The 144179-nt window shown below is 43.7% G+C and overlaps 2 protein-coding genes across 7 annotated transcripts in view; both read right to left on the reverse strand.

Moving 5' to 3' along the window:
• Positions 1–9090: 9090 nt before the first annotated feature.
• LOC147897658 (hydrolase family protein / HAD-superfamily protein) lies at positions 9091–99704 on the reverse strand. Of its 4 annotated transcripts, XR_015541680.1 has the most exons (13): positions 99561–99704; positions 99360–99472; positions 95978–96013; positions 85944–86017; positions 72487–72527; positions 65685–65756; positions 65390–65579; positions 50254–50349; positions 24108–24178; positions 13759–14002; positions 13171–13254; positions 12692–12966; positions 9091–9187 (listed from the first exon to the last, which is right to left on the reverse strand). XR_015541680.1 is itself a non-coding variant. In XM_087380433.1 (12 exons), exons 1-12 carry the CDS (start codon positions 99665–99667, stop codon positions 12901–12903), a joined length of 1191 nt encoding a protein of 396 aa, XP_087236559.1. In that variant the 5' UTR covers positions 99668–99704; the 3' UTR covers positions 12630–12900. The 4 variants fall into 4 exon arrangements, 3 of the variants coding, with proteins under 3 accessions (XP_087236559.1, XP_087236558.1, XP_087236560.1); XM_087380433.1 differs by lacking the exon at positions 9091–9187 and having other exon boundaries at positions 12630–12966; positions 24108–24175; XM_087380432.1 differs by lacking the exon at positions 9091–9187 and having other exon boundaries at positions 12630–12966.
• An 8456-nt stretch (positions 99705–108160) lies between these two features.
• The window catches only part of LOC147897659 (uncharacterized), a 132557-nt gene continuing 96538 nt past the window's right edge, over positions 108161–144179 (reverse strand). For 2 of the 3 annotated variants that reach the window (XM_087380428.1, XM_087380430.1), the window contains exons 7-8: positions 139767–139927; positions 108161–108982 (exon numbers count right to left, since the gene is read on the reverse strand). In XM_087380428.1, coding sequence (XP_087236554.1) covers positions 108809–108982; positions 139767–139927 — 335 coding nt within the window. In that variant the 3' untranslated portion in view covers positions 108161–108808. The remainder of the gene's footprint in view (positions 108983–139766; positions 139928–144179) is intronic. The other variant, XM_087380429.1, reaches the window with a different exon arrangement.

The raw sequence follows: 144179 nt of genomic DNA on the forward strand, positions 1-144179 counted from the left end.
ATATACGAATTATTCTTCCTCATCCTTATCCAAATCAGTTCCCATGTTGACTCCTTAAACAATGATTACGTGCACCAACTTCTTCAGGACTACCTTCAAGATCATATGCAATTTTAGCTTCTTACATCAGAGGAAAGATCCACACAATCTTAAGCATAGGACTATGAGATTCAATGCTATCATCATTTTCAAATAGGGATTTTTGTTCATTACTCTAATATCACACGTCAGTCAATTATTGGAAACATATCTACATGCTCACAAGAATAAAACTGTATAGTTGTGTGGGAGAGAGAGAGGGAGGGGGGGAGAGAGAGAGAGAGAGAGAGAGATAGGGAGAGAGAGAGAGAGAGAGAGAGATAGGGAGAGAGAGAGAGAGAGAGAGAGAGAGGAGAATCTTACAAAAGCAACAAATTTTGTTTTATGTGCAGAAGGTAACATGGACAAGATGAAGAGTCATAAAAAACGCATACTATATGAATATAGATTCAAGGATGGAATGCAAAAAATATTCTCGAAGTGTCTTTACATGAGCTTGTTATCAACAAAAACAACATGAGATTTGGTGTATCACTTTCTTCCATTTCTAGAAGCACCAAATTAATGCAAAAAACCAAATCTTGGATATAGATTACCTAGTTTCATGTTATCCCCAATGGTTGAACCCTTTGTTGATCAACCATTTTCACTTGGAAGGGCGTTGGGTCTAATACAAACAAGCCTATTTATTTATACATGAATTGTGGTAGGATGTTGACCTCAGATCTGTCATCCAACAAAACACCCATCAGATTTTGAGAATGGCATTGTACCTTCAAATTTGGCACTCTTTAATCAACATCTTCAAGTTTGGCATGGTATGCAATTGGTTCTTCCAAACACAACATTACTTCCTCCATAGCGGCTTTGGGGATGCACTACTAAGAAACCCTATGTATCATATGCATTCAAGTGGTATTAAAAAAACCCTCAACTAAAATTTCCCCCCAAAAAAACCACCCCCCTTTATATATGAACTAACACATTTTTTTGATTTCTTTGAATTGACTTTTGGTATGAGTACCTTAGCAAACTACATCTTTTCCTAGTGAGCTATTGTTATAGGTTGTTACTCCTCATTGCTATTATGTTTTCCTTTTATCTTTTGAATTTCTTTCAGAACTATTTCGCACTTCTTATTGGTCCTTCCAAGTGAGATGTTTGTCTTTTGTAAGTGTCTTTGTATTCTAGGCATGCAAACATGACCTTTAAATCTTGTGACTACAAGGATGCTAACCTGCTGTAGATTTTTGTGCTCCTCCTCTATCTTTATGCATGTTGACAATCACATTTCCATAAAAATTAATCAAATTTATGGCAAGTTGCTTACTAGATGTGCTTGTAGCTTCTCCATGAGTACAAAATTCATCTATGGAGGTTGCTACTCTTGATTTGGCCATGTCTTTCTTTGAGTGTTGTTTATTATTGGTCCGCCCAACTTGACTCTTATAGGTTCGTCTTAGTAGTTAACACTATGCTTCCGATCCTTAGGAGTTGTCGGACTACTAAGGAGACACATCTACTAGGCCTTTATGGCTAGATGGCATCTGTTAAGGTTTTTATGGACATGCCACATAATCAGGTTAGGATCGCCACCTTAGGCATTTTAGCAATTAATCATAGTTTAAACGCCTCCTAGTTCAAATGTTCAACATCATCACATGTTGTGGATGACCATTGGTTGGAAGTAGGTTTGAATGGGCATTTGGCCCTCTTGTAAAAAGGTTGATGTAGTTGATACCAGAAATTTTGAAATATACAAAGTACTCTTCTAAGGATTTTTAACATTGTGTTGTTATACTCCGCAGTGGTACAAGCTTGGCATTCTTCAACAAACCTTTGGCATTACTTTTGGAACTCTTTGTAGTTTTAGTTTGCTACACTGTGCATCTATTTCAAGTTTCAACGTCATGTGCTTAAGTTATGGCCACGCCCCGAAACTTCCTTTTTCGCCCAGAATTGTTTGCTACATTTCATAGTGTGGCTATATATTTCGTAAGCATTGTATTGATACATCAATTAATGAAGTAAACCTCCCATTGATACCTTGGTGGCGACACTGAATTGTCTAAGAACTTGTATGGTATATGTATGCATGTGAAGCCCAATATCTCATTGTGAACAACATTGTTCTATCAATTTGATTGAGTGTCTTGATTTTGAAGAAGCCAGTAGAAGTGCTTTGCCTGAAGACACTCATTCTGAGGAATCACTTGCCTCTTTCTTGCATTTTATCCAACTAGCTATTGGAAATATCCCAGTCTTACTGCCGTATCGTCCACCATATCAATTTCACTAGTGAGTTGCTAAGTACCCTAAGTTATTGGACTGCTCTACTGATGACGTTCATGCCCTTGTTATGTTGTTTGAGAGTGCTTGGCAAGCCAATGTCTTGGTAGTTGCCGGGGTGTGATTTTTTGGTGAGCTTTTTGTCACAAGATTTTTTTCAATTTTCATGAATTTTGTGAGCTTTTTATTCACTTGAGAGGGAGAGGGGAGAGAGAGAGAGAGAGAGAGAGAGAGAGAGAGAGAGAGAGAGAGAGAGAGAGAGAGAGAGAGAAGGGGGGAACATGGAGTGGGGTGGGTTGAAAGTTTGGGTTGTGGTTAGGAGGAGAGAGGGGGGGAGGGGAGATAAAGGAAAGAAGGAGGGACGGGTGCAAGGGTAAGGTGAAGAAGAAGGAAAGAGGGAGGGACATGTGCATGGGTAAGGTAGCATGGAGAAGGGAGGGGAGGGGAGGGGGGTTGGAACATATATTCATTATCATAGTGGAGAACGGAGAGGGGTAACTTACAAGGTATGCAAAGAGGAGTGCAAGTAGGAGAGAGAGGATGAGAAATATGTCATCTTCTGAATGTGAAGGGAAAGGGAGAGAATGTGGGAAATTTGTTCATTTTCAAATTGTATAATTTGAAAGTTTTGATCTCATACTTGGATTCCTCGTCAAATTCCGATCGTTTTGACACCATAGTCCGATAAAAATTGAAAAATGGTGTCTTTGTCATGAATTCAGTTTTGGTCGTTTTGGGCCTATTTTGAGTCTGCGCTAGCGCAGACTCAAAATAGGCCCAAAACAGGCCAAAATGACAAAAACACTATTTTTTCAAATTTTATCAGAATATGGTCATGTTGGTACCCAAAATGACCAGAATTCGACTAGGAATCCAAATATGAGGTTAAAACTTTCAAATTATACACTATGAAAATGAATATATCTCCCATAGTTCCTCCCTTCTACTTTGAATATGAACATACCTTCCACAAATTTCCCCCCCTACTCCCACTCATATCCCCCCCCTCCTTGTGCATAATATCCACTCTTCCACCCCCTATGAAAATGAACATATCCTCTATCCTCCCATCTTTCTTATAACAAAATGTATGGATTTCTAAAAAAAGCTCACAAAAACATAGGAAATGGTTAAAAAGCTCCAAAAGATTTTTCCCAACTGTGCCGTACCAAGCCCTTGTGGCTTGCTTGAGACCGTATAGTGCCTTTTTTAGCTTGCACACTAAGTGCTCAGATCCTTTTTTTACAAATCCTTGTGGCTACTGCATATAAACCTCTTTGAGGAACACAGCTTTGACATCCATGTGATGCAAGTGTAACCCCATACTATAAGCAATAGAAAGAATAGGGCAGATTGTCTTCATCCTTGTGGCTGGTGCAAACGTCTCCCCATAGTCAATGCCCTCTTTCTGAGCATATCCTTTTGCCATCAAGCTTGCCTTATACTTGTCTACAATCTTGTCAGTTTTTTGCTTGACTTTCTAGACCCATTTGCAGCCAATTAAATTATTTCCTTTGGGGTGGCTCCACCAACTCCCAAATATCATTCTTTAGAATGCATTATACTGCTCTTCCATGGCATCAACCCATTCCTTCGATTTTACTTCCTCTCGGAAGTTCAAAGGCTCTTTGACCTGAGCCTCGCAACACTTGTAGGCTATTTGCACCCTTCTAGGCTTCATATCCTTGACAAATGTCCTTTTTGTCATCCACTAGCTTCTTTGCCCACCACCTTGGCATCTGCTTGATGAGGCTTTTTAGTCATGTTGACCATGAGATGCATTCTCCTCCTGAGAATTTGCAAAATTTCTAGGAGATACTCACCCATTCTGTGGACTACTCCAACTCAATCTAGGTATCATACCATCATCAAGTATTTCCATGGAGTTTTTGTAAATCTACATCTCTTACGTTGTCAACCACTTGATTCTTTACTCTTCCATCTGATTCTACATAACCATGATTGCTTTACCTTCTCATCAAACACCACATCATGAGAAGAAAATATTTTGTGCACTATAGAGTTATACAGCTTATAAGCTTTTTGTTCCTCTGCATACCCACCCAAAACGCATTTCTCACTTTTAGCATTAAACTTACCTCTCCTGTCCTTTGACATATGAGCATAGGCAGTCGATCCCAATACTCTGAGACCATGGACATTTGGCTTATGTCCACTCCATACTTCCTTTGGTGTCATGTCTTGTATAGCATTTGTAGGGACAGGTTTAACAAATAAACCACTCTGCAAACTACTTCTGCCCAAAACTTGTCAAGCATGTCCTTTATTTGCATCATGCTCCTTGCACACTCAACAATGATGCAGTTCTTCCTTTCTATTACTCCATTTTAAAAACTGTTTTAGGAAAGGAAAATACTTTGTGTATTGCCCATTGCTTGCAAAATTCAATAAGTGCATATTCATGCTCTTGGACTATTTTTTAAGATTTGCAAAGGATCCTAGGGTATTCCCATGATACAAAGATTTGACTTTACAATTGGATATCAATTAGAATTTTCTCTTATTTTTAGAGTTCATCCACTTCTCTTATTTGTAGCATAAGAATTTTTTTAGAAATATGTTTAGATTTGTAGATAAATCAAGAAAAATTGGAAGAACTAGCATACCTTTTATGTGGGAATCTAGGAGTAAGGGAGCATCCAGTGCTCCAATCAACTAGCGGTTTGAGTTGATACACACAAACAAGAAATAAAGAAAAGCAAAGAAATCCAAAAAAAAATGAAAGAGAGAAAACATGAGTCGTCAATATGCAAGAAGTAGATATCAACAAAGAAGCAACATGCGATAAACATGAAAGCAAGAAAGAAGAAAAATTCAACATCAATGACAAGTTCAACAAAAGAGTAGACAAAAAAGATTTACATCAACATGAAAAGTACTTTTGCATTGACAAGAAGTAGAAAAGAAATCTACAACAATAAAGACTTCAATGTTGACAAATTAAGAAAATCAAAGAGTCTACATCAACAAACAAGAGTTCAACCCTCGTAAAGTTTTTCTTAAGGGGAACAATGTTAGGACTCAAGACAAAGCGCACAAGTCTTTTGAGTTGAGTGAAATTGTACTTAAGTGCAAATATAGTTGCATGCATAACATATCGAATGACCATTCATGAGCCAAAGTGAAAAAATGAGCAAGGCTGTAAAAGAAAGAGGCATACAATGGAGATAAATAAGCTTGGAAGATACACCACGCGAATATGAGTGAGCACAAAAGATAGAAAAAGGTGTGGTGGATAATTAAAAGTTTATAAAAAAGAGAACATGGTGAAAAGTGAGAAACAGAGCACATCTCCTTCAAAGGCCCATGCTCTTCTCGAAAAGCAAATCATCCTTGATGTTGAAGTAGCATGGAGCCAAGATGATGAACAAGAGGAGAGTTTATTCATGAGAGATATCCAATATATAGGCACTGGTTACATTCCATGTATGACATCATATGTGAGCTCAGTAGAGCATCTAGATCCACAATTATCTCCATGAATCTCTCAATCACACCTACTGGAACCTTCTACTCTAGCACACCTACACTCACACACTCCTAGCATAGGACTCCTAGCCCATAGGCACACACCCATTATGGGAGAAATGGGGTCTCAAAAGGGCCTCCAATTAGTGTTTCCTAATTTCAAGGGATTAGAGAGGGATTTGAGGTGTACCAATGAGAGTTCTCCTTTGTGTGGGGCAATGATATGTTGAGGTGGAGGGATGGTAGGCATGCAGAGATCCCCTATTGGCTATTCCTCTTACATTGGGGACCACCCAAACCATCCTCCCCCCCTTAACCCATGCTTGACCACCCTCCCATGTGCACCCACCCCAGATCACATCCCCAAATCTCATTTATGTCTTTTTGGGCCCTTGTGGGCGAATTTCTCTTCTCCTTAGGTGTGTTGCAGGTTTGCCCCCTCTTTCTCTGCTCCTCTACTCTGGTCCAATTGCCCTCTCCCTCCATTGTGGGACCTTTTGGACGAATTTCTTTTGCCCCCTTTCTCTGCTCCTTTGCTCTGGTCCAACTACCCTCTCCCTCCATTTTCGGACCTTTTGGACAAATTTCTTTTGTCCTCTAGCCTACTGTAGGTCTGCCCCCTTTCTCTTCTGCTCCTCTACTCTGGTCCAACTTTCCTCTCCCTCCATTGTGGCACCTTTTGGATGAATTTCTTTTGTCCTCTAGCCTACTATAGTCCTGACCCCTCTCTCTCTTCTCCTTTGCTCTGGTCCAACTGCTCTCTCCCTCCATTTTTTAAAATTTGGGTTGCAGCACCTCCTACAGCTGGTCTTCTCTCTCCTGCTCTTCTCACTGTTTCTGTGCCTCCTCTTGCTCTATCCCCTCATGCTCTACCTCTGCCTTCTCTTTCCTCTCTTGATCTGCCCTCTCTTGCTCTATGGCCTCTTGCTTAGCCGCTATATCCTATAGGTTCTCTTTCCCTTCTATAGGCACTTCTCCTTCTAGTACAGGTGCTCTTTTCCCTCCTACAGGCACTTTTTCTTCTGCTACAGCAACTCTTTGCTCTCCTACAGGAGCTTTTTCCCTCCAAAGTAAGACCCCCTCAACTTGTGACTGATTTTTAAAGGTCTTCTACATTGAATTTGAACATTTGGGAAAAAATTCGTCAAATATCATAGAGCTACTCATGCTCTCGATTTTGAACTAAAAAAATTTACAATCGGAGTTATAATGCAAAAGTTATAGTTATTTTACTATTCTCTTCATATTCCATGCAATTAAGTTCTATTACTTGCATATATATATATTTTAAAATAATTTAGGAAAATATTATGAATATTCCAAGTCAAAATAATACTATTGACCAAGTTTGGTAATTTTGGTGACCATTTTTGGCAAATGTAGGAGGAATTTGACCATGGCGCAGAAGGCAAAGTTGGTCAGGACATCATGGTGTGTCAAAAAATGCACAAACCCGCCGTAGCACAAATTTGGCCATTTGGACACCCTTCAGATGGCCAAATTCGCGCCGTGGCAGGTTTGTGCATTTTTGGACACCCCATGATGTCCTGACCAACTTTGCCTTCACGCGGTGGTTAAATTCCTCCTTTATTTGCCAAAAATGGACATCAAAATGGCTGAAGTTATCAAACTCCTTCATCTACCTCTTCAAAATCTACATTTCTTCATAGGAAATCATGAAGTGCATCAATCCTTTACAAGGTGATATAGTAGCAAACCTAAAATTTAAAATAAAAGCTACATGGACATAGCCAACCTCCGTAACTAAGAAAACATAGAAAATTTCGTAAATATATATTTTCTCATGTAATGAATCAAATTATTTCAAGGTGATTTAGTGATATGAAATCAAATATTTCATTGACATAGCCAACCTAAAAGGTGGCTCCAAAGGCAAGATAAACAAAGAAAGTGAAAATTTACAAGGTGATGTAGTGGAAGTAAAAATTACATTGACATAGCTAACCTACAAGGTTCCTCCAAAGCGCAAGAAATTATATAGAGAATATATTGCCTAAGGGTCTTACTAGAGTTGTGCTACAAGGCACATAAGTTGTCATATTGACCAACTGTCATTTGCTAAGTTACTTTGTAAATATTTTCTTTTCCATGTTATCTATGTTGAAGTTAATGCATCTATAAAGACACATGGATTTCAATTAGGTAGATGAAGGAATTTGATAATTTGGGTCATTTTCCAATGTCCATTTTTGGCAAATGTTGAAGGAATTTGACCGCGCCACTGAAGACAAAATTGGTTGGAATGTCATTGGGTGTCCAAAAATGCAAAAATCCACCACGGCGCGAATTCGGCCATTTGGAGGATGTCCAAATGGCCAAATTTACGCCATGGTAGGTTTTGGCATATTTGGACACCCCATGATGTCCCGACCAACTTTGCCTTCTCCGTCGCAATCAAATTCCTCCTACATTTGCCAAAAATTGACATTGAAATAGCCAAAGTTATTAAATTTCTTCATCTACCCCTTCAAAATCAATATTTCTTTGTAGAAAATCATGAAATGCATCAATCCTTTACAAGGTGATGTAAGAAAATCTCAAATTTTGGTTTTTAAACACTCCATCTAATCAATATGGTGCCATGGTCAAATCCCTTCTACATATGTATTGGAATGGCCAAACTTGACAAACAACATTTTATTGACTTGTAAGTTACATCAAAATGTGATATAACTTTTGTGTGCAAGCTGATATAAAAAAGATGCAATATTAAAAACAACAGATAATTAAAATAGACATAACAAAAGATTTACCATTTGGCCATAGATACATGAATTTTTTTTGCTTTAGATAGAAGAATATTATTAGAAATAGGTGTTTGTATTTCAAATTATATTACAAAGAGGCTTCATTATTTCTCTTCTTCTTCAACTCTAATACACCAATAATAGGGTGTTTGAATCCTTAACTAAGTCCTTAGAAAGACCACTATGCTATTTGGAATCTCACATTCAACTCGTAAGTTCTTATAATCTCATGTACAACACATTGGAATAAATCACATAGGTTGCCTTGGGTCAATACTGTGAATTCTCCATGCTTTCTTGTTCCAAATGGATAGATTCTCCATTCTTGCTTGCTACTACACAAATGAAGAAACATCATTTTAGAAATTTAAATTTAAATAGATGTAATGCATCATGTGAATTCTTATTCTTCAATAAACTTTTGAGCTTCAAGACTTACATTAGCAACATCACAAGCTCCAGGCATCTCGTTTGCATCACCATTCCCTTCAAGTCCTGCATCACCTCCTAAACAACTTGTTCATGCATGACTTTGTGTCTTTCGATATGAAGAGTCCATATCATCCATGCCCACCATTCTCATATCATCCTCCATGAAGGTCCTGAAAGAACAACTAAGGGAACCTTAGTAAAAGCAATGCACCACTGTGGATAATCCAAAGTAAGAAATTACATTGAAACACTACGAAATTAACATTTTATCTCATATTCCCCTCTTTAGAGCACCTACCGAGGTTCAGATGCTTCTTTTCTTGGAAAAAACATTCATGGATTACATATTAATCATGCAACTGTACGGTCACATCGTAACATGGAAGATCTCCACAAATGGTGCCATCAATAGTCGCAGAGTTTACAGAGACTATGATAGGCCATGATAGAAGGTAGGTGATGTTTGAGGAGAGATGAGAAGAACCATGAATGATTACGAGGGAGGAGAAGCAAGCGGAGGACTAGGTGTGAGGATGAAGGCAGACGAGTATGCATGAGTAGGAGGAGTAGAAGGAACAGGAACAGGCATGAGCATGAGGCAAGAGGAGCTTGCATGAGTAGGAGAAAGGAGGAGTAGACATGAGCATGAGGGAAGATGAGAATGGATGAGCATGAGGGAGGAGGAGGAGCAGGAAAAAGTAGCAAGGGAGGGAGGAGGAGGACGCATATAGGAGGAGAAAGGAGGAGGATGCATGTGGGAGGAGGGAGGAGGAGGCGTGTGGACAAAGGGAGGAGGAGGGGGAGAGAAAGGAGGGAGGCAAGGGGAGGGAGGAGGAGGAGGAGGAATGGGACGTGTGGAAGAGGAGGAGGGAGGAGGGAGACGAGAAGGATGGGGGGAGGAGGGAATTCAAATTCAAAAGTTTGACTTTGGAGGATGGGGGAAGGAGGGAGAGAGAGGGAATTCAAATTTGAAATTCAAAATTTTGACTTTGGGAAAAGTGCCACTCCTTGGTATAAAAGATGGCCCCCTCCTAGGTGTAAGAGGTGGAATCAACTGGGTTCTACCCACCTAGGTAGGGAGGGTTAGGACTCCCTTGGACCCCGCAAGTAGACTTGCATTAGGCCTAATCCATTTCTTAACCCATTCCTTATGAGGTCCTTTTGAGACCCCAATTCTCCCCTAATGCATACATTAATTTGTCCTTCATTCCCCTCCACAAATTAATGACCTCATCCCTCAACAGTAGTACATGGAATGCTCCATGACTTGCCCACCATCATGTGGCAACACACATGGCCCCAACCTGTGACTCACTCCTAGGACTCTTGGTTTACAACTGGGAGATAGACAATGACTATGTATGAAAATTCCCATGAGTCCAACAAGTTAAAATCTCAAACAAAAGACTAACAATCATTTAAGGATGGACTATCCATGGCAGAGAACCATTATTGACCACACACAAATTCTAAATTGAAGATGTGGGGAAATACCCCCCTTTGATGGCATATCTTGTTCTTTTCCTCCTCCTCTTCCAAGCTATCATAGTGTGAGATATATTGTCATTGGAGAGGTTCTTGGTGTAGCTCTTTTTGTAACTCCTTTGCCCTTTGATCTTTCTTGCATCCTTCTTCTTCATAGTTTCTGAGAGTACAAGCATATCAATATTGGTGTAACTCTTTTGCTCTTTGTCCTTCTCCACACTCTTTAATGCATCTTGTCCATATTCTACAATACAATATCCTTATAGTCCTTTACGTTCTTGGAGTGTCCAAGCCTTCAAACAATTTTGTTAATCATATGGACTGAAGAGGGTCTTACCACTTGTCATGCAAGGGTAGTGTCTACTCTTGTACAAGAGGTGGTCATGATTGTATGGCAAAGTATAGTCAATCAAATACAAGATCATTTCATACATCATGAAAGATGTTGAAACCATAACTATGGCTTCTTCAAAGTACAATAACTTCACTCCTCAATATAAAGGATCAAAAATGCATTCAACCTTCCAATGCTGACAGTCAAAGATCAGTTTGACTGAGATTCAGTCAACACATATAGTCAAACTTAGTCAAACATGCCGAAAATGGTCAAGCTTCATACAGTGATCTTAGAGGCCAAAAGTGGGATAATGGAGAGCAGATCTGAGAGGGCATTTGCAAGGGAGAGAGAGCTTATATACCAAGCAAAGTCCTCTAAGAAGAATACGCATTGATTTGCTTCAAGTCAGCCAACATTGTTTAAGGAATTCCGAACTGAGAATCGACGATTTCTCCACGGTTTTAGCTCAGTCTGAGCTCAAAATTCATGAGCAACTTACTCATACTATTGCTAAAGCAACACTAGATGCAAATGTCGATATGTGCCCCACAGATGACGAATTTTGCAAAGAGGTTGCAGGTAGAGAAGTCGCAATAACAAGCAACAGAGGCGAAATGTTGGAGAGTGCTCTAGGCTCAAAGGTAGCCTAGATGATAGCTATCTCTGGCTAGGAGGGCTTGGAGAAATGTCACCCCGAGTGTGTGTATGGATCTTGACAAGATCAGCAAGGATTGGAAAGAAGAAGAGGAAGAAGGTGAGTTTGGTAGGGATGATGAAGGAGGTGATGACACATGGCACACATGGGTAGAAGCTCAAGGAGGATCATACAAGCTCTGATACCACATGTTGAAGTAGCATGGAGCCAAGATGATGAAAAAGAGGAGAGTTTATTCATGAGAGATATCCAATATATATGCACTGGTTACATTCCATGTATGACATCATATGTGAGCTCAGTAGAGCATCTAGATCCACAATTATCTCCATGAATCTCTCAATCACACCTATTGGAACCTTCTACTCTAGCACACCTACACTCAACACACTCCTAGCATAGGACTCCTAGCCCATAGGCACACACCCATACATCAATTTGTCCTTCACTTGACGCCTATGAAAAGAGATCCAACGATTTGTACTCCTATGGAGTTATCCCACCATCATGGAGACATTTTGTGTTGTTGCTTCACTTATTTTGTGTACTCTTTTGTGTCTGCATCTTCATTACTTTCCAATAAAAAGTTCTTTTAAAACCTAATAAAAGGTCCTCTCTTTTGAAAACTGTCAACCAAGTTTTCTAGGGATGTGTTTTTCATAAGCTACATATTCCTAAAATTGATAGAACTCTAGTACAGAGGGTCTACAACCTAAAACCAATCAACAACTCCTTCAGTCTATCGAATCATTTATAAGTTTAATACTTTTCTGAGGCCCAATTTTCACTGCAAAGTCTTTCTACTTCTTGCAATGTACGATCTTGGTCTGGTAAGGCACTTCATCACTAGAATGTTCAGGTCATTTGCTACTATCAGTGCTAAATACATAAAGATGCAGTTCTCTTGAATAGTTTTTATTTTCAATTGCTGCTACTCCCTTTTCTTTTTGTTCTTTATGTAAATGAAGGCTAAACAGATCCATTTTGAGTTTAGACACCAGATATTCCTTGGACAAAACATGTTTCTCATTCCTTTGGTAAAGTAAGCAGCTTGCACATCTGTCATGCGGTCCAATAAATGCTCTCATTAATTTGTCTCCTTTGTTTTCTCTGCAAGATTAATTATTATAGACAGACAACAATCAACAGCATGGTGCACAAAAAGCACGATTAATAGAAAAGTTGAAGACTCTGAACCTGAGAAATCATGAATAGTGAAATGCAAAGTTCACATAGCTCTGTTGCCAAAGCAAGTGCACATAGCATACATCCTCCCTGGGAGCTGCTTATTATACACTATTTGTACACTGTCTTGGTGCCACAAATACTTTAATACTTTCACTGCCTCTAATCAAGCAAGGGGCCATGTACCCCAAAACCAGTGATTGCAGTTGCCAATATAAAACCTAGATGACATCCAACCCATGCTTCTTCAGAATGAAATGTATTGCCTCCTGGACATTTTGAACAACCTGCATCCATCAACAGACGGAGTACTACATCCCAATTAATTTTTTTTACTTTCAGTTGCACAAATATGACACTTCACGAGTTTAGGCAGTCCACGCGAAAATTATCCAGCAAGTGATTAAGGAAAATTTGCAAGCCCGAGCTATTTAACTTTGGATGATATCCTTGGAAGCAAATGAAAATTATTAGAACTGCTCAAATCTTACCAGGTCTGCTGGGTACAATGCATCATTGTCCTTGCCTTTAAAGCAACCAGTTCTTGTGAGAATGCTAAACCAAGGTCTCCCAGCCTGAACACATTCAATAACATATCATGGAGCTAGAGAGGAGTAGCTGGTAAAAGTTAATCTATATATCTAGATGAATCCAGGAACATGCCCAACTCATCCTCTAAAAATACAACACAGTGTGCAGTTTCAATCTCATGATAGTCACTCATAAGGTTGAAAACCATAAACTCCATCATGCATAGCAGGGACTAGCTACTATTACATCCCCCTGGTAAACGTTAGGCTTGCGTATGTCACATCAACTGCCAACCCTTAGGAAAACTTTTGAGGCTCCCAATAATTACTTCACTGATGATTAAAATGGAAGTCAACTAACTGTTGGCCCTACTAATTAGTAAATACAAAGCTTGTCTTGGGAGACACATCATTCCAACCTATAGGCTATTGCACACATTTGTATATATATTTAGTGCCTTGCAAGATGATAATGTATCCAAGAAATTGTCAGACACAAGCATCCTTACGAGCCCAAAAGATAAAAGAGAGGATAAAAGAAACCCATACCTGCCTTGCTCCTAGAATATCAGTAGCTGGATTGTCTCCTATCATGTAGATGATTTCAAACTCAGCAAGTTTTTCCTGAGAATACTGTGATTTGGTGGTGATAGGATTATCATCTTGCCCGGCCATATGGAGACTGGGTTGTAACGTATCTGCAACTCTCTGTTGTAAAGCTAGCTCTGCACTCCTGAAAACAGCAACCTTTGGCTTTCCAAAGGAAGTATATTTTAATGGACTATCACCTATCCTGCAGTAAAAGGACCATCAGACAAAGAAAATGCCCTGTCTTCCAAACATAAAATACAAATCATTTCCTTTAATACACCAGTATCCTTTTCTCAGCAGTATATCAGTATGTGACGCCAAGTGCAATTCCTGCACATGTGCTCTATTTGCCGCTACACAGGCAAGCATATGCAGAAACTACAAGACCTAAGTTCAGGTGAGGATGTCACTGATTGAGAGGGTAGCATTTATCTGCCTCTAGCTCAAGTTTCTTCTCTAGGGAAGAGAAAATTTGACAGTCACCTTTTTGTAGGCTCTGCATGTCTTGTCACGGACTATTTACTTGCTTTACTACATCAAGCCCATGAGCAGAGTGGATTTAAGGCACCAGACCCTTATACTCTATGCTCCCAACAGTTGTGCTCCTAAAGTTTGCGGTGAAACCTGATGATAGTCACACTTTTCAAGGCTTGTGAAGGTGCATTCCTATTATTTCTCGAGGCCTGTCACTCCTGTGAGCATATTGCATCGAGCTGCAACAAGCTGGGCAGCTCTCAGCTACAGCAAAAAGAAGCACAATTGCAACATGCAAAATGAAGGCACTCAAACAGGTCTTAGTCTTTAACGTAGGATTAATATAAAGTATTTCTAAAAAGGATGCCCACTTAGTTGAAGGCGAAAGATGTGAGATGTACAGTATGTTAGAAACATGGTAAAGGGAGAAGAAGAAGAAGAAGAATATATTATCGTCCTCTGAAGACCAAAACCGGCCTATGGGACCTGAGCAATACAATATCACAAGTACATGAAAGCTCCTCCCGAAGATGGGAGGGTGGAAAGAGAAACCACCTTCTAGGATTCAGGTGGATTCCTATGCTTGAAGAGCTTATACACAAATGTTCCTAAAGCTGAAGGTGACCCTTTATGCAGCAAATCAGCCAGTTTGTTATGTCCCTCAAGGAGGAGAGAGAGAGAGAGAGAGAGAGAGAGAGTTAGGGTGTGAGGAAATGATGCTCAAATGAAGACATGAAGAAGGCTTTCATTCATTCATCAAGTGTGTAAAGACAAGTGAAGTACAAGCCTTATGTAGGCTACTCACACACACTCTAGCACCTAGTGCATATGGGATAAGTCCCATGATGACATGTGGCACTCACACAAGACTCACACACAAACTAGTACTAGATCACCTAGTACTACACACTAACACACTCTTTGACTATGATATCTCCAACACCCCCCTTCAAAGCAAAGAGGTGTGAGACCCAACATGCAAGAGTAGACTGATCCCCCCTCCACCGCAATACTGCAAAGAGCAAGTCCAACTATCCAACACCTCCCGTGTGATAGTGACTTCTCAGTCAGCTTGCGACCGGCAAGGGCAAACCATCACTCGTCATCCCCCCTTACTCTGAACTGGGTGGTCGATACCATCAACCAAAGTAAAGCACAATACAATCATTTTTGGGGGACAACCCAAGGCAGAGTACCTCTTATTGACTCCAAATACAGTCAATTTAGAGGGAAAACTCAAGGCTGAGAACATTTAACTCAGACATAGAAATATTTTCATTCATTTTATGCATAGCAAGGGTAGAGAACCCATGATCCCGAAGTAGCTACCGCGCACAAGAGTGTGCACATCTTGATGCAAAGAGGTATGTTGGTGAAGAACCAAGTGAGGATGCCCTCAAATGATGTGTCAATGAAGGCCATAGGAGCAGCTACCAAGGGACATCATGTCATGATTCTCAATGTGCAGATCGGAGAGTCACCGAATGTGAAGAAGAGCCTTGGAGGCTCCAAAATGTAAACCCTGATCAAAACGCAGCAAAAGGGTGTCCGGAAAGGCAAACCCTAATGAAAAAAAACAGCAAGATTGCACCTCGAAATGACGCAGGACAGCTCCAAAGTGAAAAGCGGCTCCCTGGAACAGCTCCGAATGCTTCAGGGCTCTTGTAGATGTTCGCAGCAGATAGGCGGTGGCTGTAAATGCTCTAAAATACACACACCAGGGCCCAAAGTCCAAAGGCGGTTGCTGTAGTTGCTGTGGCGGTGCCGAGAGAGAGAGAGAGAGAGAGAGAGAGAGAGAGAGAGAGAGAGAGAGTTAGGGTGTGAGGAAATGATGCTCAAATGAAGACATGAAGAAGGCTTTCATTCATTCATCAAGTGTGTCAAGTGAAGTACAAGCCTTATGTAGGCTACTCACACACACTCTAGCACGTAGTGCATATGGGATAAGCCCCATGATGACACGTGGCACTCATACAAGACTCACACACATAAACTAGTACTAGATCACCTAGTACTACACACTAACACACTCTTTGACAATGATATCTCCAACACAGTATATGAAATATTTACCCTCCTGTCACGCCTACCCTCCTCCTCTAGCCCCTCACCTCAGCCCTCTTCTAGCTTCAGACCCTCACCTCCATCCCTTCTCTCTCCCTCATCCTGCCTCCCTGACCAAGAACTGTTTGCTGCTTCATTTTGTATCTACACACAGCTCCAAATCCCACCATTCTGCTGCTTCAAAATGAGTTCATTCAGTTTGTACTGTATGAGATCTTTTAGTTCGTACTGTCCAGCTCTAGTTTCTCCTGGAACAGCTGCAGGTTCAGCTCCAAAACGGGCAGATTTTTGTCTCAAACCTGCTCCAGGATCTTCCTGCTTCAAATCACGTTTTTTCCCCCTACACCCTGCGCCTTGGATCTGCTCCATTTCGTTTTTACTTTGGGCTGGGGAAGTTGCAGCTCATTTCCTACAGATTTGCTGCAATTCTGCTTGGGGACTGCTGCTCCATTCCGTGGTCATTTGCTGTCCAAATCTTTAACAGAAGCAGCTTCGAATTGAGGTTCAAATTCGAGGTTGGTAAGCAGCAATTTTCAGCTCCAAATCCTTCCTTACAGCAGCAAGTTCAGCCCGATCAGACCTTCCCTGCTCCCTCAAACTCTTGCCTATCAGCCCAGCCCCTTCCTCTACCTCTCAGCCACTCTCTCTCTCAGCCCCTGTCGCATCCCTTTCCCACACCGTAGCTCTCCCTGCCTCCCTGCTACCTTCTCCCCTCTTCTCCCCCTCCTTCTAACCTCTTCAAGCGATGTAAGTATCTTTATTGTGTTTGAGTCAGCAGGCCATCTTCCATTGTCGAATGGATCCCCATTCGAACAATCAATTTTTTCAAAAGACGAGCTGCTACAGCTCCAAGAGGATGTGGAGCTTGAGAGCTCCACAACACTCTTCGCACGTATCCATGGGTCCCACTCTTCCAGATCACAGGCTAGGAACTAGATGCTGGCGGCCTTACCTTCGGACCTCACTCAGCACATCACTGATATTCCACTTCTAGGATGAGGTTTCTTTCGAGTGGCCTTTGACACTTCTGGAATTGCGAGCATAGTGCTCAAGGCTAGTCCCCTAGTGCTCAGCAGTAGGAAGATTCTCTTCAAGCCCTTCTCTCTTGGTTTTGACCCTGTAGTCGAGGAGGACAGGTAGACGACTTCTCTCCTCATTAGATTCCCAAGTCTACCTCAGGTTTACCGTCAGCTCCTTTCCATGATTTGAGCTGCCTTTGGATTGGTTACTAAGATCCCCCTCCTTTCTGGTTTACCCTCTTCAATGGTAGAGGGCCGCTAGATTAGACGGCGTTCCTAGAGTTAGGGTCTTTGTTTCTGAACCTAACATTTCGGATGAGCACATCATGCTCTAGCACCCTGATGGTACTGTATCCCGGTAGAGAGTCGAGATCACATGTAGAAGGGACCAATGCAGGATCTGTAGGACCTTTGCGCATTTCACTAGGGATTGCTTGAGGAAGAAGAAGAGGCCCAAAAAATATTTTTGGTGCAGATCCTCCTCAACCTCGATAGAGTGTGTCCTACACATGCTACATGTCCTCCGCCTACTACCACAAGTTGGGTTCGAGTTAGAGTTGCTCCTCCACTGTTGGATGAAGGGCACGGAAGCAGAGGGTTTACTATTGCTTTGTGGATTTCTACAAGGCATTTGACACGGTTCCGAGAGCCCGCCTCATACGGCACCTACAAGATTTGGGTTATGACCAGGAGATCATTTGGGCTGTCATGGCACTTTATGAGAGAGTTTCAGACAGAGTCCGGCAGGATCTGGATGGACAAACGAGATCATGAGCACTATCGGGGTCAAACAAGGGTGTTGATTATCACCTACCTTGTTTGGCCTATACATTGACGAGCTTGAGATAGTGATGCATACACAAGGGGGGGTTGGTTGCTCTCTTGTGGGCATGCTGATCCGGATATTACTTTCCATAGATGACATGGCTCTCTTGTCTTCCTCAGCAGAGGGGCTCCAGAGACACCTTAACGCAGTACAGTCCTTTTGTGACTCATGATTTAAAGGTCAACCTGGACAAAACAAGGTTATGATCTTCAATACATCTCAAGCCGTCATGCGCCAGGTGCAGTTCACATTTGATGGGTCACCTGTTGAGATAGTTTTATTATACACTTATCTTGGGGTCGTCTTTTCCGGACCCATCTTCACTATGAGACCCGCAATGCAGGCACGCTTGAGCACATGATATGCTTCATTGGCTAGACTAGAGAGGCAATGCTTCCACTCTCACTTTCAGGATCCACGGACCAAAGGGTTGCTTTTTGACTCCTTGGTCCGTCCAGCGGGGATGTATGGCAGTCCATGCTAGGGGCCACACTTGTCAGATACAAAATGGGCCAAGGTGGAGCGGCTACAGGTTCTCATATTATCACGGATGATCCGTGGTAAGCCAGCCGTTCCTCACCAGATCATTCGTTGAGTCACCCCCATTACAGCTAGATGCTGCATTTCAGGTCATCACGTATCTGTACCGAGTCAGGGAGTATAGGGATTACACCTCTGGGCGTAGCAGGCTACCTTGGCTAGCACTGTCCTCTTCTATGGCACTTGCAGCAGGAGGAGACCAGAGGTGGTGGTATGCACGCACAGAGAGAGAGTTCGAGGGACTGGGGCTCCACATGGACAGACTACCCCCATTCCAGTACAACATGGATGCTCCGTTTTCTCCCTTCCTATCACACGAGATCAACCAGGTTATCCGTGAGGATCTATTACAGCTACACACATTCCGGACCTAGCTGTGGGCCCGAGTGATCTTCCAGTGAAGTTGGGCTTCTACAGAGATCACTTCTCACAGTGGAGGGATTCATTGACCCACCAGGGTACACTCGGATTTATTTACCCCTCACTGAGGATCTCTCTTGGGCAGTTCCGCCTCTCTTCACATAGACTTCATATCGAGAGCGGCAAAGCAAAGCGCCTACCCAGGGAGAGGCGCATATGCACTTTGTGTGACATGCAGGAGGTTGAGACAGAGGAGCACTTCATCTTTAGGTGTCCTGTTTACTATGAGATCCGCGGGTGTTTCTACTGCCTCTTCAAAGATAGCTATGGGGTTTTGGCTCAATTCATCTCCTACCCAGACCAGCGATGTTTGGGAAGTTTCGTTCATGAGGCACTCAGACACCGCGGGAGGATACTTCAAGCACGGAGACAGGAGCAAACTTCTTCCTTGGCTAATCCCTCTTAGAGTTCTATCACGGAGTTTTTCCAACCAGATCACATGGACAACCACAAGACGAGGCCTCGACATGACCGTGACCCGGAGCCTGTGACTCGACAGCTCAGACAGAGGGTTGACACACAGATCACACTTGGGGACATCCCCTCCATGTTTAGAATCAGGTCTCGCCCGACGGGGGTCATAGTAGCCCTGGTTAGACGCAGAGCTATGACCAAGAGACATGCCAGGGCTGCACCTTTGAGTAGCCCACAGCACTCTATCGCCGATTTCATGCACCCCATTGCCACATCCATCCTGATGTCTTGATGGTGATGATGATGATGATGATGATGAGATAGTCGACTACCGACGTGACATGACTATGTTGTATGTAGGATTTAGTACTGACATTCTCAATATTTTGCATTTGCATTGGTGTGGATGATCGTTTAGTAGCTCCACCACCACAGCTCGTTTGTACCAGGTTTTTCACAGTCTCATAGACCCAGCGGTCTTCCGAAGACTTTAATAAACTCTCTCTCTCTCTCTCTCTCTCCCCCCCTGGTACTCACCCGTCATCCGTCCATACTTGCTCATCTGTCGTCCGTCCGTACGCAGCCAGCCATTGTCGTATGTACTTCAGCCGTACTTGCGCCTTACATCAGCCACCGTCCATCCGTACTTGCTCACCCGTACCTCGCCCGTACATCTCTGTAGCTCCATCGCCATACATTAGCCCATACCTCCGTCTGTCACTTCGTATATCAGCCCTTATTAGCCCGTACCTCAGTGCTCATGTACAACCCCCAAGCAGCGCAGTGCACGTAGTTCTCGTGAGGTCACTCCAAGCTGGGCTGAGCCCCTGGCTCAGTTCTGGGGGTTAGCTATAGCAAAGGGCTTCCAGGTTTAGGAAGGCCAACATGGAGTTCCCCAAAATGAAGCTATTTGCCTCTACTCCAACCAACAAGCCCTCATACTCAACTATTGCAGCTACACCCAGCCCCTTTGCCCTGACCTACAAGAGAAGGATCGGATCAGACCCCCTAGAACACATTTATTATCTCGAGCATGAAGCTAGAGTGCTCAGGCTCCTAGTTGCAGCTCTTAGCAGAATGGTGAATGAGATGGAGAGCAAAGGCAACCAGGAAATTATTGCTGATGTTATGGAGAAATGCAGCACATCTCCACAAGCACCAATACTTGTCTCCAAGGTCAATGAAATAATCAATACTAAGGTCAGATCAGCCAAAGACCAACAGCAAACTTAACAAGGCAAATCTTTACACAGAAGTTAAAGAACAGCAGGCCATTGTACATAATAAGAAGATACTATGCATCGGAGGACTGCCCAAGGATTGTCTTGGCCGCTTTAGTGTAGAAGAGTAGTACACAGAAGATTAGAGATTGCCTGCCTCAAGGAGGAAATACCACAAGTAGAGTGGATGAAAATGATATCAACTGTATCTCCCAAATGGGAATGCAAGTACAGGTGTTTTTCTGAGAGAGGGCACGGAGAACTAAGATTCTTTGACAAACAAACAAGCTGAAGGGCACAAGCATTTGGATCTCCGAGGAACTCACCCCAACTCAGCTGAAACAAGGAATGTCGAGCTTACCAAAGTGAAAGATGCATGTAAGGCTGGAAAATGGGCTGTGCATCAAGATGGAATAGCTTTAATTAGAGATTTCAATTCTGAACCCAAAGACTCTCAGTCTTAAACTGATGTTATGAAAGCCATTTTTATAGATTTAGTATGTAGAGGTGTGTTATAATAATTGAGCTGAGATGCCATGTGCACCCCTCGACTCTCTGGTTTATCCAAATGATGTAAGTGATTTTGACATCTTTTGTCCCATAGGCCCGTGCCTCCCACGGACGTTAATATGAATGCACTACACAGGAAATGGCAAACAGCTGAAAACAGAGATAAGTTTGAGTACTACCGTACATTTATTAACCCCGAATATTGGGCTACTTATACAAGAAGAGAAACAGCCACGCAGAAGTACATTTGCACACCTATGGCAATACATAAGCGAAGAGCTTTGGCCTCACTTCACACCCGATCACACCAGCTGCAGATTGAAATAGGAGGATGGAAAGATATGCCAAAAGAGAGCAGAATATGCCAATTATGTGACCAGGGAATGGCAGAAACTGAAGAACACATGGTAATGATATGCCCTTACTATACTCACATCCGGAAAGCATTTAGCTCTCTTCTCGAGGGACATAACAGACTGGCTGATATGCTACATAGCGGGTCACCCCCAGCTTTAGGAACGTTTGTCTATAAGCTTTTCAAGCACAAGAACTCACCTAAGACATAAAGGTAGTTTCTCTTAATACCCTCCCCTCCAAGGGAGGAGTCTTTGTGTACGAGGATTTTGTATTGCTCAGGTCCCATAGGCCGATTTTTTGGTCTTCAGAGGACGATAATATATTCTTCTTCTTCTTCTTCTTCTCTCTCTCTGCACAACACTAGGGCCTAGGACAACAGTCAGGCTGGACCCCCCCGAAGGTCTTTGTTTTGAGAGAATCTGAATAAAAGTTTTCAGCGCTCAGGCTGCTCTCACAAAACGTGAGTAATTTCAAATTACAAAGGAGATCTAGTCTCCATAATTGGCAACATTCGAAGTATCGTAGTCCTAGACTAGATCTTAGTTACATGCCTCAAGGGCAACTCTGGGGTCTTTGTAGCCCTCAGTCATACTAACACCTCCTGGTAGCCTGCTAGGCTCCATAAAACTTGGGTATTATACCACTCTCTTGTACCTGCAACAATTAATTAAACGCCCATAGCCATGATACCCATTAATCGTTAGCGCTTTGCATGTAATTAAAGGTCTTTGACCAAGGTCAAGACACCTTTAATTGTAATCAAATCTCTCTGACCAAAATCAGAATAATTTGGTTGACTGAAGTCAACCCTCCTTAGCCGAGGCCAAGTCTCATTGACCGAAATCAACACTCTCTAACCTAGTCAACTTTGTGGTTCTCTGGTTTACTGCAGTTAACACTCTTGGCGTAAGCCAAATCTCCCTAACCAAGGTTAGACATACTTAACCAAGTTTAAGTAATTTTGACCAAAGTCGATACTTTGACCAATGAAAAATAACTCTTTGACCATATTTAAATAAATAAAGAACTCCATAATTATGATCAAATAAAATGGTCAATTGGAACTTTGACTTGGAGCATTTACAACTTGGTAACAGGCCTTGAGGCCAGTTTCAGTTTTCATGTACTTTCTCTCCCTAGAATGATCTGCTTAGCTTGGAAAATTTGCTCAGATCCTAAACTGTCAAGTTTATTGAAGAGATTAGTCACAATAAGCAAAAAGGAGATAGAAATGTGCACAAAAATTCATTAACTAACACCTAACACTTGCACAACTTCGCACACTGCTTAGTGAAGCTGATGGCCTTGCAACATAGCAAATACAGACTAGTACTAGAGTGGATGAGGCGTCGTTAAACCTTCTATGGTGGCTCTCGACAGCTGAACAAACCATTAAGAAAGGATGCAAGGAGGAACAAGCTAGGAACATGGAATCTTGTTGTGATAACAATTGAAAGGAAATGAGCATAGGTCGGAAACAAAAACGCCTGGAAATCTTGTAGTCGATAATAAGCAACACAACTTTCTCAAATAAATGTACATAAAATGAAGGCCAAGGGTTAGTGGAGGTTTAGGATAGTACTTCGGGATGTTTGCAAGATAGAAAGGACAAAAAGGAGATGAGGTACAACATAACCTCATTTGAAATGCATCTTTAGATGTGACTCCTACCTAATCTATACTCAGCTCTTCTACTTCCTTCACCTCCATGGACTCTTTATCTTCCTTTGACACAACTGAGGTGAGCCGGTGGAGATAGTACAGTCATACACTTCCCTAGGGCCAATCTTCATAAAACGAGTTTTCATGATGATTCATGTAGCCAGGGCAAGTCTTACACGAGGTCAAGGAGCTCTAGCCAAGCTAGAGCGACAATGCCTCTAGGCACACTTCCAGGATCCTCTGACAATGGCTATTTGATACACTAGTAAGGCCAACAGCCATGTATGCAGCACTTTTCTTGGGAAATGATCTACAAGCTCTGCACATTGGGGGGTGGAGACACAGGAACATTTGCTATGTATCTGCCCAGTCTATTATGAGACTCGTGAATGATACCATTACCTTTTCCAGGAGGGGCACAGTTTTAGGCCACTCTCTTGGCTGATCCACTTTCATGACCAGGTCTGTGTTCGTCTCTATCTGATTGAGATGTGGCGACACAGAGAGACCCCACTGAGGCAAACCAAGATAGCAGGAAACAGATTTGTAAATGGTGAAGACAAACTGTGAAGAGGAATTCAGTTTTCAAATCAGAAAATGAAAATTTTGAAAATCCAAAGATTCATGACTATAACATAAAATACAATTTGAAATCATCTTTTCAATGAAAAAGTCCACATGTAATCCTAATAAGTTGATGGGTACTCCAATGATCACAGAAGTTCTGGAAAAACAATTGTTTAGCCCATATACTAAACACTCAAAGTGTGAAAGCACTGCAAGATGGTAAGAACAGCATGCCTATTGTATATGTGTTCAAGTGCCATGCGAAATGCTCCCATGCCAAGTCTCTCCACAGGAAATGCTGCCTGCTTTGCAAAAATGTAGCAGAAAATTTCAGCAGAAAGCAATTTCAATGCAGCTGTTACAAAGCAAATGCCAAAAAGTTGCACAGCAAACTGTTCTTTCAAAGATAAAAACAAACCAATGGCACATGATGGGAAAGCATGAGCGAGAGAGCATAGAGAGAGACCACAGTTAGTTCAGAAATCCAAACTTGATAAGGTCACATTTTGAATCAAGAACTATCTTGAAATAAGGTTCCAAAATCATACTAGAAACCTCAAGCAGCAAGAAGAAGCATTTTGATGGAAGCAGTCTCTTCAGACATGACGAGATGAATGCAGGTAAGAAAAACACTTGGGATATCCTATAGGATGGCATATCACCAGGAAGCAGCAGTTAAAATAGATCTTCCAAAGACTTCAACGGGGGTGATATCTGCCTCCAATCCGGCCAAATCATAGCTATTCACCGAGAATACTCACCAATCAGAACAGCCAAGCCTCTCCTAGCAACTGAGGGGGCGACTATTCATAAGAATTACGGAGATATCATTGGGACACATATTACGACTCATAAACTGGAATACTGGAAAATTTCTACTTGGCCACTTCATGTCAGGCTCAGAATAGTACACTCCATTGTAATGTCCTATGTCCAGTTCTTTTTGCCTTTGCTGCATTGGTCCTCCAGAGATATTTCAGCCTTTATGTCTCAAGCTATGGAGATGTTATGGAGGACAAAAACTGCTGTGAAAGCATTGAGACTGATGAAGATGGAAATGGTGTGCTCTCCTAGGATGCATGGTGGACTTAATATCCTCAATATAAGATACCATGTACTTGCAAGGAAGGCAACTATGCTCCATACTTTTTTCCGCCAACAACAGCGATGCACTTGTATGATAGCATCCATGTGTGTCAACATGAGGACTTCTGCCTACGGTCATTGGACTACTGATCATTGGGAGGTTGTCATTGGGAGATTTGTAGGGAAGATACCTGGCTGTCCTTTCTCTACTGCTCTGATACTTGACTGGAAACAAGTCCTTTCTAAGGTCAAATGGGCTCCTCATAATTGCTCGGGGACAAACTCAATGAGGAAATAAAGTATTCATTGGAGTGCCATCTTTGACATTCCACTTGCTTTACAGGAACCTGTTCGAGCATACAATCTTATGAAATTGGGAATTCGATACATACATGATGTGGTAAATAATCAGGGCTATGTCTTATCTTTCCCTCAGGCCACTGCTACCTATGCATTGGGAATCCACCATAGGTCGATATGGAAGAAAATTGCTGATTTGTTACATCCTTTTCTACCTATTCCCCCTTTGGCTGACACAGACAGGCTTATGGATTGGCAATTGCAACCCTCTGCTACATGCTCTCATCCTGTTCCTCTGCCTGCCTTGACCTCCATCAAAGCCTACAGGCTTCTTCAGCCTGCTCCATGGATTCAGCAATATGCTAATACTCTGTGGCATATCAGGAAGCCTCTCTCATGGTGGCGAAAGAATCTCCGGATATTATGGAAGTGTAAAATGCCTTTGAAACAAAGACTTTCTTTGGAGATGCATGACAGGCACATTGTCAGTGGGAGTCACACTTGCCAAACGTCGCATTGCACCATCCACATGTTTACGATGTCAGGCTCCTTCAGAGACTGTCCCTCATTTGCTTTGGCGCTGCCCGTGTTCTAGGAATCTCCTTGGGAGAATTTCAGATCATCTTCGACTCCGTTTCCCGAGTCACAAATTTGGGAAACATTTTTTGCTATTTGGCAGATTTATGAGGTCTTTGTCTCAATACTCACTGTTTCTCTCTTGGGTGAGATATTGGGCTCTTTGGACAATCTGGAGTGAGCATAATTTGGCATACTTGGGTCGGCAAATTCACAAGTCATATGAATCTTTCCGAACCTCATTGCGGCAATCCTTATATGATGCCTGCCATGAGGGTGATATAGATGCTTCTTGCATGGAGCTTTTCTTTTTATGTTTCTGATCTTTGGGATACTCTCCATTTTTTGGAGACTTCCAATCTTGTAAATTTATGAGCATATAAATACAGCACTGGATATTACTATTAAAAAAAAAAGTGTGTGGCTGGGGTGTGTGAATGTGGTGTGAAGCTATGGAGAGCTCGTCTGCTCCTCCCTCCCTGTCCGTGCTCCTGCCATCCTCCGTACCCTGTCCCGTACAGCCCTGCATCTTCCCCGCCTTCATCCGTACAGCTCCCGTACAATTTCGTACCTCTATCCTTTTCGCCCGTACATATCCCGTACCAGCCTGTCTTGTCCTTGCAGGGCCCCGTGCAGATTCCATCATCTATTTCTCCCCCTTGCCTGCTGTCCATACCCTGCCTGCAAGAGCCCGTGCCCTGCTTGCAGCCATCCATACTTTCAACGCCGTCCTTGCTGTCCGTACCTGTACCGCCTTCCGTACAGCTTCAGTCCTCTAATCTTCTGCAGTCCGTACCCTGTCAATCGTCTTCTCTACCTGTTTTCCTGCAGTCCGTACCTATTCCTCTTTCAACTAGTGCTCTTCAGTGGCCCTCCACTTCTATTTCGTCCTCTTTGCCTCATCTCTTTTCTTCCCCTACCATTTCTAGCCCCCTTTCTCCTATGCTCCATTATGCACGGAAGAAGAAAAGAGAGATTGTCTCCCCGTTCATCTCGGAAGGGGTGAAGGCTGCCAAAGTTGACTCTTCTGCCTTTTCCTCTTCCTCGCTTCAACAAGATTTGCTCCATTAACTCTGTGCTGATTCGGTGACTTCGACTTCAGCTACTGGAATTCCCTTGCGACGAACTCTTTCCCCTCAACCTTTGCTTCAAAGTATTCGCCCGGAACAGCAACTTGGTGTTTGCTTATACTTTATGGGAAGAGTTATGTCAGTTGCTAGTTTGCAAGCTGCGGTGGGTGTTGGGAAGATTACCTCTTTCGTTTTCATGGGAAAGGGGTTTTACTTTGCTCATTGTGCTTCTATGCATACCGTTTTCCATTTTCTTACTTTGGGTGGAGTTCATGGGGCAGGTCACTTTGCAGTTGTTATGCCTTGGGATCCTCTTTTTTATCTAGCCTGCTTCCTCCTCCACTTTAGTCCTGTTTGGATTACTCTCAAGGATTTGCCAGTTTCGCCTCTTCAGCATGTTCCTTCTCTTGCAGCTCTGCTGGGCCTTGTCCTTTTCATTCCTAAACAGGACTTTCTGGTCACAAGCAGAGATATTCGGATATGTGTTCTTTGGGATATGGAGCAGCTCATACCTTCATGTCTGGAACTCGATTTGGGTTTTTCTCATCCTCTCCAGATTCCTCTTTGTTTTGCCTCCTTTCCCAATGCTTGCTATAAATGTCGCCAACTTGGTCATTTTGCCAAAGCATGCTCTTCTTCTTCTTCGCTAGCTCCTGCTCTGAAGATTTCTGCTCCTCCTGTACCGGTTCCTGCGGTTCCTATTTCTTCTTCTAGTACACATGAAGTCCGGCATTTTTTCAAACCTGCTAAGGTCTGGAGGAAAGTTCAAGAAGCTAAGTTGGTTCACCTTTTGCTGTTTTATCGGTTCTGGATCCACTACCTACAGTGTCAGATTGTCAGGTTCTTTGTGATCCGGTTTTTGCTACTACTTCGACATCTGAAGTTGTTCTGTCAAATTCTTCTTCACTGCTGCAAAATTCTGCTGTTATGCATGAAGTGGAAGAAAATCTACAATCTCCTTCAGCTCCAGATATTGTTATTCCGGATGCAGATATTTCCTTTTCTGTGGAGTTTCATGTTCCTTCCCCTGAGAAGCTTGTTGATATGCCGGCCCCATTACAAAGCCTCTCAGTCTCGAATCCTGATGTTCCTTTTTCCTTGGAGTCTTTTCATTCTTGGTTGCAGCAGGTTTTTGATCCTGTGGTTCAGAAGTTTCGGCTACCCGCTTATCTTAAGAAGAATCATAAGGGCAAAAAACAACTCTGTCTTATTGATGGCATTGTCACTCCATTGCATCAGTTTTTACAAGGCAATAGTTTGAAAATGGATGATGTTTTGTTGGAGTCTCCTCCAACTGATATGTAAATTTTTACTTGGTTGCCTCATTATATTTTCTCTCTGGATAGATTGATTGATATGATAGGATATGATTATGATGTTGATTATGATTATGATTCTATTAGCATAGATTAGTACTCAGCAAGGGTCCTAGCGTACCCTTTGCTCCAACCCACTGAGGCTTGTATGAGTTCGCTTTTCTGTGCACTTTGTCCCATAGGCCCGCGAGGTCTCCCGTGGACGTTAATATATCTTTCTTTCTTTCTTTTTTTCTCTTAGGTTTTACTTGTAAATTTTCTCATTGTACTTATTGGTGGGTTTTCACCTCTTTTTGAGGTTTCCCACACAGAAATAAAAGATTTCACTTAAAAAAGCGTGTGTGTGGCTGGGTTCATAGAGAGTTAGAAAGAGAATGAACATGCTTTTAAAATCAAAGTACCGCTGTCCCCAAAATTACTCCAAGATATACTTAACAAGCTGCACCATCATGATTCATGGCATCAGAAGAATTAGATTTTGTGGAGAGCTAGTTGTAAGGAAATACCTAAACCTAAGTGTTATTGGAAGATTACACATGCTGTGAGATAATGACTACATCATTGTGTTTTGAGGGGTTCCTTTTGTGGTTCCACTGTTGGCCATGTGTTCTATGTTATAAGGCTGAGGTACTAGATTGGACTTTCTTTACACTAGGATGGCATTCATTGATGATAGAACCATGGAGTTCGGATACTACACACTCTATAAAGTCAGTAGGGTAGAAGATAGAGTGATTCTCAAGCTTCCAGATTAGACCAATGACTTCCCTCGAGTGCATTTCTTCTTCCTTACAGAGTATGGCATGTGGTGGAATTCAAGCACTGACCCATTGTTTATCTTTGGACTATTGTTGGGGCATAGGTCTCACCCTCTTGGTAGCCTAATGATCCAAAGTACTATGAATGGAGAAGAGGATGCAATGGCCCTCTTCTCAATATGTCGGCACATGTAATGGGCACATGTAGTCAAGGACCATAGTCTCGTATGCAATATGGCTCATAATGAGTCTTCAATTTGGTCCTCTTTTGCTCTGACATATTTATGGGACTGTAGCTTGTAAGAATGTAACTTGCATCTAACACTCCCATAAGTTGCATTTTCCTCTCTTGAAAAGCAGAAAGTTCAGTTTTCAACTTTTTTAAAAAGGCGGGAAAAAGGATGAAAAGACAAATGGGAAAGGGGCTATTCTTTAAAGCAGAAATTTTGTGTGACTAGGAGGATATTTTAGGCAAACTTTTCTATATGATATTTCCATGCGTCTTTCGTTGGAGGCCAACATCTCCTGATGTCACTATAGGTTGAGCGCCCCCTTGTGACGGTAGAGTAGGGTAGGGCAGATCTGCTCACCGTGGGTTCATCCAGGCCGGGTAGTTGCCACATGTCAGCCCCTGCTCAGGTACATGTTGCTGGGCAGTGTTGTGGGCCTGCATGGCTGCCCCTGGACCCAGAGAGCTGATCCTGTGGAGCTCTTTTCTAGGATGAGGTGGGCCGACCTGATAATCGGCCACCTAGGCTTGCTGGTCAGGGTGTGGAGGACAGGTGGCAGCCCCTGTAGGCTGCATGGCAGTCCCCTATAGGTCTGCTGGCCATCGCGGCCTTGTTGGCCAGTAGGTGGAGGCCCCTAGAGGGCTACTTTGTGGCCCCTTTTGTAGGGCTGAGGGGGTCGCTGCTGGGTCAGCCTAGAGGACCCCTAGTGGGATGTGTTGAGCAGGGAAGCAACCCCTCCTTATAGGGCTCTGGAGCCGCCTTTGTAGGCTGGCTGTAGGTCGGCCCACCTTGCTGGCTGATCAGCCCCTAGAGCATAGGGTCTGCCCATTGTTGCTGACTGACTAGGGAGGGGGAGTCAGGCTATATATAAGCGGAGGGGGAGTCAGCCTATATATAGGCCCCCTTCCCTCATTGTTTGGCATCTCATAGTGGAGCACGGTTGCCTATCGATAGAGCAGGGTTTTCCCCAGCAGACAGGTTTTTTTTCTGATATCACTTGCAGTTCTCTCATCTCTCTCTCTCTTTTCCAGTTTTGTGTGTGAGCTTCTCTCTCTCTCTCTCTCTTCATTTCCATTCACATCCGCTACACTTCTCACATGGTATCAGAGCCACGGTTGGCTACAGATCCGAGGTGTGGAGGGAGTGTTCACTGTTGAGCCAGCAAACTGAGAGAAGGTTTTAGGGCTGCTGTTCAGAGGTGTATGTGAGGAGTGTCCAGAGGCGTGGACCATACGGGTGTCAACGAAGGTGTGACTTTGAAGGGTGTTTTCAGATTGAAAAGGAGTAGTTCTCAGGGGTAGGGACAGCATAGGTGTGAAGGTACTTCAGCTCTCAGCCTCTTCATCATCCGTCACTCCCCTTCTTTCCCGTCCACACTCCCTTCCAGTTTAATTTTCTCCTCACTCCAACATGTCTACCCTGTCTGAGATGGCGGAGAGCAAGGCGAAAATTCCAGTTTTGCCCACCTTCCCAATCGATCGTCAATTGGATTGAGCCAATTATGGTGTTTGGTGGGTCATGCTGGAGTCCCTGCTACAGTCGTATGATCTAGCAAACTTCATATTCGTGGGAGTTGACAGGCTTGATCCCCTTGCATCCAACCTTGGGATCCTGGAGCAAAAGGAGGCCTAGACCTTGTCTCAGCTCTAGGACCATGTCAATGCAAGGGTAAGGTCGTTTATCTTTCTTAATTGTACTCCTCAAGTGATTAATCACGTGAAGCATATGAAAATGGCCAAGAGTATCTGGGAGCACTTGGCGTCCTCGTACAGTCAAACCTCTCCCATCAAGAGGGTCTCCCTGGAAGTCCAGATGCGGTTGTTGGATCCCAAGAATTCTTCATTGCTGCAAAAGCACATTAACAAGCTATAGGAACTTTAACGGGAGATCCTCCAAGTGGGAAAGTAAATATCTTCCAAGGACAGTCACGACAGTGCTTGACCAGGAGGAGAGATTTGTAGATCGTACCTCTGAAAGTCAGCCTGAGGCTTTGGCAAAAGGATGGAAGAAGTTGACAGCTGAGGAACAGGAAACACTCAAGGTGTCACGTACATGTAACCAATGTGGCAAGAAAGGTCATTGCTGGCGACAGTGTCCTCAACGAAACAGTGAGGGGACCAGTAACCAGCAGGACGGTGCTGCTAAGACGTTTATTCCAGCCATCTAGTTGCACCCGGCAAGACGCGCTACCAACAGGCTTTCTGGATCTAGATGAAGGATTGTTTGCTTGTTTGTGGCAATGGTACCTGCCAGACAGGTGTAGTGGCATGAGCCACAAGGAGTTGTTCCCGCTGACTCAGGTGGCAATATGTTACCAGTATGTATTTTGTTTGGATGTTAGAGGGGGTTTCCTTGTGTTCTACTTCAGCTATTGTTTGGCGAGCAGCTAGAGATCCGGATGGGTCAAAAGATTGCCACTGCGGAAATCCAGACATAATTAATTCATCCTTGTAAGCTCTTATATGCCCATTGTTATTGGAGCATTGAGGTTCATCAATTTGGAGACAATGTACCAGTTTGGACCTAAGAGGGGGGTTCATAGGGGATTGTATAGCAGAGATACAGGTGCCCATGCAAGGAAGCAGACCTTGCACCGACAACAATATCACTTGGATTATTGTACCAGATGACTTCTTGTACTAGTACCAAACCAGAGGAGTGTATCTAGGACCTGTGGCCTGGGAGCAACAATACCAGGTTTCTAGTGATCGTGCTGAGGCGGTCCATGCCAAGAGGGGCTTCTTCAACAGTACCTGTGGTGGTCTTCAACGATGGAGCATCACACGACGGATTCCACCAGTTGTTCCAGTGGCACACCCAGCTCCCTGACGCCTATGTTCCATCTAGGAGCTGAGTGTGTGTGTGTGTGTGTGTACTTTGCTGTTCAGCAAGGATGTCCCCTCAGTGCTTTACTTTTTGCCATAGCCACTCATCCAATGCTTCAATATATGAACCACCTTTTGGACATTGGCATGTTGCATGGATTGGAAATTCCTGGCAACCGTAGCATGATCGCCCAAGCATATGCTGATGATTCTTTCTTCACCCCGAAAAATACTCGAAGCGATCTCTCCATGATTATGCAGGCTCTTCCTACATATGGTTTGGCTGTTGGTCTTCGTGTTAGTTTCCAAAAATCAAAATTATTACCGTTGCATGCTAAAGATTGGCATAGTCTTTTGTGGCCTGGGAAAATTGTTCCAACTTCTCAACTAATTCGACATCTTGGCTATCCTCTAGGTTGGGGGCTTACTCGTTCTCAACAAACTGATTGGGTGCTTACAAAGTTAAGGGAAAAACTTGAATATTGGAAGCTTGCAACTTGGCCATTACATGTTCGTTTGCGAATCACGCAATCTATTTTGATAGCATACATACAATTCTATTTGCCTCTAATCATGTCCACTAAGGCAAATCTGGTTTCCTTTATGTCTGCTATCATGGAGATTTTCTGGCGTTCAAAAAATGGCAAGAAAAGTCTCACTCAGATTACTCTCTATGCATCGTCTCTGCTCTCCAAAGATGCACGGGGGTCTAAACATACTCAATATTCAAATGCATATACTTGCTCACAGGGGGAAAATGATGTTGCAGTTCATGCAAGGGGATCAGCCTTGGGCTTTCATGATCCGCTCTCTTTTGTTGCATATTGATACTTCTGCTTTTGGGCATTGGCAGCCTACACAGTGGGATCTATACAAGAACCCACGCGTTCTTACTTTCTATCTTTCAAAGGCATTTCCTCTGTGGCGGATGTACTTCAGGATGATGGCACTCTTTTATCTTTTTCTATGGCTGCTAGCAAATATGGTTTGGAAGCTCATTATCATCCTTTATGGCATCAAATTTCAGAAATGCTTCAACCATTCTTGCTGGTACCTCGCTTGGAACTTCAGAATAGGATTGAGGATTGGACTCTACATTCTTCTTCCTCTTTAGCCCGTCCTTTGAAGCTCTCACATATCACAGTGCCTTCTTTGTATAAAGTGTTATTACTTCCGCCTTGGATTTCTGACAGAGCAAACTCTGTTTGGCATATGGATCGCCTACTAAAGTGGTGGAGAAAGTCCCTCTTCGGCATTAGCTTTTCCTTTGGAGAGTCCTACTTGGCATTTTTCCATCTGGGCAGTTACTCGCGCATAGACATATTGCTCCGGCTGTTTGCCACAGATGTCTACATTCTGCTGGATCTGTGCTTCACATCTTTTGGCACTGTCCCCACACTTGTGATTTCCTCGCTCTCATCCGACAGGGGCTTCGAGCAAGATTTCCTGCTGTTACTTTTGGCAAGTTCTTCTGGTTATTTGGTTTTCATCCAGCTAGACAGGGTTTTGATTTATTTTTTGTTTGGATGCGCTACTGGGCACTGTGGACTCTATGGATAGACAGAAATCATAGAGTCTTTGGTGATCCTACTTTTGCATCTTTTGTTTTTTTCAAACAATCTCTACGGCAATCATTCTATGATTGCTTTTAGACTCGTTTGATTGATCATGATGTATATCTAGCTTATACTGAGATTTTCAGTTGAGTAGTAGTTACTCCTCCTTGGAAGTAACTATGAATGTAATTATTTCACAGCAATAAAATATTTCTTCTCACAAAAAAAAAAAGTGTGTGTGTGTACTTTGCCACAAATGTTCTGCTTCTTCGAAGATTGTGCCTCACTTGTTTTGGCATTGTCCATGCTCTCGTGAGTTTTTTAATCTGCTTCGACAGCGCCTGCGAGCGAGATTCCCATTTGTTCCGTTTGGGAAGTTCTTCTAGCTATTTGGGTTTCATCCATCCAGACCGGAGTTTCATCTTTTCTTCGTTTGGGTTCGCTACTGGGCACTATGGACTTTATGGACATATAGGAATTGCAAAGTATTTGGTGATCCTACTTTCTCTCTGTTTGGCTTTTTTAGGCGTTCTCTGCAGCAATCTTTCTTTGATTGCTTGTAGACCCGCTGCATAGATCATGAGGTCTTTTTGGCATATACTGAAATTTTCAGTTGATGTAATTGTAGCACCTTATTTTGAGGTTGCTACTCATATAATATAATCAATCAAAGATTTCACCAAAAAGAGAGAGAGAGAGTGTGTGTGTGTGTGTGTGCATTCTTTCTGGAGATCTCTTTAATGAGTGGACTCTTTGTTGTTCGGTCCGTCAGGGATGTCCCCTTAGTGCTTTATTGTATGCCATTGCTACCGATCTTATGCTACAATATATTGATCATCTCGTGGCTACACGCTCCCTTCATAGTTTGGAATTGGATGCAAATCGCAGCATGGTTGCTCAAGCCTATGCTGATGATTCTTTCTTTACCCCAAAGAATACGCAGAATGATCTTTCTGGTTTGATGCAGACTCTCTCTGTTTATGGTTTGGCAGCTGGTCTTCATGTAAATTTTCAAAAGTCCAAGCTGCTCCCATTGCATTCTAAAGACTGGCATAGTTTGTGGCCCGGGGAAATCATTCCACCCACTCAGATTGTTCGTCATCTTAGTTACTCTTTGGGATGCGGTCTCACTCGTCGTCGTCAACAAACTGATTGGGTGATGGTCAAGGTTCGGGAAAAGCTAGAATATTGGAAATTGGCAACCTGGCCTTTGCATGTTCGGCTTCAGATAGTACAATCCATCCTTGTGGCATATATTCAATTTTATCATGTTCACTGAGGCAGATCTTGCTTCTTTCATGTCTGCCATTATGGAAATCTTTTGGCGTTCCAAACATGGCAGAAAAAGTATCAAGATGCTTTCAGTGCATCAACTTTGTTCTCCCAAGATGCATGGTGGATTGAATATCACGAATATCCAAGTGCATCTCCTTGCTCATAGGGAAAAAATGTTGCTGCAATTTTTGCAAGGTGATCAGCCTTGGGCTCTTATGATTAGATCTCTAGTTACACATATCAGTATTTCTACCTTTGGTCAGTGGCAAATCAATTATTGGGATTTCTTATTTGGTCACATCGATGGCACTTTGCCTGGCTGCCCTTTGGTCTCCAGTTTGCTTCTTGATTGGAAGCACGTCATCTCTCATCTGGAATGGAATGGTTGACAGTCTTTGCTGGGAAATTCTTTGCGAGCTGAAAGCATTCGCTGATTGACAATTTTTTAGTCTCCATTGGCTTTATAGGAACCTCGTCATTCCTATTTTGTTTCTTTTAAGGACATAACTTCTGTTGCTGATGTTATTCAGGATGATGGCTCTGTGCTATCTTTTTCTCTGGCAGCTACACAGTATGGATTGAGCTCTCATTATCGTGCTTTGTGGCAACAAATTGTTTATATACTTTTGCCTTTTTGTTCCGATTCCTCCTTTGGAACTTCAAAACAGGTTGGAGGATTGGACTTTGACTTCACCAAGGTCCTCTTCTCGCCCTTTGAGGCTATCTCAGATTACGCTGCCTGCATTGTATAAAATCTTTTTGCCTCAACCTTGGGTTTCAGAGAAAGGCAATTCTATTTGGCGAATACATCGCATAGCCAAGTGGTGGAGAAAGAGATTAAAGTAGCTTTGGGCTTGCAAAACTCCTCTTCGACAATAGGTTTTCTTCTGGCAAGTGCTTCTGGGCATTTTTCCATCTAGACAGATGTTGGCCCGTAGACACATTACTCCTACTCGTTGCCACAGATGCTTGAGTCCTCAGGAGACCGTGCCCCATTTATTCTAGTTTTGTCCATGTTTTGTGAGTTCATCGATCTTCTTCGGTAGCGCCTACGAGCGAGATTCCCAACTAGTCTTTCTTGTAGGATTGATAGGTAAAAGAGAGAATACAAAGAGTCGATGATAATCAGCCATCACGTCAACTAGTGTAGTGAAAAAGAAAGAGTACAAAGTACTTGTGGACTAAGTGTCCTAGGTTTCACATAGGACTAAGTGTCCTATGTGGCCTAAAAGGCACTAACACTATAAGTGCCTATATTTATGCCTACAAGGCACATACCATGGCCTATAGGGCATCACTAGAACCACCAGAAGATGGCCTACAAACCCCCCTCCATGGGATGGGCTGAAGTATTCTGGAAACGTCTCAGAATACCTGGTATTTTCTGATCATGGTGGCACATGTTCATCCAAAAGGATATAGCCACCTATGAATGTACAAGGGATGTTAGATCATGTAACAAAGGGAACCAAGTATAAAGGCTATCGGAAGACTTCGAACTTGGGACGAGGAAGTGCCTTTGTAAAGATATCTGCTATGTTGTCCTCTGTGGAAAGTTAGGACAACTCTATGTCTCCTGCTGACAACCGCTCCCGAACATAATGATAGTGAACTTCAATATGCTTGGTACGCGCATGAAACACTGGGTTACGCGCAATGGCCAAAGCACTCTGGCTGTCAGTGTAGACCATAGTGGAGGATGTCTGGCGTATACCAAGATCTGTAAGTAACTGTCGAAGCCAAACACACTCTACTGTAGCGGTGAAAGCTGCCCTGTACTCAGCCTCACAGCTAGATGTGGCAACTGTTGGTTGCTTCTTACTAAGCCAAGAGATACATGAATTGCCAAGCAAAAAACAATTGCCGGTATGTGACACTCTGGTGTCGGAACATCTTGCCCAGTCACTATCCGTGTAAGCATGCATGGTAAGTGAACCCTGATCACCATAGAAGAGGGCTAAATCCTGAGTGCCTCTCAGATATCTGAAGACTCTCTTGACTGCCTGCCAATGCTGTGAACTCGGCATGTGCATGAATCTGCTGAGCTGAGATACTGCATACTGTAAGGTATGACATAGATAAATAAGGCATCCAACAGCCTGCAGATATCACATGGTGGGCTCCCATCATGAGCTGAGAATTAGAAGCCAGGGTCCATTGGAGTAGAGATTGGCTTGCAATCCTCGAACTGAGAACGATCAGGGAGCTGTCCAATATACTTGGACTGTGACATCATGATACCCCCCTCAACATGAGCAAACTGAATGCCCAAATAATAGTGGAGTTGTCCCATGTCTGACATTTCGAAAACCTGCTGCAAATCAGCCTTGAAAGCTGCAATATGCTGAGTATCTAGGCCCGTGATGAGCATATCATCCACATATAAAATCAGCACTAAAAAATCAGATCCACTCCCACAGACATAAAGAGTGGGTTCTGTGGAGCTATTCTGAAAACCGAGAGATAGTAAGTGTGCATGAATTTTGGCATACCATGCGTGGGGTACCTGCTTCAGACCATAAAGGGCTTTTCTAAGCCTGCATACCTTGTTTTCAGAATTAACAACCTCAAAGCCAGAAGGTTGTGTGACATAGACTTCTTCCTGCAGATCCCCATGAAGAAAAGCAGTCTTGATGTCAAGTTGGTACACTTTCCAATGATGATGGGCTGCAATGGCAATGACACATCTAATGGTAGTAATCCTCGATGTGGGAGCAAATGTCTCCTCAAAGTCAATGCCTTGTTGTTGGGCATACCCTTTGGCAACAAGACGGGCTTTGTATCGATCTATGCTGCCATCAGATTTCCTTTTTAATTTGTAGACCCACTGGGTACCAATGGCATGCTTGCTAGAAGGGAGATCTACTTATTCCCATGTGTCATTTTTGGCAATGGATTGTAACTTATCTCTCATTGCATCCATCCACTCTTTGCTGTCAAAAGCATCTTTATGGCACAAAGGCTCTTCATTGCAAGCTGTAGCAAGGAGCGCAAACTCAAGAAAGTGACCATGCATCTGTCTATTCCCTGATCTTGTCCAGGCAGCAAAAGGCTGATCTTGTTTGCTGTCCCTCAATGTATCAAGAAGCCATCTGGGAACCTGCCTTTGCTGTCTATTGACAGCTCTTTCTTCAATCACTGCATCATGAATAGTGGGATCATTTTGTGCTGGAAGAGAAATCTGCAAATCAGCATGGGGTACTGGCTGATCATTGCTTGTTGAAGGGCCTGCAGGAGGCTCATGTTGCTGGTCAAAGTCCTCTTCTGAGGATGGCAGAGGTAACCAAGATTCAAAAGCATCAAACATGTCAACTTCTAGCTTAGTTTTGCAGTCCACAAGAGGAGAAGCTGAACGTTCAGCAAAGATTACATCTCTACTGACAATAAGCTTCCTAGTATTTGGTTGGTATAACCAATACCCTCTGCTCTCTTGGCTGTAACCAATAAATATGCATCTGATGGCTTTGTCATCAAGCTGATGTCTCAGCTGAGATGGTACACGAACATATGCAAGAGACCCAAAAACTCTCGTGTGTGAAAGTGAAGGCTTCCTGCCTTTCCATGCTTCATAAGGTGTAACAGTCTTCAATGCCCGTGTAGGTGATCTATTCAGCACATAGTTGGCACACATCACTGCATCAAGCCAAAATTTATTAAGCAAAGACTTGGCCTTAAGCATGCATCTGGCCATCTCCATTGTGGACCTGTTTTTCCTTTCAGAAACAAGATTCTGCTGAGGAGTGTAAGGAGTAGTGCATGAGTAAATAATGCCCCGTGAAGACAGAAATGCATCAAACTCCTTTGACATATACTCTCCCCCCCTATCTGTGTTGAGAGTGACAAGCTTGCATCCTGATTCATTCTCAACCATATTCAGCCACCTCTGAAAGCATGAGAAAACTTCAGATTTGGCTTTTAAAGGATATACCCAGCAATATCTTGTGAAATCATCAATGAGAGTCATAAAATATTTGTACCCCCCAATGGCATCTGTCCTCATTGGGCCACAGACATCACTGTGTACTAGCTGCAATTTCCTTTGTGAGAGTTTTGGACAATTCTTTTGAAATGAAAACCGATGCATCTTACCCACACACATGTTTGGAAGGTACATCATTTGCCATTCGCTGTGAATGTAGCTTTGCAAGAGCTCTATAATTGAGATGACTCATTCTCTCATGCCAAAGATGAGTTTCAGAAAGCTGTGAATCTGAAATAGCAAATGCTTCAACAGATAGTGCAGCCGAGTGATGATCAAGGTGATAAAGCCCCTTTTGCAAAGTGCCAGTGAGAACTATGGCATTGTCATCACGAAGATCATAAACTAGGCATCTGTAGCCGTCAAAAATCACTCTGAAACCTGAAGTGGCAATTGCTGAAATTGAAGCACAAAAAGAACATTTGTCAGAGTGACAGGATGGCTTGAAATGGATGTGAGCTGCACATCTCCAATTCCTTTTACAGCATATGAAGCATTATTAGCACATGTGACAGTCTCCCCTCGAGGTGCATCTGCTAAAGAATGAAACAACTGTCTGCAAGATGTGACGTGCTTGGAGGCACCACTATCAAAATACCAAGATTGAGCATCACTAGCAGTAAAGAGTGCATCAGCTTTGGAGGGATCAAATGAGCAATGGACAGCCCATGCCCAATCATCCTGAAGAGCATGTGCATGTGAAGCATTTGCTAGCTCATGGGATTCAATAGCATGTGAGGCATTAACTGTCAATCCTGCTTTTTTTTTCTCCGAAGCAATGCGCTTCCTGCATTCTGAAATGTCATGTCCAGGCTTGCGACAATAGTTGCATCTTTTCTTCTTTGACTTATCTGCTGTATTTTTAGATGCATGGGAGGAATTGCACTTGCTATGCGCAGATTTAGGCTTGCCCATAGGCTTGGAAGCCTTGCCTTTTCCTGTCTACTGTGAAGCAAATGCATGATCATGAATAATGGCTTGTCTACTAGCTCGACTTTGCTCTTCCTGCAAAAGCAAAGTAACTAGCTGATCAAAAGAATAGTGGTTTGGATTACTTATGGCCACTAATCGAAGGGTTGTAGCAAACCCTTGATATGTATCTGGCAATCCATTCAATGTGGTACTCACAAGCTGAGAATTTGGCACCACCTCATCAATGTTGGCAAGTTGTTTCATGATGTCCTTGACCTTTGCCAAGTATGCATCCATAGAATCACCTTCATTCATACTGACTTCCTGTAATTGCCTTCTCAAATATGCAACACGTACCTCATTGCGAATCTAATAGAGAGAAGCCAACTTGTCCCAAGCATCCCTTGCTGTTCTGGAAGACCGGATGTGTGGAATAATGATTCTCTTGCATGATAAGGCAATACATGAATGTGCATTTGCATCTCTTGCATCCCATCTTGACTGTTCCTGAGTTGGAAGAGCAACAGCAGGAGTGCTAGAAGATGAGGCATCAGGAGGAGTACCCCCTGCAGAGGGACTAGCAGTAGAGGCAACCACTGTAGCATTGGCTGGCCTCAAATTAACCCCAGAAACAATATTCCACAAATGCTTTGCAACAAGAATAGATAAGACCACATCGGATAGTTGATTCCATCCAACTTATCATCTTCACAAAGAACGCCAAATAGATCTTGATTGTTCCCAGCCATAGCAAATGTGATACCCTGAAAGAGACCTGAAAACCCAAAAGCCTCAAGGCTATCATTGCAAAGAGCTGGCTGTCCAAAAATGACAGCAAACATCTGCAAATTTCCAACCCAAATCAACGGGCAAATGCAAATCTGACCCAAATGTGACTGTGGCACGCAATGTTCACTGCAAAAACAGCAAATCTGGCAAAAGCCCCAAATTTAATGAGGGCAAATAGGCCAAAAAGAGGGCAAATGCAGAAAAGCCCCAAATTTTGCTGAGATTTTGCAAATGTGACCCAATGTGTGAGAATCTGACTCAATGTCCTGCAAAAGTGACTCAATGTCTTGGAATCTGACCCAAAAAAATTGCAAACAAACAAGAGATTGCAGCCCCGAATCCCAAAGTCCCAATGTTCTTGCAAGAAATTGCAACCAAAGAAGGTGAAAAGAACTGAAAGCCCCAAGAACTGCCAATGTCCGAATTCACAGCCAATGCCAGCTAGTACGGATTTTGACAGCAGTTTCACACGTGTGAAACTATACGGAGAATACCTAGAGCATGTACAAGCTATACGGATCTGGTATGCTGTACGGATCTGGTTCGTTGTACGGAGCACTATATGGCGAATGTACGGAAGCGCAGTACGAAAACAAGTACAATGCTTGTACGGAAGCAGGTACTGGACATGTACTGTGCTTGTGCGGAGTGCAGGTACGACTGTACAGCGATGCAAGTACGATGTACGGAAAGTACGAAATCCAATGTACGGATGCGGGTACTGGGTAAGGGTACCACAGTACGATGTACGGCGACGCAAGTACTGAATGCAGTACGGAACATGCACTAGACCTTCAGTACCCCTGTACAAAGAGATGTACGGCGCAGTACCGAATGTAGTACAGAGCTGGCAGAGTACGATCGTCTTGTGTGCAGGCAGAGTACGGTCTATACGACTGCTCATGTACACAGATGTACGGCTGTACGGGCTAAGTACTAAGTACGGAGCATGCAATAGGTACGATCGTCCGTACCATACGACTGTACGGATGAAGGGGCAGTGAAGCTGAAGGGAGCTAATTCCAGGTGCAGGAGAAGACGAGTCAAGCTCAGCTCTAATACCACTGTAGGATCGATAGACATACAAAGAGTCCATTATGATCAGCCGTCACGTCAACTAGTGTAGTGAAAAAGAAAGAGTACAAAGTACTTGTACCTAGACCTAGGACTAAGTGTCCTAGGTGTCACATAGGACTAAGTGTCCTATGTGGCCTAAAAGGCACTAACACTACAAGTGCCTATATTTATGCCTACAAGGCACATAACATGGCCTATAGGGCATCACTAGAACCACCAGAAGATGGCCTACATTTCTGGCTCTTTGGTTTTCATCCACCCAGACCAAAGTTTCATCTTTTTTTTGTTTGGGTTCGCTATAGGGCACTTTGGACTTTATGGACAGACAAGAACTGTAAAGTCTTTGGTGAACCCATATTTTCCTTGTTTAGTTTTTTAAAGCATTCTCTGCAGCAATCCTTCTTTGATTGCTTGCAGATGCACTGCATAGATCATGATGTATAGTTAGCATACACTGAGATTTTCAGTTGATGTATTTTTGGCTGCCTCGTTTTGAGGTTGCTACTCTTGTAATATAATCAATCAAAAGTTTTCACTAAAAAAAAAATTGTGTGTGTGTGTGTGTGTGTGTGTATAGGCCCGTATAGCTCCCTCACCTCGTCTTTTCCCGTACGTACGTACGGTTTTTGTCAGCCCTTCCGTACAACGCAGTACTTTCAGCGCCTTTAGCTTCCCCGTACAACCCCGCCTTTCCCGTACAGTTTCGTACATATTTCCGTGCAGCATACCTTTGTCCATACAGAACGTCCGTACAGCCTTCTTGCTGTTCCGTATAGTCCATCCCATACACGCTCCTCCGTACAGGTTTTTCGTGCAGTACTCCTTTGTCCGTACAATATCTTCCGTGTAGTTTCCCTGCTGTTCCGTACAGCCTATCCCGTACAAGGCCTTCCGTACAGCCTCTGCCGTACAGTTCTGGACCTTTTCCCTGTGCCTTTCCGTACGTTTTCTCTGTCTGCTTCATCTTTCACTCTATTTCTTCCTTGCTTTGCCATATCTCAATCATGGCTTCAGGTTCCGATGTCTGTACATATGCTAGAAAAGAAAGATCTGCAGATGCCAAGCGCCGTCCTTCTCAACCTGCATCACAGGATGATGAGCTTAATATGGAAGCTCAATATGTGTTTGATACACTTAAAGATGACTTTCAGCAGTCACGACAGGAATGGGGCAAACCAGTTCCAGAGGTCACATACAAATTGAAATTGCCCTCCCTTGTGAATCCTCTCAGGAAGCTATCTCAAACCGCGGTAATAATTTTCTTTCCAGGAAGAATCCTAGCAGCCAATGATGTTGCGCAATGGATTAAGTCTATCCTTGGAGGATGCTTTGTAGAGGGTGTCTATTTTGCATCCAGAGGCTTTTATGAGGTGCACTTATCAGATGCCTTGTGCAAGCAGAGGCTCCTTGAGCTTTCTCCCCTCTTCTACGGGAAGCAGATGGTACATGCCATGCCTTGGTCCCCAAACAAGGATTACCAAAGTCTTATACGCCATCATTGTCCTGAATGGGTTGAGGTTGTTAACTTCCCGGATTATATGCATGAAGAATTGCCTGGCCTGGCTGCTTCATTGGGACAGGTCATTTGTCCTCCACACCCCATCGGAAATCGTAACAGATTCTGCATCCTCTGGGACACTGACACACCTACCCCTCCTTCTATTGCAGTGGAAGTTGAGGGTGTGCAATTGGGGAAAAAGTTTTTTGACTTGAAATGGGGTGTGTTTGCAGGCGCTTGCTTTGCCTGCCACAAGTTTGGGCATCTAGCCTCTGAATGCCCAATGGTTCTGCATCAACCCCCTCCTAATGCCTTGCCGCCCCAGACACGGGAAAAGAATGAGAATTTGCAAGCCAAGGCAGCAAATCGAAATGGAGCAAAGAATGCTAAACCAGTTAATCAGGTGCAATCACTTGCTGGAAAAGGAAAAGAAAAAGAAAAAGAGAAGATGAAGGAATCTGTGGGGACAGATCGGGATGGTTTTCAACAGCCTAAGAAGGTGGTTGTACTGAAGCAACGCCCCTTTCAATCTCGTCAATGGGATGCTTCTTCTCCCTTACCAGGACATGCTTCTACTTCAGCTCCTGTCCTTCAAAATTGGGTGGGGGTTTTGAAGAAGGGTATCCCCATATGTGATACTGAAGAAGGGGAGAATGCCATATCTTTCATGGATCATGAAAGCATGCAACCCATGCAGGCAGAGGCTTTGCCTCTCTAATATCTTGTTTCATACTTATACTTTCCTGTATATATCTCTTTCATGCATCAAACACTTAAGTGCTTTACATACAATGTACAGAGCCTCTGCAATGTCTCAAAGTGGAGGCTTTTCTGGAATTATGTACATAAAATGCAGCCAGATATTGTTTGTTTGCAAGAGCATAATCAACACTCTAAGGCTGGTCATCATGATCACTTTGGCGGCTATGATATATATTATGCTGATCTGCAATTTGGTATGCCACTGGATGATTTGCCGACTCTTTCCAGCAGATTACTGCATGTTAATCAGGCTTATCTCCGACATCAATATTTCCAGCAAATGATCAGATTTGCAATTCATCCCTTGCCTTTGCATGCCCAGGAGGACATGAATTATGCTTGGGACAGTTTTGTCTCTCGTATACAGAATGTCATTAGGGAGTATGGAAACTGGCACATGGCTACATGGAGGAATGAGGTCAAATGGGCAAAAAGGACAGCACAACAATTGACTGAATTTTCACATTTAAGGCCTCTCTCTGAATCAGAAAATGATTCCCTCTCACAAGCCCGGATCAAACTGACTGATAATGATCAGAGGAAATTGCACAAATGGCAGATTAGAGCAAGAATGAAGCCCCTCATGGATAAGGGCTGCTCATCAAAAGCCTTCTTCTAGGGCCTGCATGCTACTCAAAAGAAAAACTCATGTCTAAGGGTAAGGAAGCTAGATGGCTCTTGGACGCACTCTTTCTCTGATCTCCAAGATGAATGCCAAAATTACTTCCAGAAATTGTTCTCTACCCTTGGCTCCCCATCAAATCAAATGACTGATGCGAGGACTGAATTTCTTCAATATGTTTCTGAGATAGTGGAAATGGATGATGCTCTTATATTCGAAAGACCTTTTACTGATACAGAACTTGATAATGCATTGTCCCATCTTGGCAAATACAAGTCCCCTGGCTGGGATGGTCTTACGGTGGAATTTTATATTTCTTTTTGGGATGATTTGAAAGATGTTCTCTTACAAATGATCAATGTTGCCTGGCAAGAAAATCAATTGCCGCACCTTTGGAAGCATAGCATAATCAAACTTGTGCAAAAAAAAAATCTCTGTGATCATATGTCAGATTGGAGGCCTATTACTTTGATGCCTGTAGTTTACAAACTCATTGCCAAAATGATTGTGTATAGGCTTCATGGGATACTGAATGCGGGCCTTCATCCTCATCAGTATGGGTTTGTGCCGCGAAGACAAATCCATGACAATATCTCCAATGCATTGACTGCAATTGAATATGCTAAGTACTCGAATCAAGATGTGCTCATATTGCAGGTGGATATCACTAAGGCATTTGACACTGTTCAATGGGATTTTATCTCTCAAACCATGACAAAGTTGGGCTTTGGTCCCAAGATAGCAAATGCAATTTATTGGCTTTATTCTGGCTCTACCTCCCAGTGCATTCTTGAAAGTCATCTATCTCGGTCATGGATATTGGGTAGATCAGTCAGACAGGGCTACAACCTTAGTGCTCTTTTCTATGCCATTGCGACTCATCCCCTCTTGATGTATCTTGATCATCTTACAAACATAGGACAGATGACTGGTCTTAAAATCCTTGGGGCTACATCTTTTTTGGCACAGACATATGCTGATGATTCCTTCTTTATGCCACATAACTCTCCCCGGGAAGTCTGCATGCTTATGACCACATTATCATTGTATGGATTAGCAGCGGGATTGCATGTCAACTTTGACAAATCCAAATTGCTTCCCCTGAAACAATGTGACTGGCATTCTATTCTCTAGCCAGGTCAGGTAGTGCATTCCAAAGATGTAGTCAGGCATTTGGGATATCCTATAGGATGGCATATCACCAGGAAGCAGCAGCTAAAATGGATATTTTAAAGACTTCAACATAAATTGGAATATTGAAAAATTTATACTTGGCCACTTCATGTCAGGCTCAGAATAGTACAGTCTATTGTAATGTCTTATGTTCAGTTCTTTTTGCCTTTGCTACATTGGTCCTCTAGAGATATCTCAGCCTTTATGTTTCAAGCTATGGAGCTGTTATGGAGGACAAAAACTGCTATGAAAGCATTGAGACTGCTGAAGATGGAAATGGTGTGCTCTCCTAGGATGCATGGAGGACTTAATGTTCTCAACATCACATATCATGTACTTGCAAGGAAGGCGACTATGCTCCATACTTTTTTCCGTCAACAACAGTCATGAACTTGTATGATAGCATCCATGTGTGTCAACATGAGGACATCTACTTATGGCCATTGGACTACTGATCATTGGGAGGTTGTCATTGGGAGATTTGTAGGGAAGATTCCTGGCTGCCCTTTCTCTACTGCTCTGATACTGGACTGGAAACAAGTACTTTCTAAGGTCAAATGGGCTCCTGATAATCGCTCGGGGACAAACTCAATGAGGAAATAAAGTATTCATTGGAGTGCCATCTTTGACATTCCACTTGCTTTACAGGAACCTATTCGGGCATATAATCTCATGAAATTGGGAATTAGATACATCAATGATGTGGTAGATGATCAAGGCCATGTCTTATCTTTTCCTCAGGCCACTGCCTCTTATGCATTGGGAATGCATCATAGGTTGATATGGAAGAAAATTGCTGATCTCTTGCATCCTTTTCTACCTATTCCTCCTGTGGCTGACACAAACAGGCTTATGGATTGGCAATTGTACCCCTCTGCTACATGCTCTCATCCTATTCCTCTGGCTGTTTTGACCTCCATCAAAGTCTACAAGCTTCTTCAGCCTGCCCCATGGATTCATCAATATGCTAATACTCTGTGGCATATCAGGCAGCCCCTTTCATGGTGGCGGAAGAATCTCCGAATATTATGGAGGTGTAAAATGCCTTTGAAACAAAGACTTTTTCTTTGGAGATGCATGACCGGCACACTGTCAATGGGAATCACACTTGCCAAACGTCACATTGCACCACCCACATGCTTACGGTGTCAGGCTCCTTCATTGTCCCTCATTTGCTTTGGCACTGCCCGTCTTCTCGGAACCTCCTTGGTAAAATTTCAGATCATCTTCGCCTCCGTTTCCCAAGTCACATATTTGGGAAACATTTTTGGTTATTTGGCAGATTTAGGAGGTCTTTATCTCACTACTCACTCTTTCTCTCATGGGTGAGATATTGGGCTCTTTGGACAATCTGGGAAGAGCATAATTTGGCATACTTGGGCCGCCAGTTTCACAAGTCATATGAATCTTTTAGAGCCTCATTGCGGCAATCTTTATATGATGCCTGCCATGTAGAGCTTTTCTTTTTATGCTTCTGATCTTTGGGATACTCTCCATCTTGGAGACTTTCCCTCTTGTAAAGTTATGACAATATAAATACAATGCACTGGATTTTACCAAAAAAAAGTGTGTAGTGTGTGAGCGATGGCAACCTCCTCCTCTGCCTCGACAGCCTTCAACTCTAACCCGTCCCTGTGTTCCTCTTCTCCGCTTGCTCCCATTCCCTCCTCGTTCTACCTAGCCTCTGCATCGGTTTTATCTCTCCCGCTACAGTCCGTATCCGTTCCGCTACCATCCGTCTCTAAGCCGCTGCAGTCCGCCTTTGTCCAGTCTCAGCCCGCTTTCTCTCCACTACTTTTTGGCTCTACCCCACCTGTTTTTTCCTACACCCCGTCTGCTCTAGATTCCTCCACGTCTGCCTTTGTATCCTTTCCGTTCTTTGCTGTGCCTCTTCCCTTTTCCTCTCCTAACAATTACAGCTCTACGTCTCCTGCTTTTCACTACATTCGGAAGAAGAAAAGGGGTTTTGTTTCTTCGTCACTTTCGGAAGGGGTGAAGGCTGCCAAGTTTGATTCCTCTGCTTTCCCCTCTTCCTCACTTCAGCAAGACTTGCTATGTCAATTGTGTGTTGATTCGGTGACTTCGCCTTCCACTGCTGGACTTTCATTACGACGATCTCTCTCCCCTGAACCTTTGCTTCAAAGTCTTCGCCAAGAACAGCAACTTGGTGTCTGCTTATACTTTATGGGAAGAGTCATGACAATGGCTAGTTTACAAGCATGGTCTTCAGCTGTAGTGGGTGCTGGGAAGCTTACATCTTTTGTGTTCTTGGGAAAGGGGTCTTATTTTGCTCGTTGTGCTTCTGTGGACACTGTTTTTCATTTACTTACTTTGGGTGGAGTTCATGGGGCAGGTCATTTTGCGGTTGCTATGCCTTGGGATCCTTTGTTTAATCCAACCCGCTTGCTCCTCAATTTTTGCCCTGTCTGGATTACTCTCAAAGATTTGCCGGTTCCTCTTATCGAGCATGTGACATCTCTTGCAGCTTTGCTAGGCCGTCTTCTTTTCATTCCAAAGCAGGATTTTCTGGTCACAAGCAGAGATATATGGGTGTGTGTTCTTTGGGATATGGAGCAGTTGGTTCCTTCATGCTTGGAAGTGGACTTTGGATTGTCTCATCCTTTCCGGATTGCCCTTCATTTTGCTTCTTTTCCTAATGCTTGTTATAAATGTCGCCAATTAGGCCATTTTGCTAGAGCATGCCCTTCTCCCTGCTCTTCAGCTTATGTTCAGAAGCTTTTGGATCCTCCTGTTCAGGTTCCGGCTGTTCCTATTTCTTCTTCCAGCATACAGTAAGTCAGGCATTTTATTAAACCTTCTAAAGTTTGGAGAAAAGTTCAGGGAGATAAATTGGTCAAAGATTCCAATCCTTTTGCTGTTTTAGCAGTTCCGGATCCACTCCTTACAGTGCCAGAACATCAGGTTCCTTATGATCTTGCTCTCGTTTCTACTTCAAAGACTGAAGTTGTTATGTCAGATGCATCAATACTGCAAAATTCTGATGCTATGCCAGAAGTGGAGGAAAATCTGCAGTCACTTTCAGCACAAGATACAAATGTTCAGGATGCAGATATTCCCTTCTCTTTGGAGTTTCATACTACTTCTACTGAGAAGCTTGTTGCAGTGCTGGAACAGTGCCTCTCAGTTCCAAATATAGATGTTACTTTTTCACTAGACTCCTTTCATCCTTGGTTGAGACAAGTTTTTGATCCTGTGGTCTGTTTCAACTTCTTCTACTATTCATATATATCTGATCCTCGGGAGCCTTCTTTAGTTCAGTATGCCCTCCCAGTTGTTGAGTAGTCTCAACCGAACACTCTAGTCACTGAATCACCGCCTTGTGAGTTGCAGGGGGATATATCACCCCCGGATGTAGCTCATGATGAGGATTATGCAGGTGGATATATCTCCTTCTGAGGGCCTGTGTTATGGGTGTGCCCGCCCCCTTGTGAGGGTAGAGTAGGGTAGGGCAAATCTACCCACCATGGGTTCATCCAGGCCGGGTGGTTGCCACATGTCAAACCCTGCTGAAGCACATGTTGTTGGGCAGTGTTGTGGGCATGTGTGGCTGCCCCTGGACCCAGAGAGCTGATCTTGTTTCTAGGCTGAGATGGGCAGCCACCTAGGCTTGCTGGTCGGGGTGTGGAGGACAGGTGGCAGCCCCTGTAGGCTGCATGGCAGTCCCCTATAGGGCTGCTGGCAGTGGCGGCCTGGTTGGCCAATAGGTGGAGGGGCAAAGGCCCCTGGAGGACTGCTTTGTGACCCCTTTTGTAGGGCTGATGGGGTCAGCCATGACCAATAGGTGGAGGGGCAAAGGCCCCTGGAGGACTGCTTTGTGACCCCTTTTGTAGGGCTGATGGGGTCAGCCCACATAGCTGCAGGGTCGGCCTAGAGGACCCCTAGTGGGCTGTGTTGAGCAGGGGAGCAGCCCCTCCTTATAGGCCTGTGGAGCAGCCTTTGTAGGCTGGCTGTAGGTCGGCCCACCTTGCTGGCTGGTCGGCCCCTATAGCATGGGGTCGTCCCATTGTTGCTCACCGACTAGGGAGGAGTCAGGCTATATATAGACCCCCTTCCCATATAGACCCCCTTCCCTCATTGTTTGGCAACTCATTGCGGAGCACGGTTGCCTATCTATAGAGCAGGGTTTTCCCCACCAGATGGGGGTTTTTCCTGAGATCACTTGCAGTTCGCTCATCTCTTTCCCTCCTTTCCAGTTTTGTCGGTGTTGAGGTTTGCTCTCTCTCTCTCTCTCTCTCTCTCTCTCTCTTCATTTCCGTTCAGATCCGCTGCACTTCACATCTTTTTCAGGCAGGCTTTATATGACCAGGGTCTTTATTATGTACACTTTTTTCAGTGACAATTTATGTTCAATAAGCTTTTCACATTACTCATTGTGTCTAGCATATAAATTGGTCTCTTTTCATTCAGAACCTTCGAATGTTGTTAAATCAATTAACCTGCTTTCGAACCACATTTTTGTATAGGAGACATTTTTATCGCTACTCTCTGAAAAGAGAACTTAAGAAATGAACTGAGACAATACAATAAAGCCAATATTTTTTAAAAGATTTATCACCTGATATTCAAAATCATCAGCTGCCAAGAAAATAGGAGGTTGCTGACTAGATCTTCTTCCCGGAAAACCACCAGAACGTAACACATCACATAATACCTGTACAAAAAGGGGAAAGCATTGACCATCAATGCCTTGTCAGCCCTTTTGCACTCTTGTCTGATTTAATTTTTTGTCTTGAATATACATGCATATACCCCGGAAGATTGTAATGCATGCACATACACATACAGTAGGGCCACATGTATGAAAGCCATCATGAATCAACCTAGTTCATATGAACTATTTTGGATCCTGAATCTGCATGTATATCGCTTTGTTGATGCGAGCTTACTTTTTTCTTCTTTAAAAGTTCATACTGTTGGGATTATCATGGTCACCTCCCCACCTGTGAGCGCCCAAATGAGGACTTGGGAGAGGTGTACAAGCAGAAAGAAAAGGGTCTGAGAGAGGCCACGTGGGCAGAGAGAGAGAAAGACTGCCTTGGGGACAGATGTGACATGGCTAGGAGAGCTACCATATGCGCAGCATGCAGACTGCCATGTGGACAGCATTATCAGCAAGTTTAGGTGCTGCATGAGCTTCTGCAAAGTACAGCAGGTTTGTATGGATGCTGTACGGGTGCATAGCAGCATGCTGGAGCAGGCAGAGGGTTGCGCTGGGACAGGGAAAAGGACTAGTGAGCAGAAGCAGCTACTGGGGAGGCTAGGGCCACCTATAGGCCCGGTTCCAGGGCAGCAACACAGTAGCAACAGGCCTACAGATAGCAGATGTCTGAGGGCTATACGGCTGCCACATGGCAGCCAGAAGCAACATGTGGGGCATATTTATGTCTGCAGACAGGTCGGGCCAGTCTGCTGGGTCGGCCTGTTTTGGGGCTTCAGAACCCTATATAAAATGTTGAAAATCTATTGCACTCAATACACTTGAATCACCCAATACGTCAATCTCTCTCACTCCATTCTTTATCACGTTTGAAAGCAGATCCCATACCAAAAGCTCACATGAAATATAGTTTGAACTAGATGTTTTTAACACGATAAAAATTCAAAAAAACTTGTATTGATAACTCTGAGCACAAATGAAGACCATCAAATCACACCTATTGGCTTTGTTGTTGCATATAAAGGACTCAGCAGACTGACCCGGTGGACCGACTCAAAAACTGTCAAAGACACTAGACTCTATGAGCAGCTACTCTACAAGAGACTACTGCAAGTAGATCAACACCACCGTCTCGACTCTCATCAGGCTCATCGTGCAGGCCTGTCTAAAAGGAGTGCCTGACAGCCTCTCCTCCGAATGCATAGGAGGCATGCTCCTCACCACACTGAAGCCAATAAACCAATGCTCCTCATCGCCTTTGGAGCCATGCAATGTCATGAACATGAACAATGCGCTAATCAAGGTCTCCATGTCATCCTACCAATGAGGCTCCCTGCACCACGTGAACTGTGTGCCTCTAGAAGCCCTTAACCAATTAAAATGGCCCTGCAAGAGAGATTTTCCTAACATTCCCCCTAAAATCCAAGAGGGGGAACAACAAACTAGCCAGACGAAAAAATCTGTCAACAGAATCGCTAGCCAGACAACCTGAACAAGTATATACCAAAACAAAAAATGGCTTAGTCACTGACAGTCAAAACCATTCCACAAGATAGTTACCCACTAAGAGCCGAACTATCCTATAGCAAAGGGACACCCACAAAGAGCCAGTGCAAAATTTGTTCAAATTCTAGAAAGCCCAGTCCTGTTCTCCAACGTCTGCTTTGACTAAACCTGCAATCTCATTCTCTGTAGAAGGACCATTGATAACACATGCCTTCTCACTAGAGTTCTTCACCTGCTCATCCTTCTATCATTTGTAGCAATACCGGTTGATGTGGCCCTCCTTTCCGCACTGATGGAGGTACGAGTGTCTCTCCTTACATCCTTTGCAGCCTTCCCCTTTACTTTCACCACGTAAGTGGGCTCTCCAACTGACACGAGACCTTCAGATAATCTTGTCAGAAGATCAATGAAATTGAGATTTCTCAGCTCACTCGTAATATCCGAACCAATTCCAAATATTTGTGTGACAAGGCCAAGAGTAGTATGGCTTTGGAATCTTCTTCATCAATCTTAGAGCCCAAGGCAGTTAACTGCTTTAATATTGACTGCATCCTGTTCAGATAGGTGCCAATCCTGTTCAGATAACTGCTTTAATATTGACTGCATCCTGTTCAGATAGGTGCCAATACTCTCGGACTCTCGCATATGAAAGCTAAAATGTTCCTGTTTCAGCAAAGCTATTGAATTCTTTATCTTAATGCCAAATAAAGACTCAAGAATTACCCAATTATCTGCTGCTGATTTTGTTACGTCCACATGCTTCTCATTTCTTTGTTCTCATGCTGGTATCTTGTCTGCTTCGTTGCCACTGCGCTTTGGCTGCTTCTCCATCCCTGATAAGATCCCCACAAGCTCTTTTATTACATGAGATACAACCCGGTAGAAGCTCCCATGAGACGAAGTTGCAACCATTGAGCTTTAAAAGTAACTTATCCTTGTTCCAGGGATCCATACCTTCAAACACAAAGTGCCTCTAACAAATTCCACCAAGAAACAAGGACAACACCTTGTATACTCAGACCCTGACAAGACACAGGATCCCGTTTCAGTATGAAACCGGTAGCTCGCACCAAGCTAGCTTGAGGCCATGCATCACTAGCGAGATTGGAGAAGACAGTGCTTCTAGGCACACTTTCAAGAATGTACACATGAAGTTCCTCCTCTTTGACTCTTTGATTACACCAGCAGCCCTATATGTAGAAGCCTACAGAAGCAAGCACAGGTACACAAGGCAGGTATTGAGGAGGGAATAAAAGCAGGAGGGAATTTTTATTAAGTGCTGAACTTCAATTTTCATATGCAGGATGCAAGCAGGTGTGGAGGATAAGTGGCTGGAGCAAATTCATCAAGCTTGTAATATTCATTGCACACCCAAAAGCTATATGACATAGTATCTCTCTCCAAAATCCACCCAGCGTGATCTGCCTCTCCCCACGCTCTCTTTAGAGAAATCTCATCCCCCTATCCTCTAGACATTCCCTCTATCTCATTTACACTAGAGCTTAGCCTCTTTAAACTAACCAATCTACCCCCCCAAATGGGAACACAACCTTGCACAACATGTTCAGTTACATAACTCGAGCTCCAATAACCGTTCAACGTGAAACGAGTCAAGTCCAGAAGCTCTCGACGCTTCACCTCCCTTTGGACTCCATAGTGGAGATGAATTTACAAACCACCCTGGCACAGCCTCCCGCACCAATGTCTAAAACCCGCAGAACACCCCAAATAGCAATGAAATAAATGTTCACATAGCATATTCCCTCCCAGCTACGGAGTATGCAGCGTGTGCTTAGCAGCTACATGAGCTCAACCTCCCAAGAAAGGCCCATCAACCTATAGCAAAAACAAAATGTGCAAAGTTGCCAACCATTGTAAAAAAGCTCATCCAGAGAATCAAGGCCCCACTCGCCCCCACATGAATGCGCCCACCATGAATGACAGTAGAAAAATCAAGATCCGAACATGTAGTGTATCAATCCATGCCACACAATGCCTTCCCCGACATGGCCAAGGCATAACCCCAAAAACATTACCACAACCAAAAGCAGCTGTCATAGGGCATACCCAAACAAGAGTCTTCTGTGCTATCTCAATACCAACACTATATTGCAAACTTGTGAAGAACTCATACCCACATGACTATGCATAGCATTCAACAAGTCATCACACTCACCCCCATGCCAAGACACAATATAACTCCACTGATCATTCGGCATCACAACGGTACCATGAGGCTGGCTCATCTATGCAGAAGACAGTCTTTGACGTCACCTCGATTCCTTGAACCCATGATGTATAACTAAAGACCCCTCAACAGGCTCCACTGCCTCATCCCTACTTCAAACCCTCAATCTAGAGAAAAATAACTAAACAAGGCCCACACAGCTTAAACTACTCAACCAAGGCACTAGAAAAGGCCTCCCGACTACTACTCCCTATCAAAAGCAAAGTTATGTACCAAGTAAATGCATGGCCCTCAAGAAAATCACAAAAGATATAAGCCCACTCTAGAGGTTGACACATATTTTTTGTATCAGGACTAGACACACCGTCCTTCATAACCTCTTTTTTGTAGAAACGGTTGGCTGGCCCGTTTTGAGACCGCCACCGTTATGCTCATTGTATCAGTTATCTTTAGTCTCATAGACCTTCATGGTCTCCCGAAGACTTTAATAAACTCTCTTTCTTTCTTTCTACCCCTCCGACCACATATTGTAGGATTTAAGTTCAAACTATAGTTCATTCTTCACATAAAATGAAGAGTGTATCACATGAAATGATGATATCTGAGATTCCGAATACACACAACTTGGAAATGCTTCACAAGTCTCTTTCACTCCACTAACCAATCAATCCTCAGAAAACCCCGTCAGACAAGATTCACCACTCAATGAGCATCTCAACTTTATAACTCCTCATAACTTACATAAAGATAAAACCCACCAACAGAGGATTTTGCCAACATTCTCCTCCAATATCTGAATAGGGGAATCTCAAACAACAAAGAATATACATAGCTTTCTGCCAATATGCTTCCAACTATCATGAAGGAATCGAGCCAACATAGGACTTCAACAAGTGCCAAATATCAGTCTCCACTCTAGAGCCAAGACTGTCACAAATGTGATTACTCCTCAAAGCCTAATCACCAATCAATGCACCATAAAGTCTCCAATGCTTAGTTGTCTTCAACCATGTCAGCAAAATTCTCGTACTGACTCCATGTAGCAAAGCCAAATCAATCCACTTTGCAAAAGAAATCCGAGCAACAAAGTAGAAGGCACGCCACAAAGGACCGAATCCAGAGTCAATAGATGAAGAAATGGTCACCCACACTGCCCAAAACTCTTCTACGCTCGGACCATCTTCAGTGATCACATGACCTGCAAACACTCTCTGGCACCTCATCAAATAGCAAAACCCTTGGAGTATAGCCCAAAAAGTTATCAAATCAAGTCGTTTCACAGCTCAAAAAGCCTTTGCAACAGTCGCTGCCAATATTCTGCTGTTGAAGAAAATAAATTCTGCAGAACATGCATAGCTCACATGATACTCAGAGTGCTGCTGTATCATAGAAACTTGTCATAGTCATAATACAGCTGTTTTAGTTCTTCGACTTTCCCTTTGCCCTTAGCTACCAGTTTCTCCATATTTCAGGGGCCAAACCTCGGGACTTTCAGAAGGTCAGAAACGTCACCTGGCATGTCACGGGCAAACAAACTCCCTTGGTCGTTAGCATTCTTCCAGAGACTCCACATTGTTGTCGCTATTCGTGTTCAAAAACCTGAGTTCTGATCTGCAAAACTCTCATGGCTCCTTACGACGTGCTCAGATGACAACCTCGGAATATATCTCGGATCTGTCTGGTAGAATCACAAATCACAACCTTCACAGGCTTTTAGACATCTCCGCTCTGATAGCAATTGTAGGATAATGGATTTAAGTTCAAACCATATTTCAATCCTTCACGTAAATGACGAGTGTATTCCATGAAATGATGATATCTGAAATTCCAAATATACACAACTTGGAAATGCTTCACAACTCTCTTTCACTCCACTTATGCAAAGAAAGGCGACACAAGGCATGTATATAAGAGATAAAAAAGCATATATATAAGACATGTAAAATGGACTGCAGCTCATTGCTACTGCACTTGTTGCTGCATACAATGAACCAGACTCAAAGACTCAACACAGGAGAGCTGCACTTGTTGCTGCATACAATGAACCAGACTCCAAGACTCAACACAGGAGAGTTTCCTATTACTACAAGCAGCTGCTCTACAAATAAGACTATCAAAAGATGAAGGGGAGCGACACGACTCTCGTCAGGATGCCTCTAAACCAACTCTCATGAGCAAGAGCTGCTTTGACAAAGAGGAGCTAAAATCTCAGAAGCTGAATATATCAACGCATCAAACCACCTTCTTGCTGCCCTCTCCTTCCCCGAAACGACCAGCCAAACTCCAAATGGCCATCATGCACTGGCCCGCTGCCACGAGTCGACCAAGATGTAGAGTCCACATAAACCAATTAATCCTTAGGAAACCACGTCAGACAAGATTTGCCACTCAATGACCATCTCAACATTACAACTCCTCATAACCTTAGGGAAAGATAAAACCCGACAAGAGAGGATTTTGCCAACACTTATTCGATGCACAAAACACGCAAATACCCCCTGGATCCTCTCCCCAAGATCCACAAAACAATGGCAACTCCATTAAAGGCAAGCCACAAATCTTCCACAATTTGTCCCTGAGCTATCCATCAAGCATGTCCCATTTTTCTCCCATGTTTCTCCAACGGGATTGTTTCTCCATCTATCTCCTACCTAGATCAAAATTTTCCAGAAATATTTCCACATAGGACATTCACAACGATCTTTTATGACTTTGCAACACTTGGCCAACCACTTCCTTAGCCTTCTATTACCTCTTTCCAAATCCAATTCACCCTTACCTCACATTGTTTCTTTTCAAAAATTCTCATATCATCGCTTTCCCAGCTTTGCTCGTCGCCTTTCCTTTGACCAAGTCGTTCTTCCTTCTACTCACCTCTGTCCTAAAGCTCTTGGTCCTCATCACCTATCACATTACCTTCCAAAGGTTATTTTCCCATTGCCTTTCACGTCATCTATTTTGTCATTTTGTGCAATACCTTTTTAAAACCATTTACCTTCGTCTTGTCCGTTACCAACAAATCATCTTCTCTCTAGCATTGACTCTCACAATAGCTTGTCCAACCTTCAACCGGTTGCACCCTCCTGAAATACGACCATGGGGAAGATCACCGCTCAGCTCGTAATCCCACTCACAAGCCTATGGCTATGTAGACGTGCAAAACCATCACCTCACAGTGTGGCATAGCAAAGCCCTCATTCACAAGCTCACCCTCACCTCCATAACCCTAGAGTGCTTGGGTTGTGCTTTGATTTTCATATGTGCAATGCAAAGGCGGGAGAGGCTAGAGCAAATTCATCAAGCCTGTTATATTCATTCCACGCCCAAAACTGTATCACACAATCTCTCTCTTCAAAATCCACCCAGCCTACTCATGGGCCTCTCGCTATGCAGACGTGCAAAACCATCACCTCACAGCATGGCATAGCAAATCCCTCATTCACAAGCACCCTCACCTCCATAACCCCAACGTGCTTGGCATCTCCAACAAAAATGGCAAGAGATTTCTAATTAAGTGATGTGCTTCGATTTTCAAATGTGCGATGCAAGCAAGGGTCAAGGAGGGAGAAGCTAGAGAAAATTCATCGAGCTAGTTATATTCATTCCATGCCCCCAAACAATATCACACAATAGCTCTCTTCAAAATCCACTCAGTATGATCCTCTCCCCATGCTCTCTCTCTCTCTCTATAGAAATCTCTGTCCCCCTATCCTCTAGACATTTTCTCTATCCTATTTACACAACACCTCAACCTCTTTTAAACTAACAATTGTACCCCCCCTCCCCCCGGCTCCCTATGTGACACACAAGAGGTGGAGACAAAGGAGCATGTGCTCATCAAATGACCTCATTACTATGAGATTTGAGGCCAATACCATTGCATGTTCACTTAGGAGATTAAAGAGATGCACCACATATAGACTACTCAGAGCGGCGGTGTGTCACCCTCTTCATGGTAGAGGTCACGAGATATAGACACAAACTCCAAGGGTGGTGATTAGACGGAGACCTCTATAGTGGGTGATCGTGGATTTCTTCTTCATGGGGATGCATCAACATTGACTGACAACCATAGGACAAGAACCAGAGCTTACCACATACAATTACCAGAAAGAAAGAAAGATATATTAACGTCCACGGGCGACCTCACGAACCTATGGGACAAAGTGCACAGAAAAGCGAACTCATACAAGCCTCAGTGGGCTGAAGCAAAGGGTACACTAGGACCCTTGCTGAGTACTAGTCTATGGTAATAGAATCATAATCATAATCATAATCATATCATATCATATAAATCAATCTATCCAGGCGCTGGGACGAAACCGAAGCCTGGTCCACTTATGGCTCTTTGGTGGGCTGCGAAAATGTCTCATATCTGTGTCTGTCGAGCTGTCTCGCATTGCGGGGGGGGGGGGGGGGGGGGCACGGTCTCCTTGCTCTCTGGACTCTCTGGGCTATGTCTAGAGTGACCCCTCGTCTCTGTCCGTCTCCCTTGAGGAAAGTTGTGATAGGTCGGACCTCAATAGAGTGTACTCTGGGGGCTCTCTGTCGAACATGTGGCCTCTGCGTCCCTCTCTCAGTGGTACTGTGCCGGCTGCTCATCCACACTGCTCTCATATCGGCTAGCTCCTCCTACTCCACTCCACTGTGTCCGAGGGCTGACTCAAATGTATAGAAGTCTGTGACGTGCCACTGTGCCCGGTCACCCTCTATGTCCTTTTGTGGTCTGACCATCCCCTGCTGCTCTCTGATTTGTCGTAGAAGCACCTCCCTGTGTCGCCGCATCTCCATCACATAAAGCCAGATACAGACCTGGTCATGGAAATGGATCAGTCGTCACAAAGGACCAAAGCCACTCCTCTCTAGGTAGAGACAATGGTAGCGTCCCCGAATCTCGTAGTAGGCTGGGCAAGCACAAAAGAGTCCTAAGAGAGTCAGTGAGAGAGGGATCCCTGTTTCACCCCAATGGTGCTCTCGACCCAATCCGATAGACAGCCTAGGGCACGGACCTTGCCTCTGACTAACTCATATAAGCTCATCACACCCCAAATCAGCATCTCTTGGATCTGCATCTCCTGTAGTCTCCTGATCATGCGGGATCGTGGAATGGTGTCGAAGGCCTTTTGAAAGTCTACGAAGCATGTGTAGACTCTCTGATGTCTGGACCTCGCCTCCTCAATGATAGCCCTCATTGTGAAAATGTGGTCTAGAGTAGAGTGCTGCCTCATGAATCCTGCTTGCCCTAGTGCTCGTTGCCTCCGCACCTTTGTATGACTGTTGATCTCTCTCTCTAGTACCGATCCATAGATCTTGGCCAGTGTGTGGCCAATCACGAGGGTGCGATAGTTCCCGGTGTCCATGAGGTCTCCTGCTTTGTGTATCCGTACGATAGTAGTGGTGCTCCATGCTGGTGGGAAGCCGTGACAAACTATGCTTTCCAGTTGTGGAGCCGGCGAACTGCAGCCCGCACATTTTGCATAGTTAATAGATGACAAGTAGTGGGTCTGGGCATAGTGGACATGTCTGGCGGTGTTTGCCTCGAGACATCATATAAGGAGCATGCATAAGTGTGCCACACGCCCGGATCGGTGATGGGAATGGGTGGCTTCCCCTCCGCGAGGAATCCCCACCCAGTGGTTGGGTCTCCTCCGCAAAATGATCTGATGATCTCATCCATCCTATGTGTGAGGAAGGCTCGTCTCTTGCGGTGTGTCAACCGCTGAAAGATCCTATGTGCCTCATGTGATGTCAACTGACCCAAGGCTTGCTCTCGTGTGAGGTGGGCTCGCTCTCGTGTGACGTCAACTGACCCAAGGCTCGCTCTCATGTGAGGTGGGCTCGCATCTCTCTGCACTCATCATCAAACCAGGGGTTTTGAGGCATCTTCCCATCTCGTACCCGTGAAGATCGGCTTGTAGGACAGGATCTAGTTGGATACCGGCCCTGCCATTTCTCATCCCATTCATGGCATATTAGCTGCAGCTTCTTGTCGATAGTACATATACTCTTGACAAGAAGCTATGTGTGTGTGTGTGCGCGCGTGTGTACATGCGTGCGTGCGTGTGCCTGTGCCTGTGCGTGTGTGTGTGTGTGAATCTGGCAGGGGTCCATGGTGCAGGTTTCTTTGCATATGTTATGCCATGGGATCCTCTCTTCGACTCGGCAAAGAACCTCATCCATTTTTGTCCAGTCTGGGTTACTCTAAAAGTATTGCCGGTACCGCTTCTCCCACATTTCCTCTATCGCAGCTTTATTGGGGAAAGTTTTGCATTTCCTGAAGCAAGATTTCCTAGTTTTGAGCAGAGATATCCGTGTTTGCATACTCTGGAACAACCTATGCCTTCCTGTTTGGATATTGACTTTGGTATGGTGCATCCTTTCCGCATTCATTTGCAATTTGCTTCTTTCCTAAATGCGTGTTATAAATGTAGGCAGCTTGGTCACTTCGCTCGATGCTGCCCCTTGCTCTCACATCAATCTCACAATATGAACATCAGTTTGCCTCTCCCTCGGGTTTCTCCTCCTCTCCATTCAGTTAAGTCAGACCAACATAAGCACAAAAAGGAATGGCAACGGGTACATCCTCAAGGGAAAGCTTCTCTCACACTATCTCCTCCCCTTCATGTTGCTTCTTCCTCTTCTACTTCCACTTCTTCTGGGGTGGATGTTTCCGACCCTCCAGAGCTAGTTTCAATTCAACAGTCTCATTTTGAAGGAGTGGAGTCTCACTGAACTTCTCCAGTCTTTGAATTACAGCCTTTTGAGTTACATGTGGTTATATCTCCTTTAGATGTAGTTAATGCTAGTAGTGAGAATGCATATTTGCCAGAGCAGATAAACAACTGGATCTATCTTCTTCGGATCCTATTCATGATGGCCTTGTGGAACCAACTGTGGCACCTGCCTCTGCTTTTTCCATAGGCACATTCCATCCCTGGTTGCGGTAGGTTTTTGACCCTATGATTCAAAAATTTCGAGTGCCTGCTTATCTCAAGAAGAATCGCAAGGGTTAAAAACACCTTCATTTTATTGACGGTGATGTGGTTCCTTTACACCAGTTTTTGCAAGCAAATAATCTCACTGTGGTGGATATCCTACTCGATGCCCCCCCTGACTTTTCTAGTTTTCAGTTAGCCTCCTAGCTTTTTCTAGGGGCCTACTTATAATCTTTTTACTTTTTGTACTTCATGGTGGGTTTTCACCTCTTCTAAGGTTTCCCACACATAAATATATGGTTTCACTAAAAATAAATATAAAATGTGTGTGTGTGTGTGTGTGTGTGTGTGTGTGTGTGTGTGTGTGAGTGTGTATCATATCCAACGCAGTGTGGTGTGAGTGTGTGTGCGTGAGAGAGAGAGAGAGTGAGAATCCGTGCTAGCCCTCGTGCTCCCACGCTACAGCTGCTTGTTTCTCCCTCAGTTTGACACCCTCGAGCTTCCTTTTAACGTCCATTTTGTGTCCGTATGCTCTCTTAGAAAATCTGGGGGGGGGGAAATTTTTTCGTACTGTCCAAAATCCGTACGATTTTGTCCGTACAGTCCACACACACACCCACCAAAAAATAATAATAATAATAATAAAATCCGTACAATTTTGTCCGTACAGTCGAGGAAGTCCGTACAGTTTGCCTGTCAGGCGGAAAAAAAATTTACTGTCAAAAATCCGTACGATTTTGCCTGCACAGTCCGTACAGTTTTGTCCGTACAGTTTGCATGTCAGGGGGGGAAAAAAAATCGTACTGTCAAAAATCCGTACGCTTTTGTCCGTACAGCCAGGAAAAAACCGTACAGTTTTGTACCTTCTGTGCTTTCCTCCTTGTAAAGCGTTGCTGCTTCCAAGTTTTTTCCTTAACTCGAATGGCGCATTATTCCTATGAGAAAACCTTTCACAAAGACAAGTCGGTTTCCAACAAGAAACAAAAACAGGTGATGGATTCAGATGATTCCCTTCATGACTGTGCTGAGGCTCAGCTTGTTTATGAGGTTATGCATGAAGGGTTTGAAGACACCCGTAAAGGTTGGAAAGATCCACTTCCCACCACTGGCATTATGGTGGAAGTGGATGATATATTTGATCCAATTAAGGAGTATGCAAAGCATGCCATTATAATTTTCTTCCCAGGACAGATGCCTGCTGCTGCAGATGTTGGGAATTGGTCGACTCGAACCCTGGGTGGTTCTTATGTCAAAAAAGTTCATTATGCAGCGAGGAGCTTTTTTAAGATCATCATGGCTGATGAGGAGCACCGTCAGGTTTTGCTAGAGCACTCTCCTCTTTTCAATGGCCAGCAGATGGTCCATGTTCTGCCCTGGTCTCCCACCCGGGATTATCAGACATTGATTCGGCATCGTTGCCCTGTTTGGGTAGAAGTTGTGGATTTTCCTCAATGCTTGTCTTCTCTTCTACCTAAAATTGCAACTTCCCTCAATAAGCTGGTATGTCCACCGCGACCCGATGGAAATTCGAATCGCTTCTACATTTTGTGGGATACAAATCATCCCACTCCAGCTTCATACTCGGTTACTGTGAATAATGTTTCCATGAGGGTGCCTTTTACAAGCTCAAGTGGGGGCTGTTTGCAGGTGCTTGCTTTGAAGGCAAGCAATTTGGGCACATGGCTTCACAATGCCCTTCCCAAGCTCCACGGATGCCAGTGCAAGCTGAAATGGTTCAGCCTTTGAATAAGAATGCAAATGCCTCTTCTGTGGTAAAAAACAAAGGGGTCAAACAGTTTTTCTCTGTTCAAGACAAAGGCAAAGCCCCGGCTGTCTCACATGGTAATGCTTCTTTTCCTGTGCCTTTGTCCTCTCCACCTCAGGGGAAGGGGGAAAAATTTTTGACTGATGGATGGCAAACTCCTCGCAAAGTGATCTCCCCCAGGCGACCTTTGCCTTCTCGGACTTGGAGTGGTGCATCCTCTCATGGGAAAACACCTGCTGAAAACTCTAGTGTTGGCTTGACCTGGGCTACTGTGGCTGCAAATCGGACCTTGTTTCCTAAAGAAGAAGTTCAAGGGGAAATTTTTGAATTTGCATCGGTTTATGCCCCCCAGTCTTCTCGTGATAGAGCTTTGATCTGGGCTGCCATGCATACTTATCCATGGCGGCAACATGCCTTCATTTGTGGTGACTTTAATAATGCCCCTTAATTGGGTGACAACACCTCAGGCCACACTCATATGTTGGCTTCTGAAACACAGGCATGGTCTGATTTTTTGCTTCAATTGCGCCTGGTTGATCTCTGGAAGGAATTACGGCCCATGCTTCCGGGTTATACCTTTCAGCATAATGCTCAATCTTCTTATCGGGCACGCTTGGACAGATGGTATCAGATTGATCCACATCATTGTGATGCCTTTACTTGTCAAATTTGGGTTGATTATGCTTTCACACATTCAGATCATGCTCCTCTTTGGTTGAGGCTTTCCTTACATGAATTTCCCACTGACAGATTGCCTTGCCGAAGGCTTTTGCTGATTAATAATAGTTATCTGGAACATGCTGACTTTAAAGCATTGGTCTCTGATGCTATTCAGCCTCTCTCTCGTCAAATACGCATTGGTTTGGATTATGCCTGGCAGGCTTCTGTTGCTCGGATGCAAGCAGTTATTCGAGATTATGGCAAATCCTATATGCAAGCCACAAGGGAGACTGTAGCACATGCCAAATTTACAAGTCAGAGTTTGACTGAGCTTGCTCATCTTTGCCCTTTGTCTTCAGAGGAAAGCATGCTCTTATGTCAGGCTCAATTCTCTCTTCAATCTAATGATCGCAAAAAGCTTGCTAAATGGGAAACTCAATCCAAACAACGGGCATTTTTGGATAAAGGCTGCTCTTCCAAGCAATTTTTTAAGAGTTTACACTACAAAAGACAGGCTGCCAATATCTGTTGGATCCGGATGCCTGATGGTTCTTGGTCAACATCTCGTTCAGAGCTTGCTGATTTATGTGTGCAGCACTTCTCCACTCATTTTGGGCATATGGATACTCTTTCTCCTCGGGTCATGTATGCACGTCAGCTTCTTTTGCAGCATATTCATTCAATTCTGTCTGATGCTCAGGCTTTGGAACTTGAACATCCCTTCAATGAAAGGGAATTGTCTAATGCACTAAGATCCTGTGGCAGATGGAAATCTCCAGGATGGGATGGTCTCACTGTTGAATTTTTTCTTGCATTCTGGGATCTTCTTAAATTCACCTTGCTGCAAATGGTAAATACAGCATGACAAAATCAGCAGATGCCTTTGTCATGGAAAAAGGGTCTTCTCAAGCTGACTCCAAAAAAGCAGCTATGTGATTCACTGGGTGATTGGAGGCAGAAATTTGGTATCACATCACAGAAAGTGAAGTTGTTGATCGTCGCTAGAAAGCAGTTGTCAACAAGGCAGTTGACAGCCGGGTACTCACTAGCGGAACAAATACCTTCAGCAAATAATGGAAGGGAGGCACATGGGATGTAGTCACCCGTGGACGGATGTCGTGGGAGGACTGAAATTTTCAAACTCCTTAAGCATCCTTGTTCCCTATTCTCAGATATAGCAAACTTTTGATCTCCTTCCCAAGATTGGTCATCGTATGTCGATACAAAAACAAAATACAATTTATACTATCAATAGAGTTGATATTCTCTCCAAGTGCCTTGAATTCTCCTTCCTCTAATTGAGACGAACCAAGATGGTGGGGATTGGGCAATAAGCTTTTTGACTCAAAGAAGGAAGTCCATCACACAGCCAAAGCTTCAACCTATCCTAAGCATGTCCCTTGTAGAAAAAATGGGCACACTAGCCAGTTTGAGTGGAGAACCTCTTTAGGCTTTGCCTGAAAAAGGAAGATCCCGTGTGTTGTGTGTACAAGTTGACTGAAGACCCAAGCAAACCAATTTCTCATGTAAAAGAAGACAAAAGCCTGAAGATGTATGCAAGTGACGGGAAAGACCTACCCTCTCTTCTTTTAAAACATATTCATTGAAGAAACGCTCTCCAATGTCCTTCCATTCCAATAATCTTTGTTCAATTGTACTTCTTATCAATCGTGTCCTACACTCGCCTAGATAGCCGATGTAAATAGCTGCTACTTGAGCCACAAAAGGGAGGGTAGAAGACGTCCAGATGGGCCTAGAAAATATCTTAACAATTTACCTATACCTAAAAGTCGACTATCAAAAAAAGAGTCTACCAGAGAGTTCTAATTGAAATATTACAACAATGGACCTTTTCTCCATCCCCACATGTATCTTCATTTCCATCCTTGAAACTAAAAGTCAACGTTTAGAAGCCTACTTTGTAGTGCTAGTGAAAGTATTATTAACTCAGTGTGTAATTTAGAAAAGTAGCAAAAGAACCTGTATGTCCCTTCCCCAATCAACTGGATCGCTAACGATAAAAACAGCATCAATTTGCTTCGAAATCATGTGATTCATTTGTGCAACTCCCTTTCCGTCTCCATCCTGAAGGCTGGACCAGTGCTTGTATTTGGCCAAAGGATCAATGTCCTTGAATTGTGACACATACTCTTCCATGGAGATAGCATTCCTGAATACATCACTCAAACACCATTGTTGCAATCAAGTATAAATCAACAAGTAAACTACCTTGGTCTGAAGACAAACACAAGAAAGAATGGACATGCAATCTCACCTATAGCCATATTCAGCCATAACAGTTGCCGGTTCTCCTTTTCCAACTGCTAAAACAGGTGCACTACCAAAACTATAGATTCCAAGGGATAAGATAATTGTAAGTAAAATTATCAAGTTTTGTACATGCGAAGGGAATTGTAGCAAACTCAATCATGTAGGCAAGATCTTGCTATTTCCTCACAAAATAATTTTCCTAAGGTATCATGACAGAAGGCAGCACAAATAAAAGATTGCATGAGTCCAGAAACCGTATCAACTCAAAGTGCGATAGAAAGTCCCATTGCAAGTTAAAGGCCAGTACGTTCCTATGCAGTAAGTCCTTTGGACAGATAGAAAGCTGGTATTCCATAGCCATGGACAACGCAATTGGAGTACAAATGAACAAAGAGGTCCTAAAGTATCTGATGGGGATGAATGAACAATGCTCAATTGTTGTGGTCACCATCTGCCTAAGCAATAACTCAAGAGTAGAATGTGAAGCTCAGTGATCGATAAGAGGCAAATGGCCTTGCAGGATTCTAGGTATTGCCAAACCTTATCTTGATGAGACTCTTGCCCAGTGTTTATACACTAGTATGAGAGTCTTGCCAAGCATTATTGACTTGTAGTAGGCCTCTTCATATCTTCTATACATATGCTCATGATATATCACTACAATTTAGATATTTTAAATACATTGTAGCCGCATTTTCTTCAAAGCCCACTATTCGAATTTGTTCAGTTCATGCATACCATTTCAGCTTGATGTGTGCCTGCATCCAGAGAAACTAAGAGGTTCGTCATAGTTTTAGAGCCAGTGCTCTATTAAACCTGAGAATGCATGTTAACAAGAAATGGAAGGTCTTCTAAGGCCTTGTTGAAGAGAGAACATCATGGACAGCTCCTCCAGCTCAATGTCCCCTAGGGCAAGAAATTAGAGGGGTCCACCTTCCCTACCTAGCAGCTCAAGGTTAAACCTGAGAATTCATGTTTATAAGAAATGGGCTTGGTAAATAGAGCACATCATGGACAGCTCCTCCACTTCAATATTCCCAACAATAAGAAATTAAAGGGGGGCAGCTTCCCTACCTAGCAGCTCAAGGTAACACTTCTCACGCCGAAAGGTCTTTGGTCCAGCACAGCAGTTGTGAAGCCTATCACAAGCACTTTTTTTTTTTCCAAAAAAAGAAACCTTCTATTAATGCTTGAAAGACTTCATACAAAACAGCAGCCCCGAAGGTGCTGAGTATGGAAAAAAACCAGGAAAAGGGTGAAAGAAAAACTGGTCTGTTCTAGAGAAACCCAGATGTAGAAGACTGTTGCAAAGCCTTGCAGAATCGAGCACGCCGCTCAATAGTCGCTCTGGAGCCCTCCCAAAGCCAGAGGCGCCATCTGGGGGCATCCTGCTCTGAAATACTTGGAGGGTCAATGTGCCACTCCTTCCCAAAACGTCCCACCACTTTGATCATCTGTCAATGAATCCCATTAAGACTCCCATCCATCTTGGGGTCCCTCTCAGTAAGCGGGTCAAGTAGGCCTCCAGAGCCTACACGGTAGAAGCCGGGGTTTGTGCTGCCTTGCAGCATCATCATCCTCAGAGAGACACTAGTCCGAGAAAACTGCCCTAGCCAAGTGTTGTCCCTCCAAGCGTGGAGTCCCTCCCACCAGGACTCACGGATGGCTAGGTCAATCTCTCTCATCCGCTGCCCTGCTCCTCGCAAATGTGCTACGGCGCCGACCCTCACCTCTGACTCCATGGGTAATCTGCTCCATCTACCAAAAGACCCGGCCGGGCCACTATCCCACTGTGCCCAACCGATGTGCGTCCGCTGTCCAAGCATACGCCCCTCCTCATCTCGGATCTCTAGGTGCCACATAAGGGGCTGCCGCTCAAACTCCTCTTTGCATCTGGGCGAGCACGGATGAGACCCCCTGCAAATCTCTGCCAAACCCTGTGAAGGCTCCACATCAAAGGGGAACCCTTCCCTGTAAGGAGAGCCTCTGAGAAGATCCATCTGTGAGAAGGCTACCACTATCCTTCGGTGTGTGGGGTGTTCCTAAGAAGCCCTCTCTGTAAGAGGAGCTTCCAAGGCTCTACACTTGGAGTGAGGCCGCAAACAACCAACTTGCCAAGAAGGGCTCTACTCTGTATCTACGGATCTATGATACCCAAGCCTCCCAGTGCCTATGGCATGATCATCTGCCAAGCGACCCGAGCTTTAGTTCCGAACCAATCGTCGGAGCTGCCCAATGCATCTTCTATGAAAGAACCAACAGAAGGCGATATACTAGCCTTGAGGGCTTCCCAAAGCTCCTCATCCGTGAAAGGCACCTCTAGCCTACTGCATAAATCCTATGAGACTAATGTGGATTAGTGTGCAAGATGATTTGTGGATCCCAGAGACGTTGTAATTGTGTACCGTGCCTACTGAACGGGGCCCAGTGGTATGAAAGAACTACTTCGTCATCATGTCCCCCTGCTGTACCCATCGGGCTTGGGAAGAGTGATAAGAGAACTCAGCCCGCCGAATCTTGGTGTCTTGAAGCTCAAGGCGAGCGCTCTCGAGCATGTCTCTAAGCCACTGAGAATCTGAGTCCTGCTCCCTGACCCGCTCTATGGAGGCAAGTCCCTCCTCAAAGCCCGCTCACGATCTTGAAGCATCCTCCTCCGCCTAAGGGCGTGAGCCTGCAGCTCCTCACTGCTCCTCTGGATCACATCGGCCAACCCACGAAGCCCAACCCTCGCCCAATGTCATCTCTGACTGCTCCCAAATCCTTGCCATGGCCTGCTGGATCTCCTCGTCCTGTAGAAGGTCCTCTAGAATGCGGACCCGTTTCTGGGGGAGACCTCGGCGGGGCTGCTCTAGGTGAAGTACTACGGGAGAGTGGTCTGACATCGTGGTACCTGCCAGAATCCCGGTAGAGCCACCTCTGTGCAGTGCCCAGTCCCCGATGTAGAAACGGTCTAGTCTCTCAAGCAGTCCATCATGTCTCCTCTGTCCGAAAGAGAATAGGAGGCTGCCAGGTATCCTGCTGAAATTTGGCTCTCGCCATGGGTCTCTGCCACACTGATCATGAAAATGAACTGCTCCCAGGTGCTACGCTCTGCTACTCGCATCTCAGAGAATGAGGCACCGCCCTGCTTGTCTTCCCCAAACTCCAGGTTCTTGAAGTCTCCTCCAACAATCCAGGAGTCTACATCCGGAAGACTCTCTGTCAGCCTGGACTTTCCCGTCCTGTGAGGACGGGGGTGCAGAGAACAAGGCTCTCATGTAAGTGGGTGCCTGTTCCAGAAAGACTACCTTGAGTGACTTTGCTGGGGGTTTGGAGGGAGAATAGTCCGTGTCTGTGCGATGACGTACTAGGATGGATACCGGCTCAATGCCGATCTTCCGTGCCCACTTCATCATGAAGGAGACTTCCACTCCAAACTGCTCCGCACACTTTTGGAGGGGCCAGTAGTATGCATGATCCACAGTTGCCTCAAGCGGCAATTTGATAACTCCTACCGCCAAACCACACATCGGCTCCTCTCGCGTGAAGCTCAGCTGAAAATTCACCTCCACACCATGGGCATACCAAAGATCCAGTCCCTGTGCTCCCATCCACTCGTCCATCATGCGTGCAATCTGGGAGAATAGCATCAAACACCTCTAGGGTCCACTTCTCCAGCCCTATGGAGGCGAACTGGAAACTCCAAACAGGGTGTGTCTGAGAGCCCACTGCACTGATCAAACCCCCCTTCCGTGGTTACAGGATCATAAGTGTTACCTCCAACGGTAAAGGATAGGAGTCTAGGATCTCTAGGTAGTTCCAGGGTCCCAACCTCCAGAAGCCCCGCGGTAAGGGACGCCCAGGCTGGAGGTGGGGGGCAGCTGACCTAGCTGACCTAGAGGACGCGAGCCCCGTCCCTCTGGCTCTCTCCTTGGGTGCGCCTGATGCTGCAGTGAGGGAACAGAAGGGGACGTCATCTTACCCTTGCCTGCTAGCAAGGGTGTCGAAGCCTGGGAGGGGGGGGAGGTTGAGGAACTTGCCACGGAGGTGGAGAGGGGGGCAGCGGGGGCGGGAGGAGGTGGGGGGGCGGAGGGAAGGGGATGGGTGGTGAGAGTGATCACAACAGGGGGGCGGGAGGAACCCAGGGGGGTAGGGAGTGGAGGGGAAAGAGGGGACCGATCTGAAGGGGGGGAAAGGGGGTGATCACAGGCTCCTGCTAGTCAGGCTTGCCAGGGCTCTAGATCCGCTCCTTCTCACCCGGTGTCTAACTATCGTCCGCCATCGCCATAGCAAGAGCTCCTGGGGTTTGCTTCCAATGCGAGGGTGGATGCGGATGCTGAACCTCTGCCACGTGAGAAGCATCTAGTTGGGCGGTGGCCCCTTCCATTGAGGGAGGTGGATCCCCATGCAAGGGCTCCTGCTACTACTGTTGCTCCTCCTCAGGTGCCTTGCGGGCAACCTTGTCTCTCTCTCTCTGCGTTTGGCCCTCTGCCTACGGCACTTGCGAGCCTCTTTGCTTGGTTTTAACCTGGGTCTAGTCCCCTTCTGAAGGGATCACCCAGGGGGTCTGAGACTCCTGTTGCTCTTGTCTGAGGGGGGGGCGAGACTCTGAACTGCTGGCTCTACCTACTCTACGGGAGAGAGGGAGGCACTCGAGGGAGGCCACAGGGGCAATCTCTGGCGAGGTGACCCATCTATCTACACCGAAGACACTGGCCTGGTAGCCCGGAAATCTCCACACGCTAGCAAAGTGTGCCCCCTTCAAGGGTCTCGAGGAGGCTCAACTCTAGGAGGGACTCTGGACTCAAAACCACCAGTCTAATCCTTGGGACTCCATCATCTTCTAGAATTGAGGCGACCGACTCTGGCGGGGACTCGAGCACAGTGCCAAATGCCCAACCAATGGAAGGGAGGATGACTCGATACTCCTTGGGGAGCCTTGGGAAGCGGAGCGTAACCGAAAAATGTGGAACATGGTGTGTCGTATCCATGTCCTCCACTGTAAACCCATGATACCAAGGAAAAGGTAAACTAGGCGAGGGCCAAGGAAGATGGGGCTCTGCTCCACAAGTGTCGAGGCAGTGTCGGGGGACCTCATTTGGATGAGGAAAATGTCTCTTCCATAGATGCTGACCTGCTGGATGTAGTCGCCCTCTAATGTCAAGCTCGCCTGGATCCACTCTCGCACCTGTCTCCGTGTAGGTGTGAGGCCCACAAGCCACAAGCGCCTTGTCCTGGAGGAACTAAACTGCCTGTTGTACCTGTTGCTTGTCAGCTAGGGAAAGAAGAACCTTAACGGCTGTGGGAGTCGAGGGTGTTGCCATAGAACCCCTCTGGCCACACCAAGGGTCACCACAAGGATTTTCTTTCACCTTAACAAACACGAATGCTCCAAATGAAAAAAGGAGGGAGAGGAAGAAGGGCGTCGAGGCGAGGCGAGGCGAAGAGGCGGAGGAGAGAGGTGGAGAGGGCGGTAGGGAAGGTAGAGGGGAGGAGAGGAAGGAGGGAGAAAGGAGAGGAGAAGAAGGAAGGAGTGAAGGATTGGAAGGAGGGCGGGAGAGGCGGGAGAAGCGGAGAAGAAAGAAGGAGGGGGGAGGCAGAATGGCGGGGGGGCACGCTCGTGGGAGAGGCAGGAGGACGAGAGGAGGTGCGAGGCGGAAGGGAGGGAGGCTGGGAGGCAAGGAGGCGGGAGGAGGGGTAGCGGGGATGGAGGAGCAGCAAGGGGCGGGGGGAGCGAAGGAGCAGGGCGGAGCAGGGAGAAGGCAAGGCGGGGTGGAGGCGGAGCGGAGAAGGCAGGGCGGAGCGGAGGTGGAGGAGAAGGCTAGGTGGAGCGGGGGTGAGGGCGAGGCAAGGCGGAAGGGCAGCAAGGAGGGGCAGTGGGCGAAGCAGCAGGCAGCAGGCCTTCCGGCCGGCGCGGGCGGAGGGCGGAGCTCACCGAGGAGCTGTTAATGAAATCATGAATTCCAAGTTGGGTGACGCTTGAAAATGTATGAGACTTTTGTCCCTAATCCCCTAAAATGAGACCCAAAACTCGATAGATGATGCTCTGAAATCCCTGCCTATCACAAGCACTTAAGAGATTAGTGTGTGGAAACATAAGAATAAGAGAGCCATGGGAATCATTGGGCTCAGCTTGAAGAACGTATTCATCCATTATCTACCAACATATCCGACCAAAAGCAAGTCATTTCTACAACAACTAGCTTATCTTAGTCATAGTTGAAAAGAAATACATTTTCTTCTCTAGTCTCTTCCCAAATAGGTGAGAGAAAAGTTGAGACGTGCCAAAAATTTGCACACTAATGATAAGGTTTTGGATCACTTGAAGAGGAAAGACTATCAAAGGTTGAAATCTTTCTATCCATCAGTGAGAAAAAAGATCCCTGACAAAACACATGCATGAACTGCAGTTGAGAAAGACTGTAGCCACTGGCAAAACTGCTCACCACAATGTAAAAAAATGCTACAAGCATACACAGAAAGAAGATAAAGACAAGGGCAAGTCAGACAACATCAATTCAGTGGAAGCCAATCAGTGGTATGCTATACAACTTCTATGGTCCACAGTTGCTAACAATTAAAGATAGGGACCAGAGTTGCCCCCCTCCTTTTCCACTTTGAGGACATTAAAATTTTCCCTTTAATTGGAATCTATGTACTTGCAAAAACACCATTTTGTTTTACAATCACACATTCCAATTCAAAGATACTCCCTCAAACCACAGCAGTGATAAACAGACACAATGCAACATTCATACCAACAGCTTGGTTTCCAAAGAAGGATTGGCAATACTTTGTGATGTCAATTGAAAGACCATTACACGTACCGGTCCACTAAACTCTTAAATGGTGTATGTCCCAGTAAAACCTACATCATGCAGAGAAAAATCATTTCTATTAGAAACCCATGTAAAGATCCTAGAGCAACATTGTTGTACGCACAACAAGGCACATTACGTAACCAATGAAGAGCTAGAACCGATTGTAAACAAAGAAACAAGGGTTGCAAATCAGTATATCATCAGATAATCTTGATAGAGCTCATCCTACTTGGCATTTTGAGCTATTGCCAAGGACTCCAAAGCAGCCCATAATGAACACAACTTTTCAAGAGCTAGAGTGAAGACATGATATCCACCATTGCAAGAAAGGCATGACTTGGCACTATTTTCTCCTTGGCGACTTTCCACTACTTAGGTTAAAGTCTCACTCATTTCTTTCTTTAGGATTGATTGCTCTGCCCTTCATGGTAGTTTCTTAGGATCGATTCTCAACATTACCAAGATAAAGTTGGCATTATAATGCAATCATTCTATCTAGACATTACAACAAATCAAAAGAAGTGTAGTAATGTAACATGCAACGGTTATCTGATGATTGATCTTTTAATCACAGCAAGACCTTCTTTAAACCTTTAGCGAGGAATCGAAATTATACACCACAGAGAGTGAAGAGAGAGATAAAGGTTAGAGTAATGGAGACGACAACAGATTAAGTCTTAGATGTGTGGAGCTGGAGGAGATCTAACCATATGATACAGTTAATCTCATCTCGTGGGATCAACTAAGGAGGTGCATCCGTGTTGTACTGAAAGGTGGGAAGCCTATCCATCTGAATCCTATGTCTGGCAAACCAGGTGGATATGTGTGCATACCATGTGTTTGCCCCACTTTCAGCTAGTCATCTAGATGACTCCATGGCCAACCTCGGTAGTCTCCAGTGGAGTAAGTCACATACTCTATGAATGAATGTCATTGTCTGAAATATGGCATCAACCTATAGTGGTGTCATGGCGGACTATGTTTGTACTATCTCAGGTGGGACTGAGCGCTTACTCCGAATCATCCTAGACCCCATAGTCACCTATAGCCACACAAATCTCCTCCACTCTGCCATCGGTAGATCACATCCCCAGAAGGGTGCTGCATACATAGCAGTCGGTCACACTAGCGTATCGAAAAGCCAATACTTCGACGGTGCATCATGAAAATGTACCTAGAAGCAATGTCTCTCCAACCGGGCTAGAGCACCCCACCCCCGTGTGAGTCGTACCTGGCCTGCATGGGTCATAGTGAAAAGGGGTCCTAATGAAGACTACTCCCAAATATGTGTAGGACTACACTATCTCCATTGGCTCGTCACAATAAGTGAAACTGAGTCGAACGGAGCACTGCGTGTGAGGTGTTGAAGACCACAATCTCGGTCTTCCCAAGGTTGCCTATCAAGTCTCAATCTATAGAACATCTCTACCACCTCCAGATGTCTCTGTAACCCTCTGCTAAAGATGAGATAAGGACTATGTTCATCATCGTATAGCAATATATGTATCATCCCAGTAATGATCCCTCGCCTCCTATGCAATCTATGAAGGAGATGATCTCATTAATGTAAAGCCCGAAAAGTGTCGGTGAGAGGGGGCATCCCTGCTTCACTCCAATCGTACTCTCGACCCAATCCAATAGACCACCTGGGGCACTAACTCTGTCTCTAACTAACTCATATAGGCTCATCACCCCCCAGATCAGTGTCTCTGGAATCTGCATCTCTTGTAGTCTCCTGATCATGCAGGATCGTGGAGCAATGTCAAAGGTCTTTCGAAAGTCTACAAAGCATATGTTGCCTTTCTGGTGTCTAGACCTCGCCTCCTCAATGATGGCTCTCAAAGTGAAGATGTGGTCTAGGGTAGAATGCTGCCTCTGGAATCATGCTTGTCCTAGTGCGCACTGGTCCCGAGAATACTGAGCTCCCTCTCTAATAATAATCCATAAATCTTGGCTAGAGAGTGGCCAATCATGAGGGTACGGTAGTCCCTAGTGTCCATAGGGTCCTTAGCTTTATGTATCGGCGCAATAGTGGTGGTGCTCCAAGCAGGTGAAAAGCTGTGACATAGCCTAGTTGAACACCTGTGCTAGGACTGGAGCTAAGACCTCCTACCCATGTGCAAACTGCTCAGTCCGTAGGCCCTCATGATCCTATGCTCTTCCATTATGTAGTCGACAAAAATTGCGGCCCGGTCAACAAGCGACAGGAGGTGGGCCTGGGCATAGAGGACACGTCCGGCGGTGTCTGCATTTAGGCATCGTAGAGAGAACATGAATGTGTGCCACACATATGGGTCACTGATGGGAATAGATGGCTTTCCCTCCAATAGAAACCCCCATGGAGTGGTCGGGTCTCCTCCTCGAAATGATCTGACAATCTCGTCAATCTTGTGTGTGAGAAAGCCCCATCTCTTACGGCATGTCAACCGTCGAAAGGTCCTCTGCGCCTCAAATGATGTCAAATGACCCAAGACCCGCCCTCATGTAAGGTGGGCTCTCACCTCTCTACACTCGTCGTCAAACCAAGGGTTTTGAGGCATCTTTCCAACTCTGCCCTGCATGGATCAGGTCGTGGGAAAAAATCTGGTGGCAGCATCATATACCACTAAAAAAGGGGTGTCAGAGGCACGGGCGAGGTCTATATCGTCCCCAAGTAGGGCCACAAGCTCCCTGGCTAGGTGACTCATGTAAACTAGGCCGAGGGCACAATCAAAGTGGATCTGGACACGTGCATGCACGGGGCGAGCCCTCCCTATGGCTGGCATAGTGGCAGAGATGTGGAAGGCCACATATGAGTGGTCAGCTCCAAGTTGGGTGGGGGGGGGGGGGGGGTATGACGAAATCGTGTATCCGTGAGACAAAGTCTAGTGGGCCTAGTAGGTAGTCCATTGTACTAGACCCACCACCATGTGGGAAGCAAGTGAGTCTTCCAAATGATGGCCATCTCTGAAGACCATTATAAATGATCAAGTCGTGGACTAGTCCTAGCTCAAGCAGATGTCGCACATATCATGTCACCTGTGGGGCATGGCATCTGAAGAGTGCCTCAGTATCCCGAGCTCAGCTGCATCTAGCTCCGGGACTACATGGGGATCTCTGTCCTCTGTGAATTCAAGCAAGCCCACCTGTCTATTTTATGTCCGCGTGCATTGAAATCCCCCCAGTAGTAGGGTGTCTCCCTATCTAGAGAACTCCATGACGTCATCTTGGATCATCTCATATGGGCTATGTCCATCTCTAGTGACCTCTCGTGTATAGGATGACATGTCTAGAGGGAAGTAGCACACTGCAATAAAGATAGGTCGGGCATCTAGTAGCTGAACTCATATCCACATGTGTCGTGCATGCTCCTCTCTCCGTACCACAGATATGAGTAGTCTTAGGTGTGATTTGAATAGGACAGCTATCCCCATGAAGCCTCATACTCTGCTATGAGCTGATTCCCATGTGTATCCCGTTCCTATGGGAAGCCCTCTCTCTGGGCTCTCATGCGTCTCAGTGTAAAAGATCATATCTCCATCATTATATGTCTCCAAGAAACCTTCTCGATCAGATCATAGTGTGCCATTCGAATTCCATATTGGTGTTTTCGATCCCATGTGTACACTCATCCCATGGGCTCAACACCGTCATAATTTTCCCTCTTCCTTCTCTTCCTTATCCTCCTTCTCTCCTCTCTCTCGAATGATCACCTTACCATCTCTGCAAGCAGCCCATTTCCTTGCTTCTCTTGCTGCCATTACTCGCACCATACCTTCCCTTTGGTGCTCATGTTCTAGGAGTGTGAGGTCATCATCTAGGTAGATTCAGGTTCCTTTCAAAGTCGCTCTCGTGCTCATGAGGGTCTTCCTGTCCATGTCTGTCCGGAACTTCAACACTAGTGGCTTTGTAAACGCCTCAGGTTTGCTCACCCTCCAAGCTGTCTCACAAGTGAAATTGACCCCCATTTTTGTGAACAATATCTTGGCATCTGCCATTGGAGTGTCTCCCATTGAGTGTACCTTGTTCTAGAGTTGTTTTTTTCAGATATCCATTCAGCCTTTTGTTTCTCGCATTGCCTTTTCCTTTTCCCCACTCCTCTTGCATTTTCCCTCCATGTTTTTTCACCTCAGCTAGTGTTTTGTCTACATGTGCCTTCTCCGCAAGGAGGGCCACATGAGTAGATTCCAAGCTGTCAATTTTTTCGATCAATGCAAGGCATATCTTTTGGAAGCTGGTGAGGACACTAGATGTAGTGTTTGGAGTTGTCCCTGCTGTGTAAACTGTCATGGCATTGTCAAGTGCTTGTTTCCCCCAAATATCCTCTACACATACTTGTGTAGGCATTGTGCAAACCCCTATTTGTTTTCAGAAGTGTAAAGTGCAGAAATAGAGAGATTCTCACACATTTGCTGCCCTAGGTGATCCTCAAGTATGCTGGTGGCTCTTCCCTGTCCTTCTTGGTCCTTTCAAGCTTGCATGGTGTAAATTTGTTGTTGAAGTCACTTTGTTTGCACTTTCTTGATTGTTTGAAGCAGAGGTGTGGAGCTGGAGTGGAGGTAAAGGGCTGTGAACAGCTCCCATAGCTAGGCAGGGGCTGGTTGCAGCCCCTTGATTTGATGCAGGTCTGGAGCAGCACTCGGGATGGCACAACACCCCACTCGGGCTGTGAGAAGAGGTACAAGGCGAGGGGGGGGTGGGGTTCTAGGAGACCGAGCTGCCTGCGCGGGTCCTTGTGGCCAGCGCTGCTGCAATCAAGCAGCTGAAGGAGGCGCGACAGGCCTTAGATTGCAGGAGTGGTGGCGCAACAGCCACCCATGGCCGGACGGCTTGTAGAGAGCCCACGCGACAGCAAGGGGCTGGCGCGACAGCTATGCCCATGCACAACAGCTAGTAATCCACGCGCGATAGGCCCTTAGATGGAAATGGGGCTAGGAGGACGCATACAGGGGCTGGGAGGGAGGAGGAGGGGGCTGGGGGGGAGAGAGAATAGAATAGAATAGAATGTTGTATTATCGTCCTCTGGGGGCCGAAAAACGACCCATGGGACCTCATCTGATCAGAGAAGATACAAAAAAGGAAGTCTCTGTCCTCCAAAGAGGAAGGGGTGATAAAGTAACACAGTATCACTGCTTTATAGCCTACGACATCGTGCATTGTTCTCTGTGCTTAAGAATCCTACCAATATATGTGCCCAAGATAGGAGGATGTACATGCGTGAGTAGGCTCACAAGATTTGAGTGCCTCTCTACGACATTCTGAAAATCTTTCCTTATGTGGGCATACTGTGGGCATGTCAATAAAACATGTGCTTCTGTCTCCATGTCCTGCAAATCACACATTTGGCAAATTCATCGATCTCTTGAAGTATCTCCCCAGGCTCCTCTCTCCACCTCTAGCATATGAGAACGGGTACGCATACTTGCAATATTAGGCCTGACATTAATAGGTATGGGCATGCTTATGTATCTTTGAACATTGTCCTTTGCTTGAGCATATGTGCTCAAATAGCTGGGACTAATATGTTGGCAATAGTATTCAAACTTAGCTCTTTTCTTAGCTGATTGCCATTTGTGATGCAATGCTTCAAGGAGCGCTTTTTGCAGTGCCTCCTCATCCATTTTGTCAGAGGGGCTATCTATATATGAGGCAACTTCCCACCTTTGGAACCAGCCATGAATATCTAGCGACCATCCTGAGGATAGTATCTTACTCTTATTTGTTTTTTGAAGTCTTCTACTTGCTTCCCATGCCTTTCTTGGTAGTCTGTGTATGTCCATGGCCTTGACCTTCTTGATGTCTTTGAAAACTCTTTCCAATGCCCTTATTTCAATTGGTTTGGTGCCAGTCTCTAGAAGCATGATTGAGTAGGGTGTGGTAATTTTGATTCCCAAGTGCCTTCTGAGAGAGAGAGAGAGAGAGAGAGAGATTAACGTCTTCAGAAGCCCTCGCGGGACTATGAGACAAAGCACAAACATCAAAAAGGGTACACACCAAACATCAGTTATAGACTGAGAGTCTCTTGGAAGTGCATGTACCACTCCCAAAGTTATTATAGATTAGCTACATTGTACTAGGTAGTCAGCCTGTGTTACACCAGTTTGAGAGTCCTTGGGTTACACCAGTTTGAGAGTCCTTGGGTTTGCATTTAAAGTCTTTGATAAGTGCTTTTCTATCTTTTACACAGCCCATTTCCCTTCTTTGCGAGCGTCCTTCACTTTGTTCAACTTTGTGGACTTCATTTTGAGCTGAATTGGGGTGAGCTCCTCTCATATCCATACTTTGGTACCTCTCAACTTATTTGTTTGCATGAGAGTCTTGATTCTCGCTTTCCTATCATTGAGCACCACTTTGGCTTGTGTCCCAATAGGAGTCACAATGGTTATGTCCTTTAAGTCCCACTCAATCTGAGGGGTTGCTGCTATGATATTTTCAATTTTTCCTGCCAGGCTCCCTTCATGCCAATCTTCAGGTAGTCCTCCAATGCATAGACATCGAGCATTTGCAGCCCTTTTTTCTTGCTCTTGTACCTCTCCATGTACTTCACTTTTGTTGATTTTGTTGTCCATTGTTGCTGAGATTTCCTATTTGATCGATTTGACCTCATTGGTGATCATGTCTAGGACCTTTGGTTACCAACTATGGCGCAGGTGCTGCTTCCCTGTATATCTGTAGTACTTCCTGTATGATGTCTTGCTTGGCATTGTTCTCCATCTCCTTCACTTTCTTCCCGAGAGCTGCAACCATAAGTCTGAGCTCCCTTATTTTCTGCTGTAGAAAATATATCTGCTCTTGTGGATCTGAGCTAACCCTCCGCTTGTAATGCAATGTGTATGGGCTGAGTGTTGCTGCGATGTCGGAGTAGGAGGGTTTACTGATAGGGGTTGCAACAAAGGTCATCACCTTTGGGAACTCCATATTGGCCTCTCGGACAGCTCCTTTCCACTTCAACAGCAGGCGCATACCTTGTACGCAATTGGGTGACACCTCTTTTGACTATTCCGAGCTATTTTCTCCTCAGGTTGCTGGAATCCGATCCTTGGGTGCTCTCTTCACTTGTGGAAGCTTCTCACAAGCCTTTCTCAGTGCTATACAGAAGGCTCTTGCTGTACTGTTATTTGCAGCCTTTTTTTATTGTCTCTCAAGTGTCAAAACAAAGGGCTTTTGAGGGCTTTTGCTGTCTTGCGTCTCCTTTAGCTGTTTGAAGCTCTTCCAAGCATTTTCATCAGCTCGGGAAGTCCATTCCTTGAGGTATTTCACTTCTGCAATTTTATATCCTCTATTTGCATCTCATTTGGCATTTGAGCAAGGCCCCGTGTTGCCTTGGAAAGAGGCCCCATGCTGCCTTGGGAATTTTTCTTGCAGGTCTACAATTTGTGACACTTGCACTTGTGCAGTCATTTTGTGGACAGCAAGTCCTATTTTTGCAGTCGAAAGCCTTGAGGCTATTTTTGCATCACTTGGTCAATGCACTTTTACTTGTGCTATTTACAATGGCTGGCAACAATGGTGATTTGTTTGGAGTTCTCCATGAAGATGACAAGTTGGATGGCACCAACTATCCTATGTGGCCCTACCTTATGAAGTTGCAAGACACTTTTGGAATATTGTTTCAGGTATTGATTTGAGGCCAGCCAATGCTCAAGTGGCTGCCCCTACTGCTGGCACTCCTCCAGGGGGGAATTCTCTTGATTCTTCTTCCTCTAGTACTCCTGTCACTACTACTACTACTCAGGAGCAAATCAGATGGGACTCAAGAGACGCAAATGCACACTCATGTATTGCTTTATCATGCAAGAGAATCATTCTTCCACACATCCGGTCATACATGACAGCAAAGGATGCTTGGGATAAATGAGCTTCTCTTTATCAGGTTTGCAATGAGGCACGGGTTGCATATTTGAGAAGGCAATTGCAGGAAGTCAGCATGCAGGAAAGTGACTCTATGGATACATACTTAACAAAGGTCAAGGACCTCATGGAGGAACTTGCAAATATTGATGAAGTGGTGCCTAATTCTTAGCTTGTTAGCACTACATTAAAAGAAATGCCAAACACATATCAAGGGTTTGCTACAACCCTTAGACTAGTGGCCGATGGAAATCCTGACCACTAATCATTTGATCAATTAGTGACTTTGCTTTTGCAGGAAGAGCAAAGTCGTGCTAATAGGCAAGCTACAATTCCTGATCAAGCATTTGCTTCACAGCAGAAAGGAAAAGGCAAGACTTCCAAGCCCATGGGTAAGCCTAAATACGTGCCTAACCGTGGCAATTCCTCCAATGCATCCCAAAATGCAGCAGATAAGTCAAAGAAGAAAAGATGCAACTATTGTCACAAGCCAAGGCATGAAATTTCAGAATGCAAGAAGCGCATTGCTTTGGAGAAGAAGAAAGCAGGATTGATAGTAAATGCCTCACATGCAATTGAATCCCATGAGCCAGCAGATGCCTCACATGCACATGCTGTCCAGGATGAGTGGGCATGGGCTGTCCATTGTTTGATCCTTCCAAAATTGATGCATTCTTTTCTACTAATGATTCTCAGTCTTCGTATTTTGATAGCGGTGCTTCCAAGCACATAACCTCTTGCAAAAAGTTGTTTCATTCCTTGGCTGATGCACCTCGAGGGGGGACTTTCACATGTGCCAATAATGCTTCCTATGCTATAAAAGGAATTGGAGATGTGCAGCTCACATCTATATCAGGCCATCCTGTCACTTTGACCAATGTTCTTTTTATGCTTGGAATTGAAGTCAACTTGATTTTGATTTCAGCAATTGCCACTTCAGGTTTCAGAGTGATTTTTGATGGCTACAAATGCCTTGTATATGATCTCGGTGATGACAATGCCATTGTTCTCACTGGCACCTTGATTATCATTCAGTTGCACTTTCTATTGAGACATATGCTATTTCAGATTCACAGCTTGCTGAAACTCATCTTTGAATGGGTCATCTAAATTATAGAGCTCTTGCCAAATTACATTCACAGGGCATGGCAAATGATGTACCTCAAACTCACACAATTTCCAAACATGTGTGTGAGGGTTGTCTTTTGGGTAAGATGCATCGGTTTCCTTTTCAAAAAGATTGTCCAAAATTCTCACAGAGGAAATTGCAGCTAGTGCACAGTGATGTCTGTGGCCCAATGAGGACAAATGGCATTGGAGGGTACAAATATTTCATGACTCTGATTGATGACTTTACAAGATATTGCTGGGTCTATGCTTTAAAAGTCAAATCTGAAGTGTTCTCATGCTTTCAGAGGTGGCTGAATATGGTTGAGAATGAATCAAGATGCAAGCTTGTCACCCTCAACACAGACAGGGGGGCAGAGTATATGTCAAAGGAGTTTGATGCATTTTTGTCTTCACAGGGCATTGTTCACTCATGCTTACACTTCTCAGCATAATCCTGTTCCTAAAAGAAAGAACAGGTCCACTATGGAGATGGCCAGATGCATGCTTAAGGCCAAGTCCTTGCCCAATAAATTTTGGCTTGATGTAGTGATGTGTGCCAACTATGTGCTGAATAGATCACCTACAAGGGCATTGAGGACCGTTACACCTTATGAAGCATGGAAAGGCAGGAAGCCTTCCTTTTCACACATGAGAGTTTTTGGGTCTCTTGCATATGTACATGTACCATCGCAGCTGAGACATAAGCTTGATGATAAGGCAATCAAATGCATAGTTATTGGTTACATCTAGGAGAGCAGAGGGTATCGGTTGTACCAACCAAATACTAGGAAGATTATTGTCAGTAGAGATGTAATCTTTGCTGAACATTCATCTTCTCCTCTTGTGGATTGCAAAGCAAAGCCAGAAGTTGACATGTTTGATGCCTTTGACTCTTGGTTCCCTCTTCTCCCCTCCGGGGGGGACTTTGACCAGCAACATGAGCCTCTTGCAGGCCCTCCAACAAGCAATGATCAGCCAGCAACACATGCTGATTTGCAGGTTCCTCTTCCAGCACAAAATGATCCCAATATTCATGATGCAATGATTGAAGAAAGAGCTGTCAACAGACAGCAAAGGCAACTTCCCAGATGGCTTCTTGACACATTGAGGGACAGCAAACAAGATCAACCTCTTGCTGCCCGGACAAGAGACACATGCATGGTCACTTTCTTGATTTTGCACTCCTTGCTACAGCTTGCAATGAAGAGCCTTTATGCCATAAAGATGCTTTTGACAGCAAAGAGTGGATGGATGCAATGAGAGCTGAGCTAAAATATATTGCCAAAAATGACATGGGAATTAGTAGATCTAGTGCAGCTGTCCCATGTCTGACATTTCAAAAGCTTGCTGCAAATCAGCCTTGAAAGCTGCAATATGCTGAGTATCAGGGCCAGTGATCAGCATGTCATACACATATAAAATCAGCACATCCACTCCCACGGACATAAAGAGTGGGCTCTGTTGGGCTATTCTGAAAACCAAGGGACAGTAATTGTGCATGAATTTTGGCATACCATGCCCTCGGTGCTTGCTTCAAACCATAAAGGGCTTTTCTCAACCGACATACCTTGTTTTCAGAGCCAACAACCTCAAACCCAAGAGGTTGTGTCACATAAACTTCTTCCTGTAGATCCCCATGAAAAAAGGCAATCTTGATGTCAAGTTGGTGCACTTGCCAATGGTGATGGGCTGCAATGGCAATGACACCTCTGATAGTAGTAATTCTAAAAGTGGGAGCAAAGGTCTCCTCAAAGTCAATACCTTGTTGTTGGGCATACCCTTTTGCAACAAGACGGGCTTTGTGTCGATCTATGCTACCATCAGATTTCCTTTTTAAATTGTAGACCCACCGGGTACAAATGGCACGCTTGGCACTGAAGAGAGTCTTTAGATATCTCAGAGGCACTCAGGATTTAGCCCTCTTCTATGGTAATCAGGGTTCACTTACCATGCATGCTTGCACGGATAGTGACTGGGCAAGTTGTTCCGACACCAGAGTGTCACATACCGGCAACTACTTTTTGCTTGGCAGTTCATGTATCTCTTGGCTCAGCAAGAAGCAACCAACAGCTGTCACATCCAGCTGTGAGGCTGAGTACAAGGCAGCCTTTATACCTAGATGAATCCAGGAACATTCCCAAGCTCACCCTGTAAAAACACAACATCGTGCAGTTTCAATCTCATGATAGTCACTCAAAAGGTTGAAAACCATAAACTCCATCACACATAGCAGGGACTAGCTACTATGACATCCCCACCACTGACGTCATCGACGCCCAATAATGGGGGTAGACCATAGTATAAAAATATGCTCTCACACATACAAATCCACACACCCACACATACTTGAGCATCCATTTATACAATGTCTTCGTACTGAGTTTCTGTCGGCACTCCGGAGGTGAAGGGCAGACTCAGCCATGATGAAAGCTAGCCATGATGAGTACAGGGCAGCTCTCACCGCTACAGTAGAGTGTGTCTGGCTTCGACAGTTACTTACAGATCTTGGTATCCGCCAGACATCCTCCCCTATGGTCTACACTAACAGCCAGAGTGCTTTGGCTATTGCGCGTAATCCAGTGTTTCATGCGCGTACCAAGCACATTGAGGTTCACTATCATTATGTTCGAGAGCGGTTGTCAACAGGAGACATAGAGTTGTCCTACCTTCCCACAGAGGACAACATAGCAGATATCTTTACAAAGGCACTTCCTCGTCCCAAGTTTGAAGTCTTTCGATAGGCTTTACACTTGGTTCCCTTTGTTACATGATCTGGCATACCTTGTACACTCATAGGTGGCTATATCCCTTGGGATGAACATGTGCCACCATGACCAGAAAATACCAGGTATTCTGAGACGTTTCCAGAATACTTCAGCCCATACCATGGAGGGGGGTTTGTAGGCCATCATCTCCCAGTTGTATTAATGCCCTCAGGGCCCTGGTATGTGCCATGTAGCTTTAGTTATTGGCACTTAGGTCACTTAGTACTTTTAGTGTCTTATGACACCTAGTACTAATGGTACCACTAGGACACTATCCTAGAGTTCCCTTTTATTGTACTTTGTACTTTCATTATTTCATAGTTGATGTGACGGCTTTCAGCTCTTGCTCCATTCTTGTGCATCCTTCCACTTCCTTGAGCCTACAAAGACAAGAAGGAAGAAAGCTGGGGAAGAGGGGCAAATTGAAAAGCTTGATGCAGAAATGTTGTTACTTCCCAGGCAAAATGGCGCGCTGAATAAAGGGAACGAAACAACTAACTTCCTACAACTATGCTGTGCATTCTCCAAGCTGTTGATGAATTATTTACTGTCTCAATTCTCCCCTTGACAATAAATTGCCCTAAAGGACTTGAAATACATTTTTTAAAAATATTTGTTTTAATGAGATGGTGTCTCAATAAAAATCTTCAGAGTCCCTCGTGGCATATTACTTGTCAAGGGTTCTTAAGTTCTATATTCCAAACCCCTCATAGAATCTAGCTACAGCAAACTGTTATTCCTTTGGGTCAAAGGGATGACAAGCTCTTTTATTATTTTTCAATAGCTTTTCTAGCCATGATACCGAATGTTTTATTAAAGCCTACACAATCTTGAAACAGAACCTTCATTTAAGCCTGATTTGCTTCAGTCATAACCTACAAAGTAGTTAAATGGTCCACAATGCCCTGTCATGACTTTTGGCCTGCCTGACCTGTATGTAGTGTTCACGCTCGTCTGTCCAGTTACTAATCTTCATTCCCATCAGGATGGTGACAAACTTTGCCATGAACAGCCTGAGTTTGGTTCCATAGTGGCAAGTGCATCTCATTTCCTCCACATTTCTTCACCTTTAATCGCTTCAGCTTGAAGCCTGTGACTCTGGCTTTTGGTAAAACGACTCCTGAATGTTCCTTTGATATTCTTCAATTTTACTTTGCAATTTTTATGTTTAGTCGTAAGATGACCTTGTCCTCCCTCGCACCGATTTTCAACTATATCTGTGACATTGAACAATATTGTGACAAGGCCTAGCGGCACAATGATTTTCTACCTCATATACAAGATATGCGGACACTCAAAACACCTAACAGCTTGAAGAGATGACCTTGTTCCTGATATTCAAGAGCCACAGACTCAATTTTTCTTACAAACTTTAGGCAGTTTGCAAATTTGTTTATGCCCACAAAGAAGTCACTTCTCTTCTTTCTAAAAGTACTATTATAACTGTTATTCAACCTTTATGCATCATAAATTATAATAAACCTAACGAGAGTCTGGCCTTTGAATACTAGAACTGTCCATGAACCCTAAAACCATGCTGCTAAACAAAGAATCTTGATCCAAAGAGAAGACATTGCTACTGATACTTTTCGTTTCAAGTCTTTTACTTTATCTTCTTGAATAACATCATTGAAAAAATACCTAAAAGGCACTACCCAATCACTTTGACCTGCAAGCGCCTAGCGAACACAACCCGGTCACTTTCATCAGAACTACACTTGAAAAAAGAAGAGCAACAATATGCAAAGCTTTTTAGACCTGTTCTGGTAAAATTTTCACACCTAACAGACTGCTTAGTTCTGGTGCTTTCGCAGACTCCCGTACACCTCCACCTAGTTGAAGCAAAAAATCCAGAGGATCCTTTACCAAAAGCTCCAAATTTAATGATGTCGGAAAATTGGCATTGCTTTGTTTTTTGGCAAACAATCTGCTACATATATTTACTTGATTGAGATCCAACCATTGTATATATTATTTTGTTGAATGTAACAAGCAAAAAGCAGAAGGCTACACATATCTAACACAGAAGACTGGAAAACTCAGGTTTGCTCCAAAAGAAGGATGAAAAAGATAGATGAAACAAATTTCAGCGGTCTACCAAAAGCAACCAGCCCTCCTGTTAGTACAATTCTTTGCTACTATTTCAGGTTGTGTACTCACAATTTCAGTCAAATGTTAGACAGCCAAAATGACCTACATGTATTATAGCTGACTAAGTAAACTTAGGTGGATACTCATTTTAAAATGGGTCAAAAATTTTGACCTCACCAACTCCAAATAGGTAAAGTATTGACATATATATACTCCCATTTGTGTAATATTTTCATTCCCGAATTTGGATGTCCTTATCCTTTTCGACGCCCTGGGTAGCTCTGAGAGGAAATTACTCGTAACATGGATGCTTTACTATGCAAGAAGCACCAGTAAAATGGCACATACAGTTCACCAGCAAAGTATTTCAGCAGAAAATACAAAAAGTTCAAGAAAGGTAAGACAAAGGTCATGCCAACAATAGTGAGGACAAGGAGGATCCCCGCTCTACCCAATCCAAACTCGTCTTCAGATCAGCATGGTCATTATTTGAGGGCAGCACAAGGATTGCAGTATCTCTTTCCAACAATTCCTCAAAAAGCATGTAAAGCATGTCATTTGATCGTAGGAATGTTAAAAGGCATTAGTATCAATTGCAGAATGTGTGTCCAAGGGAATACTCTACGAGGCATTCGTTGGAGATGCAGAGGTCCCACTCAGTTGCAGGCACAACCTTACAGATAGTACAGCTCAAAAGATCTCATAAATAAATGTCGGTACAAAAGGACCTGCAGTGAACTCTGCAGAGGTAAGCATCACCACAAGCCTCACATGTTGCACCCTCTGCTGAGAATATATCCTCTGAACTGTTGTGTGCCTACCTGCAGACCTGAAGGAGACAGGGGCTGCTGGATGGGAGAAAGAAAGAAAGAAAGTCTATTAGAGTCTTCAGAAGACCAAAAAGGGTCTACAATACTGAAAGAAACTCATACAATGAAACTGATGGTGTAGCCACTAGACGGGCATCAGCACCCAGGACAAATACCAAATCCATAATCCATAATCCATACCCCTGCCCATTGGAAAACCTCACTAAGTGGAAGCCAATGAGAGTGTCATCCCTAGGAGGGTAGACCATGGCTGAGAGCTGCCAAAGTGAACAAGACTAGGGATCAGACCTTGGCTAAGATCCTGTATGTGGTGTCAAGAAGGGTGATCGGCCTCCATTGGCGAATATTGGACCTATCTCCTCCCTTCGGGGATCAAACAAATCCAACCCCAACTCAGAGAATGAGGGAGTGAGCCGGAGTCCAAGATCTGTTGACAAGCCTGCCTCAACAAGGTGACGATAAACTCCCAAAAACTCCGAAAGAAGACGGGAGTCAAACCGTCCTCCCCAGGGCACTTTTGGGGAGGGAGGGCCTCTCACAGCTCCTTCATGAACAACGTCTCTAGCTGTCTGCTCAGGCTCATCGGGGCCACTGATGGAACCTAGTCCCAAACTGCCTCCCTAGCTAAGAGGACCGGGGGGGGGGGGGCTCCATCTCTGACTCGAACAGTTGTCGGTAGAAGTCTGTGGTCATCTCAAGGATCTTATGTGGGTTTGCTCATCCCGCAGTCTCTAGAACTGGGTCCCTGCTGATCGGGGCCCTGCAGTCTAAAAAAACTACCTCGTCATCCTATTCCCCTATTGAACCCACCTGGTGCGAGAGGAATGGTGCAAGAACTCTGCTCTTTGGACCTCCCTCTCCTGAAGAGCCTGTCTCCGTCTGAGGGCTTGTGACTGTAGCTCTGTGCTGCTCCTCTGAATCGCATCAACCACCCACGTGGCCCAACCCTCAATAGGCCCTCCTTCTGGCTACTACTACATCTCTGCAACTGCTTACTGCACCTCCTCGTCCTGAAGTAGCTCATCTAGGATGTGAACACCCTTTTGGGGAAAGACCTCTACAGGGCTGATCTAGGTGCAACATTGGAGGGGAGTGGTCCTAAAAAAGTGGTGCCTGCCGGATCCTTGTAGAGCCCCCCCTATGTAGCGCCCGATCCCCAACATAGAATCGTTCCAAGCTCCAATAGCCCATCATGTCTCCTCTGTCCTATAATGAAGGGGGAAAAGGGGCCAATTTAGAGGACCTTTAAAGTCTTAGGTGGGAAATGTGGAGGGTCTATATAAGTCTGTTAGAAATGACCCAACAGAGGGTACACGCAGCAGAAATAATGCCCAGGAGCTCACACAGTGTGCGGTGTGGGTGTGGAATCACAAACTTCTTTACTTATGTGCATTCAATAGGTGTGCAGACTCATCAATAGACAATGAACCAAACTAGATAGAGAAACCACCATATAATATATTTCCGTCCACAACTATGGACACAATACAAGAGAGACAGATCCAGAATCCCACCAATGGTGTGATCCTCTGATCTTACCACAAAGTCCTTCTCCTATCTGCTGGCTATCTCTAGACTAGAGTCCCCGTGCTCCACCTCGAGCATAAGTAAACTTTCCGTCTAGGATGATCCTCTCCACCTTGCTGTCTGGGAACCAGCCTAGGTGGGCAGCTTCCTGGCTAAGTCTGCAGCCCTGCTAGCACCTCTCTATCCTCCTGAATGTAGGTCCAGAGGGTGGCTACCTGCTGCTCCTTTCTGCTCTGGATTTGCTGCTGCAAGTGATGTTGAAATGACGCCTGAATGGCCTCCTTATATAGGCCCCAAGGGGGGGCTGATAAAAACCGACCAGCCTGGTACAGACTGGCCGACCAGACTTGCCAACCAGTCTGTGGCTGGTCCAGCCCTATAAGGCACACAACCCAGGCCTTTTATGGCCCAAACTTCCAGGGCTTTTGGCCCTCCATTCAAGGCAAATATGCAGCCTATAAAAGGCCTGCCACCTGCCCACTGACAGTCACATTCCTTGCTGCAGATCTGGGCCTGCACTCCCTGCCATGTCTGTGCCTCTGCCAGGCCCTCTTCCCAGCCACGTGTACTGCGCCATACGGGTTCCTTGTGCTGGCTACTGCTTCGCCTTTTGCTACTGCAGATCCATCCTAGCTCCAGGTACCCACCATCTCTATGATTCTTGCCCACATGGCATCCAATCAGATGCCCATGTGACAGACACTCAAACCCTAGGTTCACCCCCCCCATGCTCTCCTCATTTGGGGGCTTACAGATGGGGAGGTGACCTTTCCAACAAAGTCCCATCCACCCCTTATTGTACACTTTTTGATGTGACATCTAATCCTATCTACTCCTGTAGGCGCTGTATGAGACGAGCTCTCGGAACCGTGTCAAATGCCTTGAGGAAATCCACAAAGCAATAGTAGACCCTCTGCTTCCGTGCCCTTGCCTCCTCGATGATACATCTGAGCGTGAGAATGTGGTCCATGGTCCCATGATCACACTGGAATCCAGCATGTCCTGCTACTCCAAGTCCTCGACACTTCGCAAAACTGCTGACCTCGGAATCAAGTACTGATGCATAAATCTTGGACATGACATGTCCAATCATAATAGTCTTGTAGTTCTCCGGGCTCATGGGATCCACTACCTTGTGAATGGGTGAGATAGTGTTGATGGTCCACGTGCATGGAAACCCCAAACAAACAGCTTCATTAAATAGCTTTGCTAACAGGTGTGAGAGAAGGCAGGAGAAAACGGGAGAGGAGGGGCAAACAAAAACAGCAGACAAAAAAACGAGGTCAGTTCGAGCAGATTGGGATGGGCGGGATCATTGTGGGTGAGAGCAAGGGAGGGCAAGGGTGAGAAAGAAGCCAGGTGAGGGAGGATGAGGAAGGAGCAGGGCAAGGCTTATGATGGGGAGCATCACAGCTTGTTTGACATCTTGAAATTGCAGATATTGGGCTTGAGCTTGCCTTGTATATCCATCTTGGCACAGTTCGTGTGTGGGGTTACCAGGAAATAGGGTAGGTAGCTAATGTAGAAAATCAAATCAATTCACAACTGCTCTTGGGTTCTCACCTATCCACAAATGGTCATCGTCTATTGTGCTCCCTCCCTCTACCTGCTCATTTGTGATTCTTGTGTTACAATTGCCTAGAATCATGGCATCCCCATGTCTCCTGTAGGAAGCTGTATCTGCTCATTTGTGATTCTCGCGTTACAATTGCCTAGAATCATGGCATCCCCATGTCTCCTGTAGGAAGCTATATCTGCTCCCAAGTTTGAGCAGAAAAAGTGGTTGGCATCTATTGCCAAATATCCTAGCCCATATAAACCTTTTGTGAGCATCTAATTCAATCTTTGCAACATATAACACAAAGTCTTGCGAAAAAGCAAGTGATCCCGCCCTCACCCCTCTTCTTGTTGCTTCTTTTAGGCATCCAAACTGAGTGTATCTCATATTCATCATTCGGTGGTATCCTGCAGGCATCATGTTCCCAATCTGCTAAAAAGATAATATTTGCATCTCCCACCACCACGCCAAGGCCTGAATAGCAAACCAACTCTACTAATCCAGAGCCTCAATATCTGCAGCTGGCAGGAATATTGACAAAAATAAAATTGAGTCCTTTTATCTTTGAATTTGAAGGCTTCTAACTTTCTCGAAGGTATCCGACGATGCTAATCTTGACTTTCAAGGAAGAGTTTGTAGCTCCAGCCATGGCACCTAGAAAGAGAATGAATGACCGTAGTTCTGATGTCATTGAGACCTGGTTACACAAATGGGACGAGGCGTTCGCCATTTGTGAAATCAGAAATGATATCAAGAAGATCCGCGAGGCCACCCACATGTTTAGTGAGGCAGCGGATCGGTGGTGGATTAAACAACAGAAAGATGGTATTGCATCCACTACCTGGGAGGGGTTTAAAAGAGAATTTAGAAAACACTTCTTATCTCCTGACGAAGCATCCCAAGCTTGGGATCAGTATAGAAACCTTCGTCAGAGAAATTTGTCAGTGGCAGAATACACTGATAAGTTTCGAGAGAGCGTAATGAAGGTTGATGAACCCCTACCTCAATCAATCCAAGTGAAAGATTTCATATTTGGATTGAATGATCGGATTAAAATGGAAGTTCGGGCTAAGTATGCGAACACGTTAGATGATGCAATAGCCATAGCCCTGAACTATGAAGATGCCAAAGGCAGCAGCCCAAGTGGGTTTGCACAGGTCGGAACCCAGTATGGGTACCAAAAGAAATCTGGGTTTAAGAAAAAGTGGATTAGTAAAGGGAGTGGTTCTCAGCCGAGTGGTCAAGCCAAGCAGGCGAAACCAGCTGAAACTCCTAAATCAAGTACCACCATTGGAGTGAAGAGGAAAGTAACACCAATGGCAGCCCGGGCTTGGTCAAAGTCTCCCTTAAACCTAGAGCAAAGAGAAAAAGCGAGGAGAGAAGGCTTGTGTTTTGGTTGCCTTCAACCTCATCAGTGGAAGGATTATCCACGGAATAAGGATCGTCGGATGGCTGAGATGGTAGTCTCAGAATGCGACATGGAGATGGAGGGAAGTCCCAGAGCGGAACGGATGCAGATTCAGCTAGCGGGATCTTCTCAGAGGTCAGTACCTTGTTTGTTATGTGTGTCTGTTGCTAAGCTAGTAACGAGTGCACCTGATAACATCCTATCTAAGCCCGCAGCAACGGGGTATATAGCCTTTAATGATATGGAGTTAATTAAGATGAAAGGGCAAGTGGCCAATCATGATGTCATTGTGTTGTTTGACTCGGCGTCAACTCACAATGTAATTAACTCCAAGCTCGTGAAGAGGCTGAAGTTAAAGACTAGCCCATCTGACTATGCGTATACAATCAGGATGGTAGATGGAAGTTCATCTGAAGTATGGGACCAAAGGGTTACCTAGTTGGAGCTTCGTATTCAGGACTATGCTGAGAAGCTTGATTTTGAAATGACTAAGCTTGCTCATGCAGATATAGCCCTGGGTATGGCGTGGCATTCTAAGAAGAATCCAGCCATTGATTGGAAAAAGCACGTACATCAATTCAAGATGAATGATGTGCTTTATGTCTTACGAGGTGAGAAAGATGTACCTCAGGGACCGTTGGTTTCCATGATGGAAATCCGAAAAGCTCAAGAAGAGTTTTTATTCCTTTGTACAGCATCGGTAAAGTCGGTTGATGATTCTTCGGTTAGCACTGATGTTGCGCAAAGTGGTGAGATGGCCAAGCTGGCTAATCTTATAGCAGAGGAGTTCTCTGACTGTTTTAGGGATGAGCTACCTTATGGGTTATCTCCAGAGCGGAATGTTCAGCATAAGATCGAACTAATTCCGGGGACAGAACCTATAAATAGACCTCCCTATCGAATGAGTTTTACCGAAGAAGCGGAGGTGCGAAGGCAACTGGAAGAATACCTCAAGTTGGGGCAAATTCAACCAAGTTTCTCACCTTTTGCTTCGCCACTGATATTAAAGAAGAAAAAGGATGATACGTTTCGCCTCTGTATAGATTACAGAGCATTGAATAATATCACTGTTAAGCACAAGTATCCGATGGCTCGGATCGATGATTTGCTAGATGCATTACATGGAGCCGTGATTTTCAGCAAGATAGATCTTAAGTGTGGCTACCATCAGATCCGGATTAGAGCCGAGGATGTGCATAAAACCGCTTTTAGTAGCAGATTTGGTCATTATGAGTTTTTGGTAATGCCCTTTGGACTTACCAATGCTCCAGCTACATTCGTCATGCTTATGAATGATTTACTACGTCCGTATATCGGAAAGTTTGTAGTACATTTTATTGACGATATTCTAGTGTTCAGTAAAAGTATTACTGAGCATCGTGAACACTTAAGAATAGTGTTCAGTACTTTGAGGAAAGCCAGTCTTTATGTAAATAAAAAGGAAACTGTACTGTGTATGGTTAGGCTTGAATATTTAGGATTCATAATTACTCCAGAGGGGGTAGAAATGGATCCAAAGAAAGTGGCTGCGATACTGACTTGGCCAATCCCTCAGAGTCTGACCGCTTTGCGATCATTCTTGGGATTTGTCCAATTTTATCGAAGGCATATCAAAGGATATTCCGAAATAGTATCGACATTGACTGATCTGACCTCAGATAAAGTACCTTTATATGGGGACAGAATCAACAAGAAAGTTTTAACACCATAAAACAAGCTGCGGTCACAGGACCGGTGTTAAAAATAGTTGATCCCCAGAAACCGTTGTTCCTAGAAACCGATGCAAGTGGCATTGCGGTAGGAGCAGTTCTCCTTCAAGAGAGAAGGCCAGTAGCCTTTGAAAGCAAGAAGTTTTCTCCCTCTCAAAGGAATTGGCCAACTCATGAATTAGAGTTGTATGCTCTTATCCATGCTTTGAAAACATGGAGGCATTATTTGTATGATTCAAAGTTTTATGTGGATGTGGATCATGATACTCTGAAACATTTTTGTAAACAGCCTGACTTGAGGAGCCGCCAAGCTAGGTGGGCAGAGCTCATGTAGGAGTTTAATTTAACGATTCGGTACCGAAGAGGGAAGGATAATAAGGTTGCTGATGCGTTGTCTCGCATTATGCACAATATGAGTTTTACGGTATTAGAGAGTGCTCTAATGACCGAGATTAGAAAAACTCAAAAGGTGGATGAGTTTGTCCAGAGCCTATGGCCTAAGGCTCATGTGTTAAAACCCAGGGAAAACGAAAAGGATGACCTGGCATCCAGAAAAGGCCAAACATATGCAAGATATACCATAAGGGATGGTATGCTGAAAAGAAATGGCAAAATAGTAGTACCTAGTCAGAGTGATCTCAGGCAGATAGTCATTCAACAGTGCCATGATAGCCCATGTGCGGGACACCTAGGAGTCGAGAAGACATATGATCTCGTGAAGCGAGATTTCTTTTGGCCAAAGATGAAAAAGCATATTCATGAATATGTGACACGGTGTTTTTCGTGTCAGTTAAGCAAGGCCAAGTGGGTGAAGCCACCCGGAGTTTTACAGCCCTTGGAGATACCACTAAGTAAGTGGGAGAGCATTTCCATGGACTTTATTGTAGGGCTGCCTACGACACAAGGTGGATATGATTCTATCCTTGTGGTGGTTGATCGTCTAATAAGATGGCTTACTTCATTCCGACTAGAGAGCCTGTTAGTGCCCCGCAGGTGGCGGATTTGTTTATTAGACATATATTTCGTCTGCATGGATTGCCTAGATTCATAGTGTCAGACAGAGATGTCAGATTTACCGGTCATTTTTTGACAGCGGTATTTGAGACACTAAGGACTGAGTTGGGAATGAGTAGTGGGGATCATCCTGAAACGGATGGTCAGACAGAGAGAGTCAACCAGATTTTAGAGGATATGCTGAGGGCATATGTGTCATTGAGACAACATACGTGGGACAAGTGGTTGCCATTGTTAGAGTTTGCCTACAATGATAGAAAACATTCCTCTACGGAGTTTAGTCCGTTTGAATTGAATTATGGCTATAGACCAGCAAATCCAACTACAGTTGGAATACCTCAGAGAGTACCTAGTGCCTCGAACTTTGTGGTTCGAATGCGGGAGATGCTAGCACTTGCGAGAGCTAATATCTGCCAGGCTATGGATAGAGCCAAGGCGTATGCGGATGAAAACCGGTCTATACGAGAATTTAAGGAAGGAGAAAAAGTTTTTCTCAGAGTTCCTTCGCACTCGAAGTCGTTAACTTCAGGAGAGTGTGCTAAGTTATCACCTCGATACTGTGGGCCGTGGTTAATTCTAAAGAGAATAGGCAAGGTAGCCTATAAATTAGAATTGCCACAAGGGTATAAGGTGCACCCAGTGTTTCATGTTTCTCGTTTAAAGAAATTTTTACATACTGGTGACTCACTAATCGAAGGTGTGGTTTTGTTTCAGGAGATAGAGGATAATACAAGGCGCAAACCAACAAGAATCCTGGACCGAGAAACAATGCAAATACGAAATCGGAAGATACCCACGGTGTTGGTTGCATGGCATGGTCAGCCTCTATCAGAAGCTACCTGGGAATCCGTATACCAGTTGCGGAGAGTGTTCCCAGACTTTATCATCGAGGACGCTGATGTCTGAAGAGGAAAGGAATGTTACGCTCTAGCCGAGGTAGCATGACCTCGGAAGAATCAATCGACATTTCCCTTAAAGGATCTACATTTGTAATATATTTGTTTGCGCTTCATGTAAATGATCGGGAGGGAATTAATGTCAAGGTCCTAGGTGAGGGTTGATAGCACCAGACTAGGTGGATCTAAGGCTAAGGGCCTAATGCAAGAAATGTGCCTAGGGGCAAAGGAAATTTAAAGTATCGGTGAAAAGATGCATTAGGAAGGCCCTATGATGATGACATGTGGCATCTAGATCCATCTAGGGAGATGGGGCTTGTTGGAGTTAGTGAGAGAAAGGAGAATGAGCTTTTACGTGATTTCGAATTCGATTTCTCTATCAGCTCTCACGCTCTAACAGGAATTGGCTGGGAGGATACTCGTGGTGCTACTCCCGTGATTATGCTGTAGTTAGTTGATTGTACGTATCATATTCAAAAATAGTTGTAAGATGTATTAGTTGCAAAGTAACAACTTTGTATGAGCTGATATAAAAGTGACCAAATCATGGAGCCCAGCCTACTTAGAGACAACCAAATGGTTATAGGAGTAGAAAGGAAGACCGAAAATCCCCAAAAAAAAGCAAAAGAACCAAGAAAGTACTGAAACAAAATCAAAGACAAAAGAAACAACAATTAGCCATTGCAAACTATCTACAAAGAGACATGTTACACATGATACTAAAACCTTCTACAAATGACGCATAGCAATAGAACCTACCATTTGTAAGAAAGATGAATGGAATTCGAGTATAACCTGCATTCAACATGATAAAATTAAAATCGTATATGATTAACACTATTTATGGTAAATTTCTTGTAAAAAATGAAAGTTCTACCTCCATACTTGACAAATTTTTATATGAAATATTGATGTAAATTAAGAGTTACAAACACAATACACAAATGGCTGGCCATCCATAGTAAGGCATAATGGACAACTACCCACATAAGCTTCCCACAATAGATGTTCTAGTCTTTTTTTTCTAAGAAAGGAAAAAACTCTTGACATCTTAGGTCAGATTGTAATCCCAAGAAAAGAGAAAAATCACCCACCCTCTTGGTGCAAGAGAGAAAAGTCATACATTGTTGAAAGAATATTTTCCGCCTCCACATGATGTGGACAAAGACATAATGAGAGGATTGATAAAACATTGGGGCGACGAGAGCTAAAAGGCAAACCAACATATAGGCTATCACAAGTATCTCTTGGGGAAGCCAAAAATTATATTCGAGAAAAAGAAAGAAAGAAAGTTTATTAAAGTCTTCGGAAGACCGATGGGTCTATGAGACTGTGAAAATCCTAATACAACGAGCTGTGGTAGTGGAGCTACTAAACGAGCGTCCATACCAATGCAAAATGCAAAATGCAAAAAATGCAAAAATGTAGAATGGCAGTATTAAGTCCTAAGTACAACATAGTCATGTCGATGGTCGACTATATATATCAATCTCAGCATCATCATCAATATCATCATCATCCCCAACAACAGCAAGATATCAGGATGGATGAGGCCGTGGAGGCATGAAGTCGGCGATAGAGTGTTGTCGGCTACTCAAAGGTGCGGTCCTGGCACGTCTCCTGGTCGTAGCTCTGCGTCTAACCAGGGCTACTGAGACTTATAAGTTTTGAGCATGAACGAATTTAATTCAATTGATAACATAGAGGAATGAGCCTTGAAGAAGGTTTGAAATGATATCGCTTTCGCTGAGTGAAAACACTATCAAAAACTTAGAATTCTATTTCTAGGCCTGGGCATACCAATGAAACTACTTAAACAGAGATTTGCATTCATATAGCTTTTGTTGGAAACGAACTACCGTCCCTCATGGAAAACTGTCCATCTTATCTCTCCTTGCTACACTTGGACAATTCTTCCATACTCATCAACGATCCAAGGCCTATGGAAACATGAAGGAAAAAACCAAAGCTTTATTAATGTCTACCACAAAGGCCAAATAGACCTCTGAGACAAATCCTACATCATGACCAAATTTCTACACTTGACAGGGAGTGACCAAGATGTTGGCAATCCTACTAACTAAACCAAGTCCTATTGTCCAACTAGGACCTATCTCTGCTAGGCCTTCAACGAGCAGGTAATTTACAATGACCGTTGATGGGAAGTAGGCTTTATAAGGAGTACCATGCCCTTCTTTGTAAGTTGTTGATTCTAGACTTCTAAAATACAAGTGACTTTGCTCAATTAGACCCATTGGTTGAGTCGTAGTACTCTGTGGGGAGCTTTGAGCGTTGTATTCCTCATTTCTGTGTTTTGTTTTCCAACCTTGTTTTTGTGTGTTTGACTATGTTTCTTTTAGTACTTTATCATTGTGTGTGATTAATGCAACTCAACTCTCCAACTTGCGGCCGAGGAAGATTTCATATTTCTTCTGGCTGGCAGCCCACGGAGGCTTGCCCATCGGCCCGTGGTTGGAGCAGATGCGCGTGGAGGGGCAGTGCCACTGCTGCTCAGATGGTGTCTTGAAGACTATCCCGCATTGCCTATGGAGCTGTCGTAGCGTAGCGAGGATCTGGATGAGAGCCCTCAGGATCATGACACGCATGCAGAGTATACACAAAGATTACACTTGGGGGATGGTGGCTTGGTTGACAGAGAGAGGACACGCATTTCAAATTGATGAGATCTCCCCAGCCTATCGGATACAAGGTCAGAGCATTCAGAGGATTGCACTCCACGAGGCAGTCCCCCCTCACACCCTAGCTCCTCCTTGTCCTAGGGAGGACAGTCTCTGGGAGGTGGTAGCCAGCATCACGGCTTGGAACATTTGGGTAGCTCGATGTAGTCTTGTGATGGGAGAGCACCCGGTTCCACCCTTGGCTACCTTGGTTGCCATCTGGCAGGATGTCATTTACACTCTACGGTCCACCTAGGAGTGCGGGACTCCAAGCTCCAAGGCAACTATTGAGAGGCGTGCTCGTTTTTGCAGGGCTTGGCTTGCAAGTGTTTTCTACATCTTCACTCCCGAGGGATTCGCTGGCTGTATAGTCCCCCCACTTGGCTGTTAGCCCCAGTTCCAGAGATCCCCTAGGCAGTGAGCTGGGCTTGATCCCCTAGGCAGTGAGTTGGGCTTCTCTCGAACAGGCCGGTTTTTCTTTCAGCCTTTTCCGGTTTTTTCATACGGGGCTGTTGTCTCTTTCAAGCATTAATAGAAGTTTCCTTTCTTTGGGGGGAAAAAAAAATGCAACTCAACTCGATCATGTACTATTTAATCGCCCAACCGCTTGCTTTGTTTCCCAGCTCACCGTTGTGTTAGAGAATTGTTGTATCGATACGACCAATTAAACATCCCGTTAACACTTTGGCAAAACCACAGACCTCCATGACCGTTGACCCTATATTTACACTATCCTCGTCAAGTCCAAGTGTGTTGGCTCCGACGACTTCAACCACTCAATTTTGTTGGAAATGTGCAAGCACCACGATCTTCAATTCACCCTTCCTCTCCACATGTAGCTGAGTGATCATCGCGATGTTCAAGCACTGCCATCGTAGGGAGCCATTTGATGACCACCTGCTTCCCCCAGCCCATTCCTTATCGCATGTATATTTGCCGTTGTCTGATTACCAATGAGTGCATGACGCACTTTTGTTAAAACTATCTTCTTTACAGTTCTCTTTGTTCCAAGAACTTCAGCTCAAAATCCCACGGGTATGCATTTAGCTGCCAGGAATTCACGTCATTTGGTAAACCCTACCATATTATGAGCGATGGTCCTGCCTGTGATCACCTCGGCAGACCTTTCGTTCTAACATCGGCAAAGTACTTGCTGTGATGTGTCATTTGACGTGAGACAGACCCGTCAAAACTACGCATTGCCGAAAAGTTGCAAAACGTTTGTTTCTGATGGAAGAGCACTTAAAGAATTACTAGTTAGCTACAATCCATTGACATCTTTTTCAGGCTTCTTTTACGATTTGGTAATGTGCATGTGTCCATCTTGCGATTGGGCAAGTCTTACCATTCATTTTCAAATTAATTCACCTAGCCATCTGAGTTTCAAATTATATATATGTGCACACCGGTGCCATCTCAGGAAATCCACCATTAGATCTCAAACTGAAAATACATTATCTCACTTGGATTTGTAACGTCGTGAAAAAGCTGACGAAGTGCTTGTGGAGCCCCTTCGATCGGCTGACCACCTCGCAAAAGCACCCCGTCAATGTCGAAAACTATGCCAAAAGGGTGCCTACAAAAGGGACATCATTGGAACTCCCAATGCTCTGAAAAGGAGAACTGCACGATCTTTTGACAGAAGCATATAGAAAAGAGAACACCTGAATGTGTGCGAGGTAGAGATTGAGCGAGAGGGAAGCCATGGCAAGAGACGATCTAAGGGTCGAGGTGATCGTAAAGCATGTGTCAAGGCTCTGTTGGAAACCATGGCACCACAGGGAGAAAGGCAATGAAGTTGACGAAGCTGGGGTGATGCTCAAGAGAATGATCCCTCGATGAACATTCCTAAAAGAATGTCCTCCCAACAATCATTCCCTTTCCCTTACTCTCTCTCATTCTGGAAACCATGGCCCCACCGAGAGAACTGCAATCAGCTCGGGTGCTCCAGAGAATGATCCCTCCATGGAATTTCCTAGAAGAATGTCCTCCCAACGATCATTCCCTTTTCCCTTACTCTCGAAATTTCATTCTTCTACCTTAGAGAGAATCTTCTCATTAGAATATAATACAAATATTTTCTGCTAAAAATTTATAATCAAAAGCACTAATTGTGGTGGTATTTGGTATTGCTAGCTTTTTGTATCGCAATGTTATTTAATACTATTGAATGGCTATGCTATGTGCTACCTATCAGAGTTAACTACGTAGTAGTAGTGCTTGTGCTAGTATCAGTCATAACTGCTACTCAGTGGTGCTCTTTTGTAGTAGTGCTAGCTGATAATATGGCAGTTCTAGCTAATAGGATAGCATTACTAATTGAGAGTATAATACTACCAGTTGATACTTTAACAATGCTACCTTAAATTAAAGCAGTGTTAACTGCTTCTATACCACTGCTAGCATACATTATAGTAGTGTTAGCTTAGGGTATACTGGTTTGAAGAATGTTATAAACGTCCTTCCTACAAGTATAAGCCAAACTAGTAGACAACCCTTGAAAGATTTGACCACATCATTTGAAATCTTCCTTTTCTTCATGGCATCGCAACCAATGCTATTAAGATTTCTCTCCTTATCATTTTCTAGGTTGGTCTTGCCTCATGGAAGCTTTGTGATCTCTTATGATGGCTTTGGCATTGTCAAAGCCATTCTGTGGAATTCAAGACATCATGTAATGAATCATAAGACTCTACTAAATAGTGATAGAAAACACCTTCCACAGACACACAACATTGCGTGGTAGATGGCTCTTCTCCTTGAAACTCCTCAAATCATGCCCCTCTTTTGATAATATCTTACATTGTGTCTCTATAGAAAGTTGAGAGTGAATGAGGAATTTCCTAGATGTGTGTGCATGTGTGTGTGTGTGTGTGTGTGTGTGTGTGTGTGTGTGTGTGTGTGTTGTACGTAGTGATGCATGTGTGCTCCTACAAGGATGGAAATACGGCTACAGTTGTATGAGTGTGTGGCATTGTGTGCACCACTTACGTGATGACGGAATGTCTGGCATGTGTGCACCATCCGTGTGATTTAATGCATGTGTGGCATGAGGTGCAACATCTAATGGGATGTCTCGCATGTATGCACCATCCATCTATGATTTATTAGTTTTGTGTCACGGAAATACAAAGGTGATTAACTGTGGTGATTAATTCCAAGGTTATTTTATGCTTGAAATATTTCATTATTATTGATTTTGGGAATTCAAGGGAATAATAATTGAGCGGGCGATGGCATTTGGCGAGCAGGATCCACTGTCTTTTCAGTGTGTAGGTGCAACTTCAGCCATGTGAACAAGGCTAAGCCTAATTTTTGACATTACAAATGCTCATGTACATATTTAAAATTTTGAACATTAGAGGCTTAGCCTAAGTGTATTAACTAAAGTGGGAAAAGCAACCTTTATTTTTAGAAAAGGCAAGCTATTTTGAACATGGCTTGTAGGGCTTTTTGCCCAATTCATGCATTGAGGAGATGTACATGGAGCTTGTATGAATTTTTTGTTCGGAAGCTACTCAATCAATCAAAAATCAAATACATAGGAGGTGGAAGGAGAGTACCACTCCTATGGGGGGAGATAACACCAAACACGCTTGTTGAGTCTCTTCTGTTTGCGAATTTTCCATCACAGTGGTATCACAGAAAGGATTCTTTTGTCCATAACATAAGAAGCTCACTATCTTGCAAGTAGAAAAACAATTCTTTGTGTGCGAACAATAGGCAAAAGGAAGTTCGAAGCAGATAGGAAAGGAAAATCAAAGGGAATTTCTCGGATTCCAAGGCAAAGGCAAATCAACGGGAACTGCATGGTGCACCCAGAAAAACATTTCTAGGAAAAGAAGGCGACATGTAAGAAGCCAATAGCTGCAACTCCATCCTAGCTCCACCTACGCAATTGACTTTGTTCATTGAATCAAATGTTCTCTCTTATTCAAGACTTTTGAATTTGGGATGTTGTATAGCAGACTCCAATATTTTTTTGTAAACACTTTGCCCATAGCACTAGAGTGTTCATCATGGATAGACATGAGTTCTAAAATAGTCCTACAAGCTCTCACTCGATGCTTCCAGTGACAACTTTTCTTGGACATTTCATCCATTGGAATCAATTTCCTCTTACGAGGTCTTGGATCCATAGGAGTATCCTTCATAAATGCTCCATGAATGATATTGGACTCTCCAACCTTCCCTTTCATAGTTAGTGTACTATATACATGTTGAGGCTCTCCGACTAAATCAAGTATTAGCCTTAACACACTTAACACTTGTGACTATCCACTATGTCAAGTCACTTTGTTGCTCTATACTCTGAATTTCTGGTGATAAAGATATCTTTCAAGAGGAAAGTGCAAGCAAGGGAGAAACCCAATAGATTCTGGAAGCGGGAGTTTTAAAGGCGATAAGCAAGTGTTCATGAGAGCAAGAGACAAACTATAAGTGCTATTGGGCACGAGCTTTGCTTTGTATTTTGCAACGCAGATGCACTTGTTGGAATCCTGTGAGTCTAAGAGGCCACAATGATACTACTCAACAAATAGCCGCTTTCAAATCTTGGGAAGTGAATCAAGATAAGTGTTGTATCTATGTGTATTTCCTTTCATAGTGATTCCTTGCTTACACCATGCACAGATTTAACTATGTCAAAAAAGCGTATTCTATCAGAAATAGCTCATCCTGAACATCTCCATCATGATGAGGATGTGGGAGACTATCATTATCAACTAGCAAGAAGTCCAATGGCAATGCCACTCATTGAGGAAGAGTGGTGAGCCCTATTAGCATGACAGGCGACAATGTCAAGAGATCGAAGATACATTATGTCAAGTGACATCAACTTGGAAGCCACCTATATCTATTGAGGAAGAGGAGGTTATGCATACATTGGATTCATTGGATGCATCGAAACAACATCCTGAAGACTTCACTATGGTGACACCATGACACTACTCCTTTGCATGAATCCATTAATAAAGACAACGTGGGAAAGGGCATCCTAAAAGCACTCCTATGTGATAAAAAGAAGTCAAGTAAGATGAACCATAAAACTTTTACTTTTTTAAAATATGATGGTATTTAAGAGATGTACAGGCTCTACTTGCTTGGATTAGTTCATTCAGCCAATACTTTTTGGGGGAGCAATACCAAGAGATTACGAAGGTGAAACTTGCTGCGAGTCACATCATAAGAGTGCATAATTATGGTGTGCTTGTGAAAAGCATACACATTCTCAAGACATGGGAAGCATTCAAAGACAAAATTAAGAAGCGCTTCAACCTGCACAATTCGAAGAGGATACTTATAGGCAATAGCAAAGAATGAGGCAGATGGACAATGAAAGTGTGAATGCATACCAAGAGTATCTTTCCGCACTACTTCAATTGCAACCCATTGAAAAAGTGCCATGAAAGGAGCAATGCCGTACCTTTATTGAGGGTTTACGCCCTACTGTTCGCACTGATGTATACATGCTTCGATTGTCCATAGCTTCTGATGCTATGGATTTAGCATTGATTCTGAAAGGAAACAAGAAAAGAGCTTTTCTACTTGCACCTCCCGAGCAAAGAAACATACTCCATTCTTCAAGAAGGAGGGTGAAAGTAAAGTTGGTAGTTAAGAAGTCTAATTGGAAATCTATCGTCACGTGCAAATCGAAGAACTAATATACTTTTGTGTGTAGCTCCCTCTTGAGTTTTTTCTGTAGCTCCCTTGGCTTCTCCTCTCCCATAGTTCCTCGGTTGACACATTTATACTCAGTTTGGCTTGCATTTGGCTAGTCTTGGCTTAGCGACACTATTCCTTGTCGCCTTCCTTCTCCTTTACTACATTTTGCTTGATTTGTTAACACATCGTAGATTTCTATAGCTTATACGTGTTTTTATTTATTTTATATACATATATAAAATCATTTAAGTTGCTATTTATTTGTTTTTATACTTGCACATATACTTGTTTGTATGCACTTGCATATACAAATATAGGTATATCTTTTGTGCTACCTTTAGTGACCACCTTTTTTTTAAATTATTGTACATTCAAACTCTCAATCCTTTTTTAGTTTCATGGTATGTCCCCACTTAATTATTTTTTATAAAAAGAAGGGGCACTACTATTATGAATGCTCAAAAAATCCACTTGCTTCACACAAGCTAGCTACTCAAGAAAAGCATGCAACCAGCAATGGAGGATGAACCAGTGGCTATACCAATGGCAATGGCTAGTGCAATAAACCCACGCGGATCAAATACATTGATGATATTGTTCAAGGATCCTAGGATTAATCTTTCAAGCAAGAGGATGGAGATGAGGACAACGAGACCGAAGACGCCGACTACAATCCTTCAAGTAAGTGTTCTTCAAGTAAAAGTGCATTTCTTTTTGTACCTCTTTTTTACGCATGACTGTGCTATTCAGCAAATATATCTTGGTAAACCATCGCCCTTCAAAAGTAATCATGTCAGACCAAGAGAGTAAATTCTATAGTAACTTCTGAACGATACTCTTTCACAATCTTGGTACAAAGTTAGACTTCTCTACCACTTTTCATCCCAAGTCCAATGGTCAAATCGAGGTCACACAAAATACTATTTGTGACATATTAGGTGCTTACGTGTCTGGTCAACCAGGCAAATGGGACAAATATTTACACATTTTACAATGTGCCTACTACAACACTAAGCACTCCACTACAAGCAAATCTCCATTTCAAATTGTCTATGGCAAGATGATTCCTACTCTGTTGACCCAGCTTCAGCATTGAGTTAAAGGCTGCTAACTAATTCATTGAGGATTTTTCTAACATTTTAACTATTGTTCATAAGAACATCGAGCACCCTCAAGCTGTCTACATAGCACGAGCGAACAAGGGTAGAAGAGAGTTGCGCTAAAGGTGAACTACTCATGCTACGTATTGAGAAGCACCAACTCAAGAGTATTGAGACCCATCCTCTAACTAAGCTTGCCCCTAAATCCTATGTTTGCTTTAAGCTTTTGGGGCGTATTAATGACAATGCCTATCAGCCAGAATTACACCCATATTGGAACATTCACAAATCTTTTCATGTGCACCTCTTGAGTCCTTTCCATGGAGATCCACCAACTCAACCTACTGTAGAGGATGTACCTTTGCTTCAAGGAGAGACCGAGGTAATATAGCCAAAACGTATAATTGATAGACAAATCACTCCGACGATGCGTGGCGATTCCTATCCCATTTACCTTGTTAAATTTAATAATCTTTTTATTGAGGATGCTAAGTGGATGTCCGAGCGATATTTTCGCTAGTACCCTAATTTATTGACTATCGCACAATTGAGAGCAATTGCGATTTCAAGCAAGACGGGTGTTACAAGAATCGAAATTATCGCATTACTTTAATCCTTTAGTATTTAGTTAAGTGAGATCCAGCATTTTTGTCGCATTAGTTTCAAATGGCAAACAAGGTGAATGACACTTATAAGTTTCTCATACCTCTTTGTTATCTTGGTTCAAATCGCCCATAGTAATAATATACTTATTTGCTATGCAACATTGTCTACATATGCGATCGTTACATCGTGCACATTGAGTAGTGAGTTGTGAAGCATTACGTATATGGACATGGAGGTAGGTTTGAGGAGCATGAGATCCTTTCAACCCATGAAGGTTGATGTGTGGAGAGAATAGAAGGCTAATTAAAGGTTTTATAAAAGTCATGTCATATGGGAATAAAAGCCTTCTAAAAGGAATAGCAATGGTTGATTTGGAGAGCATTAGCCGTGTTATTGAGTTTCTTGTAGCCTTTACTTTGAGTGATATACACAAACATTTTGGAGCTTTCACGTGCCACCAAAAAGCATCTATTTCCGGTGTAGCAAACTGGCACACAAAATAGTAATGCTTCCAAGAAGCACATGATGAAGACTCGGAAGAGTTATCTTTGGATCTAGTGTCACCTTGAGTGACAATCATAGTGTCAGATCAAGGTTATCAAAACCGTGTCACTCAAGACCAGCATCGACAAGGAGAAAGTACTCAAGAGATACTATACATCCCAAATTTGTGCAAGAACGTATTGTTTGTTAATCAATTTGCATGAAATGGGATGAGCCTGGTCTTCCATGAAGATGATGTTTGTCGTATAGTCCAAGGCCATAAGCACAAATATTACAAGAGGGATAGAGGAGCCATGCGAGTCTTTATGGCTCAGTTGAATCTTGGAAGACAAGAGGTCATGAAGCTAATGGAGATCTATTGCGACAATGAGAGTTCCATTACAATCACCAAGAGCCCAATTTTTGATGCCAAGACGAAAGGCATGGAGGGTTCATTATCACCTCAATTAAGAAGCGGATCGAGGATGAATAGAGTTAGTCTACCACCGAGAATGCCACCATACCTTCACCAAGGCTTTGTCTCATGAGTAGATGGAGCACCTCATGCCATGAGTAGGTGTAGGCCTACATTGAGTCAATGAGAGGGAGAGTTGATCACTATACCACACGTGACATGCCATATGAGAAGGACAAGGAGGTCAAGTGATGGAGCAATCAACATCCAAGCTTCTAAGTGAAGCTAGATACTGAACCTTGACTTGGACTAGGATTTGGATGAAGACCTAGACTTAGTTCTAGAGCAAAACCAAATTGTGTTTCAAATACATAACCTGGATAAAATTTGGTAGGAAACCGAACTAAGTTTCAATAGGTAACCCTGATGTGGTTCGAAAGAGTAGGAGTCTTGGGTGGGACTCAAATGAAAAGAAACCGGTTGACAACCCAGATGTTGAATCACAGCGTTGATTTAAGGGTTGACTTACCCAAGAGCTGATCTCCATGATTGTTAGATTGATTTGAGGCATCAAACATGGAGTAACCCCATTAGCATCTCAATAATGGTGGATAGGAGGGGAGCTTGACTCATAAGGTTAGCCTAAATGTCTATCGAAGGAAAAGGAGTGGCTAGAGTTGTTGGACAATGGTGTTGCTAGGCAATTGTTGTTGGAGAGATGAACTTAGTAGCATGAGAGTCGCAAGTCTAACCTCCAAACCCACATAGTAGGAGCAACATGCTTAAAGTTGCATTGCACAACTAAGAGGCCTCGAGCTGGAGCAGAGTGCTAGAAGTCACATGGCGAGTGGCCGTTGCTAAGATGAAATCCTCCTACAAGTATCAATGACTTTGCGAGTCTTCTTTGGCAAATCTTGTGAGTTTAAACTCATGAGTATTATGGTAATCCTCGTGTGTTTCGAAAGTTTCTTTCGAGTCCTTTTGCTCGAAACCAACTTGTATGTTGCTCAACTGGAGCAGATCTGCCCATAGATGAGTTGCTTTTCTAAGTAAATTTCCACGTGATATGTGTCCATCCACCTTCTTGACTAGCTCATCTTGTTGTATGTAATGCATTTTCTCTCAGAAAATCGTTGAGAAAATTTAAGATTGAAATGATCTTATGGTAAGTGAGCAAATTCTGCTTGATGCTTTAGTAGCACTTTTGACAACCACTTGGTGATCACCTACGCATCAAGTTGCCTTAACTACGTTGATTTAATCAATGTTTGCTGTGCTAAACTTCTCTATCTTGGCGTTGATCATGAACAATCATTACTGCTAAGTTTCTCAGCCACCTTAGAGCTACGCCAAAGTTGGCTAGCCCGTGTGGTGGTGTATAAGGTTCATATGTGGGTACAACGGCGGTAAGTGTTGACTATGTAATCAACACTAGTGTTTGTTGTGTGCAAGCCTTGCTCTAAAGTACGATTCCAAATCTGCAACGCCTTACTAACTGCACCATTAATCTTTTGTAGCTATGGCTACCCATGTACCATTTGTTGAGTTCATTTTGCAAATGAATACACACCACTTTGGTTTTTCCCTTGCAGGTCTTCTTGAGATCTTTGCTGGTATGTTGGTCCACTACACAACCTGATTTTCCTTAAGATTGTGTATAACAAGGTTGCCTGCACAGATTATACACAGGCCTGCTTTACAAAATAATATTTAATTTCTTCAAATATTCGGGAAATGATAGACTCAATACCAATGGAACCCGCCCTGCATGTCTGAACTCTTTCGTCAGGCCTTGGGCCTTTGCACCGTGGAGAAAGCTCAAATTCAAATAACCATGTATGGATTGCAAAGCAAATGCAAACTAAAATCAACGATGAAAAGCCAGCACGAGTCACCTGTCCATCTATGAAAAAATGTATGTAACCGATAAGAGCCCTTTAATCTGGATGCTTCATACTCAAACAACTATCATTCTGTAGAGAAAAAAGCACACATTTACAAGCTTCATTTTGGCATCCCTACTTCTAGCTTGGCATTACTAAATTTGTACATAATTAAACCCAAATTGAGGACGTGCAGGAATCTTAATGTAGTCCAAGATGGCTGTTCACCACCACGTCGACTGCTAAAATGGCAATTAAAAAATTTATCTTGCTCTGAAGTGCAAAATCCGTTTATCTAATGGAGAAGCGGAAGAATACTAGGGAACAATGCGATTACATATCTCTGCCAAAAGGCATGCTTACTGCACATGGATTTAGACTGCTTGGTTTCACTGCAGAATCTTTTCATGAAGGCAATTCTTGTGGGTCGCAAACCACATATATCTGCTCAAGAACTTTCCAGTCAGATATTGGAAGCTTCATCATATCCCAGCGCAGATCCGTTTGAAGGATTGGTAATGACAAAGTCACTGGCACTCTTTGATGTAAAACAGGTCATCTGTGCTACTGGAATGAGATCACCTCAAGTTGACATTTGTTAGGTGTGATCGGTGGTGCTTCACAACAGAGATCCCCTCCTGCTTGTTCATCTGCAGGGTGTTCATTTTTTTCACAGATGAATAACAGATTGCAAGGGAATCCCTCTATGCTTTGCAATTCATCAGCTTGCAATACATTAGCAGGTCCCATCATAGGAGACTTTAATCTGCATGCTCGGCGCGTGCTTTTGATGGATTATTTTGCCTGGAGGAAACATAATTTGCAGCAAGCAACCTGATGGCATTCATTTGCTGTTGACGCAACTTGCCACTTGTCCGAATCAAAATCCTTCCTAATGCATGTGCTACCTCTTTATAGCCTCCATTCCAGATGATCTGCCAAGATAGAGAGTGAAAATTTAAAGATAACTGAAGATCAAACATCTTTTAGAATGGAACACAACACAGGATAGCACACCTCTAGGCGAAATTCTCACAATTACAGGAAAAAGGAAGTACTCTTGTTCTAGAATGCATTACACAATTACTATGTGTAAAATCCCAGTGATTTTCTTCTTACTTTTGCATTAATTATTTTCCATTTCATTTTTTCTATTTCTCTTTTGGTGGAGAGACCCTTCTCCAAAGCCCACGACATGTGGGTTGGATATTGGGAGTCTTAATGTGAGTCCCAGAGTGGTAGAGTGATTGTCCCTCACTTATGTGGGTGTGATGGGTGTGGATAGGGTAAGTGTAACATGTGTCACATCCTCTGTGCGTGTGTGTGTTTGTGTGGTAGAGAGAGAGAGAGAGGTGGCGTGAGAGCGTGAGAGAGAGGGGGGTCGAGACAGACAAAGGTTCCCGCACAGTTCCCCCTTCCGTCCATACATCTGTACGGACGCCGTACGCTTACCGTACGGCCGTACGGTAAGCCTCTGCTCATCCCTGTGCAGCCCTCAGCAATCCCGCTGCAGATTTCCTCGCCATCGCTGATCCCCTTCTGAACTTCCCTCCGTACATCCATACATCGCCATCGCTGATCCCTTCTGAAGTCCCTACGTGCGTCCGTACATCCCCGCCTCTCCGTACAGTCTAGCCTCCCTGCCCTCCGTCAACATCTGTGCCACAGTCGTTTTGTTCCGTACAGCCTCTGTCTGTCCCGTCAGTAATCCGTACAGTCCGTACGCTCCTGTCTGTCCGTACTGTACGTACAGTCCTCATTTGTCCGTACTGTTTTCCCTATTTCTCCCGTGCTGTTTGTTCTGCTCAATCCCTGCTGTACAGCTCTACTTCTCTCTGCCTCTTCATCAATCTTTCCCTGCTTAACTTCATGGAGGAACATCTCAAAAACTATTCCCAGAAGGACCTGTCTCGGGACTCCAAAAGACAGCAAGTTGATTTTTCTACTTCAGCCTCTGTACATGCTCACTATGTTTTCGACATGCTCAAGGATGAATTTCATCACAGCCGGAAGGAGTGGGCCAAACCTCCCCCGGCACTTAAATACAAGCTGAAGCTGCCCTCTTTGGTCGCTCCCCTCCGAAAGTTTTCTCAGCAAGCAGTTATCATTTTCTTTCTAGGGAAGCTACCTTCAGCAAATGATGTAGCTCAGTGGGTTCAGGCTTTGTTGGGAGGTTGCTTTGTTGAAGGAGTATATTTTGCTTCTCGAGGTTTTTATGAAGTGCACTTTTTGGATGCCTCATATCGTCAGCAGATATTGGAGATGTCCCCTCTATTCTATGGCAGACAAATGGTCCATGTCATGCCATGGTCACCAAATAAGGATTATCACAGTCTCATTCGACATCACTGCCCTGTATGGGTTGAGGTCGTAGATTTTCCAGACTATATGAGGGCTGAGTTACCAAGCCTGGCAGCTACTTTGGGGCAACTTGTATGCCCACCCCGTCCTTCGGGTAATCGAAATCGGTTTTGTATTCTTTGGGATACAGATCACCCCACCCCTCCCTCTATTGCGGTAGAGGTGGAGGACGTCCCCTTGGGCGAAAAATATTTTGACTTGAAATGGGGAGTATTTGCAGGTGCTTGCTTCACATGTCATAAATTTGGCCACTTAGCTTCACAGTGTCCTGCAGTCCTGCATCAGCTCCCATCCACAGCTATTGCTCCAGAAAATATTTCCCCTTCCACCTATGTTCCGGGGCCTAAGGCTATGCCTAGTAAGTCGGGGGATATGGCATCTAAATCTGCCCCACCCAAAGAAAATGTGGTTCACGTTCTAGCCAAGCAAAAGGATAAAGGAAAGGGCAAAATTTCAAAATCTCATGCTGCTCCTCAGGGTGCCTGGCAGCAACCCAAAAAGGTATTTGCGCTCAAGCCACGACCGTTACAATCTCGCCATTGGGATGCCTCTACTTCCACCCCTGGTCAGGCCTCTACCCCTGCTGATAGCCTTACTTCTCAACTGTGGGTTGATGTGCTCAAGAGGGGCATCCTTGTATGTGATAATGATGAGGATTATAGAGCTACTGATCCAGGAGGCCAAGTGGATGTCGATGTCATGGCTGAGGCCTGACACCTTACACCTTCACTATGCTTCTTGGCTCGGCTGTACATACTTTCTATGTCTACTTCAATTACTTGCATTTCATACAACGTTCAAGGTCTTTGCAATGTCCATAAGTGGAGACTTTTTTGGCACTATGTACATAAACTGCACCCTGATGTAATTTCTTTACAAGAACACAACCAACACTTCTTGGCTGGCCAGCAAGGCCATTATGCTGGTTATGACATCTTTTATGCTGGTACAATGAACTTTTCGGGGGTATGCATGCTAGTGAAACATGATATGCAGCCCACAGTTGCTTACAATGACCGCCAGGGTCGATGGATGGTGATCAAATGCATCTGTCAGGCTGATCTTTATGAAATAGCATCTGTTTATGCCTCTCAAACTTCTGCGACGAGAGCTCGAATGTGGGCCTCCCTCAAACAATATCCTTGGCTGTCCAATGCCTTTTTGTGTGGAGACTTTAATAACTCGCCAACCATCCAAGATAACACCACTCATCGTTCTCACATGATTCCCACTGAGCTTCGACATTGGGAAGATATGCTTTCTTTCTTGCATGCAGAAGATTTATGGCTCTCAACAAGGGATAGAGATATGGGTTACACATACCATCATAATGCCTTTACTCATTACTGGGCTCGACTTGACAGATGGTATTTGTTGCATGCTCAGCAGTATGCTAGATTCACATGTGCACTATGGGTTGATCATTCCCTTTTGCTATCTGATCACTTCCCAGTATGCTTGACATTATCTTTAGCACGTCTAACAGATGATATGCCTTTTTTTGGTCGTCGCCTGCTCCATGTTAATGGTGCTTATTTGCTGCATCAACAGTTTCAGAACATGGTGAGAGTGGCTGTCCGTCCCCTCCTTTCACATGCTCAGGAGGACATGGATTTCGCCTGGATCAGTCTTGCCCATCGTTTGCAGGCTGTCATTCAAGATAATGGACGGAGTTACATGGGAACCCTCAGGCTTAAGCTGAAATGGGCTCAATCTCACAAGCAACAAATGGATTTAATCAGCTCTCATAGGCAGCTTACCTCCTCTGAACAGGATTCCTGTGCTTATGTGGTTCACCGGTATCCTATGGGTCAAAAGATTGGGCTTAACCAGCCTATGAAATTGGGGTTTGTACACATATATCATTATCAATTGGATTTGTACTTTGCCTCAACTTCTGTGCCTCCATCAGGTGATTTTATATCCTCTCTTTCTCTGACCATGTTTTCTACGTGGTATCAGAGCAAGGTTTGCTCAGGTCTGTCCCGTCAAACTCTGGGCTGACTGAAGTTCTGCCCATCACTATTTTTTGACCCCCCAGATCTGTGTATATATCTATCTTGTGGTGGTTCTGCTAAAAAATGCCTGAATAGTCACATCTGGAGGGCTGCTCAACTTTGCCTGCCATTCTCACATCATTCCTGATCAAGCTCCTGGTTCTGTGCATTGTCATGCAACTGTTAGCCACACACTTGACAATGTGGGTGTTGTGTTAAACACGTATATACGTTTTGATTTAAGCAGAAGCAAACAACGATGGAACGAAGGTCGCTGCTGATAGAGTACCACTTTGTTTCCAGTGGCAGTAATTTTTTTACTGTGGGCAGAGCTGTGCGTGCAAGATTGAGGAGCCACGGCGGCAGCAAGCAGATGAAAATGACAGCCAACAACTGAAATAGATGTTGTAAAGCTGGGCCATACTGGCCATATCTGAGTATGCCCAAAGCTAAAGCTAACCCCCAGACCAGGCCTGGAGTTCAGGCCCAGCCTAGGGTGACTTGAAATTGTAGTTGACGAGCTAACGAACCCTAACTAGTTCGGACTAGTTGGGGCTGAATTGAGTGGCGTGAACCCTAACTGGTCTACGACCTGGACCTACTTAGCGACTACTTACTTGAGCGACGAGGCACTTGAGCGGGGCTTCTGCGAGGCTACAGGGGAGGGTACGATGACGAGTGACAAAGTTACAACAGTGTACAACAAACAATGGGCGACGGGGACAGCAGTAGACGAGGACAGCTTAGACGGAGAGCAGCAGACAGGGAAGGCTACAACAGACAAAAAATGAGCTTAGACGGAGAGACGGAGAGAGAGAGAGAGAGAGAGAGAGAGAGAGAGAGAGAGAGAGAGAGAGAGAGAGATTAACGTCCATAGGAAGCCTCATGGGCTTATGGGACAAAGTGCAAAAACACAAAAATCCTTACATTATCTGGATAATCTAGAGAGGGTCGAGGAATGCACATGGCAACTCAGCTCGAGCTTATTTTAGCATAACAGAATTCTAAGTTGTAATCCTATAGCAAAAAGGCCTTTCATTACATCAGTTTAAGACTCAAGGTCTTTGGGTTTAGACTTAAAGTCTCTAATTAGTGCTTGCCCATCTTGGTAGACTTCCCATTTTCCGGCTTTGTGTGCATCTTTCACTTAAGTGAGTTCATTTTTCCTTTGTTTGAGCTGCGTCGAAGTGAGCTCCTCTGATGTCCATATTTTTGTACCCTTAAGCTTGTTTGTCTGTCGAAGAATCTTCATTCTTCCCGCCCTTGCATTGAAGTAAACTTTGAGCTGTTTCCCTTTTGGGGAGATCATCATGATATCATCTTCTTCCCAATCCACTTGTGGTATATTTTCTTGGAGGCATGCGATCTTCTCATCTATAGAGGCTTCTTCACGGCTGTCAAAACAGTTATCTGGCAGCCCCCCAATGTGTAGTATTGTCCCGTTGCACACTATAGCTTCCTGCTCTTTTACTTTTTCATAGAGGTCTTCCTTGCTGAGTTTGCTACTATAGCCAGCTCTTGTTTGGCTGAGCTTACTTGAACATTGATAATTTCCTCAACCGTGGAGACAAACATGGCTGTCGGTGGAGATGTGCTGCATTTCTGAAAAACCTCTGCAATAATTGCTTGCTTACCGTCTCCTTCCAGGTCCTTCACTCTCTTGGTGAGAGTACCCACCATGAGTCTAAGTTCTTTTATATCTTGGTGTAGAAAATAGATTTGCTCCTGTGGGTCGGATCCGACTCTCCGTTTGAAATGTAATGGAAATGGGCTGGATAGCGCTGCCAAATCAGAGTAGGAAGGAACAAATGTCATTGTTTTTGGAGTTGCCATGGTGGCCTGTGCAGATCAATGTGCCCCGGAACTGAGGTTAACCCCCTAAAGTTGAGCCAGGGGATCAGCTTAGCTCGGGGTGTATCTACGCTATTGCTGCTTGCTCCGAAAACCCCCCCTCTATCGGCAGCGCCTTCCTCTATTCCTGCTCCTGTCGCCACGGTGCCCTCCCCCCCTTGGTACTGTTGACGCGCTGGCTGCGCTGGTGGCGTTGCGCTGACCAGCTCTGACCTGGCCCGAGGCTTGTGGACTGCCTGCTAGGCGGAGAGGGTAGGAGAGGCTAGGCGGAGGGGGGGTGGATAGGCTGAGCGGAGAGTTGAGCGGGTGAGGGAGGCTGAGCGGAGGGGAGATGGAGAGGCTGAGTGGAGAGGAGGGTGAGAGAGGCGGAGAGAGAGAGAGAGAGAGAGAGAGAGAGAGAGAGAGAGGTGTACGCTTCAATAATGTATACACAAAGGAGCATGCACAAAGTACCATTTTAATCACTAACTTGCATGCAATACAAACATTGGTTTGATGAAGGAGGTGATAAACCATGCACTAGAGCTTTTCTTACATCAAAACTAACAACTTTAATTAAGGATAAGCAGTTTTGCGGTCCTTGCCCTTGCTCAAAACAATTAGGTCTGGGCATGCCTCAACCTTGAGTTCTTCAAAACATGTGTGTGAATCCTAGCTACAGGTTATGGGCTACTAGAAAGGTGTTATTTTCCTTGTGAGTGCAAGCCTCACCTCTTGGCTGTTCAAAACAGCCTGATGGGTACATATGTGTTTCTGCGTCAAGGCCCAAGACTAGAAGCAACACAAAATACGTGTGCTTGCATGCCAAGCATGATTTCCCACCCCATGCTCTTTCTTGGAAGTTTGGACATGTGCAACTTGGTGTCTCTTTTATTGCCACTTCATAAATGAGTTGCTGCCCTTATCATAAAAACTTCATGTTCAGCTAACTTTACAACCCTTTCCTGTACGATACATGCATCCAGGGTCATTGCAAGCTGAATTTTTTTCCAAGCTGCCTTTGACACTTTTGACTTGTAGTATGCATGGGGTGGCTAAACACCAACATCTTCTTGGACCATGTTGCTATTTACAAATGCACATGCAGTCCTTTGTTCACTGTTTCCGAACCCAGCTATCTCCAACTTGAAGCCCACTGTTGTAAGAGAGTCAACCTCTTGTTGTGTAAGGGATGTCCCTTCCTGCATAGGCCACACATTTGGGATGAAATCCGGTATAGGACTGATGTTGGAGTCAGCATCCCATCCGACATTCCAATGCATATGCACATGAACTCTTGCACACCATGCATACATTTTGTCCACAGATGGCCATCATATTTGAACTCCATTCCCTCCAATGGCCATTCCCTCGATACAATTCTCTTCATACTCTCTCCACTCTCACAATGTGCCCGATCCTTCTCACCAAGGTGCCTAAACTTGTTGATGCACATCGAGAACATATGTAAGCTATAACATTGCACCACAGAGATATTGCATTTCTACTTGCTTTAAAGACATTTCTAAGAAGGGTTCATCCTCGTCAATTTCCACTATCTCTACTCTAGATTGCATTGGAGGATTTTCATCAACAATTAAAAAGGCGTCCTCCTGGATCACCCAACCTTGTCTACATTTGCTTTCTATGGGATGCATACAAGGCCATAATGTATGAGGCTGTCGACCCCTTGTCACAACAGTCTCGCTTTGGCATTGACTGTGCTTGGAAGCTTTCATTGCTAGAATGCAAGCAGTTATTCACAACTATGGCAAAACTTACATGAAGACTTTGAGGGAGAATGTTGCTCATGCTAAACACCCGTGTCAATCCTTGACTGAGCTGAGTCATATTAGAAATCTTTATGTGGAAGAAAATGAGATTTTATGCTAGGCTAAACATTGCTTGCAATGCAATGACAATAGAAGAATCTCTAAATGGGAGACACGGGCACGACAGAGGGCTCTTTTGGATAAAGGAAGTGTTACTGCTTTTAAGACTGTATTTTTGGACATGATTGTATATCTTCTGAACAGTATATAATATAAACACTTTTTTTCTCCTTTTTTTTTTTTTTTTGAGAAGCTTGCATGTGAATTACCAATTTTAAATCAAATTTGTGAATCCAAACATGCTCATAGAATTACCATGCATTGTGAAAGATGGTATTAAGCAACACCTTTGATATTAAAATCGATTCACCAATCTTCAAACATATTAAATGGAAATATATTAAATTGGGAGTATGCCAACAGCATGACAATGGTGTTACATCTTAAAACTCATACTCACAATCCTACATGGATATCTCTAAGAGATTGGGCAACAATAAACCCTAACATATCAATATGTAGAACATCCTTTTTGTCTTCAATCCAAGGTTGTACTCTAGGGTCATATACATAAATAACATTTTTCCTGTCCTTACAATGAATAGAGCTATTGATGTATCCAACTACATTCCCATACACACATCTCCCATGATGTATTGCGTATCCTCTTTTGGTGTAACATTTGGACCTTCGAGGAGGCCATAGGTCCTGAACCTAGAAAGGTAAGAGCAAAGAGTAATCCAACTATTGTAATCATACTTTGGGCCATTGTATATCAAAAGGTCTTTGTTTGCTTCTACATCCATATGTACAAACAAGCCATAACCTACTCCTAAAATCAATTATGCCTTCACTTTGAATTGGACACCATTGAGCTTGAATACAGAAGCAATTGGTGTTGGAAGATCTTGATCCCACAAGCGATTCAACTTAGAATCAAATTGAAGAATTATTTTATTATTCACTTCTTCCAAAAGTTCATCATACCTTGTGCGTTAAAAAAAAGATGATTAGTTATTGAATAATTACATAAAAGTGAGAAGTAAAGGAAATTACAAAAATGAGACATCATAAATAAGAAATTAATATAAGAATTACCATTCTCAAAGATTTATTGCATGCTTAACCAAGTGAAGCTTGCAGTCTTCTTATGCATGCTTGGAAGTTCTTGTGATATACGGTTGAACGTAACCCAAGTTTAAGACATACAAACAAGCTTGCATATCACTCAAAGAATTTAGTCCCTTTATCCTCTTCAAGAGGTCCAATTTAGAAGAATCCAAAGTAGCTAGGCCTATTTCAAGCTCTTGCTCTTGGACTTTTTCTGATTGTTCCTTATCTGGATCACAGCCATCTCCATTTTGATTACTATGTTGGACGATCTAAAAATGACTTGAACTGGTCGAACTAATCTTTTGTCTTGGAGTAGATTCCTCCAAGAAGTGTTTTATGTACTTAGCAGTGAACTCCTCCCACTCCAAAATAATTTCTTTGAAATACATAAGTTTATGATGATTGGTATGTATTGGTTCATTGCCATAATGGTCAAGCTTGATAATGTTATATTTGACACATCCTCAATCAAAGGAGATTAGGCAGAAGTTCAATATTCAATTTGTCATCAGTCTCATCTATGTCAAATTATCTGGAGGAGGTCTGTGTGACTCATTTTCTTTGCGACGACACAGTTTTTGTTGAGAGACAGTTAAGCCCTTGTTGTAGGCAAGGAACATGCCCTCTCCTTGAGGCACCTTCATGACTTCTCCAGCTCTTCATTTGAAGCTCATCCTCATCTTTGTTTTGAGGTAGAAAATGTCCAATTCCAACATTCAAAGCTTCATATATGTTCATTTTCGTATTGATATTCTTTCTTTTGGTGATTTTGGAGTGTTCATTTGCGTTGTAAGATCTCGTATGAGAGTGAAGATTGAGGCTCTCCTCCTAAATGTCTGTTTCAAATAAGACTCATTCCCCCTTCTTATACCATGACCCTCAAGCTATCTACAGTAGACAAAGTAGCAATCAACAAGCAAGTCTACATTAACAAAGGCAACAAAGAAGACACGAACCTATACAAAGCCACGAATTCAAGATCATCCCCGTCCAAAGAATCTTCTTCAACTAAAGCCAGCAATTACGACCATACGCTGCAACTTCAATTCAGTTCAACTCATCAAGCAAACAACCAGAAGCTCCAAGGCATATAATAAGTTGGCATGAGGCTGGCAAGCTGACTCTAAAAGATTTAGCAAAGATTGGTGACCTCAACAAGCCCTTGAATGACCCGACCCCCCATATGCCTCAGCTTCACAGACAACTTCACCAACCAACCTCTACATGCAAGGCATCAAAGAACTTCACCTAACAAGACCTCCAGTGCAGTCTAAGGCTACTCCATTGACTTAACCTCAAGGCTCGGGGACCAGATGACACCTCCAGCAACTAAGTGCAAGTGATTCAAATGAAAGCATTGACCCTACGAATAGATGCCTTGCAACTCGCAACAAATAGCAGCCTCAACGACCCACAATAACAATGAGCCTCCATGCCAACAGCAACTCCAACGGCACCAGTGGTGGAGTTTGTAGTAGGAAGAAGCTATGCTAGACACTACACCAAAAGCATTGCCTACCAACCTAGTGGCTCCAATAACGGTAGTAGACTACATGACTCCCCACCAACGCCGACCACCTCATACCACATCCGACGCAGTAGGGACAACAAGTCAAAAGGCAAACACTATGCAGCAGCACGGACAAGATGTAAGCCAACAAGTAGACCTACAAAGGTCTTAGCAACAGTGCTAGCAAAGAACTATGCAAGACAGCCAGGCATCTACATCTTAAGTGACTCTAACTAATCCCACAGTTTTCTCCTCTACTTTCAACCTTGTAGGACGGATGACCATGCAAGCTAATAGCCACCTAGCACATGACCCAACAACAACAACCCTAGCTCACATGAAGCAACGTCTATAGAATCATTGGGTCAGACGATGTCTACTCATCAATGAAATCTTCCTCGACAAAATCTTTTAGATTCTGGTGATTCTAGTGACCCTATCTATTGCCACATGGCCGTGCATCACACGTGCCATAAGGGGTTGGTCTTCTCACCTACCACATGGCACCTTATCTTCCATGTGTCACCTTGTCCTACCACATAAGCAAGTCAGGCACACTACCACAATCAGCTTGCCCCTACCTCATCATCATAGTGGGTAGTGCCATGTCAACTGGCCCCGATTGACACATCATCAATTGAGTCAGCATTCGAATATGCCATGTGGCACCATTACCACATTAACAGGGCCACTATACCACATCAACACCTTATCCACTTTACTACCATGTCATCTCATATGCTACATCAGATCTGCCACCTCAATAGTCTAGTCAGCATGTCCTTCTTAGCAATCCACATCAGTTGCCCACATGGCAATGCCACATCATCATGTCCACGTCATCAATGCCACCTAAGCACACAGTGCAACACAAGCACATTTATGTAATAGCATGTGATCTCACAGTACCACATTACCCTCCATCCACATCATCATCTTGTGATCAAAGTTTGGCCATAGTCTTCTTGAGAAACTTACATCTACATTCTAACTTATGCATAGATCAAAATCAACTAATCCTCATCATCAAAACTAGCTCTTGATCCATTGCAGTCATCTAGCATATAAAATGAACAAGATAAAAGACATTTGTTGCTGCATTTTGCATTTCAATGTGTAGTCTAGATTTAGACTAGCATAGCATAAAGGAGATTAAACTCCACTAAGCCAAGTAAGACATTTCCATATTACCTGATCAGTGCCCAGCGGGGCGTCATTCCCCTTGGATCTATTATCGGTATACACATTCACACATCTGGCACCAACTCAGCCTCTTGGCATTTGGTAGTTCTACATATCAGTGTGACACTTGGCACTCATATCCCTTTCTTAGATTTAGGATTGTTGCATACATCTTCACACACACATGCCACCCATGTAAAGTCAGAAAATGTTGGCTATTTGTTAGCATTGTTGCTACACATACACATCAGCCTTGTACAACCTCTTGGCTACTCTCGACACACAGTTGTCATTTTTATTTTATAGGCTTGATCCTTAGCATACAGCTGTTCTCCATTCCATGACTTGGCTCATAGATTGACAAGTTTAGGGTAAGCCCCTAGCGACAGCCCTAGCAGAAGACCCCAATGGCAACTTTCACACAATCTTCTCATGGATAGACACTCGTGCTTTGGTACATGGGTAAGCCTCTTGCACAGAGCACCATATTGCCTCAGAGTTATTCAGATTACACAATTGATGATACACTATTCATGACTCTCGATGAGATCCATGAGTGAAAAGAGAACCTACTTCAACCATTCATTGCCACAAGGTATGTACCAATTTATGATGCACTTGAGCCCCACTGGCCTTGAGATATTAGACATAGATGTACCACACATTAGCATGAATCAGCCCAAAATTTTTGATCTTGCATATTTGATGGTAAGCCCTCAGCATGAGGCACATTTTATGGCAAACCATCAAGACAAGGCACTACCATTAGCATCAGCATAGTTTGATTCTAGTGATGTACATCCATCACATTCGTGCATGGATTTGACTCCATCTACTATCACATAAGAGACAGATACACAGCAGGAGTTCATTTGTGATCATGCATATTTCCAACAAATAATTCCTCAATATAAGGCTCTAAAAAAATCTAGCAGCATACGGAGATACATGCCAAAGTGCATCTAGTTCTTCAGGTGATTTCATTCCAGCATCAATCCCTGATGCTTTAGACTCTAACATCATATCCCCTTCAGCTCATGACAATTGAGCATACAAGTTTGATAGGTTGTCATACCTCGTTAGTCTTATGGGCCTCTTCTTTAGCATAGTAGTGTACCATACCCAGCTTTTTTACAGCCCCGAGATCACTCTGTCCACATTGACTATGCACTCTTCTATGACCTTGCATGATATGATAAAGACTATTGTATTGCAGCATACCTCTGACATTCTTGTCAATTCTTTAGGTTGGTGACACCCTTGTTTGCCACAACCTACCGGATTCTATAGAAGTAATTTGTCGCCACAAAGGACGATAATGAGAGCCCAATCCATATGAGCACACACACACACACACACACACTTTTTTTTAAAGTAAAATCCAGTGTATTTATACTCTCATAAATTTACAAGATGGGAAGTCTCCAAAATGGAGAGTATCCCAAAGATCAGAAACATAAAAAGAAAAGCTCTATGTGACCCATGACAGAAATAGTGAATAGTGAGACAAGGACCTCATATATCTTCCAAATAACCAAAAATGTTTCCCAAATTTGTGGCTCGGGAAACGGAGTCGAAGATGATCTGAAATTCTTCCAAGGAGGTTCCTAGAACACGGGCAGTGCCAAAGCAAATGAGGGACAGTCTCCGAAGGAGCTCGACATCGTAAACATGTGGACGGTGCAATGTGACATTTGGCAAGTCTGATTCCCACTGACAAAGTGCCGGTCATGCATCTCCAAAGAAAAAGTCTTTGTTTCAAAGGCATTTTACACTTCCATAATATCCGGAGATTCTTCCGCCACCATGAGAGGGGCTTCCTGATATGCCACAGAGTATTAGCATATTGCTGAATCCATGGAGCAGGCTGAAGAAGCCTGTAGGCTTTGATGGAGGTCAAGACAAGCAGAGAAACAGGATGAGAGCATGTAGCAGAGGGTTGCAATTGCCAATCCATAAGACTGTCTGTGCCAGCCACAGGAGGAACAGGGAGAAGAGGATGTAACAAATCAGCAATTTTCTTCCATATCGACCTATGATGCATTCCCAATGCATAGGAAGCAGTGGCCTGAGAAAAAGATAAGACATAGCCCTGATCATCTACCACATCATTTATGTATCTAATTCCCAATTTCATGAGATTATATGCCCGAACAGGTTCCTGTAAAGCAAGTGGAATGTCAAAGATGGCACTCCAATGAATACTTTCTTTCCTCATCGAGTTTGTCCCCGAGCAGTTATTAGGAGCCCATTTGACCTTAGAAAGTACTTGTTTCCAGTCAAGTATCAGAGCAGTAGAGAAAGGACAGCCAGCTATCTTCCCTACAAATCTCCCAATGATAACCTCCCAATGATCAGTAGTCCAATGGCCATATGCCGATGTCCTCATGTTGACACACATGGATGCTATCATACAAGTCCATGGCTGTTGTTGACGGAAAAAAGTATGGAGCATAGTCGCCTTCCTTGCAAGGATTGAATTTCTTCAATATGTTTCTGAGATAGTGGAAATGGATGATGCACTTACATTGGAGAGACCTTTTACTGACACAGAACTTGATAATGCATTGTCCCACCTCAGCAAACACAAGTCCCCTGGTTGGGATGGTCTTACGGTGGAATTTTATATTTCTTTTTGGGATGATATGAAAGATTGTCCTTTTGCAAATGATCAATGTTGCCGGGCAAGAAAATCACTTGCTGCCCCTTTGGAAGCATGGCATAATCAAACTTGTGCCCAAAAAACATCTGTGTGACCATATGTCAGATTGGAGGCCTATTACTTTGATGCCTGTAGTTTACAAACTCATTGCTAAAATGATTGTGTATAGGCTTCACGGGATATTGAATGCGGGCCTTCATCCTCATCAGTATGGGTTTGTGCCGCGAAGACAAATCCATGACAATATCTCAAATGCATTGACTGCAATTGAATATGCTAAGTACTCGCATCAAGATGTGCTCATATTGCAGGTAGACATTGCTAAGGCATTTGACACTGTTCAATGGGATTTTATCTCTCAAATCATGACAAAGTTGGGCTTTGGTCCCAAGATAGCAAATGCAGTTTATTGGCTTTATTCTGGCTCTACTTCTCAGTGCATTCTTGGGGGTCATCTATCTCGGTCATGGACATTGGGGAGATCAGTTAGACAGGGCTGCCCTCTTAGTGCTCTCTTCTATGCTATTGCGACCCATCCCCTCTTGATGTATCTTGATCATCTTACAAACACAGGACAGATGACTAGTCTTAAAATCCCTGGGGCTGCATCTTTTTTGGCACAAGCATATGCTGATGATTCCTTCTTTATGCCACAAAATTCTCCCCGGGAAGTTCACATGCTTATGACCACCCTATCATTGTATGGATTAGCAGCGGGACTGCATGTCAATTTTGACAAATCTAAATTGCTTCCCCTGAAACAATGTGACTGGCATTCTATTCTCTGGCCAGGTCAGGTGGTGCATTCCAAAGATGTCGTCAGGCATTTGGGATATCCTATAGGATGGCATATCACCAGGAAGCAGCAGTTAAAATGGATCTTCCAAAGACTTCAACATAAACTGGAATTTTGGAAAATTTCTAGTTGGCCACTTCATGTCAGGCTCAGAATAGTACACTCCATTGTAATGTCCTATGTTCAGTTCTTTTTGCCTTTGTTACATTGGTCCCCCAGAGATATTTCAGCCTTTATGTGTCAAGCTATGGAGCTATTATGGAGCGCGCGCACACACACTTTTTTTTTTGGTAATATCCAGTGCATATATTTATATGATCATAAATTTACATGATGGGAGGTCTCCAACATGGAGAGTATCCCAAAGATCAGAAACATAAAAAGAAAAGCTCTATGCAAGAAGCATCCGTATCACCCTCATGGCAGGCATCATATAAGGATTGCCGCAATGAGGCTCGGAAAGATTCATATGACTTGTGAATCTGCCGACCAATCCAGATTGTCCAAAGAGACCAATATCGCACCCAAGAGAGAAATAGTGAGTATTGAGACAAAGACTTCATAAATCTACCAAAGAGCCAGAAATGTTTCCCAAATCTGTGACTCGGGAAACGGATCCGAAGATAATCTGAAATTCTCCTGAGGAGGATCCTAGTATACGGGCAGTGCGAAAGCAAATGAATAACAGTCTCTGAAGGAGCCTGACATCTTAAACATGTGGATGGTGCAATGCGACGTTTAGCAACTGTGACCCCCACTGACAATGTACCTGTCATACATCTCCAAAGAAAAAGTCTTTGTTTCAATGGCATTTTACACTTCCATAACATCCTATGAGAGGGGCTTCCTTATATGCCACAGAGAATTAGCATATTGCTGAATCCATGGAGCAGGCTGAAGAAGCCTATAGGCTTTGATGGAGGTTAAGGCAGGAAGAGGAACATGATGAGTGCATGTAGCAGAGGGTTGCAATTGCCAATCCATAAGCATGTCTGTGTCAGCCACAAGAGGAACAGGTAGAAAAGGATGTAATAAGCCAGCAATTTTCTTCCATACAGACCTATGATGCATTCCCAATGCATAGGAAGCAGTGGCCTAAAGAAAAGATAAGACATATCCCTGATCATCTACCACATCATGTATGTATCTAATTCCCAATTTCATGAGATTGTATGCCCGAACAGGTTCTTGTAAAGCGAGCGGAATGTCAAAAATGACACTCCAATGAATACTTTCTTTTCTCATTGAGTTTGTCCCCGAGCAATTATCAGGAGCCCATTTGACCTTAGAAAGTACTTGTTTCCAGTCAAGTATCAGAGCAGTAGAGAAAGGACAGCCAGGTATCTTCCCTACAAATCTGCCAATGACAACCTCCCAATGATCAGTAGTCCAATGACCAAACACACACACACACACACACACACACACACATTGCTGTGATGATGTCTTTAGTAACCTTGATGCCTCTAATGAAGCCCTCAATGTTTCAATGAAAAATTAATACACAAAGGAATAAATATTTAGTAATCATTAGACAACCTTTAGAAGCTGTAATTTATTTGACAAATTTTTTCTTTTGTAGATCCATAATTTGGCATTTTTGACACCGTAAATGAGCTCAGAAGGCCCAAAACCCTAGAAACAAGTTACTTCAAATGCAAATCCCACTGTTTTATCCTCTTCCTCTCCGTCTAAAGAAAGAAAGAAAGAAAGAAAGAAATTTTATTAGAGTCTTCGGAAGACCGATGGGTCTATGAGACTGAAAGAAAACCTGATACAAATCACACTAAGGGTGGAGCTACTGAAACGAGCATCATCACCCGTGCTGAATCCTAAGTCTGAACAACACTGGATCCTAGCAGACTTCGAGGAAAATTGTCTCGCCTAGACGACCTCCATTTGGTCATACCCCTCCTGAAAATTCAGGAATAGGCATTACAGGGGCTGCTGTAACAGCAAGTCATACATTGTTTCCAAAAGAAGAAGTTGTTGGATTACTTTCCTGTCATCAGACTACTGTTTCACCTCAAGTAAGACATCCTGACCTTGAGGCGGAAATGCAATCTTGATCTTTTCAACTACATGATCTCTCAGTTGTATATAGCTGTACAAAATATCTGTAAAGATGCTTGATCAAATCAAATGCCTAACCCTCAATGTACAGGGTTTGTATGACACCCATAAATGGAAACTTGTCTAGGCATATGTTCCATGATTTGCAGCCTGATATTGTGGCTTTGCAAGAGCATAATCAGCATATGTATGCAAGACAACCAAGACATTTTGCTGGTTATGATATTTTTTATGCAGGGGAGCATTCTTTTTTTCGTGTTGCCTTTCTTATAAAGCATTTCTATCAGCTTGTTGTGGCTCTGAATGATAAGGAAGGCACGTGGATTATTCGGCAATGTCTTATTCAGGGTGAGATAATTGGAATTGCCTCAGTTTATGCACCTCAATCTTCTCACCAAAGAGCTCTAATTTGGAAGGCTATGCAACAATATCCCTGGAGATATCATGCTTTTCTTTGTTGTGATTTCAATAATGCTCCCCAAAATAAAACTTCTCGCAATACCCACATGTTGGCCTCTGAAAGGCAACAATGATTTCAATTAATATCACAACTCAATCTTGCTGATCTTTGGTAGGAATGAGAGCTTATGGACCCACGATTTACATGTCAACATAATTCGCGGTCTTCTTACCGTGTATGCCTTGACCATTGGTACATGGTCAATGCGCAGCAATATGATGCTCTCACTTTCAAATTGTGGGTTGATTATGCCTTCCAGCATTCAGATCATGCTCCGTTATGGCAAAAGTTGTCCTTTCATGACATGCTATTTGACAGTACCACAAAAACGACTCCTTATAGTTAATAATAGTTATTTGGAGCACGACACATATAAAGAGCTGGTTCGTCATGCCATTGCCCCTCTTTGGGATCACTCTCAGATTGATATAGATTTTGCATGGGATGCCATTGCCACTCTAATGCAAACAATGATACGTGAATACAGCAATTATTATATGCATGATCTACAAGAATCAGTTGCTAAAGCCAAAAAATGTTTGTTAATCTTTGACTGAAATCGGTCAAATGCGGAATTTAACTCCAAATGAGAGCATTTCTTTATGCTAGGCCAAGTATACTTTACAATGCAATGATTACAGAAAAATGCAATGATTACAGGAAAATTTGCCAAATGGGAAACTAAGGCCAAACAAAGGGCTTTTGTTGATAAAGGCTGCTTGTCTAAAGCATTTTTAAAAAGCTTACACCACACGAGGCAATCTACCAACATTTGTCAAGTTTTGACATCTGATGGATGTCGGACTTTTTCAAGATCACACCTTGCTCAAGCTTGTGTAGCTCACTTCTCTAGACAGTTTGGCCTTTCACCCTCTCCTTCTCACCAAGTATTGGCTGCAAGTCAGGAGCTTCTAGGTCATGTTTGTCCTATTATTTCCTCGGCATAGGCTCTAGAGCTAGAGGCACCCTTCACAGAAAGAAAGCTCTCTGATGCAATTAAACCTTGTGGTAAATGGAAGTTCCCAGGTTGGGATGGTCTAACTGTGGAGTTCTTTCTTGCATACTAGGATGCCCTCAAGCATGTTTTGCTCTACATGATTAATACTGCTTGCCAAAATCAGCAAATGCCATGTGCTTGGAAGACAGGATTGGTCAAACTACTTCCGAAGAAACACTTGTGTGAATCATTTGCTGATTGGAGGCCTATTACTCTTATGCCTTTTATTTATAAGATGATTGCCAAAATGGTGGTTGATCGGATCAAAGGCTATTTGCATGATGGGCTACATCTTGTGCAATATGGTTTCATCCCTCCTAGACATATCACCGGATAATATTGCCAATGCTTACGTTGGGATAGAGTATGCCAAATACACACAACAAGATGTACTTTTTTACAAATAGATATTGCTAAAGCTTTTGATACTGTTCAATGGTACTTATCTCGCAGACCATGCGTTGTTTGGGATTGCATAAAAAATGCAACATATTGTATATTGGCTTTACTATGATAGTAAAGCTGCTTGCATACTATCTGGGGACATTTTTGATCCATGGACTCTCCATCATTCAGTACGCCAAGAATGTCCTCTTACTGCACTCTTGTATGCCATTGCTACGCATCCGATGCTTTGCTATATTGATCATCTTGTGGATACGGATGCTTTGCATGGTTTAGAGATCCCCGTAACTAAACCCATGATTGTGCAAGCTTATGCTAATGATTCCTTTTTCACTCCTAAAAATACTCAGCAAGATCTTTCACAACTCATGAGTGCTTTGTCTCTATGTGGTTTGGCTGCTGGCCTACAGGTCAATTTCCGAAAGTCTAAGTTGCTACCATTGCATGCAAAATATTGGCATCATCTTTTCTAGCCAGAGAAATTGTTTTGCCCACTCAGATTGTGCATCATCTTGGATATCCCTTGGGATGGATGGTCACTTGCTGCCAACAAACGGATTGGATACTAGAAAAGCTTAAAAAGAAATTGGAATATTGGTAATTATCTACTTGGCCGCTTCATGTTTGACTTCGTATTACACAATCCATTTTGGTTGCCTACATACAATATTTTTTGCCATTGAATGATGTTTGGCAAGAAGGATATTGCATGTTTTATGTCTACTCTTATAAAGACCTTTTGGCGGTCAAAACATGGGCGTAAGAGCATCAGATTGCTCTCAATGCAGTGCCTTTGTTCACCAAAAATGCACGGTGGCCTGAATATTCTCAATATCCATATACAGGAATTTATGCAGGGAAACCAGCCTTCGACTGCTATGATGCGTCATTTGCTCTCATAATTATCCACTCATGCATTTGGTCACTGGCAACCTTCTCAGTGGGATTTCCTGTTTGGATACATTGATGGCAAAGCTAAGGGCTGTCCCTTTGTTTCCCACATATTTTTGGACTACAAAGAGATTATATCTCATCTCAAATGGCAAGGTCGTGATTCTGTGAATGGTAATTCCCTAAGGGCTGAGAGTTTGCATTGGTCCAAAGTGTTTGCTCATCGACTGGCCTTGCAAGAGCCTTGACGGTCCTATTTTATCAGTTTTGAAGGGATAAGGACTGTTGATGATGTTCTTCAACCTGATGGTACCTTGCTATCTTTTCCTTATGCAGTCAGAAAATATGGTTTGGGTCTCCATTATCAACCTTTATGGCAGTTCCTTACACATATGCTTCAATCTTCTATGCCGCTTCCAAGATTTGAACTTCAATATCATCTTGAAGATTCGGTTTTGCAATGTCAAGGTTCGCTTACACATCCTTTAATGCTGGCTCACATCACAATTGCTAAGCTTTATCAGGTTTTGATGCCTCCACCTTGGATTTCAGATAGAGCAATCAGATTTGGTATATGCATCATGATGCCAAATGGTGGCGGAAAAGATTGAGGCGACTTTGGCCTTCAAAAGTTCCTTTTGTCAATAAGTTTTCTTGTGGCGGTTTTCCTCGATATTATTCCATTTGGTCAACTACTGGCTCGCAGACATATTGTTCCTCCTATTTGTCACATATGTCAGGCTCCCCGGGAATCTTTGGCTCATCTTTTTTGGCAATGCCCTGACACTTGTGACTTTCTTTATTTTCTGCAGCGATGCCTAAGGGCTTGCTTTCCTATAGCTTCTTTTGGAAAGTTTTTTTGGTTGTTTGGAATCCATCCAAAGCGGCAAGGCTTTGATCTCTTTTTCACGTGAGATCGTTATTGGGGACTCTAGAGTCTTTGGAAAGATCATAATCATACATTCCACTTTCTCCAAGTTTTCCTTCTTGCGGGTGGCATTGAGGCAATCTTTCTCTGATTGTCTACGTGCTCGTCACATAGATCACACTCTTTTCTTATCTTATAATGAGATTTTCTGATCTTGTAATATAAAGTTTGATGGTTCGGGGACTATTCAATGTAGTATATAGTCTGATGGATTTCACCCAAAACAAAAAGTGTGCGCACGCGCGGGTGTGCATATCTTAAATTTATCCCAATTTATAAAACCTTGGTATGTTTTAAAAGGCTGCCTTCCTTGCGTCTTGATTTCACTTTCGATTTTTTATATTGCAGATGGCATTGATGAGTGCTTAGGCCCTTTCCAATTGTAGTGCAGATGCAAGGACACCACACTGCAAGACACCGTAAGCAAGCCTCCAGAAGTCAATTTAATGAAGTGCCTGCTTCACATACTTTTTTCCTAGGACCTGTTACATGAGAAAGATGCCTTGGATCCCTCTATGGTCTCCAACATTGACATGCAATATCTCTTCGTAGTAGGGAAAAGGAACCAATAGGAGTAGAGAGTAGTGGTGTCACACGTGATGTGTAGGAGAAAGAGCATGCAGAAATTCACCTTCCTAGAGGGTTGGGTACCCATTATGGGAAGCAGATCAAGGTGGATTTATTGCAGCAAGTAATAAACAGCGTGACGTTGAGAAAGAAAGAAAGAAAGAAAGTTTATTAAAGTCTTCAGAAGACCGATGGGTCTATGAGACTGTGAAAATCCTGATACAACGAGCTGTGGTAGTGGAGCTACTAAACGAGAGAAAATTCAAAGCTACCATTCATACCTTTGTGCAGGCTGGTCATAAACAAGGCCATCAGGACAATGCGCTATAACCTAGGAGCTCTAGAGGACAATTTTGATTCATAGGGGTACATAGACAGCCGGGGCAACTTGCTTGTGTTGCTTGGGTACCCTAGGTGAGCTAGAATGCTCATGGACCGACACCGCAACGAGCCCTTGTGAGAAATGGTGAGCCAAGATTTGAGGATGAGCTTAATTCGAAACTAAAGTGGATCCACTTCAAGGGTAAAAAATTCTTAGTTTGGGACGGTAACCATAGGCTAAAGGCCGGGCTAGGGAGGATCAACATAGGCACTTTCTTTTGCTTCCAATCTATGCGACATTTCTTTGTTGTGATGTTTTTTCCTCCTCCAGGTGGACACTTACAATGTATTGGCTTACAGTATATGCAAACTTCGCACACCGACACATCCGAGTGCACTGTAAGTTCTTGCAGTTCAAGCGCTCACATGAGAGAGGTGTTGCTCGCTTTTGCCAAGATAAACATGTATCATTTCACCTACTTGTTGAGTGTTGTGCTTTGTAGTTTTGTGTCTACTTGAATAGATCATCTCACCCATTGCATCTCTGTGTGCAGGCTTGCCGGTCTACATGTCCCACACACAATAGAGCATGACATCTTCATGATGCAAAAATTTGGCACGGCAAATAGAGACATGCTCATGCGCTACTTTGACGACAAGGACAAAAGACTAGTGTTATGAAGGAGAGGAGTGGGTCCACTAAGGCTTGGTACAACTTGCCGACGGCTATTCTTGCACAATGTGTTTTCAGGGTAAGTGCTTCGGAAATATTTGTTCCTTGCATTGCAATGCTTTGTAAAAGCCACATGTTATCTAAAGAACTTGCGGGTGGTTCTTGTGCAAGAGGAGTACCAGCGTAAGTATCAAGAGGAGATGGACAAAGTGGACACCTCATCCCTGGCGCTAGAGGAGTTACAAAAAAAGGGATTGAGACTATGAGTTTTCTCAATCTATTTGAACTCTTGTAGTCATGGTTTTGGAGGGTGATAATTACAGTATGTTCATGGTTTTGAACCTTGTGGGTGATTATGTTGAGATCGAGATTGCATTATCTTTCTTGCTTTTACAAGATAGGTTTGCATTTTATTTCCATACCATTCAAGCTTGTTGTTTATGAATCATCTTTAAGATTGTTAATTATGGTTTTTGGAACAATGTTTGGGGGCTTTTATTACTGTAGCATTCTCTTCTTAATTACAGCAGGAGATACTTAGGATAGTGGACTGAAGAACATACAATTGTTCAAGTGAGGTTATGATAGATTACTTTATTCTTCAATGGAAATTATGACAGATCATTTTATTGTTATGGAACAATGTCTGTGGGCTGTAGATTTTTATTGTAGAATTCCTTCTTACTTAGAACACAAGATGCTTAAGAAGTGGGATGAAGGACATGTACCTGAGCTAGTGGACTAAAAAAGATATGCTTGTTCAAGGGAACTTGACATATCAATTTCTTGTTTTGGAATTATGTTTGGGGTCTGTAAAATTTGTTTCTTTTATCAATGCAGCATTCCAACTTATATACATGAAAGGTCTCGACATGCCTTTGTCTCCCAGAGCCAACGATGCGTTGTTTTTCTAGAGCCCTTCTTCCATTCCACGAGTAGTCACGTCTTAGATATAATGAGCAATGCGTCCTTATTGACACACGACAATCATCCCATTCTCATCAACTCACTAATAGATTGCACATTCTTGCACAAGTCAGAACATGAAAAACATCAGTCATCAATACCTTGTCATATACCAAGCTTGTCATAGGGAACATCAGTCACTCAAAATTTGAGCCTAGACTATGCCCGCTCACCTTAAACAGTGACCACTTGCCTAAAATGGTGACCGCTCTCCTAGGTCCGCTCGCCAAAACATTTTTCCCGCATAGTTAGACTGTTAGCATCATGTTTGTCTATAGAGTCACTCACCCTAGGGAGGTGTTGGATATTGAAGTTTAGTGTGAGTTCTAGAGTGGTAGAGTGAGTGTCCGTCACTTGTGTGAGTGTGAAGTGTCCTTAGGTCTAGATAGGATAAGTGTGCCATGTGTCACTTTCTTGTGTCTGTGTGTGTGTGTGTGTGTGCGTGCGTGCTTGTGTGGGATCCTCATAGGTCAAAAGATAGGGCTTACCCAACCTATTAAATTGGGGTTTGTACATATTTATCAAAAGATAGGGATTTGTACTTTGCCACAACTTCTGTGCCTTCATCATGTGACTGTATCTCCTCTCCTTCATCAACCGTGTTTTCTAGAACGGGCCTATTTCAAAACATTAATTTGTGAAGCTTTTGTTTTGCAAAACACTTAAGAAAATTACTGGAAGCTTCACAATCTAAAAATGACCACCAAAGGCTTGGACAACTACATCCAGGAGTTCAAGGATAGGGTTGCAAAAGTAGGCACCATGGCTGCAGCAGCAAACTATGCTTCTTTTGGGACTGCCAGATTGGTTATCACTCGGAGGTGCTTCAAAATCTTATCGACTATCTCGATGATGCCATACGCCAAACATACGATAAGCATGAAAGAGGCCACGAAAAGTGGCAAGGCCAAGGATTAGGACGGCCTTCAAGTGGAACCCATAATTCATGGAGCAGGGGTACTTGCTCCATCCTAGCCAAGGTTTTCAATGAATCCTTTTATAAAGGCTTTTCCACTTCTTCGACCATGAGTACAATCATACCCATTCAGAAGGCAAGGGATCCCATGGATGCATGTAACAACAGAACTATTATGGTTGGCCACTTGATGGCAGGGTGTATGGGAGGCATCCCTTGAGATACACATCAATGAGCATGCCAAGAGCATGGATATGCGGGCGACTCGGTACCCAGGCTTCAGACGATATTGATCCATACTAGGTACAATCTTCACTCTTGGAGACCTCATAGAGGAAGCTAAACACTGAAAAACACAGCGTTTACTATTGCTTTGTGGACTTCCAAAAAGGCTTTCAATTTAACATCATGAGCTTGCCTCATAGGGACTCCAACCCTTGTGTATCCCATAGATGTTATATGGGCAGTGACAACTATTTGACCTTTATATTAATGAGCTGGCCTCTTTTGTGGCCACTCTAGGAGGTCGAGATTCGACTCTCGCAAAGTTGCCATACCTATCCTGTTGTGCTAATCTCAGACACAACAAGGAAACTACAAATGGATATCACAGCTTTGGAGGTCTCTTGTGAGAGCCGAGACATGAGGGTAACCCCAGTCATGATCTTTAGAAATAACGACATTTCGCTTCGGTGTTATGCATTCAAGAGCCGATTGGGGTAGTCAGATCCCACAAGCATGGGTGTACTTTCACGAGTCCCAAGTTTACCATTAAACTTGTAGCACAAGCACATTTGACTAAAGAGCACGCTTCATTGTCAAGATTGGAGAGAAGATACTTCTTGACACACTTCAGCCATAGATGCTCTTTTTAATTCTCTAGTTCGACCAACAATCCTATATGCAGCTACCTTTTTATAGTAGACCTTATGAGTGGACTGGTTTTGAGAGATTGCAATTTTATTATGCTACCTCACAAGATTTGGAGAAGAGATGCACTCCACACAAGATTATCCTAGTAGAGTTTGGAGCAAGAATGCTCTACACAAACACCTAATTCCATATGATTACGTATCTAGACCAAGGTAGACAGTTCGGCTAGCGAGATGTAGGTTGAAAAAGACTCCCATGGAGGACCATCTCATTGTCTATGCAACTTGCAGTTGAGAAAGTGTGGTTCGCTCTTGTCTTCAAAAGGTTCCATGAAAGAAAAGAGGTGGAGGCCTTCTAGATTGAATTGCCCTCCACACATGCACAAGTAGGAATAGATACACATAAAAATATGAATTGCTGCAATCTGAAAATACCAATCACTTGCTACAAGCTCTCCTAGAAGTGGAGAGTGCACATTAAAAAATGCAGCAACTAACTAGCAACTAACTACAAATGCACAATGTAGCAAACCATTATAGAGGAGGTGAGGAGAGGAGCTTGCATAGATGATACCAAATGGTGATTCCAAGCCTCCCGATCCTATAGTCTCTTTCATTAAGCAACGATTGATATTGGGTGTGAAGGTTACTTGCTCCATGAGCAATCGACCTTTGACAATATCCTAACAAACCATTCTCACCCTTACATAGAAACTTTATTAAGTAGGTAAACGCATGGAATTAAGGAGCCTGACAAGTTCTACTAGGTATGTCTTAACCACAAATCCATATGCCGTTTTCCTTGATTTTGAAGAGTTGCTAAATCAATTTCGCTTGGCTTCTCATAGTAGCTAGGGATTCATTCCCATCCTGTGTGCACACTGACACAATGTGCCTGATCAACTGCATCACACACATGCCATTGATGCAACCCTACATCTGATTGGCTGCCATACACGAGTGACATGGTGAGTGCTTGCATGCGTGTGACACGTGGAAAGGCCACATGAGATAGACTAGTGGACTAGTACCATGTGGCAACCATTCCTTCATCCATGATAGGTATATGTGGGGATTGCCACATCACATGGCTCCTTGGAAATCTCTAACCCTTGTCCATGACCCAAGGATAATTAAGAAAACTAACTCCATAGTTTTTCATACACTCCGATGAATCAATAATGGATTCCACGCCCATGAAGTTGGAAAAACTCTCTTGCTTAATCCTGAGGAGAGATGATTCACCTCAAGTTGCTTTGTCCAAGCATGAAATACAAAATGCTTGGCCAATTTACTAGAGCTTTCATTATCGATCAACAACAAAGTTAAATTTGTTCGAATAAGTCCAATACCTATGGATCTTATCTAGCAGCAAGAGTTTGTATTGCAGCTCGAAGAAGCTTGTTCAATCCGTTGCCACCCCAACCAAGAAGGAGACAACCTGCTCCACCACTTGTCATCATGGCAAACCCAAATCCATTGGTGAAAGCCGCAAAGTTCGAAGGGAAGAAAGGACAAGACCCTAACAATCATGTAGGGCAGTTCGAGACCCAATGGATTGCGAGCAATTTCTAGGAACTAGCAGATGCAATAAAGAAGGAGCAGTTTGCAGCCGCAATGGAAGGGAGAGCAATGAGTTGAATGTACAAAAGTAACTCAATGTCTGATTACTTGGAACTTAGAGTACCATTGTTAATGAGGGATACCCAACCGCTAGCTTGTGTCCACTGATAGTATAGTTTCACTCACTTCCCAGGGACTAGTGATACTTGTAGGAAGAATAGACAAGAAAGAATGTGTCTTTTGATGAGGATCAAGCCTTGTTGGAAAAAGGAAAAAGCAAGCCTCATTCTGGTGGCCATCAGTCCAAGACTAATTCAGCACAGCCATCAAAGAAAAATATGGATAATGCAGGTCAGCCCAAAACAAAGGGTAAGTGCCATTACTGTAAGAAGCCTGGACACCATATCACTGAGTGTAGGAAGAGACTTAAGAAAGAAAGAAGCTGGAATGATAGTTTCATATTCCAATGCATCAAATGCAAACAAGGAAAGTGCTTCAAGCAAAGTATGTGTTGGTCCTTCTTGGTTAGCAGTTATGATGCCAATCAAGAGACTGTGTGAGTAATGCTTTAGCTGATATCTTGTATTTTGACAGTGTGATTTCCAAGCATCACTTCTAGGAAGAATTTATTTGCTGATTTACAGCCTGCCCCGTTGGCAACAAAGTGTCTTGTGCCAACAATTCTTCATACCTTGTGAAGGGAGTTGGAAAGATTTTTCTGTCATCAAGTGATGGAACTGATTTATGCCTTCCAGAGGCTTTTCGTGTGCCAGGGATTAAGAAAAACTTATTGTCAGTTTCCTCTTTAGGAGGACGTTACGGTTTTGCTTATAAGGATGATAATTGCATTGTCACAGATATATAAAAGGACTAAAAGACAGTCAGTACGACACTTTAAATCAGATTTTGTACCAGCTGGACAAACATGACACAGCAGGTCAAATGCATGGATGCCATTAGTAACTTCTACAATGAAATGCAAAATTATGGCAAGCAAGATTTGGACATGTGAACTATGGAAGTTTATAGTACAAAATATGCCTTCTTTGGAGACCGCTGCAATAGGGTGCATTTTGGTAAAGATATACAGAAATGCATTTCCGAGGGATGAATTTGCTAGAGTTGAAAGAAAATTGCAGCTCATACATAGTGATGTGTGTGGTCCTATGAGGGCACCATCTTTGGGACAACATTTGTATCTTGTGCCATTCATATATGATTTTTCATATTCTCATGGGTCTATCCCTCAAAAGAAAATCAGATGTCTTCCAATGCTTGAAGCAATTTGTGACCATGGTTAAATTTCAGTCTGGAGGCAAAGTGCAGAACAAACAGAGGGGTTTTTGTTTCCTGATTGGACATCTCCAAATATATGAGTTCATAGGCCTTTGTCTGCTGAGTGGCGTGGCCATTGTGTTTGTGAGATAGATAGTTGTGTCTTAGGGGTCTTCTATGTCAAGATGGCTGCCAATTAGATAGACAAGACTTATGGCAGAGAAACAGTATCCCAGAATAAGAAGCAAAAGCATGTAGTGGGTCCAGATGGCCCTGTTCATGCCTCCCATGAGGTGCAGCTGGCTGGTTTTTCAGGTTATATTGAGGTCTTTAAAGACACTAGGAAAGTTTGAAAGGAGCATGCCCATACGGTCGGCATCTCAGTTGAGGTTGATGAAATTGTTGATCCGGTTAGGGAGATGGACATTGGTTGACATGGACATTTGGGGGTTGCTTTGTGTAGAAGGTGCATTACACAGCCAAGGGTTTTTTTGAAGTCATTATGGCATATAAACAACATAAGCAAATGCTTTTGGAACATTCTCTTCTTGCAGCATATTGTGGGACATGGATGTCCCATGCCATAATATTATTTTGTGCTATGAATAATGTTGCAATGGGTAGTGCTCTTTATAAGCTTAACTGGGGATCTCTTCGCTAGTGCTTGTTTGGAATGCCGAAAATTTGGGCACATGGCCTCACAATATCCTGCTTTGCACAAGATGTCTCTGCAAGCAATGCCTAATGAAGTGCAAAACAAGGATGCCCCTTGTTTTGCACTGAGGTGGAGAAAACGGTTGCAGCAGATCTAGGCATGCAAACTCCCCCTTGGTCAATAGGTTTTCTTCTGGCGAGTCGTGCTTGGCGTTCTTCCACCTGGACAAAACTTGGCATGCTGACATATTGCTCTTGCTACTTGTGCTGATATCTGTCTCCGCCTGAGCCTATGCCTCATCTTTTTTGGCATTGCCTTGAACCTTGTGACTTCTTGTTTTTCCTATAGCAATGTTTTCAGGCACGTTTTTTCTATTGCTTGCTTTGGCAAGCAATTCTGGCTGTTTGGGGTTCACGTGTTAGGACTGATTGTACAATGCATTGTTCAAGGAGACAACGGGTGGGACGATACATCGTGGATGATTCAAGGTAAAGAACTAGTGATATACTGGGAGGACTTTGATTTCAATTCTACTCATTGTGCGGTGATTGAGCTACTTGCTGCATCAGAGGTAATTAAAAGGGTGACATTCTTCCAAGGGTGGGATGTTCCCCAAGATTGGGGGGAGATTTGGCGCATCTGTTTATTAATTCCTATGGATAAGCTCGTTTTGAATGATTTCTTCTCGATCTCACTACAAAGGTTTCTAGGGCTCAGCTATGGTTGGTAATGTTTCGACCAAGGAAAAACAATATGATCTTTTCTTTACTTGGGTTCACTATTGGGCACTAGAGGCTCTATGGAATGAATAAAACCATAGGGTCTTTGGTGATCCTTCCTTGCCAAGTTGCCACGTATCACTTCTTTCGGGCATCTTTACGGCGATCGTCATTCGACTCTCTGCACACACAAGATCTCGATTGTCCTGCTTTCTTGTCATATAATGGCGACTTTTGATTTATAGCTGCATCCCCCCTCCTCGGGGACTGCTTTTTGTAATATGAATACAAATACATTTCACCTAAAAAAAGAAAGTATGTATGTATGTCTATATGTCTATATACATCCCCCCATCAACGGATAAGGCCATAGAGGAGGATAGGGCTAGCCAAGGTAGGCGGAGGTGACCGTCGAAGGAGGAGCTGAAATCCCTGACTCTATGTAGATAAGTGATAGCCTGGAAAGCCGCATCGAGCTGTAGGGGTGAGGCGCCGAACTCTGCTAGAATGATCTGGTGTGGTACCGATGGTTTGCTGCGGATCATCTGAGCAAACATCAGTATCTATAGGCGCTCGACTCGAGCCCACTCTGTGTCTGAAAGGTCGGCTCCCCACCACGGGCTACCATACATGCCTGCTGGGCGGACCAAAGAATCAAAAAGGAGAGACTTGGTCCGCCGGTCCTGGAAGTGGGAGTGGTAGCCCAGCCCCCCCCCCAACACACACACGCAAGTGTGCACAGCCCAGCCCCCCCCCACACACACATGCAAGTGTGCACACGTTGAGTAAACAGTGGAATCTATCTCCCGGACACAAACAATCATAAAGAGAGCTAAGCCCAGCCCCCCCCCACACACACGCGCGCAAGTGTGCACAGGTTGAGGAACGCATGCTCATATCCAAAATTTTACGCAACTCTTATCCGGGGGGGGTTATTTCTTTCACATGCTCATATCCACAATTTTACACAATAATACCTCATCTTTATCAGGCTAGAACAATCCAGTCCACTTTGGGGTAAGGATATGCATTGGTGCTGTGGTTGAAACTATCTCATGAAGCCATGTGGGGAGATATTATAGGTGGATCGATTGGGGATACACTAGGAGCTTGTATCACAAAGTGCTCGGCTCTCATTGTAAGCATGGAGAGGCTGAGAGGAAAGTTCTCTTATTTTGTCAATTGTGGAGGATCATGGTGAGGGTGGTAAAGGAGCTAGACCAAACCAATCATGAAGGCTAGAATTAGGAGTGATAAAGGAGCCAGACTGAACCAATTATGGGGCCGAGAATTAGGATTGGCAATAACTCGTGTCTTGGGCCAGGAGAAGGTGTATTAGAAGAGATAGTGATCACTAGGGATCTAAAAGTCCCAGATAGAGGGCCAGAGGACCTGCTGCTGGAGGAGTGGAGGGACCTGCTAACTTCTCAAAGAGATGGATTGTCCTCTGAGCCTCATCCTGAAGGGTCCTTGAAACTCTGTTAGGAATATATCTTTACCATATCCAAAATTTCACTTCATATTTATCAGGCTAGATGGAGCTGTGTAAATAATTCGCAGATGGGCAGTCCTAGGTAGAGACAGAGCCATGAAATGATGGAATGGAAAGGCCTCGAGTTCATTTCCCATCCTAGTCCTTGATCTATGCCCAAAAGGAAGCAAGAGAGCGAAGCGAGATGCGCTCTATGTAGCAACCATTTTGGCTCTCACATCACACTATATGTGACCCCTTCACTCCAGGATAGCTTAAAAATACTTCCCATTCTCATGACTATAAAAGGCCATGATAAGAAAAAGTGGCTTGATATTACAACACCACGCATAAAAACATATTATGTTGTTTATCGTCTAAGACATGCAAATGCTAATACTTACTGTAGAAAAATAGGCAGCAATCTAGCATTATTTGAGAGAGACTCCACAATGATGGCCATTTACAATGTGATCTAAGCTTTCCGGAAAGTTACTTGATGCTCTTTGAAATTCCATTGAAAAAGGATGAAGCCCCAGGGCCTGTGTGTGTGTTGGGGGGGTGGGGTGGGGGGGGTGTAATACAAACCAAATAATAATAATAATTGTGTGTGTTGGTGTGGGTGTGGGAAGAGGAGACCCGGGTTGGTGGAAGGTCGTCAGATTTAAGTCATGAAAAACACACCGCATGATGAAGGTCCCATCTACGAGCTCTCCATAGTACTTTTTGTTGTGGCATTACTTTTAAACCCTCACCGCCCGCATGTGATAATGTAGGTCTGAGATTAGCCACGGGCTCCTCTATAGAAACTTGCTTTGTGATGTCGTTCTCAAAATAAATCATGCCTGCAAAATAAAAAAGGCAGTTCTCACATGTTAAATAGAAAGAAAAGACTCCCGTCTTTAGAAATGAACAGACTTCAAGGTCAAGCCCATGAGAGAAAACAAAAGATTATGCACAAAGGTAAATTAGTATACATACCCATAAAAGCGCTGGGTTTTGAACCCAATACCTGCTAAGATGTAAAACCAACAAGCAAGACAGAGAGGGAGAAAGAAATGAAGAAATAAAGAATGAAAGATATATTAAGATCTTCTGGAGGCCTCACGGGCCTATGAGACAAAGTACAGCCAAAAAAGTTCCTCATAGGCTGCCATGGGCTGGTGCAAGGGCTCGCTAAGGCCATTGCTCAGTGCTATACTGAAACCAAAATCCTAAACTTAAAAATCCAAAAAAAAAAGATTTGTACCTTGACTATGTAGGAATGCCTATCATGGTGCGGTCCTCCAGTGGGATACAGGGCTGACTCGTATCTGTCTCTGTCAACTCATCTCTCGATGAGCTGGAAGGCATGGCCTGAAGATCTCTGTATGCCACCAGTGGGCCATATCAAGGGTGATATCTCACCTTTGAAAATCCCTTTTGAGTAAGACCGAGATAGACTAGACCTCAGTCGTGCATGCTCTGTTTTGTGTCTACATTGTGCACGGTCTCTGTGACTCTAGCTCCACTGCTCCTCATCTCCTCTTCCTACTAATCCACTCTATCATCATCTCGTCTCCTCTTCCTGCTAGTCCACTCTATCCTCACAGCCATATCAAGATTGACACCTCGCCTCTGGCAGTCCCCTCTGAGTAGAGCTGGGTTGGGCTGGACCTCCATTGTGCATACTCTGTTCAACCTCTATATCGTGTGTGGTCTCAAAGTCTCTGAGTCCACAGCTCCTTGTCGGCTCTTCCCATTGATCCACTCTTTCCTCATATCAGCTAGCCCCTTCTCCTCCACACCACTATGTCCTGAGGCTGACTCAAATGCATAGAAATATGTTGACGTGTCGCTGCGCTCAATCTGTCTCTGTCTCCTATGGCATTCTCCCCTGGTACTGTCTGCTCTGTCTCAGTAGGGTCTCTCTGTGAATAAAATGGAGCCTAACGCAAACCTAGTCATGAAAATGGATCAGTCAAGAGTCACCAAACCGGTGCCCCTCTTGAAAGAGACAATGGTATCATCCACAAATCTCATAGCAGATTGGACACAGATCTCATAGCAAATTGGAAAAGTACACAATAAATGATCCTATCTCCATCTCCTCTAGTGTGCATAACCAACAGATCATTGCTCTTTAGGTGTGCCTGCGGCTCTCTCTGCCTTGATCCTCAGCTGATGGGAGAAGGCCCGCATCAGTCCAATGGCAACCTTGAACGCATGTGAGACTCATCTCTAGTACTGAGGTCTAATAATCACTCCATCCTCTGATACTCTCAAAAAGTGTTCGTGATAGAGCTGGATATCTCGGTGGGGAACTCCTCGTTCCTCCCCAAGTCCGTGACGTATAGAGCTGGAGTAGATCCAAGCGTATGACATGGTCAATCTCATCTTGTAGGAGCATGGGGGATGGGGCATCCAGGCTGTATTGGAAGGGCGGAGTCAGTCCATATGTGTGTGTGTGTGTGTGTGTGTGTGTGTTCTCTGAACACCCTGACTGGCACACCATCTGGTTATGAGTGCGTATTACGCTGTGCTAACCCCTCTCTTGGCTAGTTGTCTTGATAACTAGCCGAGAGATGGTAAGATTGGATTAAGATCCTCTTGAGACCCTTCAGGATCTATGGGATTGGTGACCAGTATTAACCTAACAGAGGTCAATTACATCCATTCTACAAAGCTTTCTGTTATTTGTCGAGCTAGTTTATATGCTAGCCCGAGGGCTTTGATGTGGTGCTCCAAGACCTCATTTAGGTAGCTTCCAGGCCTTTGGGCAGGCTGTTCTAGTAGAATTTTCAGGCTACCCCTGCTGCCAATATGCTCTTTTCTGACCAGCGCATATGCTCGTCATCTCAAGAGCACGTGTTGATCATCTTCTACCTCCCCAATTGGGCAGATTTTGCACATCCTTTCCACTCTCCGTGCACATCTGTCCATCTCCACCTCTAGATCATGTGAGTTGGTTCTTATTTTGCAAATTAAATGCCTTTTTAGCATTGAGATATCTTCCCAAAGATATTTCTGCATTTCATACCTGTCCATCGGGTTAATCTCCTGCTTAAATCTACATTTGTGTTCCTATGTCTAATTCCAGCCGAGTCTTTTGATAAATTAGCAGTTTTTATGCCCCATAGCTCCATCATTCGTCCTCATCTTGTACCAGCCCGTGGTCTTTGTAGCCTCCATGGCTGGTCTTTGTAGCCTGCATGGCTTTATGTGGTATCTGATGTGCATCCATCTTCCCGAGTTTGTTGAGGTAACCCATGAATTGGCATAATGCTTCCCCCTCCCATGGTATCGTACCAGTGTCTACTTGTAGGATGGGATAGGGTGTTTGTGCCTTGACCCCTAGCTCTTACGCTCTTATTGGGCTTTGCTTGAGGATGTGCGTGATGAGTTGCCTTTTTCTCAGTATGTGAGTCTTAAGCGTGAGGATGCCCTCCTGTGAGAAGAAGTTCATGCATTGTTTCTATTCTTTTCCAATATACTCTGGAAAGCCCGGGTCCCCAAGTTGGACACCCATAGAGGATCAATGTTTGCACAAGCATAGTGTATAGAAATTTTCTCATCTCCCATAGCTATTTGTATGTGGTGACTGTTTCCAAGGACTATCCTTCAAATGAGAAATCCACCTGTTTCTTTCGACTCCCAATCACCATTACCTTTATTTTCTTTATGTTGACCTGCATACTTGAGCACTTGCAGAAATTGCTTAACGCATCAAAGTGTGTTTGCATTTCCCTCTTATCCTTTGCAAAGAAAACAACATCATCCGCATATATGAGCAATAATAAGGCATAGCAAACAACTTGGAGTCCTCTGCTACTTGTTTTCATCCAATCTTCCAATTCATCTATGAAGAGGCCAAAAAGAGTCGGCATCCCTGCTTGACCCCTATGTTGCTACTTATGATAAACTTTTCCCTAGAACAGGCCAAAGGTTGCACTAACTCGGCTAGTACCTTCTTGTAAAGTTGGTTGAGGCTTTCCTTACATGAATTTCCCACAAACAGATTGCCTTGCCGAAGGCTTTTGCTGATTAATATTAGTTATCTGGAGCATGCTGACTTTAAAGCCTTGGTCTCTGATGCTATTCAGCCTCTCTCTCGTCAGATATGCATTGGTTTGGATTATGCCTGGCAGGCTTTTGTTGCTCGGATGCAAGCAGTTATTCGAGATTATGGCAAATCCTATATGCAAGCCACAAGGGAGACTGTAGCACATGCCAAATTTACTTGTCAGAGTTTGACTAAGCTTGCTCATCTTCACCCTTTGTCTTCAGAGGAAAGCATGCTCTTATGTCAGGCTCAATTCTCTCTTCAATCCAATGATCGCAGAAAGCTTGCTAAATAGGAAACTCAATCCAGACAATGGGCATTTTTGGATAAAAGCTGCTCTTCCAAGCAATTTTTTAAGAGTTTACACTATAAAAAACAGGCTGCCAATATCTGTCGGATCCGGATGCCTAATGGTTCTTGGTCAACATCTCGTTCAGAGCTTGCTGATTTATGTGTGCAGCACTTCTCCACTCATTTTGGGCATCTGGATACTCTTTCTCCTCAGGTCGTGTCTACACGTCAGCTTCTTTTGAAACATATTCATCCAATTCTGTCTTATGCTCAAGCTTTGGAGCTTGAACATCCCTTCACTGAAACGAAATTGTCTGATGCACTGAGATCCTGTGGCAGATGGAAACTTCCAGGATGGGATGGTCTCACCGTTGAATTTTTTCTTGCATTCTGGGATCTTCTGAAATTCACCTTGCTGCAAATGGTAAATATAGCATGGCGAAATCAGCAGATGCCTATGTCATGGAAAAAGGGTCTTCTCAAGCTGATTCCAAAAAAGCAGCTATGTGATTCACTTGGTGATTGGAGGCCAATCACACTCATGCCAGTCATTTACAAGATCATTGCCAAAATGGTGGTTGATCGGATTAAAGGTTATTTGCATGATGGGTTGCATCCCTCCCAATATGGCTTTGTTCTACGTCGCCATATCACAGATAACATTGCCAATGCTTATAATGGGATTGAATATGCCAAATACACTCAGCAGGATGTTCTACTCTTGCAGGTAGATATTGCAAAAGCCTTTGACACAGTTTAATGGG

This window comes from Dipteris shenzhenensis, chromosome 10 (genome assembly GCF_047967505.1).
Source record: "Dipteris shenzhenensis isolate YYH24624 ecotype China chromosome 10, Dip_SZ_1.0, whole genome shotgun sequence".
NCBI classification, from domain to species: domain Eukaryota; kingdom Viridiplantae; phylum Streptophyta; class Polypodiopsida; order Gleicheniales; family Dipteridaceae; genus Dipteris; species Dipteris shenzhenensis.

What these genes read in the sequence shown, in the direction of transcription:
- LOC147897658 (XM_087380432.1), bottom strand. Translation starts at nt 99,667, where the DNA reads ATGGTTTCCAACAGAGCCTTGACACATGCTTTACGATCACCTCGACCC. An exon ending in ATTCATCTTTCTTACAAATG is followed by an intron (nt 86,018 to 95,977) that starts GTAGGTTCTATT and finishes TGCTTCAACTAG; the next exon opens with GTGGAGGTGTACGGGAGTCT. An exon ending in TTTAAGAGTTTAGTGGACCG is followed by an intron (nt 65,757 to 72,486) that starts GTACGTGTAATG and finishes TGGAATCTATAG; the next exon opens with TTTTGGTAGTGCACCTGTTT.